The sequence below is a fragment of the Pelophylax lessonae genome, assembly GCF_965119305.1.
Source record: "Pelophylax lessonae genome assembly, chromosome: 5".
Classification (NCBI taxonomy): domain Eukaryota; kingdom Metazoa; phylum Chordata; class Amphibia; order Anura; family Ranidae; genus Pelophylax; species Pelophylax lessonae.
In genome coordinates, this window is record NC_138772.1 from 546,550,193 (window position 1) to 546,694,371 (window position 144,179).

Here is a 144,179-nt window from a genome sequence, read left to right on the forward strand (position 1 = left end):
TGTTCAAACTTTTGACTTCTTTCTTTAATAACTACATAACACAGTACTTGTACTTTTACTTTCAGTACTTGAGTAGCAATTTTTTTTTCAAAACTACTGTAAGAATATTTAATAATAATATCTTGCGCTCGTACTTCATTATGTCAGAATATTTATACTGCCCTGAATATAGCAGTGTCCATTATGGTTAATAAGCAAAGATCTATAAGAAAGGAGAATCTTCACCTATTGCCACAAATCAATATGTCGTGAATTATTTTTAATTGATTAATTTCTTTTTAAAAGCATATACCAATCTTAGTGAATACAGTCTACAGTATGGAATATATATAAAATATTTATTCTCAAGACATGTAAACACAATATATGATCAAACAGGAAGTGACACAAAGAAACAACTCTTCATAAAATACTAACTTCAAACAATCAATGCAATGTGATGTTTAGCTCAATAATGAAAGTGAAACTGAAACAAAGTGAAAGTAAAACGAAAGTAAGATTACCATTTCTCCAGTTATAACATGAACCATAGTTATGTGTTCTATATAACAGACCACAATTGTCTGCGAATCACACGGCCGAAAGTCATTCCACTGCAGATGGAGTGAGAATAAGCCATGCAAAACAGAAGACTTAAAATTGCAAATAATGCACTAAATCTGATATTAATAAAAATGTATAAAAACAAAAATCAGCTTTTTAGAGAAAAATCTACTATGGTTCATACGGCTGGGATTGTAATCTCATTACCCTTAAATATGCAATATAAAACATATAAGGAAGGAATAAACAATATTGAATAAACTCAAATAATACAGCAAGGCATATTTACCACACTTAAGATGGCCGCTAGCTTCAAATGGTCGTTACCAGAGTCCTAAGATGGATGCCTTTCTTAAGATGGTGGCTTCCCTTCAAGTTTCAGATGAATGATGGACCAAGATGGAGTATGTCTGGATGAGTCTATAGATGGACGTAGTAGCGTGTGTGATGTAAGTGTAAGGTGTGTTGTCAGTAGTGTAATGTAATGTAATGTGATGTCTCTCATATCTGGGGTGTTCTTTTATATGGTAAGAACAAAGGGCCATTAAAATTACCATAAGTTAAACCCAGAGGGATGAAACATTATTCCCATTGGTTGGGATATTCTATACCTAAACTGGTGAGATCATAGACACACCTCTTTTGATAATTCAGTGTTCGTATAATAAAATCAAAGGATGATTTCTCTATATTTAAGATTAATCATATAACACCACATAAAACTTTGTCCATACTCCCAGTACATACATAAATGTCCATCTGTATCTCCATCATTCACCTTGCAATTATTGGATCTGGTAAACAATTTCAATAATAATTATTTTTAATACAATATAATATTTCTATATGGGAATATCTCAACTATCCCAAAACTGCATTTGGTATTTCGTCTACAGAGGGCAGTATAGTACCGTTTATTAAATTCAGTGTATTTAGACTAATTATAAGATATTCTTATCTGAAGATCTTTGACCTCTGGCTATCGAAAATCCATTACTTATTTGACCATGCCATGGGCTGTCAGACATCTCGTCTAGGATTGGTATTTATGATACCTTTGAACACTTAAACACAAACTTCTCTGAAATGAGGTAATTAGTGATGAGATACATATGTTCCTACACTTAAAAATAATGTATTCTAAGTAAGATTACTACTGCAAGAATATAAACCCAAAAGGTAATATAATGTTCCTAAATATATATGTATATGCCTTACATAATATAATGACATAATTATGGCTAATATCTTCACACACATAATGATGTACCTTTAAAAACTTATATATTAAATGCACCTATTGTTCATCTTTAGAATACAGACAATTAAGGAGATATCACCCCCTTAACATAGCGTCAGCTTGACTGAGTCTTATCTAAAAGAACGTCAGTTTTCCACTTATTTATGCCCAAAGAAAACAGAGACGTCTGCTGAAATTATAAGACCCTATTCTAAGTTTGTAAGAGACATTTTGTTTAACAAGTACATATATGAACTTTCTTTCACCTTCAAAACAAAATGGAAGCCATGCTGTACTGTTCAGCATCATAAGATATGAATATACATGGCTTTTAAAATCATTTTTTTTTTACCTATTATTTTAATCATCCCCCAATAATCCCGACACTACTGGTATTTTTACTTTCAGTACTTGAGTAGCAACATTTTAAAAAAAAATTACTTGCAATACTTAAGTACAAAAAATGTTGAATACTTTATTACTTCTACTCAAGTCACTTTTTAAACGAGCACTTCCACTTCTACTCAAGTCACTTTTTGATCGAGCACTTTTACTTTTACTCAAGTATGGGTTTCGAGTACTTTATACAACTCTGCTGGCTACAGCTCCTATCCTGAGGTGGGGTCTGCTCCTAGGCTAGCAATGTGATTCGGCATGACTGGGGGAGGGGGTGTGCCCAGCCTTGGAAGTGGTGGGACCCTGCCCACCTTCTCTGATGCATACAGATTGGTGCAGCATGGAGGGCAATTGTGTGATTTTTCATGAAGGATGTTTTATGTATTTATGGATAGTTATTGATATTTCAGTGCTATTTATTATATTTACATGTTGTAATAAGTTGTAATGGAAACTATTTCCACTATCATTTGTCAGTGTAACGCGTTTCGAGTTCACTCATATGTTTGAATCTGGTGTGTGGGTATAGTGAGTGCTGCTGCCAGTACTTTGAATGACCTTTTATTAACCTCTTGCCGCCCCCACGCAATAACCGGACGACGGCCACAGCGCGCGCCTAGATTGCCGGGAGGGCGTCCATGTACGTCCTCCTGTGCATTTGATGCCTACATGCCCCCAGCGGGGCGTGGGCGGCACGCTCTGTAATCAGCGAGACCATGAGACTCGGGTGATCACAGATTGGAGTAAGGGGCCGATCTCCGCCCCTTGCAACGTGATCAACTATCAGCCATTGACAAGCTGATCACATGACAATCTGATCCTGCTGATAGTGTGAGGAGAAAAAAAAGCTGATTAAAAAGGACATCGGTCCCGCACACTCCACACCCACTGCTGCTAAGCAGTGTCCACCTACCGGTACCCACCAGTGCCATCTATCAATGCCCACCAGTGCCACCTATCAGTGCCTATCAGTGCTGCCAATCAGTGCCCATCAGTGCCTCATCATTAGTGCCACCTATCAGTGCTGCCTATCCGTGTCACCCACCAGGGCCCATCAGTGCCACCTATCAGTGCCGCCTATCAGTGCAGCCTCATCAGTGCACACCAGCGCTGCCTCATCAGTGCCACCTATCAGTTCCATCAATGCCGCCTTATCAATGCAGACTATCAGTGCCCATCAGTGCCACCTTTCAGTCCTATCAGTGCCCATCAGTGCAGCCTCATCAGCGCACATCAATGAAGGCGAAAAATTACCTGTTTGCAAAACTTTATAACAAACTATGAAAAATGTTCAGTCTTTTTTTGTTTGTTCAGCAAAAAAAAAAAAACCCCAGTAGTGATTAAATACCACCAAAAGAAAGCTCTATTTGTGTGAAAAAAAAAAATGATAAAAATGTAATTTGGATACAGTGTAGCATGACCACGCAATTGTTATTCAAATCTGTGACAGAGCTGAAAGCTGAAAATTGGCCTGGGCAGGAAGGGGGTGAAAGTGCCCGGTAAGAAAGTGGTGAATCGGTACACAGTTGTGGATGTTAGTACAAATTTTTGTTGATGTCGGTACACAGTTGTTGATGTCGGTACACAGTTTTCGATTATTGGACCCTTTAGTACAAGGAATATATATATATTGTTTGTTATGCCGTTAATGATAACTGTCACAGTTGCTTGTGCTCTCAGCTGAACTGGTGACTGGTGACATAACCGATCTCAGGTGCAGCACCAACGCAGATCAAACGGAGGCCAAGATGGCGGCTTCCTTGGCTGGGAGGGATAGGAGGGTTTAGTTCCCGCTTACAAGGTAAAAGATAAAATGCAATGCTGTCAGTAAGCAGGAAATGTCCCCTCTAATAGCAGAGCTACATGAGGCAGCCGACTTACCACAGATCCCTCCACTTACCTGTACACACACCTCTCACCTGCTCTCCTCACTGATGCTCTGGGAAGCTGTCCTGATATCTCCTATAGCGCCTGGTAAGCAGGCAACACAGCTCCTCCTCCTTAGCAACCCCTCCACTGCACATGCTCAGTGCTCACTGGAGGATTTCTTTTTTAAAGCTTTATTTAGGCATTTCACAAACAAGCAATAACACACTGACTGCAAAGAGTCTCCAGTATATCCGATTTTATATCCTATACTTATTGTAAAAGACAAATACAGGAAGTAAAATGGAGTTGTAGTTCCCCCTTTTAGTTCCAGCCTGTTTTACCCACTTCTGGACCGGGCCGATTTCTGACACTTGTTGTTTACAAGTTAAAATCAGTATGTTTTGCTAGAAAATAACTTAGAACTAGGGTTGAGCGAACACGGACTGTATTATTCGTGTTCGTACCGAATAATTGGATTTTTGTTACCCGAACACGGACCCGAAAACTTTACTGTATATTCGGGTAAAAATCCGTGTTCGGTCATTTTATTTCCGGGTTTTGTATGCATTGGAGCGCTTTTCATGGCGGGCTTTCAACAGCCAATCAACAAGCGTTTAACTGGTGTGCCTTAAGCCATCCCAGCCATGATTACAAATGTATTAGTAGCTGTGATTGGCCATCTGAAGCATGTGACCAAGTCTTTATAAGTTTGAGACGGAGCGCCGCTGCGTCATTCTGCTGTGTTAGTTCAGGGACAGAGCACACATCATACTAGGGATGATCGAATGGTTCGGGTCCACCATCGGTTCAGCCCGAACATTGGGTTTTCGAGGTTCGGCTGAATTTAGAACTTTTTGCCCAAAAAGTTCGGAATTCGGCAACCAGAACCGCCCAAAATGCAATGCTTCAGGAAATGGGCTTTAAAAGCCCGTGATTGGACCAGAACCATTAGCAAAAGCCAATTGAGGGGGCAGGGGAATGCTAGGAATGTGATTGGAGTGACTAGGGGGTCCCTAGACCAATCATTAGTGAATACGCCCCCCAGTATATAAGATCGCCCCCGCCATATTCCTAGCACTGTTATACTGGACATGGAAGAGAGTGGAAGCAGCTCTGTTCATTTTACTTGAAAAGTGTCATTTAGCTATTTATTAGTGTCAGGAAAGGGATATCTAGTGTAGTTAGAGTGCTCCTTTACACTTTAGTTAGCTTCAAAAATTTAGTTTCTGTAGGGAAAGTGTTAAGTGTCAGGGGACCGTAGTGTAGTGTAGGGTTAACTGGCAGTGACTGCTATGGCAGGGTGACAAAACCCTTCCATAGCAGGGTGACCGCTATAGAGAAATGATCATTTCTCTGAATAGCTTCGGGACAGGCATATGGCTTCTCACCAGCCAAGCATTTTTTATGCTGCAGGGGCTGCCACTGCCAGTGCTTTTTTGAGGACATTTTTGATGTCAGACATGACATCTGAACATGTGTATAGGGGCTATATATACACATATATGTCTGTATATATACCCCTAGACATATATAGGTGTGATAGTAGCTGAAATAAATGCTTGCGCTAATGAAATCATTTACAGTAATATATTTCTGCTACTATCACACCTATATATGTCTAGGGGTATATATTCAGACATATATGTCTATATATACCCCCTATACACATGTTCAGATGTTTTGCCTGCCTCAAAAGAACCCCAAAAAAATGCCAAAAAAACGCTAGCGTCAAAAAAAAAAAATGCCCAGGTGTGTTTTTGCTGGCATTTTTTGGGGGGTTTTGGAGACAGGCAAAACATCTGAACTTGTGCACAGTACCACTATACACAAGTTCAGATGTTTTTCCTGACTGCAAAGATCCCAAAAAAATGCCTTCTATTAAACCGGCAAGGTGTTACAGGAGCGGAGCCAACCCCGTGTCAGAAATAATATAATATAATTCTAATACAAACAATCTTTTTTTTTCTGGTTCTGGACATGCTACAGAGCTGAAACTTCACATGTACACTTTTTAGACCCCCCAGATCTGAAATCCAAAGTAAAAATCAAAAAATCTCTTTTTTTTTTTAAATTTTTTCAATAATTGGCTTTTTATCAAAAATGACAATTTTTAAGAACTTTTTTTGTGTGATTAATAGTTAATGGGGCATGACCCAGAACCCTAGGCACTTTTTAGGGGCATTTATTGGGTTTTGGGGCTTCAAAATGGTGTTTTTTGATTACCGAAGTTCGGGTCCCATTGATTTCAATGGGGTTCTGAAATCCGGGCCGAACTTTCGGGAAGTTCGGATGTTCTGGTCGAACCGAACTTTTCAAAAGTTCGATCATCCTTACATCATACGCGCTGGCTGCTGATTAGGGACAGACAGGCAAAACTCATTTGTGTCCGCATAGAATTGAGGGACAGGTCGGAGTGTGTTAGGCAGGGCGAGTTGTAGGGCATTTTAGGGAGAGGCTGCTGATTTTTAGGGTCAGTTTTCTACAATCGATTTTGCAGTGACCGATCTTATCAATCCTTTTAGGGAGAGGCTGCTGATTTTTAGGGTCAGACAGTGTGTTCTACAATCGATATTGCTGTGTGGGGTGGGGTTTGCGGTGACCAATCTTATCAATCCTTTTAGGGAGAGGCTGCTGATTTTTAGGGTCAGACAGTGTGTTCTACAATCGATATTTCTGTGTGGGGGGGGTTTGCAGTGACCGATCTTATCAATCCTTTTAGGGAGAGGCTGGAAATAGGCAGGTGTCAGTGGTCCACATCGATTTTGCTGTGTGTGGGGTGCAGTGAACACAATCTTTTTTGCCCACTGAGGAGGAGGGAGAAAAGTCTTTTTCTATCAGTCACTGTGTGCAGCGTTTTTCCTTCAGCTGTGCTGTGCTGACTCTGATCATACACTGCTGTGTTCAGTGTTCACATGTGCTATTATTGAGTGGTTTCAAAAATCATACACTTTTTTCTATTCCACTATTCAATATACAGCCTTGGGTTAAAAAAATTAAATTGTGGCCTGCAGCAGAGCTGAATGATATAAGACACTGCTGTTCACATGTGCTATTGATAAATCACACCAATTTTATATCATATTTTCTATTCCGCTATTCAATAAAAACCCTTGGGTATAAACAATTAAATTGCGGGATAGTCTGTGTTGGTACGTGTGAGATAAACCTTTCCAATTTTTGGGGTTCATCTCATACTTCTGAAGATTTGAGGGTGCTGCCTGTTCCGTACTCCTCCTACTCCTCATCCTGCCTTTTAGGGGTACAAAAAATAGTAATTGGGGCCTAGTCTGGTTGTGTACGTGTGAGATACATACACTTTTTTTGATCATATTTTCTATTCTACTATTCAATAAAAACCTTTGGGTATAAACAATTAAATTGCGGGATAGTCTGTGTTGGTACGTGTGAGAAACACCTTTCCAATTTTTGGGGTTCATTTCATACTTCTGAAGATTTGAGTGTGCTGCCTGTTCCAAACTCCTCCTATAACTCATCCTGCCTTTTAGGGGTACAAAAAATAGTAATTGGGGCCTAGTGTGGTTGTGTACGTGTGAGATACATACACTTTTTTTTATCATATTTTCTATTCCGCTATTCAATAAAAACCTTTGGGTATAAACAATTAAATTGCGGGATAGTCTGTGTTGGTACATGTGAGATACACCTTTCCAATTTTTGGGGTTCATCTCATACTTCTGAAGATTTGAGGGTGCTGCCTGTTCCATACTCCTCCTACTCCTCATCCTGCCTTTGGGGGTACAAAAAATAGTAATTGGGGCCTAGTGTGGTTGTGTACGTGTGAGATATATACACTTTTTTTGATCATATTTTCTATTCCGCTATTCAATAAAAACCTTTGGGTATAAACAAATAAATTGCGGGATAGTCTGTGTTGGTACGTGTGAGATACACCTTTCCAATTTTTGGGGTTCATTTCATACTTCTGAAGATTTGAGTGTGCTGCCTGTTCCAAACTCCTCCTACTCCTCATCCTGCCTTTTAGGGGTACAAAAAATAGTAATTGGGGCCTAGTCTGGTTGTGTACGTGTGAGATACATACACTTTTTTTGATCATATTTTCTATTCTACTATTCAATAAAAACCTTTGGGTATAAACAATTAAATTGCGGGATAGTCTGTGTTGGTACGTGTGAGAAACACCTTTCCAATTTTTGGGGTTCATTTCATACTTCTGAAGATTTGAGTGTGCTGCCTGTTCCAAACTCCTCCTACTCCTCATCCTGCCTTTGGGGGTACAAAAAATAGTAATTGGGGCCTAGTGTGGTTGTGTACGTGTGAGATACATACACTTCTTTTGATCATATTTTCTATTCCGCTATTCAATAAAAACCTTTGGGTATAAACAATTAAATTGCGGGATAGTCTGTGTTGGTACGTGTGAGATACACCTTTCCAATTTTTGGGGTTCATCTCATACTTCTGAAGATTTGAGGGTGCTGCCTGTTCCATACTCCTCCTACTCCTCATCCTGCCTTTGGGGGTACAAAAAATAGTAATTGGGGCCTAGTGTGGTTGTGTACGTGTGAGATATATACACTTTTTTTGATCATATTTTCTATTCCGCTATTCAATAAAAACCTTTGGGTATAAACAAATAAATTGCGGGATAGTCTGTGTTGGTACGTGTGAGATACACCTTTCCAATTTTTGGGGTTCATCTCATACTTCTGAAGATTTGAGGGAGCTGCCTGTTCCGTACTCCTCCTACTCCTCATCCTGCCTTTGGGGGTACAAAAAATAGTAATTGGGGCCTAGTGTGGTTGTGTACGTGTGAGATACATACACTTTTTTTGATAATATTTTCTATTCCGCTATTCAATAAAAACCTTTGGGTATAAACAATTAAATTGCGGGATAGTCTGTGTTGGTACGTGTGAGATACACCTTTCCAATTTTTGGGGTTCATCTCATACTTCTGAAGATTTGAGGGTGCTGCCTGTTCCGTACTCCTCCTACTCCTCATCCTGCCTTTAGGGGTACAGAAAATAGTAATTGGGGCCTAGTGTGGTTGTGTACGTGTGAGATACATACACTTTTTTTGATCATATTTTCTATTCCGCTATTCAATAAAAACCTCTGGGTATAAACAATTAAATTGCGGGATAGTCTGTGTTGGTACGTGTGAGATACACCTTTCCAATTTTTGGGGTTCATCTCATACTTCTGAAGATTTGAGGGTGCTGCCTGTTCCAAACTCCTCCTACTCCTCATCCTGCCTTTGGGGGTACAAAAAATAGTAATTGGGGCCTAGTCTGGTTGTGTACGTGTGAGATACATACACTTTTTTTGATAATATTTTCTATTCCGCTATTCAATAAAAACCTTTGGGTATAAACAATTAAATTGTGGGATAGTCTGTGTTGGTACGTGTGAGATACACCTTTCCAATTTTTGGGGTTCATCTCATACTTCTGAAGATTTGAGGGTGCTGCCTGTTCCGTACTCCTCCTACTCCTCATCCTGCCTTTGGGGGTACAAAAAATAGTAATTGGGGACTAGTCTGGCTCTGTACGTGTGAGATACATACACTTTTTTTGATAATATTTTCCATTCCGCTATTTAATCTACACCTTTGGGTAAAAACAATTAAATTGCGGGATAGTCTGTGTCGGTACGTGTGAGATACATACACCTTTTGACATCATATTTTCTATTCCGCTATTTAATCAAAACCTTTGGGTATAAACAATTAAATTGCGGGATAGTCTGTGTCGGTACGTGTGAGATACACCTTTCCAATTTTTGGGGCGCATCTCATACTGCCGAGGATTTGAGGGTGCTTCAGTCTGCCTCCTGCCTGTTCCGAATTCCTCCTACTCCTCATCCTGCCTTTAGGGTACAAAAAATTGTAATCGGGGCCTAGATTGTGTTTGTACGTGTGAGATACACCGTTTTGTAAAATTTGTCCTATTCCGCTATTCAATATACACCCTGTTTGAGTGTAAAAAATTAAATTGCTGGATAGTCTGTATCGGTATATGTGAGATACACCTTTTTAAATTTGTTTGGCGCATCTCCTTCTACCGCCGAGGATTGCAGGGCGCTTCAGTTTGCCTCCTGTTCCCAACTCCTCCTACTCCTCTTCCTCATCCTGCTTTTAGGGTACAAAAAATTGTAATCGGGGCCTAGTTTGTGTTTGTACGTGTGAGATACACCATTTTGTAAAATTTGTCCTATTCCGCTATTCAATATACACCCTGTTTGAGTGTAAAAAATTAAATTGCTGGATAGTCTGTATCGGTACATGTGAGATACACCTTTTTAAATTTGTTTGGCGCATCTCCTTCTACCGCCGAGGATTGCAGGGCGCTTCAGTTTGCCTCCTGTTCCCAACTCCTCCTACTCCTCTTCCTCATCCTGCCTTTAGGGTACAAAAAATTGTAATCGGGGCCTAGTTTGTGTTTGTACGTGTGAGATACACCGTTTTGTAAAATTTGTCCTATTCCGCTATTCAATATACACCCTGTTTGAGTGTAAAAAATTAAATTGCGGGATAGTCTGTATCGGAACATGTGAGATACACCTTTTTAAATTTGTTTGGCGCATCTCCTTCTACCGCCGAGGATTGCAGGGCACTTCAGTTTGCCTCCTGTTCCCAACTCCTCCTACTCCTCTTCCTCATCCTGCCTTTAGGGTACAAAAAATTGTAATCGGGGCCTAGTCTGTGTTTGTACCTGTGAGATACACCGTATTATAACATTTTTCCTATTCCGCTATTCAATATACACCCTTTTGGAGTGTAAGAAAATTAAATTACGGCATAGTCTGTATCGGTACGTGTGAGATACACCTTTTAAATTTGTTTGGCGCATCTCCTTCCACCGCCAAGAATTGCAGGGCGCTTCAGTTTGCCTCCTGTTCCCAACTCCTCCTACTCCTCTTCCTCATCCTCACTTTAGGGTACAAAAAATTTTATTTGGGGCCTAGTCTGTGTTTGTACGTGTGAGATACACCGTTTTTTTCCTATTCCGCTATTCAATACACACCCTTTTGGGGTAAAAAACATTAAATTGCGGCATATTTTGCATATTTGACTGTCAGATACACCCGTGCGATACTGTTGTTGTTTTGTTCCGCTATTCAATAAACACCTTTTTAGGGCAAGATCATAAATTACAGAAATATGAGGAGACCGTCAAATAGGGGCCGTGGCCTGGGTCGTGGTGCTGCTGGTAGAGCTCCTGTTGCAAGGAGAAGACGTGGTCGATCTGTGCCAGCTACACGCACAAGTGAAACACCTTCCTCAAGTGTGAGTAGGCGACAGAACCTGCAGCAGTATTTGGTAGGGCATAATGCGCCTCTAGACGTGATGAGGCCTGAAGAAGTACAGGCGATAGTAGATTGGGTTGCTGACAGTGCCTCCAGTTCCTTCACATTGTCTCCCACCCAGTCTACTGCAGAAAGGTCAGAGTTGGCACCTGCAGCCAATGTCCAACCGTCTTTCACCTCACCCCCTTGGAAATCAGGCAAGCAGTCTGAGCCCCAAGCCATACAGCAGTCTCTTCTTCTTTTTGATGACTCTGTCAGCAGGGTTTCCCAGGGCCATCCACCTAGCCCTGCCCCAGAAGTGGAAGAGATTGAGTGCAGCGTTGCCCAACCACTTATTTCTCAAGATGAGTACATGCAAGTACCATCGCAGCACGTCCCCGATGATGACGAAACACAGGTGCCAACTGCTGCGGCGTTCAGAATTGTGGAGACCGACAAGGAGGGCAGGGGTGAAGACTGGGTGGAAGATGATGTGGAGGACGATGAGGTCCTCGACCCCACATGGAATGAAGGTCATGCAGGTGACCTGAGTAGTTTGGAGGAAGAGGCGGTGGTCGCACAGAGCAACCAGCACAGCAGAAGAGGGAGCAGGGTGCAGAAGCGGAGCGGCCGTGCCCTAGACACTACGCCTGCTACTGCCCAATGCAGCAAGGGAACGAGCGCACCAAAGCCAGCTCAAAGGAGTTCTCTAGCGTGGAAGTTCTTTAGAAAATGTGCTGATGACAGGACACGAGTGGTTTGCACCCTGTGCAATCAGAGCCTGAAGCGAGGCATAAACCTTCTCAACCTGAGCACAACCTGCATGATCAGGCATCTAAGTGCAAAGCACGAGCTGCAGTGGTGTAGACACCTTCAAAACCAAGAAACGTCTCTGGCTCATCCTGCTTCCTCTTCTGCTGCAGTCTCGGCCGCTCCAGCCACATCTGTAGTGATACCGGCACCTGCCACCCCGCAAACAGACGATCTGTCAGCAACACCACCACCTGGGTCACCAACCATCTCCACAATGTCCCGTGGAAGCGTTCAGCTTTCCATCTCCCAAACACTTGAGAGGAAGAGGAAGTACCCCCCTACCCAACCGCGATCCCTGGCCCTGAATGCCAGCATTTCAAAATTCTTGGCCTTTGAAATGCTGTCATTCCGTCTGGTGGAGACGCACAGTTTTAAAAACCTTATGTCGGTGGCTGTCCCACAGTACGTCGTGCCCAGCCGCCACTACTTTTCCAGGCAAGCCATCCCTTCCCTGCACAACCAAGTGGGGGAAAAATCAGGTGTGCACTGCGCAACGCCATCTGTGCCAAGGTCCACCTAACTACCGATACGTGGACCAGTAAGCACGGTCAGGGGTGTTATATCTCCCTAACGGCACACTGGGTAAATGCAGTGGCGGATGGGCCTGAGGCGGATAGCAATTTGGCGCATGTCCTTCCACCACCGAGGATTGCAGGGCGCTTCAGTTTGCCTCCTGTTCCTAACTCCTCCTACTCCGCTTCCTCATCCTCTACCGCCTCCTCATCCGGACAGCGTAAAACACCTTCACCACCAACTTCAGCACGGCCAGGGCTAAACGACAGCAGGCAGTTTTAAAACTTGCCTGTTTGGGGGAAAAACCACACACCGCGCAGGAGTTGTGGAGGAGCATGGAACAGCAGACAAATGAGTGGTTGCTGCCAGCGAGCCTCAAGCCCGGCCTGGTGGTGTGCGATAGCGGGCAAAATCTCATAGCAGCTCTGGGCCTAGCCGGTTTGACGCACATCCCTTGCCTGGCCCATGTGCTGAATTTGGTGGTGCAGAGGTTCCTTAAAAACTACCCCGATATGTCAGAGCTGCTGCAGAAAGTGCGGGCCGTCTGTGCGCACTTTCGGCGTTCTCACCCTGCTTCTGCTCGCCTTTCAGCGCTGCAGCGTAACTTCGGCCTTCCCGCTCACCGCCTCATATGTGACGTGCCCACAAGGTGGAACTCCACCTTGCACATGCTGGAAAGATTGTGCGAGCAGCAGCAGGCCATAGTGGACTTTCAGCTGCAGCACGCACGCGTGAGTCGCTCTGCGGAACAGCACCACTTCACCACCAATAACTGGGCCTCCATGCGAGACCTGTGTGCCTTGTTGCGCTGTTTTGAGTACTCCACCAACATGGCCAGTGGCGATGACGCCGTTCTCAGCTTAACTATCCCACTTCTATGCCTCCTTGAAAAAACAATTCGGGCGATGATGGAAGAGGATGTGGCACAGGATGAGGAGGAGGAGGAGGATGAAGAGGTAACATTTCCAAGGCTTTCAGGGCAGTCATTCACAAGGGGCTCCAAGGGTGGGTTCCTGCACACACAAACGCCAGGGACACAATTGTCCAGCAGGGGCACAGTTCTGGAGGATGAGGAGGATGAGGAGGAGGAGCTGGAGGAGGAGATGGAACCATGTTCACAGCAGGGTGGCACCCAGGCCAGCTCATGGCCATCACTGGTGCGTGGCTGGGGGGATACAGAGGACACAGACGACACACCTCCCACAGAGGACAGCCTTTCGTTGCCTCTGGGCAGCCTGGCACACATGAGCGATTACATGCTGCAGTGTCTCCACAACAACCGCCGAGTTGCCCACATTCTAACTTGTGCTGATTACTGGGTGGCCACGCTGCTGGATCCCCGGTACAAGGACAACGTACCGTCCTTAATTCACTCACTGGAGCGCGATCGCAAGATGCGCGAGTACAAGCGCACGCTGGTAGACGCGATGCTGCTGGCATTCCCACCTGATAGCAGGGCCACAGTGGAAGCACAAGGCAGAGGAGGAGGAGGAGGAAGAGGTCGCCAACGCAACCAGGGCACCGCCAGCACCTCAGAAGGCAGGGTTAGCATGGCCGAAATGTGGAAAAGCTTTGTCAGCACGCCACAACAAACAGCAGCACCAGCAGCTCATATGGAACGTCTTAGCAGGAGGCAGCATTTCACCAACATGGTGGAGCAGTATGTGTGCACACACCTAGACGTACTGAATGACGGGACTGCCCCCTTCAACTTCTGGGTCTCCAAAATGGGCACATGGCCTGAGCTTGCCCTTTACGCCTTGGAGGTGCTGGCGTGCCCTGCAGCCAGTGTATTATCTGAACGGGTATTTAGCACGGCTGGGGGCGTTATCACAGACAAGCGCAGCCGCCTGTCCAGAGACAATGTGGACAAGCTCACGTTCATTAAAATGAACCAGGCATGGATCCCACGGGACTTTTCCGTACCTTGTGCAGAATAGCGATGGATACCGACCTTACCCAGCCATTGTTCTATTTTTGCTCTTTCTCACTCTTTTGGGGTGTACCCTCATTTAAAATTTCTGAAAAGAAGCAGTGTTGGCTACCTCGTCCTCCTCAGGGCCAGATTAACGTAGGGGCTATTGGAGCTGCAGCTCCAGGCCCCTACCTTTATATAGGCCCCGGGTTGGCCATATTCACTGTTACCGCTCTTCTGTCACTTGTAAACACAGAAGTCTGGCTTCTATGCTCGCTTCCCCAGGCAGCTCCCTCAGAACCTCCCCACACAGCACGAAGGCCGGACAAGGAGGGACAGTTGCCGATGCATGGATGTGTTTATGGGCTTCAGAGACAGCATCCCATGTTGAATTAGGCATGCATGGCTGCACCCTTCCTCCTCTGGATGCATGCCAAGGCACAGCCCTTAAGGCCCTTCAAAATCCTCAGCACCAAGCCCATGATGCTCTTAATCCGGCCCTGGTCCTCCTCCACCGCCGCTTCCACCTACATCACTTCTGTCTAGTACCACTATGCCCCCCCCCCCCCCTGTCTGCTGGTCGGATTACAAGGTCTTTGTTTTGACACAAAGAATCAAGACCATTAGTTAGGTTCCGACTCAGCCTGTTTTTGCGGACCTGGACTTCATTCAAGTCCCTGACTACCACATCCCTGAACACCTTTAGGGACGGTGCCAGAGCTCCAGGGGGGTTAAATAGAGAAGCGTTAAATAAGTTGGAATGTTGGAATTGAGTAGAAAGGGTCCAGTTATCACTAATCAGATTTCCTAGCATATACTTTTGAATATTGATCTTTCTCACAAACTTATGGATGTCCATATAAGTCTGAAATTTGTTTAGGGGTCTAGGGGGTGCAAACTTAAGACCCTTATCCAGAATGCTAAGTTCTAAATCAGAAAGGGTCTTACGGCTCAGATTGAAGATGCCGGCACCACCTAGGTTCTTTTCTTTCCCCTTAGGTTGTAACCGCCTCCCTCCTCTTGTTCCTCTTGGTTTTCTAATGGTCTTTTGAGGCCTTGTTTGGCCACCTGAAACCCCAACCCCAACCTGGGTAACTCTGTTGAGCTGGTTCTCCTTGAGGGGGCTGCTCCAGTGGTGTTGTAGCACTATTCTCAATCGAGTTTTGGATTGTTGTAGATCTAGAGCCCTGCACGGGTTCTGAGTGTCTCTCATTGGGATGCTGATTATCCCTTAGTGGATGAAATTGGTTGCGGACGGGCACATTAAATCGATAGTCTGAGTCTACCTCATCCCTGTTCCTGAAGGGAGCTTGGTAATCATGAGATTCAGATTCTTCAGGCCTGTAATTAGGTCTAGGTCTCCATTGTTGGAATTGGCCATTGCCCTGTCCATAATGGTGATTATAACCTCCCCTATTTACAGGAGCATTATCAGGGTAATAAGGGCGAAAGGGGGAGTCACCCTCCCTATAATGTGGTGACCAATTACGGTTTGGTTGGTTATATTGTCCCTGTTTATTGCCACGGGAATTCCCCCTACCACGTCCCCTCCCCCGAATTCTAAATGGGGATTTATGGGATTGGTATTGATCCCTATGGGGCTGGCCAGGTTGAGGTGGATTCTCATAAGGAATGGGCAAGTTGTTAGTAGGAACTCTAGTTCTAACAACATTTTGACTAGGTATCACTATAGTTCCTTCAGTATTGGCGACAGATACCAATTTCTTTTGCCATTCAAGGACTGCACTAGTCTGGTAATCGACCAGATCTCTGTTATATTTTTTTCTTTTTTTGAGTTTCTGGTCTCTCTCCTCTTTCTCAAGGACCTTAAGGAGGCTGCCTAAACAGGCAGTGTACTCATCACTGTCCTTGAGCGGGACCAGTTTTTCTTTAACAATTTTAATTTCACTGTCTAATCTGGCAAGTTTAGCTGTCTTTCGCTTGGTCAAGAATCTAAGTAGATCCAGACCAGCTTCATTGAAGTACTTGTACCATTGTTCTAATTCCTCTTCCCCATTCTGGGGGCTAACTTCCCAGCGTAGACTGCGGGGTACCATGGAGTTCTTAATGTAAACCTCTAAAAAAGCCAGGTCTCATTGGGTATGAACCTCGGAGACCATCAAATTTTTTAGTTTAACAAAAAGACCATTAAGGTCATTATCCTTATCAGAGAAGGCCTCAAAGACCCCGTCCGTATTGACAATCCTTGAAGCCCTATATTCAAATATATCCATTGAGGCTTGTAAGCAGCAGTTAGCGTTCCATATAAATATAAAAATAATAACTGCGCTAAGCCTAAGTAAAAAGCTGCAGCTGTAGTGGGAGTCACTAAAAATCAGAAATATATAAAAAGAGCTGCGCTAACTGATATAGCTTGATAAGAAGTCAAGTAAGTGTAAGGCCGTAAACCAGTGTTAGCTCGTTCAATATATAACAATCATTTAAAAATTCATCGGACAATAATGAGCCAGATATAAATCATGTAAATCAAACATGTAAGTCCATTAAACAAAAGAATCCCAACAAAGCATGGATGGGCAAGCAGAGAGTGTCCGGTGTAGAAAAGGAATCCTTCACCACATCTATGTGTCTAAAGCAAAGGGCTCACACCAGGCTTACCAGAGCTCAATTAAATGTAGGCATATCACTGTAATATATCCACTCGAGAGACTGGCACCTCTTCTCAGCTGATCCCATGTAATCTCCTTAGCGCAGCAGGAAAGAGCACTCTGCACCAATACCGCTGGAGATCATGTGCAAACACACCATACAGATCCTACCGACCTCTCACCGATCCACGGACCAAATGTAAAGGAGTGGGGAGCAACAATGGTGTAGTATATATGGATATGTATGGATAGTTTATTCATAAGAAGGGTAAAAACACTTACATTCAAGTAGATTCAAAAGCGCTTATCTAACGATGTTGTGTACCGCTTTCGTCACAATTGACGTCTTCCTGGGGGTGCGGGCGGCGCGCTGGCGCACCACTTAAATACCAGACAGATCAACAAAACGGCCGCCTCTTCCGGTGTCACCCGAAGCGAGTGCCGCCATCTTAACTGAAGGAGATTGCCAGACTCTATCTGAGCCAACACGGCAAAGTCCAGCGAGTTGTAATTTTAAACTTTAGCCATCGGATCCCAGGACAGGAGCCACCGGAAAAGGCCGATACCGTTCTGAATAAAGGACCCAAATCAATTAGGCTATGGATAACTATAAAGCATACACAAAGCAGCTGTTAAATAAACTGGCTATGATGCTGTAATATATATACCAGCAAGCTAAGTGTTGCTGGTATATATTAAAGTGTTATCTGAGTATACTTTTACATGTTTATTTGTGTCATGCAACAATATTGCCTCGTTTGCTGAGTGAAGTCTGGTACACACAGCGCCAAACTCACTGGCCAATTTTTTGAACTGGTGTGATACACCAATGCCCCCCCAATACCACATATTGAAGTGGGGTGTTATTTAACAGTATAATTTTCTAAGAGTGTATTTTAGTCCTGCAAAAATTTGGCCTCTTGCTGTGTAAACAGTGCTACACACAGTGACAACAGTTACTGGCCAATTATTTGTAGAACTGGTGTGATAAACCTGTGGCCCCCAATACCACATATTGAAGTGGGGTGTTATCTGAGTATACTTTTATATGTTTATTTGTGTCATGCAACAATATTGCCTCATTTGCTGAGTGAAGTCTGGAACACACAGCGCCAAACTCACTGGCCAATTTTTGGAACTGGTGTGATACACCAATGCCCCCCCAATACCACATATTGAAGTGGGGTGTTATCTGAGTAATCTTTTTCAAGTGTATTTGTGTCATGCAACAATATTGCCTCGTTTGCTGTGTGAAGTCTGGTACACACAGCGCCAAACTCACTGGCCAATTTTGGGAACTGGTGTGATACACCAATGCCCCCCCCCAAAACCACATATTGAAGTGGGGTGTTATCTGAGTAAACTTTTTCAAGTGTATTTGTGTCATGCAACAATATTGCCTCGTTTTAGTGAAGTCTGGTACTCACAGCGCCAAACTCACTGGCCAATTTTTGGAACTGGTGTGATACACCAATGCCCCCCCAATACCACATATTGAAGTGGGTGTTATTTAACAGTATAATTTTCTAAGAGTGTATTTTAGTCCTGCAAAAATTTGGCCTCTTGCTGTGTAAACAGTGCTACACACAGTGACAACAGTTACTGGCCAATTATTTGTAGAACTGGTGTGATAAACCTGTGCCCCCCCCCCCCCCCCCCAATACCACAGATTGAATTGAGGTGTTATTTAACAGTATACTTTTCTAAGATTGTATTTTAGTCCTGCAAAAATGTGGCCTCTTTTGCTGTGTTAACTGTGCTACACACAGTGACAAAAGTTACTGGCCAATTATTTGTAGAACTAGCGGACTGACGCACCGGCAGATAGGGAGGAGAGGCAGGCAGAACTTGCATTGCACAAGAGTTACAAAGCAGACTGCAAATGTATCAGGAGCGAGCCATCAACCATGTACAGTCACATCTGGTGCTCCCAGGACGCCGGGACATGGCTCCGCAGTGTGGGCTTTTTTTAAGTCGCGGTAAGCCCAACACTCACCTAGGGACAACCGCTTTAAGAAGGCACCTGAAATCCCATCACCGAGCCCAGTGGGAGCAACACAGTCAGAACCCACAAAGCCACACTCCATGCTCTCACCATCCAGCCTCTTCTCCTCCTCCTGTCTCCTCACAGTTGTCCAACACTCCACCTTCCATGATGCAGTCGTCACGTTGTTCTGGAAAAAGGCAGGCTTCTGTGGCTCAAATGTTGGAGCGTAAAAAAGATGTCCGACAGGTGTCTGACTACATCGGGTTAACGGCCGATGTGGATGCTCTGAGGAGTGATGAACCCCTGGACTACTGGGTGGGCAGGCTTGATCTCTGGCCAGAGCTTGCACAATTTGCAATGGAACTGTTGGCTTGCCCCCCGTCCAGTGTCCTGTCCAAAAGGACATTCAGCACAGCAGGGGGATCGTGACCAATAAGCGCACTCGCCTAGCTCATGACAGTGTAGACCACCTCACATTTATAAAAATAAATGAGGCATGGATCTCTGAGGAATTCAACACATGTGACCACGAGTAGACCATGTTTCATTGAAATTCCTCATCACAGGCCACAAATATCTGCCAGACCGCCATCCACCCACAACAATTCCTGGTCCTTGTCTTCGCTAAATACAGCGGCATAAAAGGCATTTCATGTCCATTGAATGGCTATTTTTTGCAGCCTATAAAGGCCGACACTTACTTCTGTATACTGTGAATGCCTACTGTACCTCTAGCCATAAAAAACTAAATTCTTTGCTGTCAGTTCAGCCCATGTGAGCTCATTTTTGCCGCCTATACAGGCCGCCACTTACTTCTGTATACTGTGTGAATTCCTACTGTACCTCTAGCCATCATATACTATGTTCTTTGCTGTCAGTTCAACCCATGTGAGCTAATTTTTGCAGCCTATAAAGGCCGACACTTACTGTTCTGTGTACTGTGAATGCCTACTGTACCTCTAGCCATTAAATACTACGTTCTTTGCTGTCAGTTCAACCCATGTGAGCTCATTTTTGCCGCCTATACAGGCCGCCACTTACTTCTGTATACTGTGAACGCCTACTGTACCTCTAGCCATCAAATACACTATGTTCTTTGCTGTCAGTTCAACCCATGTGAGCTAATTTTTGGAACCTATACAGGCCGCCACTTACTCCTGTATACTGTGAATGCCTACTGTACCTCTAGCCATCAAAACCTAAGTTCTTTGCTGTCAGTTCAACCCATGTGAGCTCATTTTTGCAGCCTATACAGGCCGACACTTACTGTTCTGTATACTGTGAATGCCTACTGTACCTCAAGCCATCAAATACACTACGTTCTTTGCTGTAAGTTCAAACCATGTGAGCTAATTTTTGGAGCCTATACAGGCCGACACTTACTTATGTATCCTGTGAATGCCTACTGTACCTCTAGCAATCAAAAACAAAGTTCTTTGCTGTCAGTTCAACCCATGTGAGCTAATTTTTGCAGCCTATACAGGCCGACACTTCTGTATACTGTGAATGCCTACTGTACCTCTAGCCATCATAAAGTACGTTCTTTGCTGTCAGTTCAACCCATGTGAGCTAATTTTTGCCGCCTATACAGGCCGCCACTTACTTCTGTATACTGTGAACGCCTACTGTACCTCTAGCCATCAAAACCTAAGTTCTTTGCGGTCTGTTCAACCCATGTGAGCTAATTTTTGCTGCCTATACAGGCTGCCACTTACTTCTGTATACCGTGAACGCCTACTGTACCTCTAGCCATCAAATACACTACGGTCTTTGCTGTCATTTAAACCCATGTGGGCTAATTTTTGGGGCCTATACAGGCCTACACTTACTTCTGTATACTGTGTGAATGCCTAATGTACCTTCAGCCACAGAATACTACGTACTTAGCTGTCAGGTAAACCCATGTGGGCTAATTTTTGGAGCCTATACAGGCCGACACTTACTTATGTATCCTGTGAATGCCTACTGTACCTCTAGCCATCAAAAACAAAGTTTTTTGCTGTCAGTTAAATCCATGTGGGCTAATGTTTGGGGCGTTTTATGGCCGACACTTACTTCTGTATCATGTGAATGCCTAATGTACCTTCAGCCACAGAATACTACGTTCTTAGCTGTCAGGTAAATGCATGTGGGCTAATTTTTGGGGCCTGGAATGGCCGACACTTACTTCTTTATCCTGTGAATGCCAAATTTTTCAGACTGGAAATGAAAAACAATGGGTCTGTAAAGGTTCCGCCAAATTGTGGAATGGATGCCGACCCATTTTACAGATGTGTGAATGGACCCTATATGTATTAGACAATGTATTTACCGGCTGCTGTCAGTTCTAGCTGATTTATGAAAAAAAAATATATATTTTTTGCTGTAAAAAAATTAAAATAAAAAATTTAGGGCAACTTTTTCAATTGCAATACTTCTGTTATGACATTGTCCATGTGCTGGGACAATTTGTGCACAGCTAGTACGTCTTTTGTGGCTGCAAATATGACCTAAAGGTTTTTAAAGTTCGCCTCCCATTAAAGTCAATGGGGCCAGCCGCGAACTCGCGACTTTTGAGAAAATTTGCTTTCTACAAAGTATATTATACTGTGGATTACCCCCTCCCCACAGCAATACCAAAAAAATTGCAGCCCTTTAAATGACTTTTGTGGACATTAACAAAGCGATTTGTGTGACTGCTGCCGATCTCTAACTGCCCCTAAAGCACAGACTGGATACCTGTCCCTAACCTGAAAAGAGACTGGACCTATACCAAAAATTGCAGCCCTAAAAAGGACTTTTGTGGACATTAACAAAGCGATTTGTGTGACTGCTGCCGATCTCTAACTGCCCCTAAAGCACCGACTGGATACCTGCCCCTAACCTGAAAAGATACTAGTAGACCTATACCGAAATACCAGCCCTGAAAAGGACTTTTGTGGATCTTAACAGAGCTATTTGTGTCTGGCAATCTCTCCCTGATTCATACAGCAGACCTCTCCATACGCTGGCAAAAAGCAGAATGTGAAATGGCCAACAGCTGAGGTCTATTTATAGGGTAGGGGGCATGTCCATGTGCTGAAATGTTTTAATTGGCTGTCCCGTTCTACCTGACGGCTGTGTCATGGGTCAAAGTTCTCTCCAATGTAAACTAATATGGCCGTCGCGAACAACGCTATGTGTTTGCAAATTTGGCGGGTAGCGAACAAGCAAAATTTGCTGCGAACCGACCGCCAGGCGAACTGCAAGGCCATCTCTACCTGGGGTCGTCTAACCCGGGAACTGAGGGAGCAAAGCCAGGCGCACATACGGTTGGAAAGACGGAATATGGGATGCGTGTCAATATACCAAAAGGGATCACAATGGCCTCAGCTAACCATCCAATAATGTGTCTAAAGATAATTGGATATAAATGACTATAATGTAATAGCTGAGTATTGTATTCTGACAACGGCACTATGCAGATATGGGAGCGATTTTGCACTCTCTAGTTTTAGTAAATAAACCCCAGAGTATCAAACATCACATCACAGCAATCTCTTCTGATATTTTTTATTGGTGAATTTATACAGATATATGGATCATCACCAAGATTTACTGACATATTCTTTATATGATATGGGATGTATAATACACTATAAAGAGAAGAAATACACTGTCTGGCCAAAAAAAAAAAAGTCACCACCAAAAAAAAAAAAACAGTCACACATGTTGGACCACCTTTAGCTTTGATTACGGCATGCATTCGCTGTGGCATGGTTTTGATAAGCTTCTGCAATGTCACAAGATTTATTTCCCTCCAGTGTTGCATTCATTTTTCACCAACATTGTGTATTGATGATGGGAGAGTCTGAGCACTGCGCAAATCCTTCTCCACCAGCACATCCCAAAGATTCTCAATGGAGGTAAGTTCTGGACTCTGTGGTGGCCAATCCATGTGTGAAAATTATGTCTCATGCTCCCTGAACCTCTTCCACAATTTGAGCCCGATGAATCCTGGCATTGTCATCTTGGAATATGCCCATGCCATCAGGGAAGAAAAAATCCATTAATGGAATAACCTGGTCATTCAGTATATTCAGGGAGTCAGCTGACCTCATTCTTTGGGCGCATGCAGTAATCCAATAGGAGAGTTAAGGCATGCCTAGATTAGTTAGTTACTTAGTGAATTCCAGGTGGCAACTTTTTTTTTTGGCCAGGCAGTGTATAAAAGATTGACATAAAAGATGTATAAAATGAAAATCTATCAGATAATAAGCCATCATCCTGGCTCCTGTGTGGTGTAATTTATTCTATTTGTTATATAAGTGAGTGGCGTCTATTCTTCTCTGTTATCAGATACTTTAGGACAGACGTATATTACATTGTCATCACCTGAGCTGCTGAAAGTCATCACAGCGTGGGATCCCAATATCACTGAGCAGGACCGGATACATCAGAGGTTCTATAACTTGTTCTACAAATACCCCGAGAGGAGGCTTCTCACTAACCAGGGAAACTAAGACCAATGGTTTAAATCTGATCCAAAAATGGGTAAAGAAAACTCTATTAGGAATATATGAAACATTTTAATAGATGAGAAATGTGTATTAAGCCTGAAACATGTGCAAGAACACCTATGCAACCACAAAAACTAATGTCCAAAAAATGGCCAAAGACGCTCAACTCAGATATGAATGGGACCTTACTGAGGATTCTGGATGTGAGAGAGTCCTCCTTTATACCATCACACATTATCATTCCCCCGGGTGGACGTCATATGATGTCAGGGACTTGTACTAGGGATTATATCTGGATGATGGGTACAGCTACAGGCATCATCCAGATATCTTTTTTTTCAGCAGGGGATTCCCTGCAATGTAAAAGCCATCATAGCGCCTGTTTAGCTGCTTGATTGCTTTTACAGGTGGCAGGAGGAGACATCCGCCCTCTGGTGCTTCTCTGGTCTCATCTGTGCAATTGGGGACCCCGAGAAAGAATCTGCCGGCGGCTGTGTTTTACCATAGAGCTGACCGGGGACCAGATTGTCCCCAGGCATCTCTATGACCTTCAGAGGCCGGGAACGATGTCATGATGTCACTTCCGGAGTCAGCAGATGTAAACATTGCCGTTTTTTGGGGGTTTTTTTTTGCTGTAAAGCCTAAGATAAAAAAAAAAAATCTCAGGCATTCCAGCTAAAATAAATGTCAATGTTTACATCTGCCGGGGCCAGTAGTGGCATCATGACATCGCTCCCGGCCTCTGAAGGTCATAGAGATGGCTGGGGACAATTTGGTCCTCGGTCAGCTCTATGATAAACGGCCAATTCTTTCTCCGGCTCACCAATCACACGGGTGGGTCAGTAGAAGCACCAGAGAGCTCAACAGCCGCTATGATTGTTTTTATATGAGAGGGAATGGCCAGCAGTAAAAAACAATATCTAAATGATGCCTGCAGGTCACCAGAACTAGTGTCTCCATTGGAAGATTTCCCCTCTATTAGTCTGTCCTATATGTCTTCCCAATGATCAGTGGGTGCGGGTGGTCATCCATTGGCCGGTACCCACTGATCAGCATCTGCTGTGTATTAACACAGCAGACCTAGGTAGCCAGTGGCGTGCGTGTGCCCCCTACCTAGCATTGCTGGATTACATACCTAGTGCGTGATCCAGTGCAGCAGAGCCGTCGTACTATTGCCGCCATAATAATGACCACCAGCATCAGTCCCAGTTTCTGCAATTATATCCCCCAGCATCGGTGCCAGTTTAGAAAATAACAACTCTCAGTATAAATGGTATAATAATAACCACCAACATTAGTGAAAATTTACGAAATAACAATCCAAAGCATTGGTGTCAGCAGCAGCAATAATAACCCCCAGCATCAGTGCCAGTTTCTACTATTCAATCCCCAGCATTGGTGCCAGTTTAAGAAACAGCAGCCAATTTACGCAATAATAACCCACAGCATTCATGTCAGTTTCTGCAACAATAATCCCCAGCAATAGTGCTATCTTATGAAATAACCCCCAGCAATAGTGCTATCTTATGTAATAAGCCCCAGCAATAGTGCTATTTTATGTAATAACCCCCAGCTTTGATGGCAGAGTTTGGTAACTCTTTGGGGGGTTGATTACCTACTTGAGCTCTGGAAGATTTTATCCACTTCATGACCAGTCCATTTTAGAACTGCTCCCCTTTGACTGATAATTGGGCAGTCATGCAACGCTGTACACAAACAAAATATATAATAATTTTTTTCACACAATTTTTTTTTTGTGGTATTTGCTCTCCACTGCGTATTTGTTATTTTTTTTATATATAAATGAAAAAAGACTATAAATTTTGAAAAAAATATTTTTTTTTCTTTCTGCCATAACATATCCAATTAAAAAAATGAAAAAAAAAATATTTCTTCATAAATTTAGGCCAAAATATATTCTGCTACATATCTTTGAAAAAAAAAAATAGGCGTATATTAAGTGGTTTGTGTGAAAGCTATAGTGTCTACTAAATGATGGTATATATACTGGAATTTTTTTTTTATATATACCAGCAATGGGGGCGATCAGCGGCTTATAGTGGGATTGTGATAGTGGCACTAACTGACACTTTGTGGAAACTGACTAACTGCCACTAACCTCACCAGTGACACTAATACAGTGATGAGTGATAATGCTGTACACTGTCTTTGTACTAATGACACTGGCTGGGAAGGGGTTAACATCTAGGGGCAATCAAGGGGTTAATTGTGTGCCTAACAATGTGCAATGTATGTATTGTGTGCTGATTTTTAACGCAGATTGATTTGTTTATTTTCCCTGCTTAGAAGGAAGAAGAAACAAAGCAACCATTCCCTTTTATGTGTAAAACAATAAATTAATACCCGCGCTGTGATAAATGAATAGTGAATAATAAGAAATAATATATATATATATGTCCTGAAGCTGCTGCTCACCCAGTAAAAAACAAGGAAAAACTAGAAAACATATATAGGCAGCGCTAACAGGTAGATCTACAAATAGGTGCTAAAAGATCAAAAAATAGTAAAATTAAGTGCATATAATTCAGTAAATATCTAAATTCATAAATACATAAAATGCAACAGTGAATGTGATTAATAATATACCCAAATCAAAGAATTCATAAGGTGCAACAATAAATATGATCCAATGTCCAAAAATGCAAAGGAATAAAGTGCAAAATATATATAAGGTGCAATCCAAACTTATATTTCTTCCAAAGAAGTTTAAGGTGCCAAAAGGTGCTCAAAATCCGAATAAAGTGCTCAAGTGCTCTTCAAAGAAAATCCCCCTATGGGGATGCACTCACCAGACTTGAGATGTAAAAGAGCCTTGAATATATATAATATTCCGTTTAGGAAGTATGGGCAGCCACACGGAGACTTAGGATTTCCCTTGCCCGGATGGATATATGGATGACTGCAATCCTATACTTTGGGCTCCTTACTAGCTCCTCTCCACTCTCTCCCCAATGGTATAATTAGAAGGAAGGAAAGAAGCCAGACATCGTGAAGCCCGTAATGTGTTTATTTAAAAGTATTAGAAAATATTGGTACTCACAAAGGTAGAATGCAATAAGGCATTAAACAGCATATACAGCGAGATCTTTCTCTTCCGTGTCCGTTGCCGGCGTGCGGTTCACGGTGGTTTGCAGGAAATGACGCTGTAGCGTGCCGCTGCCCGGAAGTGCGTCGACGCGTTTCACCCGCCTTGTGGGCGTTATCAAAGACATGTGATCTTTGTCTTTGATGACATGCGTCTTTGATAACGCCCACAAGACGGGCGAAACGCGTCGATGCACTTCCGGGCAGCGGCACACTACAGCATAATTTCCTGCAAACCACCGTGAACCGCACGACGGCAGCGGACACGGAAGAGAAAGATCTCGCTGTATATGCTGTTTAATGCCTTATCGCATTCTACCTTTGTGAGTACCAATATTTTCTAATACTTTTAAATAAACACATTACGGGCTTCACGATGTCTGGCTTCTTTCCTTCCTTCTAATTATACCATTGGGGAGAGAGTGGAGAGGAGCTAGTAAGGAGCCCAAAGTATAGGATTGCAGTCATCCATCTATCCATCCGGGCAAGGGAAATCCTAAGTCTCCGTGTGGCTGCCCATACTTCCTAAACGGAATATTATATATATTCAAGGCTCTTTTACATCTCAAGTCTGGTGAGTGCATCCCCATAGGGGGATTTTCTTTGAAGAGCACTTGAGCACTTTATTCAGATTCTGAGCACCTTTTGGCACCTTAAACTTCTTTGGAAGAAATATAAGTTTGGATTGCACCTTATATACATTTTGCACTTTATTCCTTTGCATTTTTGGACATTGGATCATATTTATTGTTGCACCTTATGAATTCTTTGATTTGGGTATATTATTAATCACATTCACTGTTGCATTTTATGTATTTATGAATTTAGATATTTACTGAATTATATGCACTTAATTTTACTATTTTTTGATCTTTTAGCACTTATTTGTAGATCTACCTGTTAGCGCTGCCTATATATGTTTTCTAACCATTCCCTTTGTACAGAGCCCTCACAGGGGAGTTGACGGGTGAGGGCATGCACATGAAACAGGCAGCGATGTATGGGTACGCTGCAGTGCCTGTAGTTACAGCCCTGTTGCATTATATATACTGCGGCAGGAGGGCAAGTGGTTAATTACCAATGGTATTTGTAATATGCAGCATGAAGGGGGTTAATGTATTGCCACTGATCACTAATGCATTAGTGAACAGTGTCGGAAAATTAACCCCTTTGTGCTGCATTAGTGGCATTAGTGGCAGTGTTCATTAACCCCTACATGCTGCAGCATAAAGGTGGCAATACATTAACCCCCTTTATGCTGCATATTACCATTGGTAATTAAATAATCTCTGCCCCCTCACCACCACCACCCAGAGAAAAACAATTTAACTGTAGATGCAAATCTGCTTACTTTTTGGATGCACTGGCTGGCTGGCTGATTCCTTCCCGGCGGCTCTCTATGGTCCTCTCCAATCCCACCTCCCAGCCGGCCTCTCAGTGACGTCACGCCTTGCCGGGACTCATAAGCGCCTGTCAGGCAGAAATTACCCTGCGGCTCCGCCTGACCAGGAAGTGAAGGCCAGGTCCTAGGCTTGTGCCGAGTGCAGGAGCACACTCGGCACATCCTTACAGCTCTGCAGTGTTGTAGCGCGACCAGCGGTAGTCACTTGTTGCCCAGAAAATAATTAGCACACTGTCAGCACTTTACGTGCATTGCGCCCCCCCCTCCTACAATTAATTGTTCTGCCCAGGGCATACATCCCTTCCACCCATCCCTTGTACTGGCCCTGTGTATAGTGTATGGTCAGCCAAATGCTAAATAAACCCCCCAAAGATCCCCCCTTGTCTTATTGGGTGTGAAAGTGATGGAGAACACTCTCCTGTGCTGAGATCTACCAGATCCACCGATTGAAGAAATATGTTATCTGTACAAACTGTGTCATCCTATGAACCAGATTCACATTTCTCACCAGATTTCACCAGATTTAGCTCAGATTTCCTGTAATATGATCATTTTACATGTCTCCTGACCCCCCAGATAGCTTTATGTGACCTTTTCCTACACATAACCCAGCATGGAGGGGCTCAGTGAAGGTGGTGGTGAAGGTGTGGAGGTGTCTGATCGGGTCACACAGATCATAAAAGGACAGCTGTCCGGCCTCATAATCCACATAGATCCTGACTCTGTTACTGGAGAGATTGGGAGATATGCTTATCGGTTTACTGTCATGTATTGGATAAAACCGACCGATATATCTCCACAAACCCCAGGACTTGTTATTATCTCCAATAAATGACTGCCTTCCTCCTCTCCTCCCCATACTGGAATAACACATCCCGACTCTGTAATGTTCTGACTCACTGACATCAACTTCCCAGTAATGTTGCCCCGAGGAAAATCTCTGACTGCTTAATACCTGGGCACAGTACTGAAATCTTTCTGGTGTTTCTGGACGATTCTGCTCTATATCTGACCAGGATGCAGTTTTCATGTCATCTGATATCTGTAGATTATTATGAGCTGTGTTCACATCCAGTAACATGTCTGAAGCTTCCTTTATATAGAAAAATACAGTTCCCCCTTTTATCATATCAGATAACCCTGTGTGTAATGTGTGTGAGATTCCAACCATATCCAGATCCCCTCCATCATGGAGGAGTCTATCATGTCTCTCTCTCTCCTCATGGTCTCCCTCCTCAGTATCACACAAGTCCCCTGTGTCTGATTCCTGTAGGACAGTCAGTGGGTCAGTCATGTTACACAGCTCCTCAATGTCCCCCATCTTCCTGGACAGATCGTCCTTCTTTATCTCCAGCTGATGGATTAGATCAGACAATGAGATCCGCTCTTCCTGGCTGGAGATGTTCCTCAGGACTCTCTTCTCCAGGTCTTCCAGTTGTCTCCTGAGCTCTATGAACAGGGCAGTGACTCTCTCTGTTAGACCGGCTGATTTTTCTTGTACTTTTCTTTTGCGATCCTGCAGACTCTGGACTCTTTTCTCCGTCTCCTCTCTCTCTGTCATCAGTTTCTGCAGAACATTTCTCAGTTTCTGTTTCTTCTTCTCAGAGGCCTCATCCAGAGTCTCCACCTTGTGTCTCTGATGTTCTCCATCCAGCCTGCAGGACACACAGATACAGGCAGAGTCCTCAGTGCAGTAATATTCAAAAAGTTTCCTATGGATGGAGCATTTTCTGTTCTCCATGGGAGTGGTGGGATCAGTTAGGACATGTTCTGGTGACTTACTGTGGACTTTCAGGTGATTATCACACAGAGAAGCTTCACACATTAGACAGGATTTAACAGCAGGTACAGGATAGTGAATACAGTAAGTACAGAAGACTCCAGTCGTCTTCTGATCTGGATGAGTAGATCGGAAAGTCTCCACTATGTTACGCAGTGTTATGTTTCTCTGCAGTGCAGGACGACTCATAGACCTTTTTCTGCACTGAGGACATGAATAACCTCCAGACTCCTCCTGTGAATCCAGCACACGATCAATACAGACCCGGCAGAAGTTGTGTCCACATCTCAGCATTACAGGATCTTTATAGATTTCCAGACAGATGGAACAGTTCAGCTCCTGTCTCAGATCAGCAGACGCCATCGCTGACAGCAGAAGAGAGAAATGAAAGTGAAAGTCTCCGACACCAGAGGACACGTCTCACACTTTCCTGCACTGGGTGGGGCTGAACTGATTGTGCAAATTTTATCTGCAGGAAGTATGTGAACAAAGTATATGCAGAGGCGGATCCAGGGGGGAGGGCAACGGGCAATTGCTCCCCCTAAAAACAAAAAAAATAGTACAGATTCCGAGGCCGAGCACTCCCCAGAAAATCAGAGCTTCGGTCAGGACAACTCACAGCCATTACACATAGACACTTGACGCTCCGCCTCCTGTACCTCCCCCAGCAGTTTTCCAGCCTATCTCCTGCAGGTTGCTGCTTGAGTGGGCAGGATGGGGATGTGCCTGACCCCCGAGATCGTGCCCGCCTGGAAGAGGGAAGTGTGAGCAGCTGGGCAGAGGGAGCCGAGTGAATCTTCCTGGAGGTAAACTCAGCTAGCAGTACATGGTGGATTAGTTTGCAAGCACCTCTATGCTAAGTATGCTGAGTTACTGCAGCTTAGCATAGAGGTGCTGTTAGCTGACAAATGGAAATGCATGTCCTTTTCATTTAGCACAGTGAGAAATTGGGCTCAATAAAGCATCCTGACTGCCCCTGGTGTGTGCTCTCCTGACCCCCCATGGTATGCCCTCCTGACACCCCGTGGTATGCCATCCCACCCCCCCCCAGTGTGTGCCCTCCTGACCCCCCATAGTATGCCCTCCTGACACCTCATGGTATGCCCTCCCAACCCCCCCCCCCCCCCAGTGTGTGCCCTCCTGGCTCCTCCAGTATGTGCCCTCCTAACAACTGATGTGTGCCCTCCTGACACCCAGTGTGTGGCCTCCTGACTCTCCCCTGATGTGTGCCCTCCCTACCCTCCCCCACAGTGTGTGTCCTCCTGACCCCCCCAGTGTATGCCCTCCCAATAGGGGGTGTATACCGGCGCAAGAGGAAGTTGGAGGGACACCATAAATTTCCAACAGGTTACAATATTGTGGGAATAAATAGTGATAGCGTGATATAAAAGTCCAGCTGAGTCCATAGACAACCAAAAGTCTTTTATAAACACTTGAAGGCTGCTCTGTCCAAGTAAGAAGGGAACCTTGCAGCAGACTGAAAGAGAAGACAGGCGCCACTCTAAGTGTAATAGGACTTCAAGTTTAATAGGAACACAGCACACTATATACTCACAAAACAATGAATATGACCAGCAGTATATGATAGCCTTGGGGTAGATCCGAAAAATCAGTAGTCCGGGTGCCTGTATAGATAGGATCCGACCGATCCACCGTGTGGTCCTCTCAAGCCGATGGAGGAGCGGCTTTCTCCGAACCCTGGGGACACTGCGGGCGATGTCGGGGCTCTTGCGGCGTGCTTCCGGATAGCGGCGTGGGGCGTGAAGACGTAATAGGTGACGCATTGTCGGAACATGCGCTCCTTCCTCAGGCCTCTCTGCCCCCCTGATGTGTGCCCTTCCAACCCCCTGGTGTGTGCCGTTCCAACCCCCCCCCAGTGTGTGCCCTTCCAACCCCCCCAATGTGTGCCCCCCTGACTCTGTACATTGCCCTCCTGACCTCCCGGTGTGTGCCCTCCTGACCTTTCCGGTGTGTGCCCTCCTGACCTTCCGGTGTGTACCCTCCTGACCTCCCCGGTGTGTGCCCTCCTGACCTCCCCGGTGTGTGCCCTCCTGACCCCCGGTGTGTGCCCTCCTGATCCCCGGTGTGTGCCCTCCTGATCCCCCCAGTGTGTGCCCTCCTGATCCCCCCGGTGTGTGCCCTCCTAACCCCCCCAGTGTGTGCCCTCCTGACCCCCTCTGTGTGTGCCCTCCTGACCTCCCCGGTGTGTGCCCTCCTGGCCCCCTCCTTGTGTGCCCTCCCAGCCCCCTGATGTGTGCCCTCCTGACCCTCCCCTGGTGTGAGGCTTTACTGATCCCTGTTCACTGTCCTATCCTCTGTCCTTTCAACTTCTGTCCTCTGCCCTGCTGATCCCCTGTTCTTTGCCCTATTCTCTGTACACCGCCCTACAGCCTACTGACCACTCTACCCTGCCTTACAATAAACTGACCCCTATACACTGCTCTACATGCTACTGACCTCTGTACACTGCCCTACATCCTACTGACCTCTCTACACCACTCTAAAAACTACTGACCCCTATACCCTGCCCTACATGCTACTGACCTCTGTACACTGCCCTACATTCTACTGACCTCTCTATACCGCCCAATAAACTACTGACCACTGTACACTACCCTACATACTACTGACCTCTGTACACTGCCCTACATACTACTGACCTCTGTACACTGCCCTACATACTACTGACATTTGTACGCTGCCCTGCATCCTTCTGACCTCTGTACGCTGCCCTACATCCTACTGACCTCTGTACGCTGCCCTTCATCCTACTGACCTCTGTACGCTGCGCTACATCCTACTGACCTCTGTACGCTGCCCTACATCCTACTGACCTCTGCACACTGCCCTATATCCTACTGACCTCTGTACGCTGCCTTACATACTACTGACCTCTATACGCTGCCCTACATCCTACTGACCTCTGTACATTGTACTCTGTATGATACGTTAATTTCAGTTCTGTAGCAACACTTTATTTTCTGGCAGTGCCTCTCCCGAGACTAGACTCTGGATCCGCCCCTGCGTAAAATGTCTATAAGATGAAGTGACATTTACATACACGGGAATGTTCTGCTCGCATGCTGTAGTGACTGCATTTTTTGAAATAAGAATTTCAGACAAAACCAATGCTGAGCTAGTAATGCAGTGCCATTAGAAGTATACACCAATCAGCCATAACATTATGACTACAGACAGGTAAAGGGAATATCTCGTTATAATGGCATCTGAAAATTGCAGGGCTCTTTTAGGCAGCAAGTGCACCTGTTGTCCATGAAGTTTATGTGGTGAAAGCAGAAAAAAGAATGGGCATCGCAGTTTGTTGTTTATGGGGTTGTGAAGCCCAAGGTGACCCGTGTCCTCAGCCAAAAGCTTCTACAATGGTCACATGAACATCAGAACTGAACTACAGCGCAATGGAAGAAGGTGGCCTGGTCTGATGAATCACATTTTCTTTTACATGTAGATGCAGTGGCGGCCGGCCGATAGGGGGCGCAGGGGCGCCGCCCCCCCCCCCCCCCCCCAAAAAAAAGGAGAAAGAAAAAGATTTAAAAAAAATGTGTCTATTTTTCGCCCACTAGGGGTGCCGGACTTAGTGCTGGGTATGGGGGGGGTGGGGTTTTTGACACCACCCTCGGCTGGCAGAGGTGCCGATTGGCGCACTTCTGTGGGTCATCGGGGCACAGAACAATGCGCCCCGACACTCTCCACTTTTCCGATGTCCGGGCTGTGATTGGTCCAGGCTCCAGCCTGGACCAATCACACAGGAGGACATCCCGGGTGAGGTCACGTGACGCGTGGGGGCGGTGCATGATCACCTTCCCGCCCGCACCTCCGGTCAGAGCAGAGAGGAGAGCCACGCGATCGGATCGGAAGGAGAGTTCGTCACGTCAGCTGCTGGAGGAGATCGGGCAAAGCAGGAGGGATGCTGAGGGCGGCATGAGACAAGTAAGTGAGACCTCAGGAGATCACAGCACAGAGGGGTCATGGGGCAATAGTGAGGAATTCCCAGAGGGGTGACACATCCCTTTAAGTGACTGCTGCTGGGGACCCCCAATGACTGCCTGCAGTATGAAGACATGAGACATGATGACCCCACACTGAGACAACGAGGACCTACAGCTGGCCACAAAGGAACAATCCAGCGCAGACTTGGGCTGCTGACTGCATGGTGCTGCTGGCTGGGTGGTAGGTTGCACCAGGGCAGTGCCAGGCTCCCCTCTGGATTATTATTAGACATCTGGGAAGCAGAGCTTGCACTCAGGTAAGGTGGATGAGCTGCCAGTGCAGGGATCTGTCACACAGCTGCTGCGGAGCTCAGTGTTGGTTTTTTCTATCGTGGTGCTGCAGAGGGACAGGGCTGAACACTTGTGCTGGGGATTTATGTTCTCTGTAATTATTGATACATAGCACAAGTAGGCTGGTGTGCTGTCACCTTGGTGGGGGGAATTAAACTTCACTCTGCAGGATGGTGGCAGCAGTGTGCATAGGGCATGGCAGAGGCTTCTCTTCCAGGGACTTGCCCTGGTTTGGTAAATGTACCCCTGGAGATGGCTCAGTTTTATGAGGCTATAGAGTGAGAGTAAGTTCTTCTGCATGCTGGTAGAAGTTATTGTAATTATCATCTTTCAATAGCTTTTTTAATAAATTATTTGCATGAAAATATTAAGTGTTTTTGAAAAAAAAAAAAAAAAAAGAAAATATTGCATGATCTGAAGTAAAATCTACAGGTCTGTGGTCCTATAATGCAGAACTAAAGGTCTGTGGTCCTGTGATGGGTTACTATGGGTCTGTTCTCCTGTTATATGGAGCTATGTGTATTTGATCCTCTTGTTGTAAGGAATCATGGATCTTCAGTCCTGTGATGGGGAACTATGGATCTGTGATGGCAAACTATAGGTCTGTGGTCCTGTTGTACGTAGGGAACTATGGGTCTTTGGTCCTGTGATGGGAAACTATGGGTCTGTGGTCCTTTTTTAGGGAACTATGGATCTTTGGTCCTGTGATAGGGAACTATGTCTCTGTGTTCTTTTTCTGGGGATCTATGGATCTTTCATCCTGTGATGGAGAACTGTGGGTTTGTTGTCCTATTGTGGGAAACTACGGGTCTGTGGTTTTATTCTGAGGAACTATGGATCTTTGGTCCTGTGATGAACTGTGGGTCTGTGGTCCTATTGTGCGGAACTATGGGTCTGTGGTCTTATTGTGGGGAAACTATTGGTCTGTGGTCTTATTGTGGAGAACTATGGGTCTATGTTCCTGTGATGGGGAACTATGGGTCTGTGGTCCTGTTGTAGGGAACTGGGGGCCACCTCCTGTACCATGACCTGTGACTTGCCTGTACCATGCCCTTACCATGACCTGTGCCATGCCTATACCATCTCCTGTACTATAACCTGTGCCATGCCTGTACTATCACCTGTGCCATGCCTATACCATCTCCTGTACCATGACCTGTGACATGACTGTACCATGACCTGTGCCATGCCTGTACCATCACCTGTGCCATGACCTGTGCCATGCCTATACCATCTCCTGTACCATGACCTGTGACATGCCTGTACCATCACCTGTGCCATGCCTGTACCATGACCTGTGCCATGCCCTTACCATGACCTGTGCCATGCCTATACGATCTCCTGTACCATGACCTGTGACATGCCTGTACCATGACCTGTGCCATGCCTATACCATCTACTGTACCATGACCTGTGACATGCCTGTACCATGACCTGTGAGATGCCCTTACCATGACCTGTGACATGCCTGTACCATGACCTGTGACATGGGAACTTGGGAACCATCTTATACCAGGCTGCTGTGTGCCATTTACTATTAATAAATATATAGTGTCAGCCAGGCCAGCAGCCTGCTTAGCAGTGTACACAATATAAGAGCAGGCCAGGCCAATTACATTGTACACAGGTAAAGTGTTATGCTAAGGGGATTTGTGCTAGGGGGTCTGTACTGTGGGATTAGTGCTAGGGGGCCTGTACTGTGGGATTAGTGCTAGGGGGCCTGTACTGTGGCGTTTGTGCTAGGGGGTCTGTACTGTGGGATTAGTGCTAGGGGGTCTGTACTGTGGGATTAGTGCTAGGGGGCCTGTACTGTGGGGTTTGTGCTAGGGGGTCTGTACTGTGGGGTTTGTGCTAGGGCGCCTGTACTGTGGGATTAGTGCTAGGTGGTCTGTACTGTGGGATTAGTGCTAGGGGGTCTGTACTGTGGGATTAGTGCTAGGAAGTCTGTACTGTGGGGTTTGTGCTAGGGGGTCTGTACTGTGGGATTAGTGCTAGGGGGTCTGTACTGTGGGATTAGTGCTAGGAAGTCTGTACTGTGGGGTTTGTGCTAGGGGGTCTGTACTGTGGGATTAGTGCTAGGGGGTCTGTACTGTGTGGTTTGTGCTAGGGGGCCTGTACTGTGGGGTTTGTGCTAGGGGGCCTGTACTGTGCTGTTTGTGCTAGGGGGCCTGTACTGTGGGATTAGTGCTAGGGGGTCTGTACTGTGGGGTTTGTGGTATGGGGCCTGTACTGTGGGGTTTGTGGTAGGGGGCCTGTACTGTGGGGTTTGTGGTAGGGGGCCTGTACTGTGGAGTTTGTGCTAGGGGGCCTGTACTGTGGGGTTTGTGCTAGGCGGTTTATGCTTGAGGGGTTTGTGTGGGGTTTGTGCTGGGGGGGGTCTGTACTGTGGGGTTTGTGCCACTCTGTCAGTGTATCCCATAATAGGGTGTCTCTCACAGTATATGCCATAATAGGGCCCCTGCTCCCTATTATGGGATATACTAGTACTGATGGACCCCTTAATATGTGATATATTTGGAGAATTTGTTCACGCAAGCAAAATACAGGGGACAAAATGGGTAAAGTCTATAAGGGGTGGGGCTTCTGAGAAATGGGAGGGGTCAACATGGAAAGGCGGGGTCTTGCGCCCCACCATCTTAAAACTTCACCAGCCGCCACTGTGTAGGTGGCTGGGTGCGTCACCTACCTGGGGAAGAGATGGCACCAGGATGCGGTATAAGAAGGCAAGTGGGCAGAGGCAGTATGATGCTTTGGGCAATATTCTGCTGGAAAACCTTGGGTCCTGCCAGTGATGTTAATGTTACTTTGGTGTCCATGCCTCAATAGGTCAGGGCTGTTTTACGCAAGAGGGGGCCATACTCAATATTAGGTGGGTGGCCATAATGTTATGGCTGATCAGTGTACATGCTAATGTGTTTTAGTTGTTCTGTGGAAAATAGATGTAGCACCCTCCTAGCTGGTGCTAGCAGGTGAAATGTAGTCGCTCTATCTGCTTATCAGGGGAGCCTGATCAGTAGATTCCTGCTGGATGTGCTCGGTGTGCGATTCATGTGGGCTGAGGGAGTGTCCCAACTGTATCCAATGAGGAGGCTCATTTGGACAGTGGAGGAAACATGGCCAATGATGCACAGGCTTTTGTACTGTCTTAGTGGGTTTGCACAGAGAGGGTTGCATCCTGATATAGGATATAAAAGCCAGGAGCACATGTGGCAGGGTGTCTTTGGGTGGGAAGCCAGGTCCCAGGAGGAGGGTGACTCCTGTTTGCTGTGGATAGTGGTCACAGGCAGTTGGCCTAGTGGACCAGGAAGTGTGGCTGAACCCAGAGGTCCAGTGGAAGCTGACTGTGGAGGTGAAGGCAGAGCAACTCTGAAAAAAACAGTGTCCATGAGTAGTGTTGAGCGAACACGGACTGTATTATTCGTACCGGATAATTGGATTTTTGTTACCCGGACACGGACCCGAAAACTTTACTGTATATTCGGGTTTAAAATCTGTGTTCGGTAATTTTATTTCCTGTTTTGTATGTAATGGCGGGCTTTTAATGGCGCAGTTTCAACAGCCAATCAACAAGCGTTTAACTGGTGTGCCATAGAAGCCATCACAGCCATGCCTACTAATGGCATGGCTGTGAAAGCCATCACAGCCATGCCTACTAATGGCATGGCTGTGATTGGCCAGCTGAAGCATGTGACCCAGGTCGTTATAAGCTAGAGACAGAGCGCGGTGTGCGTCACTCTGTTCTAGTGTAGGGATAGAGCACACATAACGGTGCTGGCTGCTGCTGATTAGGGACAGAAACCGGAAAAAAAAAACATTGTGGCTGAAAAGAATGTAGGGACAGGTCAGAGTGTAGGCAGGGAAAGATAGAAAAGCATTTTAGGGACAGGCTGGAGAGAGTAGGCAGGGAGAGATTAGGAGACACAGGACAGAACAATCGTCCATTAGCGATCTACATCGATTTTGCTGTGTGGGGGGTGGTGCAGTGAACGATCTTTTTGCCCTCACTTGAGCCCACTGAGGAGGAGGAGGAGGAGGGAGAAAAAAAAATATTTTTATCAGTCTGTTGTGTGCAGCGTTCAGCTATATTTTACTACACAGTGCTGTTCTAATCTGCTATATAAAAATTACAAATTTAAAGGGGAATTTTTTTTTTTCCTTCATAGCCTGCTGCTGACCGTGACATAAAACATAAGTCACTGTTGTGTTCACATCTGCTATTGAAAAATAACCAATTAAAGTGAAAAATAATTATTCATTTTTTCATTCATACGTTACTGTGACATACAGCCTTTACACACAGTGCTGTTCTAATCTGCTATTTAAAAATGACAAATTTAAAGGGGAGTCTGTGTTTGTACGTGTGAGATACACCGTTTTATATACTTTTTTCTATTCCGCTATTCAATATACACCCTTTTGGGGTGAAAAAATTAAATTGCGGCATAGTCTGTATCGGTACGGGTGAGATAAACCTTTTAAATTTGTTTGGCGCATCTCCTTCCACCGCCGAACATTGCAGGGCGCTTCAGTTTGCCTCCTGTTCTGGACTCCTCCTACTCCTCTTCCTCATCCTCATCCTCCCTTTAGGGTACAAAAAATTGTAATCGGGGCCTAGTCTGTGTTTGTACGTGTGAGATACACCGTTTTATATACTTTTTCTATTCCGCTATTCAATATACACCCTTTTGGGGGTAAAAAAAATTAAATTACGGCACAGTCTGTATCGGTACGTGTGAGATACACCTTTTAAATTTGTTTGGCGCATCTCCTTCCACCGCCGAGGATTGCAGGGCGCTTCAGTTTGCCTCCTGTTCCGAACTCGTTCTACTTTTACTCCTCTTCCTCATCCTCCCTTTAGGGTACAAAAAATTGTAATCGGGGTCTAGTCTGTGTTTGTACGTGTGAGATACACCATTTTATATACTTTTTTCTATTACGCTATTCAATATACACCATTTTGGGGTGAAAAAAATTAAATTGCGGCATAGTCTGTATCGGTACGTGTGAGATACACCTTTTAAATTTGTTTGGCGCATCTCCTTTCACCGCCGAGGATTGCAGGGTGCTTCAGTTTGCCTCCTGTTCCAAACTCCTCCTACTTTTACTCCTCTTCCTCATCCTCATCCTCCCTTTAGGGTACAAAAAATTGTAATCGGGGCCTAGTCTGTGTTTGTACGTGTGAGATACACCGTTTTATATACTTTTTTCTATTCCGCTATTCAATATACACCCTTTTGGGGTGAAAAAAATGAAATTACGGCATAGTCTGTATCGGTACGTGTGAGATACACCTTTTAAATTTGTTTGGCGTATCTCCTTCCACTGCCGAGGATTGCAGGGCGCTTCAGTTTGCCTCCTGTTCTGAACTCGTTCTACTTTTACTCCTCTTCCTCATCCTCATCCTCCCTTTAGGGTACAAAAAATTGTAATCGGGGCCTAGTCTGTGTTTGTACGTGTGAGATACACTGTTTTATATACTTTTTTCTATTCCGCTATTCAATATACACCCTTTTGGGGTGAAAAAAATTAAATTGCGGCATAGTCTGTATCGGTACGTGTGAGATACACCTTTTAAATTTGTTTGGCGCATCTCCTTTCACCGCCGAGGATTGCAGGGTGCTTCAGTTTGCCTCCTGTTCCAAACTCCTCCTACTTTTACTCCTCTTCCTCATCCTCATCCTCCCTTTAGGGTACAAAAAATTGTAATCGGGGCCTAGTCTGTGTTTGTACGTGTGAGATACACCGTTTTATATACTTTTTTCTATTCCGCTATTCAATATACACCCTTTTGGGGTGAAAAAAATGAAATTACGGCATAGTCTGTATCGGTACGTGTGAGATACACCTTTTAAATTTGTTTGGCGCATCTCCTTTCACCGCCGAGGATTGCAGGGTGCTTCAGTTTGCCTCCTGTTCCAAACTCCTCCTACTTTTACTCCTCTTCCTCATCCTCACTTTAGGGTACAAAAAATTGTAATCGGGGCCTAGTCTGTGTTTGTACGTGTGAGATACACCGTTTTATATTCTTTTTTCTATTCCGCTATTCAATATACACCCTTTTGGGGGTAAAAAAAACTAAATTGCGGTATAGTCTGTATCGGTACGTGTGAGATACACCTTTTAAATTTGTTTGGCGCATCTCCTTCCACCGCCGAGGATTGCAGGGCGCTTCAGTTTGCCTCCTGTTCCGAACTCCTCCTACTCCTCTTCCTCATCCTCATCCTCTCTTTAGGGTACAAAAAATTGTAATCGGGGCCTAGTCTGTGTTTGTACGTGTGAGATACACCGTTTTATATACTTTTTCTATTCCGCTATTCAATATACACCCTTTTGGGGTAAAAAAAATTAAATTGCAGCATAGTCTGTATCGGTACGTGTGAGATGCACCTTTTAAATTTGTTTGGCGCATCTCCTTCCACCGTCGAGGATTGCAGGGTGCTTCAGTTTGCCTCCTGTTCCGAACTCCTCCTACTTTTACTCCTCTTCCTCATCCTCATCCTCCCTTTAGGGTACAAACCGTCGAGGATTGCAGGGTGCTTCAGTTTGCCTCCTGTTCCGAACTCCTCCTACTTTTACTCCTCTTCCTCATCCTCATCCTCCCTTTAGGGTACAAAAAATTTTAATCGGGGCCTAGTCTGTATTTGTACGTGTGAGATACACCATTTTATATACTTTTTTCTATTTCGCTATTCAATATACACCCTTTTGGGGTGAAAAAAATTAAATTGCGGCATAGTCTGTATCGGTACGTGTGAGATACACCTTTTAAATTTGTTTGGCGCATCTCCTTCCACCGCCGAGGATTACAAGGCGCTTCAGTTTGCCTCCTGTTCCGAACTCCTCCTACTCCTCTTCCTCATCCTCATCCTCCCTTTAGGGTACAAAAAATTGTAATCGGGGCCTAGTCTGTGTTTGTACGTGTGAGATACACCGTTTTATATACTTTTTTCTATTCCGCTATTCAATATACACCCTTTTGGGGTGAAAAAAAATTAAATTGCGTTACAAAAAACTGTAATCGGGGCCTAGTCTGTGTTTGTACGTGTGAGATACACCGTTTTATATACTTTTTTCTATTCCGCAATTAAATTTGTTTGGCGCATCTTCTTCCACCGCCGAGGATTGCAGGGCGCTTTCGTTTGCCTCCTGGTCCCAACTCCTCCTACTCCTCTTCCTCATCCTCATCCTCCCTTTAGGGTACAAAAATTTTAATCGGGGCCTAGTCTGTGTTTGTACATGTATAGTGATGTCGCGAACCTAAAATTCGCCGTTCGCGAACGGCGAACGCGAACATCGGCAAATGTTCGCGAACCGGGCGAACCGCCATAGACTTCAATAGGCAGGCGAATTTTAAAACACACAGGGACTCTTTCTGGCCACAATAGTGATGGAAAAGTTGTTTCAAGGGGACTAACACCTGGACTGTGGCATGCCGGAGAGGGATCACGCAAAAAAAAGTTCTTAAAAATTATAATTTTTTGATAGAGAGTAGGGTTGAGCGGACACCTAGATGTCCGTGTTCGACGGGTTCGGCCGAACTTTAAAAAAAAGTCCGGGTCCGTGTCCCGGACTTTTACCGAACTTTTCCCGGACACCGAACCCCATTGAAGTCAATGGGGACCCGAACTTTAAGGCACTAAAATGGCTCTAAAACACCAAAGGAAAGGGCTAGAGTGCTGCAAATGGCAGCAAAACGTAATTAAGAGCATGGCAAGTGCTCTGCAAACAAATGTGGATAGGGAAATAACTTAAAACAACAAAAAAAAACAGAAAAATAAAACAATGTTCTTCTTCATCTCTGAAGGACGAGGCCCATATGGAGTAGGAGGGAGGTTGAGGTGGTGGTGGATGTGGCGGTGACATAGGCGTGCGCACAGGGTGTGCTGGGTGTGCCTGGGCACACCCTAATCACCTAGGGCACATAGCATTGCCAGTGAGGAGATGGGAAAGATCTCCCTGGGACCTGCTCTGCTCTATTTCTCCTTGCCTACAGGTACATGGCCCCGATACATTACTCTCCCTGCTGGCAAACACATGCATGTGTATTTCAACTTTGGGGTGCACACCTTAATGCAATAGGCTGCGCACACCTATGGGCGGTGTAGGTGGAAGCGGCGGTGGAGGAGGACCAGGGCCGGATTAACAGCATCATGGGCTTGGTGCTGAGGATTTTGAAGGGCCTTAAGGGCCGTGCCTTGCCATGCACCCAGAGGAGGAAGGGTGCAGCCATGCATGCCTAATTCAACATGGGATGCTGTCTCTGAAGCCCATAAACACATCCATGCATCGCCAACTGTCCCTCCTTGTCCGGCCTTCACGCTGTGTGGGGAGGTTCTGAGGGTGCTGCCTGGGGAAGCGAGCATAGAAGCCAGACTTCTGTGTTTACAAGTGACAGAAGAGCGGTAACAGTGAATATGGCCAACCCGGGGCCTATATAAAAGGTAGGGGCCTGGAGCTGCAGCTCCAATAGCCCCTACATTAATCTGGCCCTGAGGAGGAGGACGAGGTAGCCAACACTGCTTCTTTTCAAAAATTTTAAATGAGGGTACACCCCAAAAGAGTGAGAAAGAGCAAAAATGGAACAATGGGTGGGTAAGGTCGGTATCCATTGCTATTCTGCATAAGGTACGGAAAAGTCCCGTGGGATCCATGCCTGGTTCATTTTAATGAACGTGAGCTTGTCCACATTGTCTCTGGACAGGCGGCTGCGCTTGTCTGTTATAACGCCCCCAGCCGTGCTAAATACCCGTTCAGATAATACACTGGCTGCAGGGCACGCCAGCACCTCCAAGGCGTAAAGGGCAAGCTCAGGCCATGTGCCCAATTTGGAGACCCAGAAGTTGAAGGGGGCAGACCCGTCATTCACTACATGTAGGCGTGTGCACACATACTGCTCCACCATGTTGGTAAAATGCTGCCTCCTGCTAAGACGTTCCATCTGAGCTGCTGGTGCTGCTGTTTGTTGTGGCGTGCTGACAAAGCTTTTCCACATTTCGGCCATGCTAACCCTGCCTTCTGAGGTGCTGGCGGTGCCCTGGTTGCGTTGGCGACCTCCTCCTCCTCCTCCTCTGCCTTGTGCTTCCACTGTGGCCCCGCTGTCAGATGGGAATGCCAGCAGCATGGCGTCTACCAGCGTGCGCTTGTACTCGCGCATCTTGCGATCGCGCTCCAGTGAGTGAATTAAGGACGGTACGTTGTCCTTGTAACGGGGATCCAGCAGCGTGGCCACCCAGTAATCAGCACAAGTTAGAATGTGGGCAACTCGGCGGTCGTTGTGGAGACACTGCAGCATGTAATCGCTCATGTGTGCCAGGCTGCCCAGAGGCGACGAAAGGCTGTCCTCTGTGGGAGGTGTATCGTCCGTGTCCTCTGTATCCCCCCAGCCACGCACCAGTGATGGCCATGAGCTGGCCTGGGTGCCACCCTGCTGTGAACATGGTTCCATCTCCTCCTCCAGCTCCTCCTCCTCCTCATCCTCCTCATCCTCCAGAACTGTGCCCCTGCTGGACAATTGTGTCCCTGGCGTTTGTGTGTGCAGGAACCCACCCTCGGAGCCCCTTGCGAATGACTGCCCTGAAAGCCTTTGAAATGTTACCTCTTCATCCTCCTCCTCCTCCTCCTCATCCTGTGCCACATCCTCTTCCATCATCGCCCAAATTGTTTTTTCAAGGAGGCATAGAAGTGGGATAGTTAAGCTGAGAATGGCGTCATTGCCACTGGCCATGTTGGTGGAGTACCCAAAACAGCGCAACAAGGCACAATATATGCAAATGTCAAATATGCAAACTATGCCGCAATTTAATGTTTTTTACACCAAAAGGGTGTGTATTGAATAGCGGAATAGGATAAAAAACTGTGTATCTCACACGTACAAACACAGACTAGGCCCGATTAAATTTTTTCCTACCCTAAAGGGAGGATGAGGAAGAGGAGTATGGAACATGCAGCACCCTCAAATCTTCAGAAGTATGAGATGAACCCCAAAAACTTGGAAAGGTGGATCTCTCTCACACGTACCAACACAGACTATCCCCCAATTTAACTGATCCCCAAAGGTTTTTGATTAAATAGCGGAATAGAAAATATGATCCAAAAAAAGTGTATGTATATCACACGTACACAACCACACTAGGCCCCAATTACTATTGTTTGTACCCCTAAAAGGCTAGATGAGGAGTAGGGGGGGTATGGAACAGGCAGCACCCTCAAACCTTCAGAAGTATGAGATGAACCGCAACAACTTGGAAAGGTGGATCTCTCTCACACGTACCAACACAGACTATCCCCCAATTTAACTGATCCCCAAAGGTTTTTGATTAAATAGCGGAATAGAAAATATGATCCAAAAAAAGTGTATGTATATCACACGTACACAACCACACTAGGCCCCAATTACTATTGTTTGTACCCCTAAAAGGCTAGGAGTAGGGGGAGTATGGAACAGGCAGCACCCTCAAACCTTCAGAAGTATGAGATGAACCCCAACAACTTGGAAAGGTGGATCTCTCTCACACGTACCAACACAGACTATCCCCCAATTTAACTGATCCCCAAAGGTTTTTGATTAAATAGCGGAATAGAAAATATGATCCAAAAAAAGTGTATGTATATCACACGTACACAACCACACTAGGCCCCAATTACTATTGTTTGTACCCCTAAAAGGCTAGGAGTAGGGGGAGTATGGAACAGGCAGCACCCTCAAACCTTCAGAAGTATGAGATGAACCCCAACAACTTGGAAAGGTGGATCTCTCTCACACGTACCAACACAGACTATCCCCCAATTTAACTGATCCCCAAAGGTTTTTGATTAAATAGCGGAATAGAAAATATGATCCAAAAAAAGTGTATGTATATCACACGTACACAACCACACTAGGCCCCAATTACTATTGTTTGTACCCCTAAAAGGCTAGATGAGGAGTAGGGGGAGTATGGAACAGGCAGCACCCTCAAACCTTCAGAAGTATGAGATGAACCCCAACAACTTGGAAAGGTGGATCTCTCTCACACGTACCAACACAGACTATCCCCCAATTTAACTGATCCCCAAAGGTTTTTGATTAAATAGCGGAATAGAAAATATGATCCAAAAAAAGTGTATGTATATCACACGTACACAACCACACTGGGCCCCAATTACTATTGTTTGTACCCCTAAAAGGCTAGATGAGGAGTAGGGGGAGTATGGAACAGGCAGCACCCTCAAACCTTCAGAAGTATGAGATGAACCCCAACAACTTGGAAAGGTGGATCTCTCTCACACGTACCAACACAGACTATCCCCCAATTTAACTGATCCCCAAAGGTTTTTGATTAAATAGCGGAATAGAAAATATGATCCAAAAAAAGTGTATGTATATCACACGTACACAACCACACTAGGCCCCAATTACTATTGTTTGTACCCCTAAAAGGCTAGGAGTAGGGGGAGTATGTAACAGGCAGCACCCTCAAACCTTCAGAAGTATGAGATGAACCCCAACAACTTGGAAAGGTGGATCTCTCTCACACGTACCAACACAGACTATCCCCCAATTTAACTGATCCCCAAAGGTTTTTGATTAAATAGCGGAATAGAAAATATGATCCAAAAAAAGTGTATGTATATCACACGTACACAACCACACTAGGCCCCAATTACTATTGTTTGTACCCCTAAAAGGCTAGATGAGGAGTAGGGGGAGTATGGAACAGGCAGCACCCTCAAACCTTCAGAAGTATGAGATGAACCCCAACAACTTGGAAAGGTGGATCTCTCTCACACGTACCAACACAGACTATCCCCCAATTTAACTGATCCCCAAAGGTTTTTGATTAAATAGCGGAATAGAAAATATGATCCAAAAAAAGTGTATGTATATCACACGTACACAACCACACTAGGCCCCAATTACTATTGTTTGTACCCCTAAAAGGCTAGATGAGGAGTAGGGGGGGTATGGAACAGGCAGCACCCTCAAACCTTCAGAAGTATGAGATGAACCCCAACAACTTGGAAAGGTGGATCTCTCTCACACGTACCAACACAGACTATCCCCCAATTTAACTGATCCCCAAAGGTTTTTGATTAAATAGCGGAATAGAAAATATGATCCAAAAAAAGTGTATGTATATCACACGTACACAACCACACTAGGCCCCAATTACTATTGTTTGTACCCCTAAAAGGCTAGATGAGGAGTAGGGGGGGTATGGAACAGGCAGCACCCTCAAATCTTCAGAAGTATGAGATGAACCCCAAAAACTTGGAAAGGTGGATCTCTCTCACACGTACCAACACAGACTATCCCCCAATTTAACTGATCCCCAAAGGTTTTTGATTAAATAGCGGAATAGAAAATATGATCCAAAAAAAGTGTATGTATATCACACGTACACAACCACACTAGGCCCCAATTACTATTGTTTGTACCCCTAAAAGGCTAGATGAGGAGTAGGGGGGGTATGGAACAGGCAGCACCCTCAAACCTTCAGAAGTATGAGATGAACCCCAACAACTTGGAAAGGTGGATCTCTCTCACACGTACCAACACAGACTATCCCCCAATTTAACTGATCCCCAAAGGTTTTTGATTAAATAGCGGAATAGAAAATATGATCCAAAAAAAGTGTATGTATATCACACGTACACAACCACACTGGGCCCCAATTACTATTGTTTGTACCCCTAAAAGGCTAGATGAGGAGTAGGGGGAGTATGGAACAGGCAGCACCCTCAAACCTTCAGAAGTATGAGATGAACCCCAACAACTTGGAAAGGTGGATCTCTCTCACACGTACCAACACAGACTATCCCCCAATTTAACTGATCCCCAAAGGTTTTTGATTAAATAGCGGAATAGAAAATATGATCCAAAAAAAGTGTATGTATATCACACGTACACAACCACACTAGGCCCCAATTACTATTGTTTGTACCCCTAAAAGGCTAGATGAGGAGTAGGGGGGGTATGGAACAGGCAGCACCCTCAAACCTTCAGAAGTATGAGATGAACCCCAACAACTTGGAAAGGTGGATCTCTCTCACACGTACCAACACAGACTATCCCCCAATTTAACTGATCCCCAAAGGTTTTTGATTAAATAGCGGAATAGAAAATATGATCCAAAAAAAGTGTATGTATATCACACGTACACAACCACACTAGGCCCCAATTACTATTGTTTGTACCCCTAAAAGGCTTGATGAGGAGTAGGGGGAGTATGGAACAGGCAGCACCCTCAAATCTTCAGAAGTATGAGATTGTGTTCACTGTACCCCACAAAGATTGAGTTCACTGCACCCCACAATGATTGTGTTCACTGCACCCCACAAAGATTGTGTTCACTGCACCTCACAAAGATTGTGTTCACTGTACCCCCCAAAGATTGTGTTCACTGCACCCCACAAAGATTCTGTTCACTGTACCCCACAAAGATTGTGTTCACTGCACCCTAAAAGGATGTTGTTCACTGCACCCCACAAAGATTGTGTTCACTGCACCCTAAAAGGATGTTGTTCACTGCACCCCAAAAAGATTGTGTTCACTGTACCCCCCCAAAGATTGTGTTCACTGCACCCCACAAAGATTGTGTTCACTGCACCCCGAAAAGATTGTGTTCACTGTACCCCCCAAAGATTGTGTTCACTGCACCCCAAAAAGATTGTGTTCACTGTACCCCCCAAAGATTGTGTTCACTGCACCCCACAAAGATTCTGTTCACTGTACCCCACAAAGATTGTGTTCACTGCACCCCAAAAAGATTGTGTTCACTGTACCCCCCCAAAGATTGTGTTCACTGCACCCCACAAAGATTCTGTTCACTGCACCCCACAAAGGATTTTGTTCACTGCACCCCAAAAAGATTGTGTTCACTGCACCCCAAAAAGGATTTTGATCACTGCACCCCAAAAAGGATGTTGTTCACTGCACCCCAAAAATGATTTTGTTCACTCCACCCCAAAAAGATTGTGTTCACTGCACCCCACAAAGATTGTGTTCACTGCACCCCAAAAAGATTGTGTTCACTGTACCCCCCAAAGATTGTGTTCACTGCACCCCACAAAGATTCTGTTCACTGTACCCCACAAAGATTGTGTTCACTGCACCCCAAAAAGATTGTGTTCACTGCACCCCAAAAAGGATGTTGTTCACTGCACCCCAAAAAGGATGTTGTTCACTCCACCCCAAAAAGATTGTGTTCACTGCACCCCACAAAGATTGTGTTCACTGCACCCCAAAAAGATTGTGTTCACTGCACCCCAAAAATGATTTTGTTCACTGCACCCCAAAAAGGATGTTGTTCACTCCACCCCAAAAAGATTGTGTTCACTGCACCCCAAAAAGATTGTGTTCACTGCACCCCACAAAGGATTTTGTTCACTGCACCCCAAAAAGATTGTGTTCACTGCACCCCAAAAAGGATGTTGTTCACTGCACCCCAAAAAGGATTTTGTTCACTGCACCCCAAAAAGATTGTGTTCACTGCACCCCACAAAGGATTTTGTTCACTGCACCCCACAAAGATTGTGTTCACTGCACACCAAAAAGGATTGTGTTCACTGCACCCCAAAAAGATTTTGTTCACTGCACACCAAAAAGGATTGTGTTCACTGCACCCCAAAAAGATTGTGTTCACTGCAGCCCAAAAAGATTGTGTTCACTGCAGCCCAAAAAGATTGTGTTCACTGCAGCCCAAAAAGATTGTGTTCACTGCAGCTCACACACAGAAAAATGGATGTGGATCACTGACACCTGCCTATCTCCAATCCCACACCACACAGCAATATCGATTGTAGTTTGTAGAACACAGTTTCCCTAAAATTCAGCAGACTCTGTCCCTAACAGGATTGAGAAGAGATCGTAGATCAGGATTGAGTGCAGATTCACCCCACCCCCCACACAGCAATATCGATTGTAGTTTGTAGAAGACACTGACCCTATAATTCAGCAGACTCTATCCCTAAAATGCCTACAACTCGCCCTGCCTAAACACTCCGACCTGTCCCTCAATTCTATCCGGACACAAATGGTTTTTTCCTGCCTATCTTTCCCTAATCAGCAGCCAGCACATTGATGTGTGCTCTGTCCCTTAGCTAAGCAGCAGAATGACGCTGCTGCGGCGGCTGCCTCGAACTTATAAAGACTTGGTCACATGCTTCAGACGGCCAATCACAGCTACTAAGACATTTGCAGGCATGGCTGGGATGGCTTAAGGCACACCAGTTAAACGATTGTTGATTGGCTGTTGAAAGCCCGCCATGAAAAGAGCGCCAAAGCATGCAAAACCCGGAAATAAAACGACCGAACACGGATTTTTACCCGAACATACAGTAAAGTGTCCGTGTCCGTGTTCGGGTAAAAAAAATCCAATTATTCGGTACGAACACGAATAATACAGTCCGTGTTCGCTCAACACTAATAGAGAGCCAATTATTGGAAAAATTAAAAAAAAAATAAAAATAAAAAATGTCTTTGGATTTAGCATCTGGGGGGTCTAAAAAGTGTACCTGTGAAGTTTCAGCTCTGTAGCATGTCCAGAACCCCTAAAAAAACAGCATTTTTCTTATATTTTCAGGAATATGGCTTCTCTGCGGCTGGCTTTTTCTCTTGCAGGCATTTAGCTGGCATTTTTTTAGGCAGGCATGTCATTTTTTGTATTTAGCGTCTGGGGGGTCTAAAAAGTGTACCTGTCAAGTTTCAGCTCTGTAGCATGTCCAGAACCCCTAAAAAACAGCATTTTTCTTAAATTTTCAGGAATATGGCTTCTCTGCGGCTGGCTTTTTCTCTTGCAGGCATTTAGCGGGCATTTTTTTAGGCAGGCATGTCATTTTTTGTATTTAGCGTCTGGGGGGTCTAAAAAGTGTACCTGTCAATTTTCAGCTCTGTAGCATGTCCAGAACCCCTAAAAAACAGCATTTTTCTTATATTTTCAGGAATATGGCTTCTCTGCGGCTGGCTTTTCCTCTTGCAGGCATTTAGCGGGCATTTTTTTAGGCAGGCATGTCATTTTTTGTATTTAGTGTCTGGGGGGTCTAAAAAGTGTACCTGTCAAGTTTCAGCTCTGTAGCATGTCCAGAACCCCTAAAAAACAGCATTTTTCTTAAATTTTCAGGAATATGGCTTCTCTGCGGCTGGCTTTTTTTCTTGCAGGCATTTAGCAGGCATTTTTTTAGGCAGGCATGTCATTTTTTGTATTCAGTGTCTGGGGGGTCTAAAAAGTGTACCTGTCAAGTTTCAGCTCTGTAGCAAGTCCAGAACCCCTAAAAAACAGCATTTTTCTTATATTTTCAGGAATATGGCTTCTCTGCGGCTGGCTTTTTCTCTTGCAGGCATTTAGCGGGCATTTTTTTAGGCAGGCATGTCATTTTTTGTATTTAGTGTCTGGGGGGTCTAAAAAGTGTACCTGTCAAGTTTCAGCTCTGTAGCATGTCCAGAACCCCTAAAAAACAGCATTTTTCTTATATTTTCAGGAATATGGCTTCTCTGCGGCTGGCTTTTTTTCTTGCAGGCATTTAGCGGGCATTTTTTTAGGCAGGCATGTCATTTTTTGTATTTAGCGTCTGGGGGGTCTAAATAGTGTACCTGTCAAGTTTCAGCTCTGTAGCATGTCCAGAACCCCTAAAAAACAGCATTTTTCTTATATTTTCAGGAATACGGCTTCTCTGCGGCTGGCTTTTTCTCTTGCAGGCATTTAGCAGGCATTTTTTTAGGCAGGCATGTCATTTTTTGTATTTAGCGTCTGGGGGGTCTAAAAAGTGTACCTGTCAAGTTTCAGCTCTGTAGTATGTCCAGAACCCCTAAAAAACAGCATTTTTCTTATATTTTCAGGAATATGGCTTCTCTGCGGCTGGCTTTTTTTCTTGCAGGCATTTATCGGGCATTTTTTTAGGCAGGCATGTCATTTTTTGTATTTAGTGTCTGGGGGGTCTAAAAAGTGTACCTGTCAAGTTTCAGCTCTGTAGTATGTCCAGAACCCCAAAAAAAACAGCATTTTTCTTATGATTTTTAGTAGAAAACTAATGCAGTGTCTTTCCAACTGTCTTTTTTTCTTTCTGGCAAGCTGAAATATGATATGCCAAGGCAAACATGCCTATCAGTTGAGCTATGACACAGACAACACTGCACACATGGGGAAATATGTAAAACAAAAAACAGGAAAAGGAAATTAGGTGACGGTCACAAAACATGTTATTGTGATTGGCCAAATAAAAAGTCGCCTCGCGATGAGGTCGCGCCAAAGTCGCGCTAAGTCGCGCCAAAGTCGCACTGGAAGCGACGCTACTTTAGTGGTAGCGGCAGTGTAAACCAGCACTAAAACATCCAGTGTGTGAATACGATCAGGTATGATGTTTTATCGGTCAAGTAGTGTAAGGGTTACGCCCGTCGCCCGCTTCACAGTGACAGACCAAACTCTGACAGACCAAACTCCCCGTTTAACAGTCAGTCAGTCCATTTGCACAACCGCAAACTCCCCATTTGCACAAGGTTGGATACCAAGCTAGCCATGTCCCGTTCCTTGTCCTCACTGACATCATTGAAGGTCTCTTCCTCCACCCAGCCACATGCAACACCAAGGGTCCCCGAAAGGTGAGAACAAGCCCCCTGGGACGCCTGCTGTGGCTGGTATTCCACCTCCTCAAAGCCACCTTCCTCCTCTGACTTCTCTTCTTCAGACTCCTCTCTCTGCGTTGCCACAGGTCCAGCAATTGACAACGACAAGGCTGCTTCTGGTGGTGATGGGGACCACAACTCTTCCTCTTCATGCTCATCTACAGCCTGATCCAGTACTCTTCGCAGGGCACGCTCCAGAAAAAACGCATATGGGATGAGGTCGATGATGTTGCCTTGGGTTCGACTGACCACCAGGGTTGTCATCTCCGCAAAAGGACGCATGAGCCTACAGCCATTGTTCATGAGCATTCAGTAACGCGGCCAAAAAATACCCAGCTCCGCAGAAAGAATGAAAGAAAATGAATGTTTTTTCTATGAAAAATTATCCTGCGGATCGCTTTTGGTCTGTACACAATGAAGCAACAACCTTATCATCTGGGGTGTGCCAACACAATCCTAGAGGTGATCGCTTCATTGTGATACGCAAGCCCCTTCACCACGACAAGGTAACGATCACGAAGGGGAATTGACACATGTATGTGCCTTTTTTTTGTTTTTTGCAGCCACAGTGTAGCACCAGAGGCCAGAAAAATTAGGCATGTACACATGCATGAAAAAGCAGGTATTGTTGCAGCCGCTGCTGTAGCAGCGGCCTGAAAAATTGAGGTTTTAAGACAGAAAGTGCACTAAAACATTGCGGCTTGAACCGTAGTTGGTGGCGGAGACGTCACGTAAGTCATCCGGCATGCAGAGAATGATTATATACAGCAGCGTGTGGACCATTTTTAGGCCAAGGCATCTCAGTCATCACCAGGCCTTTTTTAGTCAAATGCATCCCCCACTGTCAGTCCCTTTCGGGATCCATGCCTCATTCATCTTAATAAACGTGAGGTAATCAAGACTTTTTTGACCTAGGCGACTTCTCTTCTCAGTGACAATACCTCCTGCTGCCCTGAAGGTCCTTTCTGACAGCACACTTGAAGCGGGGCAGGCCAGAAGTTCAATGGCAAATTGGGATAGCTCAGGCCACAGGTCAAGCCTGCACACCCAGTAGTCAAGGGGTTCATCGCTCCTCAGAGTGTCGATATCTGCAGTTAAGGCAAGGTAGTCTGCTACCTGTCGGTCGAGTCGTTCTCTGAGGGTGGACCCCGAAGGGCTGTGGCGATGCATAGGACTAAAAAAGCTCCGCATGTCCTCCATCAACAAGACGTCTGTAAAGCGTCCTGTCCTTGCCGGCGTGGTTGTGGTGGTAGGAGGAGGATTACTTTCACCTCTTCCCCTGTTGGATTCCCGTTGTGCTGTGACATCACCCTTATATGCTGTGTAAAGCATAGTTTTTAACTTATTTTGTAGCTGCTGCATCCTTTGCGACTGCCGGTAATTGGGTAACATATCACAGACTTTCTGCTTATACCGGGGGTCTAGTAGCGTGGCCACCCAGTACAGGTCGTTCTCCTTCAGCCTTTTTATACGAGGGTCTCTCGACAGGCATGACAGCATGAAAGACCCCATTTGCACAAGGTTGGATGCCGAGCTACTCATGTCCAATTCCTCGTCCTCACTGATGTCTTGGAAGGTGTGTTCTTCCCCCCAGCCACGTACAACACCACGGGTACCAGATAGGTGACAACGAGCACCCTGGGATGCCTGCTGTGGTTGGTGTTCCTCCTCCTCAAAGCCACATTCCTCCTCTGACTCCTCTTCCTCACACTCCTCTTCCAGTGTTGCCACAGGTCCAGCAAGCAATGGTACGGCTGTTTCTGGTGGTGGTGATGGTGACCACAACTCTTCCTCTTCCTCTTCACGCTCATCTACGGCCTGATCCAGCACTCTTCGCAGGGCACGCTCCAGGAAAAAAACATATGGGATGATGTCGCTGATGGTGCCTTTGGTGCGACTCACTAGGTTTGTCACCTCCTCAAAAGGACGCATGAGCCTACAGGCATTGCGCATGAGCGTCCAGTAACGTGGCAAAAAAATACCCAGCTCTGCAGAGGCTGTCCTAGCACCCCGGTCATACAAATACTCGTTGACCGCTTTTTCTTGTTGGAGCAGGCGGTCGAACATTAGCAGTGTTGAATTCCAACGTGTCGGGCTGTCGCAAATCAAGCGCCTCACTGGCATGTTGTTTCGCCGCTGAATATCTGCAAAGTGCGCCATGGCCGTGTAGGAACGCCTGAAATGGCCACACACCTTCCTGGCCTGCTTGAGGACGTCCTGTAAGCCTGGGTACTTCTGCACAAAACGTTGCACAATCAGATTCAACACATGTGCCATGCACGGCACATGTGTCAACTTGCCCAAATTCAATGCCGCCAACAAATTGCTCCCGTTGTCACACACCACTTTGCCGATCTCCAGTTGGTGCGGGGTCAGCCACTGATCCACCTGTGCGTTCAGGGCGGACAGTAGTGCTGGTCCGGTGTGACTCTCTGCTTTCAGGCAAGTCAACCCCAAGACAGCGTGACACTGTCGTATCCGGCATGTGGAATAGCCCCTGGGGAGCTGGGGGGGGGTGCAGTTGGTGTGGAGCAAGACGCAACAGCAGAAGAGGACTCAGCCGAGGAGGTTAGCAAAGAGGATGGAGTAGGAGGAGTAGAGGAGGTGGCAGCAGGCCTGCCTGCAAGTCGTGGCGGTGTCACCAACTCCTCTGCAGCAGAGCCACTCATTCCATGCTTGGCAGCCGCCAGCAGGTTTACCCAATGCGCAGTGTATGTTATATACCTGCCCTGACCGTGCTTTGCAGACCAGCTATCAGTGGTCAGATGGACCCTTGCCCCAACACTGTGTGCCAGACGTGACATGATTTCCTTTTCCACAATAGAGTACAGGTTGGGGATTGCCTTTTGTGAAAAATAATTTCGGCCGGGTACCTTCCACTGCGGTGTCCCAATAGCAACAAATTTTTTGAAGGCCTCAGACTCCACCAGCTTGTATGGTAAAAGCTGGCGGGCTAAGAGTTCCGACAAGCCAGCTGTCAGACGCCGGGCAAGGGGGTGACTCTGCGAGATTGGCTTCTTACGCTCAAACATTTCCTTGACAGACACCTGACTGTGGGCAGGTGACAAGCAGGAACTGCTGAAGGTGAGAGGCGGAGGGGCGGGTTGTTGATAGGGGGCATGGAGGACAGCAGTGGTTGACGTGGCTGAAGATGCTGGACCAGGAGGAGGATGGTGGCTTTCAGTTTGTGTGCTGCTTTTACTCATGTGTTGATCCCATAGGCGTTTGTGATGTGAGATCATGTGCCTTCGCAAAGCAGTTGTACCTAGGTGGGTGTTGGACTTCCCACGACTCAGTTTCTTTTGGCACAGGTTACAAATGGCATCGCTGATATCAGAGGCAGACACACAAAAAAAATGTCACACTGCTGAGCTTTGCAAGGATGGCATTCTGGTGGTGGCAACAGCTTGCGTTGATTGGCGTGCTGTCTGGCTGACCCCGGGTGCCGAATCTACATGCTGTCTGACTGCGCCACTAGCTCCTTGCGATGACCTCCTCCCCCTGCTTCCAACTCGTCTCCTCCTCCTCTCTGTCTCCCCATCTGAACTTTCCCCCTCTTCTTCTGCTCTTCGAGCAGGCACCCAGGTGACATCCACAGACACATCGTCATCATCAGCCGCTTCACTTGACAACTCAGCAAAGACAGCAGGAGCAGGTACAACATCATCATCATCACAATGTACGTCCATGTGTATAATGCTGCCTGACTGAGACATATCCCCGTTATCTACATCCTCTGGCACTAATAGTTGCGCATCACTTATTTCTTCCAACTGATGTGAAAATAACTCCTCTGACGGATCAAGTGAAGCGGCTGTGGTGGTAGTGTTGGTGGTGGTGCCGGCGGGCTGGCGAGTGGTAAATTGAGAGGTGCCCGAAGCTGAGCTGGAGGAGGATGGTGCATTAGGGTTCCGAGCGGAAGCTGTAGACAATTGGGTGTCTTGTGTAAGCCAGTCAACTATGGCCTCAGAATTTTTTGAGTTCAGGGTCTGTGGTGGCCTCTGAACACTGGGCATTATTCTAGGGCCTAAGGAAATCACAGCACCACGACCACGACGGCCCTTGCGGGGTGGCCTGCCTCTGCCTGTCATTTTCTTTTTTAATGTGTTGTGTACTATGAGTGCAAGGTGCTGTGCCACCCTATAGGAGTGTTGGGCAGTGGGTACAGTACACTCTGTGGACCTGACAGTCACTGGCACTCAGGCAACTGCAATTAAAAAATATATATTTTCTTTTTACTTGGCAAGCTGCTGTGCCACCTTATATATCAGTGGTGGGTGGGCAGTGGCACAGTACACTCTCTGTGGACCTGACAGCAGTCACTGGCACCCAGGCAACTGCAATTTTAAAAAATATATATTTTATTTTACTTTGCAAGCTGCTGTGCCACCTTATATATCAGTGGTGGGTGGGCAGTGGCACAGTACACTCTCTGTGGACCTGACAGCAGTCACTGGCACCCAGGCAACTTCAATTTTAAAAAATATATATTTTATTTTACTTTGCAAGCTGCTGTGCCACCTTATATATCAGTGGTGGGTGGGCAGTGGCACAGTACACTCTCTGTGGACCTGACAGCAGTCACTGGCACCCAGGCAACTGCAATTTTAAAAAATATATATTTTATTTTACTTTGCAAGCTGCTGTGCCACCTTATATATCAGTGGTGGGTGGGCAGTGGCACAGTACACTCTCTGTGGACCTGACAGCAGTCACTGGCACCCAGGCAACTGAAATTTTAAAAAATATATATTTTATTTTACTTTGCAAGCTGCTGTGCCACCTTATATATCAGTGGTGGGTGGGCAGTGGCACAGTACACTCTCTGTGGACCTGACAGCAGTCACTGGCACCCAGGCAACTGCAATTAAAAAATATATATTTTTTTTTTTACTTTGCAAGCTGCTGTGCCACCTTATATATCAGTGGTGGGTGGGCACACAGTGGCACTGCAGTGGGCACAGTACACTCTGTGGACCTGACAGTAACTGGCAGCCCAGGCAACTGCAATAATAAAAAATATTTTTTTTTTTTCAATTTGCAACAAGATGCTGTGCCACCGTATATATATATCAGTGGTGGGCAGTGCACTGCAGTGGGTACAGTGCACTCTGTGGACCTGACACAGCACTCACTGCAATTATGACAGAGGAAAAAAAAAATATTTTTTAAAATGCAAGGTACTGTGCCTGTGCCACCCGAAATGAGTGTGGTGTGCACACAGTACAGTCTGTGGTAGGTCTGTGGCCTCTCACACACAGCGGGCAGGCAACTGCAGTGTACAATAGATATATATGTATATATATATATATAAAGAAAAAACTCTATTACCTTACCAGCCCTTAAAAGGGCTTTTGGGGACACTAGATATATATATATGTATATATATATAAATAAAAAAAAATCCTCAATTACCAGCCCTTAAAAGGGCTTTTGGGGACACTAGATAGATATAGATATATATATATAAGAAGAAACAACTCAATTACCAGCCCTTAAAAGGGCTTTTGGGGACGCTAGGTGTATATATATATATATATTGTAACAGGAAGTCAGCTAAATCTGGGAATGTAGTCACAGGAAGGAGATACATTTCCACCTGACTTAGAAAGTCCATTAATTAATTTAGGGTGTTGGCTACAGAGCTAGCCAGCAGGAAGTTGAAAGGCCTTCACCTGTTCAGAATGAGGGAGTTAAGGCTCTATAATTTGTTCAGAGAAATTCCTATTGTTTGCTGCCTCCAGAAGCTGCATCCTGAAGCCATGTGGGCTGGGAGCAGGAGGACAGTCAGCGTGTGCCTCCCGACAGGATGTGTGGGCCTGGGAGAAGACCCCCCGGAGTGATGTGTGCCCGGGACGGTAACCAAGGGTGAATACGTCTCAAAGGTGAGAAGACGAACTGTTGATGTGAAAGAAACAAAGGACTGTGTTGCCCTGTGAAGCTATTATAAAAGGACTATTGAGTGTCCGCTGTAGGACAAGGAAGTCTGACCAACAGTAGGTTGGAGACAGACACTTAGGCAGGTTCCAGTTGTGAGAAGGTAGCCGCCCACAGAGGCAAGGATTTATTTTCTGTTTTATTTTATTTTGGATGTTTTGCTGCATACAGCCTGGTGAAGAAAACACCATTTAATAAACCACACTGTTTGTTTGCAAGCACTTGTCGGCTACCTCTCTCTGGAAAACGCACCCCCCAAGGGGTCATCCACACCCGCCACCGAGCTAATCCCTTACATATGGTGGAGGTATGCAGTGGGCATAAGCAGAGATCCCTGCAAGGAAGTGCAAATGTTTGATGAACTTTATCTGGTGCATGAGATTGCACAATCTATGTGTGCAGGAGAGAAGATCCTGACAGAAAATAAATCCTTGCCTCTGTGGGCGGCTACCTTCTCACAACTGGAACCTGCCTAAGTGTCTGTCTCCAACCTACTGTTGGTCAGACTTCCTTGTCCTACAGCGGACACTCAATAGTCCTTTTATAATAGCTTCACAGGGCAACACAGTCCTTTGTTTCTTTCACATCAACAGTTCGTCTTCTCACCTTTGAGACGTATTCACCCTTGGTTACCGTCCCGGGCACACATCACTCCGGGGGGTCTTCTCCCAGGCCCACACATCCTGTCGGGAGGCACACGCTGACTGTCCTCCTGCTCCCAGCCCACATGGCTTCAGGATGCAGCTTCTGGAGGCAGCAAACAATAGGAATTTCTCTGAACAAATTATAGAGCCTTAACTCCCTCATTCTGAACAGGTGAAGGCCTTTCAACTTCCTGCTGGCTAGCTCTGTAGCCAACACCCTAAATTAATTAATGGACTTTCTAAGTCAGGTGGAAATGTATCTCCTTCCTGTGACTACATTCCCAGATTTAGCTGACTTCCTGTTACAATATATATATATAATAAAAAAAATTACACAAATACCAGCCCTTAGAAGGGCTTTTTGGGGTGCTGATATTACAGCAGTAGTGGACAAAGAACACTGCAAAACCAGGAACACTGACTAACTGTCCCTAGCTTAACACAGCAGCAGCAGCAGCAGCTCTCTCCCTACTCTCACTACACACACTGCTTCAGAATGATCTAAGATGGATGCTGCCCTTGCTTATTTATAGGAGGTGGGAGGGTGTGGGAGGGAGGTATGCTGATTGGCTGGAAATGTGCCTGCTGACTGTAAAGTTCAGGGTCAAAGTTTGCCTCAATGATGTCTTATTGGGGGCGGACCGAACATCGCATATGTTCGCCGGCAGCGGCGAACGCAAACATGCTAAGTTCGCCGGGAACTGTTCGCCGGCGAACAGTTCTATACATCTCTAGTGAGATACACCGTTTTATATACTTTTTTCTATTCCACTATTCAATATACACCCTTTTGGGGGTAAAAAAAATTAAATTGCGGCATAGTCTGTATCGGTACGTGTGAGATACACCTTTTAAATTTGTTTGGCGCATCTCCTTCCACCACCGAGGATTGCAGGGCGCTTCAGTTTGCCTCCTGTTCCGAACTCCTCCTACTCCTCTTCCTCATCCTCCCTTTAGGGTACAAAAAATTGTAATCGGGGCCTAGTCTGTGTTTGTACGTGTGAGATACACCGTTTTATATACTTTTTTCTATTCCGCTATTCAATATACACCCTTTTGGGGGTAAAAAAAATTAAATTGCGGCATAGTCTGTATCGGTACGTGTGAGATACACCTTTTAAATTTGTTTGGCGCATCTCCTTTCACCGCCGAGGATTGCAGGGTGCTTCAGTTTGCCTCCTGTTCCAAACTCCTCCTACTTTTACTCCTCTTCCTCATCCTCATCCTCCCTTTAGGGTACAAAAAATTGTAATCGGGGCCTAGTCTGTGTTTGTACGTGTGAGATACACCGTTTTATATACTTTTTCTATTCCGCTATTCAATATACACCCTTTTGGGGGTGAAAAAAAATTAAATTGCGTTACAAAAAACTGTAATCGGGGCCTAGTCTGTGTTTGTACGTGTGAGATACACCGTTTTATATACTTTTTTCTATTCCGCAATTAAATTTGTTTGGCGCATCTCCTTCCACCGCCGAGGATTACAAGGTGCTTCAGTTTGCCTCCTGTTCCGAACTCCTCCTACTCCTCTTCCTCATCCTCATCCTCCCTTTAGGGTACAAAAAATTGTAATCGGGGCCTAGTCTGTGTTTGTACGTGTGAGATACACCGTTTTATATACTTTTTTATATTCCGCTATTCAATATACACCCTTTTGGGGTGAAAAAAAATTAAATTGCGTTACAAAAAACTGTAATCGGGGCCTAGTCTGTGTTTGTACATGTGAGATACACCGTTTTATATACTTTTTTCTATTCCGCAATTAAATTTGTTTGGCGCATCTCCTTCCACCGCCGAGGATTGCAGGGCGCTTTCATTTGCCTCCTGTTCCCAACTCCTCCTACTCCTCTTCCTCATCCTCATCCTCCTTTTAGGGTACAAAAAATTGTAATCGGGGCCTAGTCTGTGTTTGTACGTGTGAGATACACCGTTTTATATACTTTTTTCTATTCCGCTATTCAATATACACCCTTTTGGGGGTAAAAAAAATTAAATTGCGGCATAGTCTGTATCGGTACGTGTGAGATACACCTTTTAAATTTGTTTGGCGCATCTCCTTCCACCGCCGAGGATTGCAGGGCGCTTCAGTTTGCCTCCTGTTCCGAACTCCTCCTACTTCTCTTCCTCATCCTCCCTTTAGGGTACAAAAAATTGTAATCGGGGCCTAGTCTGTGTTTGTACATGTGAGATACACCGTTTTATATACTTTTTCTATTCCGCTATTCAATATACACCCTTTTGGGGTGAAAAAAAATTAAATTGCGGCATAGTCTGTATCGGTACGTGTGAGATACACCTTTTAAATTTGTTTGGCGCATCTCCTTCCACCACCGAGGATTGCAGGGCGCTTCAGTTTGCCTCCTGTTCCGAACTCCTCCTACTCCTCTTCCTCATCCTCATCCTCCCTTTAGGGTACAAAAAATTGTAATCGGGGCCTAGTCTGTGTTTGTACGTGTGAGATACACCGTTTTATATACTTTTTTCTATTCCGCTATTCAATATACACCCTTTTGGGGGTAAAAAAAATTAAATTGCAGCATAGTCTGTATCGGTACGTGTGAGATACACCTTTTAAATTTGTTTGGCGCATCTCCTTCCACCACCGAGGATTGCAGGGTGCTTCAGTTTGCCTCCTGTTCCGAACTCCTCCTACTCCTCTTCCTCATCCTCATCCTCGCTTTAGGGTACAAAAAATTGTAATCGGGGCCTAGTCTGTGTTTGTACGTGTGAGATACACCGTTTTATATACTTTTTTCTATTCCGCTATTCAATATACACCCTTTTGTGGTGAAAAAAATTAAAGTGCTGCATAGTCTGTATCGGTACGTGTGAAATACACCTTTTAAAATATGTTTGGCGCATCTCCTTCCACCGCCAAGGATTGCAGGGCGCTTCAGTTTGCCTCCTGTTCCGAACTCCTCCTACTCCTCTTCCTCATCTTCCCTTTAGGGTACAAAAAATTGTAATTGGGGCCTAGTCTGTGTTTTTTTCGTATGAGATACACCGTTTTATATACTTTTTTCTATTCCGCTATTCAATATACACCCTTTTGGGGTAAAAAAAATGTAATTGCTGCATAGTCTGTATCGGTACGTGTGAGATACACCTTTTAAATTTGTTTGGCGCATCTCCTTCCACCGCCGAGGATTGCAGGGCGCTTCAGTTTGCCTCCTGTTCCGAACTCCTCCTACTTTTACTCCTCTTCCTCATCTTCATCCTCCCTTTAGGGTACAAAAAATTGTAATCGGGGTCTAGTCTGTGTTTGTACGTGTGAGATACACCGTTTTATATACTTTTTTCTATTCCGCTATTCAATATACACCCTTTTGGGGTGAAAAAAATTAAATTGCGGCATAGTCTGTATCGGTACGTGTGAGATACACCTTTTAAATTTGTTTGGCGCATCTCCTTCCACCGCCGAGGATTGCAGGGCGCTTTAGTTTGCCTCCTGTTCCGAAGTCCTCCTACTCCTCTTCCTCATCCTCATCCTCCCTTTAGGGTACAAAAAATTGTAATCGGGGCCTAGTCTGTGTTTGTACGTGTGAGATACACCGTTTTATATACTTTTTTCTATTCCGCTATTCCAGTGTTTCTCAACTCCAGTCCTCAGGGCACACTAACAGGCCAGATTTTAAGTATTACCTTGGGGAGATGCAGACTAGAATACTGCCATCACTGAGCAGCAAATTATATCACCTGTGATATATTTCAGTTTTCTTGCAAACCTGGCCTGTTAGTGTGCCCTGAGGACCGGAGTTGAGAAACCCTGCGCTATTCAATATACACCCTTTTGGGGTGAAAAAAATTAAATTGCGACATACTTTGCATAACTGACTGTGAGATACACCCGTTGTATTTCTATACTGTTTTTCTATTCCGCTATTTAATAAACACCCTTTTGGGATAAAAAAAATTAAATTGCGGCATAGTTCGCATATTTGACTGTGAGATACACCCATGGGATACTGTTGTTGTTTTGTTCCGCTATTCAATAAACACCTTTCTAGGGCAAGATCATAAATTACAGAAATATGAGGAGAATGTCAAATAGGGGCCGTGGCCTGGGTCGTGGTGCTGCTGGTAGAGCTCCTGTTGCAAGGAGAGGACGTGGTTGATCTGTGCCAGCTACATGCACAAGTGAAACTCCTTCCCCAAGTGTGAGTAGGCAACAGAACCTGCAGCAGTATTTGGTAGGGCATCATGCGCCTCTACAAGTGTTGAGGCAAGAACAAGTACAGGCGATAGTAGATTGGGTTGCTGACAGTGCCTCCAGTTCCTTCACATTGTCTCCCACCCAGTCTACTGCAGAAAGGTCAGAGTTGGCACCTGCAGCCGATGTCCTACCGTCTTTCACCTCACCCCCTTGCAAATCAGGCAAGCAGTCTGAGCCCCAAGTCATGCAGCAGTCTCTTCTTCTTTTTGATGACTCTGTCAGCAGGTGGAAGAGATTGAGTGCAGCGATGCCCAACCACTTATTTCTCAAGATGAGTACATGGAAGGACCATCGCAGCACGTCTCCGATGATGACAAAACGCAGGTGCCAACTGCTGCGGCACTCAGAATTGTGGAGACCGACAAGGAGGGCAGGGTTGAAGACTGGGTGGAGGATGATGTGGAGGACGATGAGGTCCTCGACCCCACATGGAATGAAGGTCATGCAGGTGACCTGAGTAGTTTGGAGGAAGAGGCGGTGGTCGCACAGAGCCACCAGAACAGCAGAAGAGGGTGCAGAAGTGGAGCAGCTGTGCCCTAGACACTACACCTGCTACTGCCCAACGCAGCAAGGGACCGAGCGCACCAAAGCCAGATCAAAGGAGTTCTCTAGCGTGGAAGTTCTTCAGACAATGTGCTGATGACAGGACACGAGTGGTTTGCACGCTGTGCAATCAGAGCCTGAAGCGAGGCATAAACCTTCTCAACCTGAGCACAACCTGCATGATCAGGCATCTAAGTGCAAAGCACGAGCTGCAGTGGAGTAGACACCTTCAAAACCAAGAAAGGTCTCTGGCTCTGGTCCTCCTGCTTCCTCTTCTGCTGCAGTTTCGGCCTCTTCATACACCTCTGTAGTGATACCGGCACCTGCCACCCCGCAAACAGAGGATCTGTCAGCAACACCACCACCTGGGTCACCAACCATCTCCACAATGTCCCGTGGAAGCGTTCAGCTTTCCATCTCCCAAACACTTCAGAGGAAGAGGAAGTACCCCCCTACCCACCCACGATCCCTGGCCCTGAATGCCAGCATTTCAAAATTCTTGGCCTTTGAAATGCTGTCATTCCGTCTGGTGGAGACGCACAGTTTTAAAAGCCTTATGTCGGTGGCTGTCCCACAGTACGTCGTGCCCAGCCGCCACTACTTTTCCAGGCAAGCCATCCCTTCCCTGCACAACCAAGTGGGGTAAAAAATCAGGTGTGCACAGCGCAACGCCATCTGTGGCAAGGTCCACCTAACTACCGATATGTGGACCAGTTAGCATGGTCAGGGGCGTTATATCTCCCTAACGGCACACTGGGTAAATTCAGTGGCGGCTGGGCCTGAGGCGGATAGCAATTTGGCGCATGTTCTTCCCCCACCGAGGATTGCAGGGCGCTTCAGTTTGCCTCCTGTTCCTAACTCCTCCTACTCCGCTTCCTCATCCTCTACCGCCTCCTCATCCTGTCAGCGTAACACCTTCACCACCAACTTCAGCACAGCCAGAGGTAAACGACAGCAGGCAGTTTTAAAACTTGCCTGTTTGGGGTCAAAACCACACACCGCGCAGGATTTGTGGAGGAGCATGAAACAGCAGACCGATGAGTGGTTGCTGCCAGCGAGCCTCAAGCCCGGCCTGGTGGTGTGCGATAACGGGCAAAATCTCATAGCAGCTCTGGGCCTAGCCGGTTTGACGCACATCCCTTCCCTGGCGCATGTGCTGAATTTGGTGGTGCAGAGGTTCCTTAAAAATTACCCCGATATGTCAGAGCTGCTGCAGAAAGTGCGGGCTGTCTGTGCGCACTTTCGGCATTCTCACCCTGCTGCTGCTCGCCTGTCAGCGCTGCAGCGTAACTTCGGCCTTCCCGCTCACCGCCTCATATGTGACGTGCCCACAAGGTGGAACTCCACCTTGCACATTCTGGAAAGACTGTGCGAGCAGCAGCAGGCCATAGTGGAGTTTCAGCTGCAGCACGCACGAGTGAGTCGCTCTGCGGAACAGCACCACTTCACCACCAATAACTGGGCCTCCATGCGAGACCTGTGTGCCTTGTTGCGCTGTTTTGAGTACTCCACCAACATGGCCAGTGCCGATGACGCCGTTGTCAGCTTAATTATCCCACTTCTATGCCTCCTTGAAAAAACGATTCAGGCGATGATGGAAGAGGATGTGGCACAGGAGGAGGAGGAGGAGGAGGAGGAGGAAGAGGGATCATTTCCAAGGCTTTCACAAGTGGCTCCGAGGGTGGGTTCCTGCACCCACAAACGCCGGGTACACAATTGTCCAGCAGGGGCACAGTTCTAGAGGATGAGGAGGAGGAGATGGAGAAGGAAATGGAACCATGTTCACAGCAGGGTGGCACCCAGGCCAGCTCATGGCCATCACTGGTGCGTGGCTGGGGGGATACAGAGGACACAGACGATACACCTCTCACAGAGGACAGCCTTTCGTTGCCTCTGGGCAGCCTGGCACACATGAGCGATTACATGCTGCAGTGTCTCCACAACGACCGCCGAGTTGCCCACATTCTAACTTGTGCTGATTACTGGGTGGCCACACTGCTAGATCCCCGTTACAAGGACAACGTACCATCCTTAATTCACTCACTGGAGCGTGATCGCAAGATGCGCGACTACAAGCGCACGCTGGTAGACGCTATGCTGCTGGCATTCCCACCTGACAACGGGGCCACAGTGGAAGCACAAGGCCAAGGCAGAGGAGGAGGAGGAAGAGGTCGCCAACGCAACCAGGGCACTGCCAGCACCTCAGAAGGCAGGGTTAGCATGGCTGAAATGTGGAAAAGCTTTGTCAGCACGCCACAACAAACAGCAGTACCAGCAGCTCATATGGAACGTCTTAGCAGGAAGCAGCATTTCACCAACATGGTGGAGCAGTATGTGTGCACACGCCTACATGTAATGAATGACAGGTCTGCCCCCTTCAACGTCTGGGTCTCCAAATTGGGCACATGGCCTGAGCTTGCCCTTTATGCCTTGGAGGTGCTGGCGTGCCCTGCAGCCAGTGTATTATCTGAATGTGTATTTAGCACGGCTGGGGGCGTTATCACAGACAAGCGCAGCCGCCTGTCCAGAGACAATATGGACAAGCTCACATTCATTAAAATGAACCAGGCAGAATAGAGATGGATACCGGCTTTACCCAGCCATTGTTTTATTTTTGATCTTTCTCAATCTTTTGGGGTGTACCCTAATTTAAAATGACTAAAAAAAAGCAGTGTTGGCTACCTCGTCCCCCTCCACCGCCGCTTCCACCTACACCACCACATCCACCGCCACCTCAACCTCCCTCCTACTCCATATGGGCCTCGTCCTTTACAGATGAAGAAATTTTTTTTATTTTTCTGTTTTTTTTGTTGTTTTAAGTAATTTCCCTATCCACATTTGTTTGCAGAGCACTTGCCATGCTCTTAACTACATTTTGCTGCCATTTGCAGCACTCTAGCCCTTTCCATTGTTTTTTTAGAGCCATTTTAGTGCCTGAAAGTTCGGGTCCCCATTGACTTCAATGGGGTTCGGTGTCCGGGTCAAGTTCAGAAAAAGTCCGGGTAACGGACCCGGACTTTTTTTTCAAGTTCGGCCAGACCCACCGAACACGGACATCCAGGTGTCCGCTCAACTCTATCCATGAGTACAGGGGAGCTTGCCAAAGGGTCTGCCCAGGAAGGGGACCACTAAAGTGGCTAGAGTCAGCGGACAGGTGTCAGCACACAGTCAGTGAGAGTAAAGGGGGTGCCAAGTTATTGACCCCGAAGAGAGTATTCAAGCAGGAACAGTAATCTTATTTTCACTTCAGTGGCAAGGTGAAGCAGCGGCCTTGCCGCATCCTACAGTCGGTTTTCCTCAGAATTGTGCATAGTTACTAGTGTGAGTATCCCACTCATCCCTTCTCCTATCCCAGTTCTAAATAAAATCACAAAAACAACATCCCCTGGACTGATTATTGACTGTGCCAAGAACTTTTAATGTCGTTTTATCTACTGTCAGTTGCTAATGGTAACCCAGGGGACCCAAGAATTGTAATTCTCAGCAGCTCTCTAGGGGGCAGTGCTACATAAATATTTTCAGAGTCCACTGACAACTTCGCTTGTAGGCCCTGTTCCCATCTTGGTGTGGCAGAAATGCGCAAAATACATGCTAAAACATGCAACATGCTTGCAGTGCCATTATTTCTTAATCGCATCAAAATGGGTAGCAGTCACGCATTTGCCGCTGACAAAACACATGAAAAACCTGCAAAGATGTGCCTTGCAAAAGGCGCTTGACTCGCCGCCAAAATTTGGCACATGATCTTCTTTTTTTGGAGGGTGGCTCATTCAAATGAATTGTGCCGCTTCAAAAAAGCGCAAAAAAACACACAAAAAAAGTGAGGCCTTAGGAAGTTGTCCTTTAAAGCCCAAATTCAGGCTGCTTTTCATTTTCATTGATTTTTTTTTGAATTTTGAACAAGAGAAAGTAATACAATGCATTTTGTACAGAAAACATAAGCTTCCATAGTTCTATGACAGTTAAACGTGGTAAAAAACAAGTAGGATATCCCTCCTTCATTCACACATAGATGCCACATTTGCCAATTGTATAACTGAATGTGTCCAGATACCAGATGCGCCCGGCGATCCTTCTATCACCTGTCACCAAGGTGTTCTGGAAAGGCACGGACCCCATCCCCCCTCCCGAACTTAGAAAACTAAACATGGTCCAAAAGGAGGAAAGGGGACGCCGCAATGAAATTTTCGAAGGCGTATGGCATCCCCTCCAACCACAACATTATCTAGAACAATGAGGAGAAAAGAAGGAAAAAGAAAGAAACAGTGGGGAAAAAGAAAAGTACAAGAAAGTGATAGTGGAAGGAAAAGGAAGTATCCCAGGAGAAGATGACTGCACTCTATAAGACTCTGTTATTGGAACTATCTCAAGTTACAATGGGTCGGACAGGTATTTGATCCAGGGTTCCTATGTTTTGTCAAACTGGGCTCTTTTGTCCAGGAGGGTTGCTGAGAGGCGCTCATTGATCATGATCCATGTTAATTTATGTGTAGCGCACCCCCTAACCTCCTAGGGCCTGATTGTGACCCTCAGAGGCAGAGAGAGCCTACATACCTCCTTTGGGGGTGGATTGTTAGGCATGGTGGGTAATGAACAAGTAAAGAAATGATGGGCGCCAGTCAGTTTTATGCTTGAAAAACAGAAGAACTATATTTCTTCTCAACAGGACAAAAATAAGATAAGGGAAAGAGGGGTAGGGCACAGGACACCCTTAGAAAACAATTTAGAAGGCAGACTCCGTGTTCACAAATGACAGCAATCAGACAGCGGTACAGGAAACAGACCTTGAGGTTCAGGCTGGCTTGGGAGGAAACTCATCTCCCCTGAGTACATTCGCTTTTAGTGGTCTGCACTGGCTGGACAGCTGTCTTCTTCATTAAACAGGCAGGTACTCACAAAGGTTGCTGGATCTTTGTGGATGCCCAGTTCCATGCAAAACACTGACTCTCCTCCGCAGAGTCTCAGACATGTGGCTAGGCCCCAGGCTTCAGGCCTACCCAGCAGCAGCATAGAGGCACACACCCACCCCAGAGGGGTCTGGGTGGCAAGAGAGCGAGCATTCCCCCTAGTTAAATAGCCTCTCCAAGCATGCACCAGTTGCAATGTAATTTGCTAAGATAGACATAAATATTCATAGCCTGTTTAACTGTATTTCTCACTCTAATGTCAGAGGCAACAGTGCCACCAACTGATAGAAGGGAGAACTACAGCCAAACCCAGATTAAGAGGAAGTCCAATATACCACAGTGCTATAAATCAGCCAAACTAGTTACTGACTAGCAAACTAAATTTTACCAGCGACCCTGCTTATGACAAGGGTGACCCTGCTTATGACAAGGGTGCTACATATGTTTTACCAGATCAAACGGAATGGTTGGTGATCTCCATGATCTGGCAATTGCCAGTCTGGCCGCTGTGAAAACAAAAGCTCGGTTTGGCATTCCCACAGTGGAGTGTCCAAGTAGGGCTTGCTCTGGAGAATTAGATAAGTTGACTTGCGTAAGTGAATAGATAAAGTTGTAAACCCGAATCCAAAAACGTTTCACCATTGGGCATGACCACCATGTGTGCAGTACTGTACCCTGCATGCCACATCCCTGGAAACACATAGAAAAGGCCCCCTCGACATATGCAGCAATTCTCACTGGGACCATATACCATCTCATTAAAACTTTATAATTGGCCTCTATCAATGCCGTATTTATGTATGATCGAGATGCACGTTGAGCCGTCTAAAACCAATCATTAATTTCATATGTTATAATCATGTCCTGTTCCCATTTTTGCATATAGAATAATTTTGTTGAGTTGGAGCTCAGGATACTATACATTTTGAAATATGGCCTGTGTGCTTATCATATGACCCACACAAATACTCCGTTGAGGTAGAGAGATCAGAAACAGTTTGCAGGGATTTCAAAAAGTGCTCAGAGTTAGAAAAGCAGTATTTTTGTCTCTCAAAGCAGTTCTAGCCAGGATCCCCCTATTATCACAACAATCAGCAATACGAATTAAACCTTTATTAGTCCACCAAGTAAAGTTGTGGGGGTTGAGAACCGGGGTAAAGTCCGGATTACCAGTTATAGGAGCTAAGGGGGTATGGGGGGACTTGAATACGTGAGATTTAATCAATCTATCCCATAAACTCAGGGAGAAAGAGATAGTAGGACATAGCATAGGTGGCCTATCTTTCGGTTTCAACCACATCATTTTTCTAATGGGATTTGAGGGATGTTGTGCCGACTGGTGAGAAGAATGAAAATGAATCAATTGGAACAATTGTGCTGCATAAAAATATTTAACCAGATCCGGATCTCCCAGACCCCTCTCAATTTGGGTGCAAATAATGTGCTCCTGTTCACCCGAGGTCTCTTTTTTTCCCCCACACAAAGCGCAGGATTTTAGTTTGGGATTCACATAGTTCAGACAGCCTAATGGAGATAGGAAGGGTCCTGAATAGATATAGCAATATTGGCAACAGATTCATCTTGAACGTATACTGCCAAACCATGAAGGGCTTTTTTTCCCATCTCTGTATATCAAGTAACAGTCTCCTATACAGAGGGGGATAATTAGCCTGATATAAGGTATCAACCATAAGGGTCAAATAGATGCCCAAATAAGGAAGGGCTTTTCCCTGCCATTTGAATAGGAAAGAATTCTGTATTTGAGTTAAAGTGGTTATGTCTAGGTTCAGGTTCATTGCCTCCGATTTAGAGTGGTTAATGGAAAGGCCCGAAATGAGAGAGAAACGTTTCAGTAGTTGGTAAAGACTCGGGAGAGATGTAATCGGTGAGGAAAGAAGTAAGAGAATAGCGTCCGCGAACATAGCGCATTTATGTTCCCTATCTCTACAGTGTATACCTTTAATGTCCGGTTGGTATCTAAGCTTAATGGCAAGGGATTCAGGAGCTAAAATAAAAAGTATGAGGGAAAGGGGGCAACCCTGCCGAGTGCCTCTCTGTATTTCTACTTGTGTGGATTTATGTCCCTTAACCACTTTAAGACCAGAAGGATTTGCCCCCTTCCTGACTAGGCCCTATTTTGCGATTTGGCACTGCGTTACTTTAACGGACAATTGCGCGGTCATGCGACGCTGTACCCAAACAAAATTTATTTCCTTTTTTTCCCACAAATAGAGCCTTCTTTTGGCGGTATTTGATCACCTGTGCTATTTTTTGCGCTTTAAACAAAAAAAGAGCAACAGTTTTGGAAAAAAACAATATTTTTCATATTCTGCTATATGACATTCCCAAAAAAAAAAAAATTAGAAAAATCAAAATTGAACATTTTAGACCAATTTGTTTTCTGCTACATATTTTTGGTAAAATATTTTTTTTTCTAGTAATGGTGGCGATCTGCGTTTTTTTTTTTTGCAGGACTGCCACATTGCGGTGGACAGATCGGACACTTAACTGACATTTTTGGGGGGACCAGTGACATTACTACAGTAATCAGTGCTAAAAATATTCACTTTTACTGTAATAATGACATTGGCAGGGGTTAACCCTGTGGGTGATCAAGGGGTTAAATGTGAGCCTAGGGGAGTGATTCTAACTGTGGGGGGGCATGGCTTCTGAAATGACCATAGAGACCTGTGATTCTATATAGCAGGATCACATGGTCTCTACGATCATCCCAGGGATTAGAACGGGCGGCTATGTTTACAACAGCCGACCGTCCTTCTCTCTAAGCAGGGAATGATCGCGGGTGTCAGGCGGCAATCGGAGCCACCTGACACAGGCATCGGCTTCCCCGCTGAAGAGCGGGGGTGGGAGCGCGCCACCGGCGGTGCGTGCTCACCCCCTAGACTCCTGAGAGAGAGCGCCGTACATGTACAGCGATTTGCCTGGGTGCGCCTGCCTACCGCAGTACATCTGCGGCGGGCGTAAAGTGGTTAATCATTACTTTTGCTGTGGGAGCCGTATATAGGGAGTCCAAGGCAGTCAGAAAGTTTGGGCCAAACCTGTACCTTTTCAGGACATCAAACAGATAGTCCCATGAAAGGGAGTGGAAGGCCTTGCATAGGTCAAGTGACAATAACATTCCCCTCCTAGGGCCCCCACTGTCCCAGTTAGAATGGATTGCCGATATTAAATCTATCAGGCGGCGCGTTTGATCAGGAGCCTGTCTCGTTGGCATTAATCCCATCTGGTCAGGATGAATATACTGTGGCTAACATCATGATCTGGCAGACTGTACTCGCCTGCTACCAAGAATCGTCCCTGTGGCCGACCCTCCAGCTTACATGAGGAAACCTCTGGATCCAGTAAGAGCAGCACTCTGGGATATGAAGAAAGAGTAGAAAAGGGAAAGAAAGATAGTACCTAGAAAGAGAGAGAGAACCATTAGTATACAACATGTAAACAAAATTAATTTCTATAATCCAAAATAGGTCAATGTCCTATGGAAAATTAACATTCCCATCACAGTTTGTGGGGTTGTCTCCCTTGGAATCAGGAAAACAAGCTCACCTAAATGTGGCATGCGACTACACCCCAGCATCCCCAGCACAGTATTGCACTGATAAGAACAGTGGGCATCCATTGTAGCAAGGGCTGGCATGTCCCATCACCCCCCCATCCCCAAGGGGCAGGAGGTGGGCGACAGAACACACGCCCCCCACAGGGTCAGTCACAAGAAGACATTTCTTTGAGCCATTATTTCCTGTAAGGAAAGTGATTAGAAAGTATAAGCGATAACAACAATGACAACATTAGGTGAGGGGGAATACATCCCCAACTGTCTTCCAGGAAAACCACAGACCACCTTCAGGCCTGGTCAGTGTCCAAAGAAACAAATTCTTGGGAAGAGAAAAAACAGATATAGTATGCTTGAGGCAAAATCATCCATACTGTGACTTGGCAGCTGATGACCGTTTGGTAGATGCCCGGGTCTGTTGAGACCAAATGGGGGAGATCAGCCTATCCCGATGTTTTGGGGAAGAAGAAGGAGGTGGCGAGGTATCTCTGGAGATCAGTCCCAAAGCTAGTGGAATTTCCTCACCTTCATGGAAGTTGCAAAAGGAATGAGATTTGCCTTTGTAGGTGAAGGACAAATGGAAAGTGAAGGAGCAACGACATTTAATTTGGCGTTCGGTCAGACGCAGCAGGAGGGGCTTTAAAGAGCACCTTTTCTGGATTGTCAGTTGAGAAATGTCCACGAAAATTTGGATTTTATGGTCCAGTAGAGTGAGATCCTCTCAATTTCTGGCCTTATACATTATTTTCTCCTTTATCCTGTAGAAATGTGGCTTAACTATCACATCACGTGGCAAGCCATCTTGTCTCAGGGCCGTGAGGGCTCTATGAACCCTATCTATCTCCAAGTGATGAAAGGAGATATCAGGAATCAAATCTTGCATCAAAATATGTACTGAGTCCTCCAGGTTACATAGTTACATAGTTAGTGAGGCTGAAAAAAGACATCAGTCCATCCAGTTCAACCTATAATGTGTGTGTGTTTGGTGTTAACCGTACATTGTATACCCCTGTATGTTGTGGTCTTTAAGGTGACCATCTAATAATTTTTTGAAACTATCAATGCTCCCCGCTGATACCACTGCTTGTGGAAGAGAGTTCCACATCCCCACCGCTCTGACAGTAAAGAACCCCCCTACGTATATTTAAGGTTAAAGTCCATGTGTCTTATTGTATTCCCTTTCTCTGAAAAGTTTGTTCCTTATGCTAAGGTCACCAGTACAGTATTTGTACACTGATATCATATCCCCTCTCAAGCGTCCCTTCTCCAGAGAGAATAAATTCAATGCTTGCAGTCTTTCCTCATAGCTGAGATCCTCCATTCCCCTAATTATTTTTGTTGCCCTTCTCTGGACTCTCTCCAGTACCAGCACATCCTTTCTGAGGACCAGTGCCCAGAACTGGACGGCATACTCCAGGTGTGGCCAGACCAGAGTCAGCCAGTATTCTATTGGCTTTGCTTGCAGCGGCTTGCCATTGCATGCCATTGCCAAGCCTGTTGTCCACTAGGACCCCCAGGTCCTTTTCCATCTTAGATTCACCCAGAGGTTCCCCCCTAGTGAGTAGCTTGTGTTTGTGTCTCTGACGCCCAAGTGCATTACTTTACATTTTTCAACATTAAACCTCATCTGCCATGTAGTACTCCATGGTCCATACCTACGTACCTTAGTTTGTACAGTAAGCGTTTGTGGGAAACTGCGTCAAATGCCTTTGCAAAGTCCAGATACACCACATCCACAGGCCTTCCTTCATCTAGATGGCAACTTACTTCATCATAGAAGGTTAATAGATTCGTCTGGCAAGAACGATTCTTCATGAATCCATGCTGATTACTACTGATAATAACGTTTTAATTACTAAAGTCTTGGATATAGTCCCTTAACATCCCCTCCAAAATCTTAAATCTTGCAGACTACTGATTTTAGGCTGACAGGTCTATAGTTACCCGGGATATATCTCAGCCCTTTTTTTTAATATTGGTACCACGTTGGCTTTTTTCCAATCAGCTGGCACCATTCCCGTCTGTAGACTATCCATAAAGATCAACAATAAAGGTCTGGCTACCACCTGGCTGAGTTCTTTAAGAACCCTCGGGTGCAAGCCATCCGGTCCTGGTGATTTATTTATGTTAAGTTTCTCTAGTTTAGTTCTAAGTCTACCTTCTGTTAACCATCGGGGTACTTCTTGAGGTGTATTATTTAATTTAGCATTGCAAGCTGGGTTAGTGTAGCCCCCCAATTCTTTTGTGAAGACTGAGAAGAAATTATTTAGCACTTTCACCTTCTCTCTGTCCTCTGTGGCCAGATTCCCTTCATCGTCTTTTATGGGGGCTAATGTGTTTGGGTCTTGCTTTCTTACTATTTATATACTTAAAAATGTCTTGGTTTTTTTTTTTTTACTCTCTTCCGCTATATGTCTCTAGTGTTCTATTTTAGCGGCCTTGATTCCGCCTTACATTTCTTATTGCACTCTCTGTACTGTTGGAATGCTGCCAATGACCCCTCAGCCTTGTATTTTTTTAAATGCCTTTTCTTTGGTATTAAAATGCCTTTTTATGTTGGAGTTTAGCCACCCAGGGTTTATTTTTGCTCTTTTAAATGTATTCCCCTTTGGAATGCACTGGCCAATCCCTTTGTTTAGTATGTTTAGTATGTTCTATGTTCTTGAAGCACTCCCATTTTTCCTCCGTGTTCTTTGTTCCCAGGGTTCTATCCTGTTTGATATTTTCTAGCAAAGAGCGCAGTTTTGGAAAGTTGGCTCTTTTGAAATTCAGTGTCCTTATATTACCCTTGTGTTTCCTATTACTATGATTTTTACTGAAACTATGGTTACTGTTTCCCAAGTTGCCCCGTATTTCTATATCAGGTCTGTATTGTTGGTAATCAGTAGGTCTAGTACAGCATTGTTTCTTGTCGGTGCGTTCACCATCTGACCCATGAAATTATCCTGCAAAACATTTAGGAACTGCCGAGCCTTAGATGAATGCGCGGTTCCTTCTGCTCAGTCTATATCAGGATAATTAAAGTCCCCCATTATAATTACATTTCCCATCCTTGCTTCCAATCCAATCTGAGATGAGGGTTTTGTGCACATCGCTGGATCAAGATGGGGCTCAAGTACGTTTTAGCGGGGGGGGGGCTGGGGGGCGCTGCTGCACTCAAAAGGTCCTTTACCTTCATATACAGAATATAGAAAATAAAAATCCTTCAGCCTTTACAACCACTTTAAGCCGACAATTTCACTGGCTATGAAGGTTCCCCAAAAACGTTAGTTGACCAATCAGGGCAAAGTTCAATTTCTACTATACTGTTCTGTATAATATGAAGCTGTATTCTGGTGGACCCAATTGTTTTTTAGTAGGACGGATTGGTTCATTTCAGTGAATTTGGTTTGACATTGCCAATTTCTTGTTTACAAAACGTTTGTAGGCAATGGCCTTTTTGGTTTACCCTAGACATGTAGAGAACGAAAAAATGCGTTTTGTTTCATTTCCATTTGGTATTTACATTTCACAAAAAAATGCCCAAAAAAACGCCTGCGCCAAAAAAAAAAAAACGCCCAGGTGTGTTATTGCAGGCATTTTTTTTGGTGTGTTTGGAGGCAGGCAAAACATCTGAACTTCTGTATAGGGATATATATATATATATACACACACATGTATGTATATATACACCTACACATATATAGGTGTGAAAATAGCAGAACACTATGCTTGCGTTAATGAAATAATTAACAGGCATATGGCTCCGCTCCTATCACACCATCATATATGTGTATGTGTATATATACATGTGTGTGTATATATACCCCTATACAGAAGTTCAGATGTTTTGCCTGCCTCCAAAGACCCCAAAAAAATGCCCAAAAAAAAAAACGCCCGCAATAACACACCTGGGCATTTTTTCTTGGCGCAGGCGTTTTTTTGGGGCATTTTTTTGGGGTCTTTGGAGGCAGGCAAAACATCTGAACTTCTGTATAGGGGTATATATACACACACACACTTATATGTATATATACATATACACATATATAGGTGTGATAGAAGCGGAGCCATATGCCTGTTAATTATTTCATTAGCACAAGCATAGTGTTCTGCTATTTTCACACCTATATATGTGTAGGTGTATATATACATACATGTGTGTGTATATATACCCCTACACAGAAGTTCAGATGTCATGCCTGACTCCAAACATGTCCTCAAAAAAGCCCTATAAACGCCTGCAGCAAAAAGCAGGCTGACCGGCGAGAAGCCATATCCTTGTTCTATAAGTCACCTAAGAGAAACAATCTTTTCTCTATAGCAGTCACCCTGAAATGGAAGGGTTTGGTCACCCTGCCATAGCAGTCAGAGTCAGTTCACCCTACACTACACTACGGTCACCCTGGCACTTAACACTTTCCCTACAGAAACTAGATTTTTGAAGCTAACTAAATTGGAAAATAGCACCCTAACTACACTAGATATCTCTTTCCTCACACTAATAATTGCTAAATGACACTTTTGAAGCAGAACTAACAGAACTGCTTCCACTCTCTTCCACGTCCCTGTATTAAAATGGTAGTGATTTGGCCGGGCTATCTTATATACTGGGGGGTGTATTCACTAATGATTGGCCTCTGGACCCCCTAGTCACTCCAATCACATTCCTAGCATTCTCCTGCCCCCTCAATTGGCTTTTACTAATGGTTCTGGTCCAATCATGGGCTTTTAAAGCCCATTTCCTGTCCCATTGCATTTTGGTCGGTTCTGGTTGCTGAATTTCGAACACCCAATGTTCGGGTCGAACCGATGGTCGACCCGAACCGTTCGATCATCCCTACTCCTGACCTGTACAGCCATCAATTGTCACAGAGTATCAAACATCACATCACAGCAATCTCTTCTGATATTTTTATTGGTGAATTTATACAGATATATGGATCATCACCGAGATTTACTGACATATTCTTTATATGATATGGGATGTATAATACACTATAAAGAGAAGAAATATAAAAGATGTATAAAATGAAAATCTATCAGATAATGAGCCATCATCCTGGCTCCTGTTAGGTGTAATTTATTCTATTTGTTATATAAGTGAGTGGCGTCTATTCTTCTCTGTTATCAGATACTTTAGGACAGACGTATGTTACATTGTCATCACCTGAGCTGCTGAATGTCACACACGACCCATCACAGCGTGGGATCCCAATATCACTGAGCAGGACCGGATACATCAGAGGTTCTATAACTTGTCCTACAAATACCCCAAGTGGAGGCTTCTCACTAACCAGGGAAACTAAGAGCAATGGTTTAAATCTGATCCAAAAATGGGTAAAGAAAACTCTATTAGGAATATATGAAACATTTTAATAGATGAGAAATGTGTATTAAGCCTGAAACATGTGCAAGAACACCTATGCAACCACAAAAACTAATGTCCAAAAAATGGCCAAAGACGCTCAACTTAGATATGAATGAATGGGACCTTACTGAGGATTCTGGATGTGAAAGAGTCCTCCTTTATACCGTCACACATTATCATTCCCCCCGGGTGGACGTCATATGATGTCGGGGACTTGTAGTGGAGATATCTGGATGATGGGTGCAGCTACAGGAATCATCCAGGTATCTTTTTTTTTCAGCAGGGTATTCCCTGCAATGTAAAAGCCATCATAGCGCCTGTTTAGCTGCTTGATTGCTTTTACAGGTGGCAGGAGGGGACATTCCCCCCTCCCGCCGCCCTCCGATGCTTCTCCGGTCTCACCTGTGAAATTGGGGAGCCGGAGAATGAATCTGCCGGCAGCAGTGGTTTACCATAGAGCTGGATAGGGACCAGATGGTCCTCTGCAAACTCTATGACCCTTGGAGGCCAGAAGCGACGTCATGACGTCACTCCAACGCCGATAGATGTAAACACTGCCAGTTTTTTTCTTGCTGGAAAGCCTGAGATCGACTTTTTTTTCTCAGGCTTTCTAGCATAGAGGAGAGACGTGGGGACTTACAGACTATCAGATCTCTCTGTAAAGAGGACCTGTCATGCCCTATTCCTATTACAAGGTTACAAGGAATGTTTACAAGGGCAGCACTCTCAGCCAATCAGGGCTCTATTTCCTTAAACAGAGCTGTCAGACACCAGCATGTACATGCTGACAGGAGAAGGCAGAGTAATGACTTTATCAGTGTCAGCTGTATCTCCTTCATTGTCCAATCACAGGGTGGAGGTGGGGGAGTGATCACAAACTGGCTAAACTCAGTTCAAAATCCTATTCTAATCTTCAGATTTATATTTAGCTGTTGGCCTGGAGTTCTGCTTTGACAAACAGAAAATCTAAAGCACACAGTAAAGTATATAATCCACTATTTCACCTTCATATATATTCACTTCTAATAAATGACTAAATCATTTCCATTACAAAAATTGCCTAATTTATCAAATTAACAATAATAAATGATTATATGATACAGAAACAATCTGAAAATTAAAGTGAACCATTGGCAGTCAAGTATGAATTCATTCTTCATAAGCAGCAAATAGGCTTTAAAACAATCCCCCACTGACCTCTGTAGCTGCAAACACTGGGGAAGGATTTGTTCATAAAGTTCCCAGCAGAAGCATTGAAATCCTACTCGAAATCAGTTAATTTAATCTTACCTGCTCCCACTCCCAGCAGTGTGGTAACAACCTCTCATTCTTTTAATCTACAATGTAAACACAGATCAGGTGTACATGGAGAGGGGAGAGCAGAGTGCTGAGACTTGACCTAAACAATGTCACTTCTTTCATTGTGATCTTTAAGGATGAATTGTTCCACCGAGCCTGCAGCTCCAGAGATCAGTGAGGTTTTGTTTTATTGCCTATTTCCTGCTTGTTAGTAATATATAAATATATGACTGTCCATAGCCTGACCACAAATTAACGTTAAAGCAGAACTATAGGTAAAACTTTTCTTTTCATTTGGCATCTGTATCCTATTGGGGAGATTTCCCTTCACCTTCTCTCCCATAGCCAAACAGGAAGTGAGAAGAAATCCTTCCAAAGAGAGGAAATCCTGGGGTGTCAGCAGAACTAGTGTCCCCATTGGAAGATTTCCCCTCTATTCCTGTTCTGGTGACAACCCAGAATTTGTGATTTTTTGTCACTCTTGTTGATATCAATTCATTCATTTGGGTAACGCAGGGGGGAGTTAGGTGATAACCCATAATATTTTTTTTTTTGCCCTCTGTGTCCAATTGCAGAGATTTTCCTTCACTTCCTGTCCCATAGCCAAACAGGAAGTGAGAGGCAATCCCTGTAAATTGACCACTTACAGCCCAAGCCAATTCTGGCAGTCCTCTCCTACATGTAAAAATCATCATTTTTTTGCTAGAAAATTACTCAGAACCCCCAAACATTATATATATTTTGTTAGCAGAGACCCTAGGGAATAAAATGGTGGTCATTACAATTTTTTATGTCACACGGTATTTGCGCACCAATTTTTCAAACACAATTTTTTTAGAAAAAAAAAAACACTTTCATGAATTAAAAAAATAAAACACGAAAGTTAGCCTCTTTTTTTTTTATAATGTGAAAGATGATGTTACACGGAATAAATAGATACCTAACATGTCAGGCTAAAAAATTGCAAACATTCTTGGAATGGCGCCAAACTTCAGTACTTAATATTCTTCATAGGCGACGCTTTAGAAATGTTTACAGGTCACCGGTTTAGGAGGTCTTGCATGAGAATTATTTCTCTCGCTCTAACGTTCGCAGCGATACCTCACATGTGTGGTTTGAACGCTGTTTACAAATACGTATGCTTTCGCTTCTGTGTGCAAGCGTGCCGGGACGGGGCATTTTCATTTAAAACATTTTTTTTTTTCATCTTTTTATTTTTATACTTCGCATTTACATTTTTTTTAAATCACGTTTATTCCTATTACAAGGAGAGTAAACATCCCTTGTAATAGGATTAGGGGTCGACAGGTCCTCTTTATGGAGAGATCTGGGGTCTATAAGTCCCCACATCTCTCCTCTAGGTTGGGAAGCCTGAAATAAAAAAAGAAAAACGATCTCAGGCTTTTTACCTAAAAAAAAAAGTCAATGTTTACATCTGCCGGCACTGGAAGTGATGTCATGACGTCGCTCCCGGCCTCTGAAGGTCATAGAGATGGCTGGGGACTATCTGGTCCTCGGTCAGCACTGTGGTAAGTGACCAATTCTTTCTCCGGCTCACCAATCACACGGGTGTGCCAGTAGAAGCACCGGAGAGCTCAGCAGCCGCTATGATTGTTTTTATATGAGAGGGAATGGCCAGCAGTAAAAAACGATATCTGAATGATGCCTGCAGGTCACCAGAACTAGTTGGGATTTTCTTTTACTTTCACTTTCAATGATAATGGTAAATAGGAGAAATAGAGAGGATGAATCTTCCTAACGGGGGCACAGACAGCAATAAAAACTGACAGGGGGTCTAATCCCTCTCCACTCTATCCAAAACTAAAAAATGTTTTACCTTTAGTTGTACTTTAAGTGTCTCCCCACATGTCTCTGATTTCTAATCCTAAATGTATCTAAAATCAAAACTGTGTATAGTATTGGATAGAGGGGTGAAGCGTTAGAACCCCTGTCTGGTTTTTATTGCTGTCTGCTTCCCTCCTGTAGAGATTCTCCCTCTTTATGTCTCCTGGTGACCCCTGACACTGACAAATAAAGTGCTGGAAATCAAATATTTCCTGACTTGGAACAGGAGATGAGGGGGAATCTTCCAATGAGGACATGTGTTCCGGTGACACCGATCTAAGAGGGTAAGTCCTCCGACCTTGGAGAGATTTCCTCTCACTTCTTGTGTCTCTGGGAACAGGAACAGGAAGTGAAAAGCAATCTCCCCAAAGGGGACACAGACAGTAAAAAAAAACTGACCAGGGTTCTAACCCTTCCCTACTCTATCAATCCAAAAATAAAGAATGGTTTTATATATATTTGAAACAAAGCCAGAAAATGAACACTTCAAAATACTAAACCTAACACCAAACACATCCTTATACCTTAACATAGAACAAAAGGCTCAACTTTTTTTTTTCTTTTTGGATAGAGTGAGAGATAGAGATAAAGTGAGAGTAACCCCTGTCAGTTTTTTGTTGGGGAGATTTCCCTTCACTTCCTGTCCCATAGCCAAACAGGAAGTGAGAAGAAATCCTTCCAAAGTGAGGAAATCCTGGGATGTCACCAGAACTAGTGTCCCCATTGGAAGATTTCCCCTCTATTCCTGCTCTGGTGACAACCCAGAATTTGTGATTTTTGGTGATATCATTAAACAGGAGGAATAGAGAGGGTGAGTCTCCCTAATGGGGGCACAGACAGCAATAAAGACTGACAGGGGCTCGAATCCCTCCACACTCATTCCAAAATTAACAAAAACAAGTTTTTCCTTTAGGTATTTATTTAAACATTTCAAAATAATCTTTAATACCTTTAAATGTAACTTTAATATAATGCCTAAAGCTGGCCATACACTTTACAATCTGATTGTACAATCTGTTTTGGATTTACCATTACCTATGCAGTGTCAGTTCTTGCCTGGATACAATATGAATGGATAATGTATGTGTGTCCTTTTTTGTGTTGGCTTTTTGGTAAATCTAAGGCTGACCATACACTATACAACCAAATCTCCTTTAGCTTTACCAAAACTATGTCACATGAAGATAAACGTAAACAGTGCTTTGAATTAGTTAAAATCAGACAGGGCCGTATACTACATAGATGATGGTAGATCTAAAGGAGATTGTACAATCACGTGTACCAATACAACCAGCTGTCATGGTACACGTGGGTACCAATGACATAGGCAGAGGAAGACGGAGAGTCCTAAACGATTTCAGGGACTTAGGTGCTAAGTTGAGGACTAGGACCTCCAAGGTAGTATTTTCCGAAATACTACCTGTACCTCGAGCCACACCAGAGAGGCAGCGGGAGATTAGGGAAGTTAACGAGTGGCTGAGGAGCTGGTGTAGTAAGGAGGGTTTCGGGTTCCTGGAGAACTGGGCCGACTTCTCAGTCGGTCACCGGCTCTTTGGTAGGGACGGATTGCATCTAAATGGGGTGGGTGCAGCCGTACTGGGTGAGAGGATGGCCAAAAAGTTAGAGGGGCTTTTAAACTAGGGAATGGGGGGGAGGGTACAGATGTAGAATTAGCCAGTGGAAAGCAAGTTTCAGAGGGCAGAAATGGGGGCATTAGCGGTAGGGTGTTCGGAGCTCCTAAACCCAGGGTGGGTACAGGGAAAAATCAAGAGAGCAGCCTAAAAACATCAAATGAGGATAAATATAACCGATCAAAATTAAGAGGTTTGTATACCAATGCCAGAAGCCTGGCCAACAAGATGGGAGAGCTGGAGCTGCTGATGTTTGAGGAAGACTTAGATTTTGTGGGGATAACTGAGACTTGGTTTGACAGCTCTCATGACTGGATGGCGACCATTCAGGGGTATTCCCTTTATCGCAGAGATAGAGAAGGTAAAAAAGGGGGAGGGGTATGTCTGTATATTAAGAACAGTATACAGGTAAATATGAGGGATGATATTAATAATGGAGCTAAGGACGAGGCAGAATCCCTATGGGTAGAGCTTCAAAGAGAAGGCACGGTGGGGAAGGTAATATTGGGCGTATGCTATAGGCCCCCCAACCAGAGGGAGGAGGGTGAGGCGGACCTCATGTTACAGATAGGATTGGCAGCAAGGATGGGAAATGTCATTATAATGGGGGACTTTAATTATCCAGATATAGACTGGGCAGAAGGAACCGCGCACTCAGCCAAGGCTCGGCAGTTCCTAAATGTTTTGCAGGACAATTTCATGGGTCAGATGGTGAATGCACCGACAAGAAACAATGCGGTACTTGACCTACTGATTACTAACAATACAGACCTGCTCACGGATATAGAAATACGGGAAAACTTAGGGAACAGTGACCATAGGTCAATTGGTTTCAGTATTAATTACAGTAATAGGAAACACAAGGGTAATATAAGGACACTGAACTTCAAAAGAGCCAATTTCCCAAAGCTGCGCTCGCTGCTAGAAAATATCAAATGGGATAGAACCCTGGGAACAAAGAACACGGAGGAAAAATGGGAGTGCTTCAAGAGCATACTTAACAAGGGGGTGGGCCAGTGCATTCCACATGGAAATAAATTTAAAAGAGCAAAATTAAACCCTGGGTGGCTAAACTCCAACATAAAAATGTATATTAGAGCTAAAGAAAAGGCCTTCAAAAAATACAAGACTGAGGGGTCATTGGCAGCATTCAGGCATTATAAAGAGTGTAATAAGAAATGTAAAGACAAAATCAGGGCGGCTAAAATAGAACACGAGAAACATATAGCGGAGGAGAGTAAAAAGAACCCCAAGAAGTTCTTTAAGTATATAAACAGTAAGAAAGCGAGGCCAGAACACATTGGCCCCATAAAAGATGACAAAGGAAATATGGCCACTGAGGACAGAGAAAAGGCGGAAGTGTTAAATAATTTCTTTTCTTCAGTCTTCACAAAAGAATCGGGGGGCTACACGAACCCAGCTTGTAAGGCCGAATTAAATAATACACCTCAGGAAGTGCCGCCATGGCTAACAGAGGATAGACTTAGAGCTAAACTAGAGAAACTTAACACAAATAAATCCCCGGGACCGGATGGCTTGCACCCGTGGGTTCTTAATGAGCTCAGCCAGGTGATTGCCAGACCGTTATTCTTGATCTTTAAGGATAGTTTACAGACGGGTATGGTGCCAGCTGATTGGAAAAAAGCCAATGTGGTACCAATATTTAAAAAGGGGCCGAGATATATCCCGGGTAACTACAGGCCGGTCAGCCTAACATCAGTAGTCTGCAAGATTTTGGAGGGGATGTTAAGGGACCACATACAAGACTTTAGTAATGAAAACGGTATTATAAGTAGTAATCAGCATGGATTCATGAAAAATCGTTCGTGCCAAACCAATCTATTAACCTTCTACGATGAAGTAAGCTGCCACCTAGATAAAGGTAAGCCTGTGGATGTGGTGTATCTGGACTTTGCAAAGGCCTTTGACACCGTTCCCCACAAACGCTTACTGTACAAACTAAGGAATGTAAGTATGGACAATAAGGTGAGTACCTGGATAGAGAACTGGCTCCAGGGGAGAGTACAGGGGTGGTGATTAATGGGAGTACTCGGATTGGGCGGGTGTGGAAAGTGGGGTCCCCCAGGGTTCTGTCCTGGGACCAATCCTGTTTAATTTATTCATAAATGATCTAGAGGAGGGGATATCTAGTACAATCTCAGTATTTGCGGATGATACTAAATTAGGCATGCCAATATCTTCTATGCAGGATGTGGAAACCTTGCAAGCGGACCTGAACAAAATAACGGGGTGGGCAACTACATGGCAGATGAGATTTAATGTTGAAAAATGTAAAGTAATGCACTTGGGGGCCAGAAACCAGAAAGCAAGCTACTCACTAGGGGGGGAACCTCTGGGTGAGTCTAGGATGGAAAAGGACCTGGGGGTACTGGTAGACAACAGGCTTGGCAGTGGCATGCAATGCCAAGCCGCCGCAAGCAAAGCCAACAGAATACTGGGTTGTATAAAAAAGGGGATTCACTCCAGAAATAAAGAGATTATTCTTCCGCTCTACAAGACTCTGGTCCGGCCACATCTGGAGTATTCTGTCCAGTTCTGGGCACCGGTCCTCAGAAAGGATGTGCTGGAACTGGAGAAAGTCCAGAGAAGGGCAACAAAAATAATTAGGGGAATGGAGGACATCAGCTATGAGGAAAGACTACAAGCACTGAACCTATTCTCTCTGGAGAAGAGACGATTGAGGGGGGATATGATATCAATGTACAAATACTGTACTGGCGACCCGAGCATAAGGAACAAACTATTCAGAGAAAGGAGATACAATAAGACACGTGGCCACTCACTAAAACTTGAGGAAAGGCAGTTTAACCTTAAAGTGCGTAGGGGTTCTTCACTGTAAGAGCGGTAAAGATGTGGAATTCTCTTCCACAAGCAGTCGTATCAGCAGGGAGCATTGATAGTTTCAAAAAACTATTAGATGGACACCTTAAAGACCACAACATACAGGGGTATACAATGTACGGTTAACAGCAAACACACACATACATCATAGGTTGAACTGGATGGACTGATGTCTTTTTTCAACCTCACTAACTATGTAACTATGTAACTATGTAATCAGATTGTAAAGTGTATGGTCAGTCTTATGCTAAATAAACCCCCCAAAGATCCCCCCTTGTCTTATTGGGTGTGGAAGTGATGGAGGACACTCTCCTGTGCTGAGATCTACCAGATCCACCGATTGAAGAAATATGTTATCTGTACAAACTGTGTCATCCTATGAACCAGATTCACATTTCTCACCAGATTTCACCGGATTCAGCTCAGATTTCCTGTAATATGATCATTTTACATGTCTCCTGACCCCCCAGATAGCTTTATGTGACCTTTCCATACCCATAACACAGCATGGAGGGGCTCAGTGAAGGTGGTGGTGAAGGTGTGGAGGTGTCTGATCGGGTCACACAGATCATAAAAGGACAGCTGCCCGGCCTCATAATCCACATAGATCCTGACTCTGTTACTGGAGAGATTGGGAGATATGCCGATCAGTTTATTGTCATGTATTAGAGAACACTCACCTCTATACCTCCACAAACCCCAGGACTTGTTATTATTTCCAATCCCTGACTGCCCTCTCCTCTCTATACTGGGATAACACATCCCGACTCTGAAATCTTCTGACTCACTGACATCCCCTTCCCAGTAATGTCGCCCCGAGGAAAATCTCTGACTGCTTAATACCTGGGCACAGTACTGAAATCTCTCCGGTGTTTCTGGACGAGTCGGCCATATATATGACCTGGATGCAGTTTTCATGTCATCTGATATCTGTAGATCATTATTAGCTGTGTTCACATCCAGTAATATATCTGAAGCTTCCTGTATATTGAGGAATACATTTCCCACTTTTATCATATCAGATAATCCTGTGTGTAATGTGTGTGAGATTCCAGCCACATCCAGATCCCCTCCATCATGGAGGAGTCTATCATGTCTCTCTCTGTCCTCATTATCTCCCTCCTCAGTATCACACAAGTCCCCTGTGTCTGATTCCTGTAGGACAGTCAGTGGGTCAGTCATGTTACACAGCTCCTCAATGTCCCCCATCTTCCTGGACAGATCCTCCTTCTTTATCTCCAGCTGATGGATCAGATCAGACAATGAGATCCGCTCTTCCTGGCTGGAGATGTTCCTCAGGACTCTCTTCTCCAGGTCTTCCAGCTGTCTCCTGAGCTCTATGAACAGGGCAGTGACTTTCTCTGTTAGACCGGCTGATTTTTCTTGTACTTTTCTCCTGCGATCCTGCAGACTCTGGACTCTTTTCTCTGTCTCCTCTCTCTCTGTCATCAGTTTCTGCAGAACATTTCTCAGTTCCTGTTTCTTCTTCTCAGAGGCCTCATCCAGAGTCTCCACCTTGTGTCCCTGATGTTCTCCATCCAGCCTGCAGGACACACAGATACAGGCAGAGTCCTCAGTGCAGTAATATTTGAGAAGTTCTCTATGGATGGAGCATTTTCTGTTCTCCATGGAAGTGGTGGGATCAGTTAGGACATGTTCTGGTGATTTGCTGTGGACTTTCAGGTGATTATCACATAGAGAAGCTTCACACATCAAACATGATTTAACAGCAGGTACAGGAGAGTGAATACAGTAAGTACAGAAGATTTCAGTCTTCTTTTGATCTGGCTGAGTAGACCGGAAAGTCTCCACTATGTTATGCAGTGTTATTTTCCTCTGCAGTACAGGCCGATCCTGGAACTTTTCTCTGCACTCAGGACAGGAATAACGTCCAGATCTCTCTTGTTCATCCAGCACACGATCAATACAGACCCGGCAGAAGTTGTGTCCACAGCTCAGCATTACAGGATCTTTATAGATTTCCAGACAGATAGAACAGTCCAGCTCTTGTCTCAGATCAGCAGACGCCATCGCTGACAGCAGAAGAGAGAAATGAAAGTCTCAGAAACCAGAGGACACGTCTCACATATTTCTGCACAGGGTGGGGCTGATCTGATCTTCCAACCTATATCTGCAGGAAATATGTGAACAAAGTGAATGTCTATATGATAAAGTGATAATTCCATACACGGGAGTGTTCTGGTCACATGCTGTAGTGACTGTTAGACTTGTTGGCATTTTTTTAAAAATAAGAACTTCAGATCAAACCCAACACTGAGCTAGTAATGCAATGCCAATAGCTGGTTACATGTTAACCACTTGCTGACCCCCCGCCGCATATATACTGTGGCAGGCTGGCTCGGCTGCGCAAAACGTCATACCTGTACTGCGATCTGCAGGAGCGCTCCTGAGGGCGAGCGTGCAGTAGTGCGCTCCTGCCCCCACTAGGCAGCGGGGATGCCAATGTCCGGGACCGACAGCACCGATTGCTGCCAGGCACCAGCGATCGCTCCCCGCTGAAAGAGAAGGATGGTCAGCTGTTGTAAACACAGCTGACCATTCTTCTCTCTGAAATGATCACAGAGCGCATGTGATCCTTCTATATAGGGACACAGGTCTCTATGATCATTTCACAAGTCCCTACCCTCACAGTTAGAAAACACCCCCTAGGCTCACAATTAACCCTTTGATCACCCCTAGGTTATCCCCTTCCCTGCCAGTGTCATTATTACAGGAATAGTGAATATTTTTAGCACTGATTACTGTAGTAATGTCACTGGTCCCCCCAAAAGTGTCAAAAATCTCAGTTAGGGATACAATCTGTCCGCAACAATGTCGCAGTCGCGCTAAAAATCACAGATTGCTGCCATTACTAGTAAAAAAAAAAAAATTGACATCTTTCCCGTAGTTTGTAGATACGATAACTTTTGTGCAAACCAATCAAAATACGCTTATTGGGATTTTTTAACAAAAATATGTAGCAGAATACAAATTGGCCTGAAAGGATAAAAATAGATTTTTACATTTTTTTGGGGGATAATGTTATACAGCACACATTTTTTTCAGAATCGTCACTCTTTTTTTGGTTTATAAAAAGTAAAAATTGCACAGGTGATGAAATACCACCAAAAAAAATCTCTATATGTGGGATAAAAAGAACATCAATTTTATTCAGGTACAGCATCGCAGGACCGCGCAATTGTCCATTAAATAATGCAGTGCCAAATCGCAAACAATGGCCTGGTCTGGTCATTAAGGAAGCAAATCCTTCCCGTCCAGAACTGGTTAATGTATTTGAAAAATATTTAGTTTTGCACAGAACATCTAAGAGTTGAAGAACGAATTCACTTTTAGGCTAGGTTCACATATTTGCACAGGGGCGTAACTACAGGGGTTGCAATTGCAACAGGGCCCCATGCTCCAGGGGGCCTTTGCAGCTCCCCTGTACACCTGGATAGAAGGGGCGGCGGGGGCAGCATGTAGAGAAATTACTGTCCTCCTTTTTCCTCCTGTAGCTGCAGGAGGAAAATAAAGGAGATTGGTTCCTCTGTATGCTGCCCCCGCCACTCCTCCTATCCAGTTCATTTGTGTTCTGCTCTCTCTGGGCCCCTAAGTGCTCCCCTGCCCCCTCCCCCACTGTGAATTCTTCCCTCTCCCCTCGGCTGCTGCAGGGGATGTGTCACAATAGAGAACCAGGAAGGGGGTCAGTAAATATGTAATTCACCAGCTCCTTCCTTTTCTGAATGGACAGAGTCATAGTCATTGACCTTGTAAAAAGATAAAAATTAAATGATAAAAAAAAATACAAATAAAATACCAAAAAATAAAAACTACTGACAACAGTGGGTAAACTTCGAGGATCGGAAAGGTCACACTTGCAACCGGGCCCTGGCATTCCACCACCGTGGGGAGGCCCCAAGGTGGCAGGAAGGGGGTCCACTGCAGAACTCGTGAAAGGGTCTTTCTGCGGGAGCATAATAAAGGGCCCCACAACGAGAGTAAATGGCCCCAGGATCAGTGGGAAGATCCCCGGGCTTGAAGGGAAGGTTCCCGGCCAGGGGTCCGGGGGGGCCTTCATGGTTTCTTGCACCAGGGCCCTGAAGGTTCTAGTTACACCTCTGCCTATGCAGTTTGCCCAGTTTCCATATGCGTTTTGCAGCGCGTGTTGCGTTTTTGTACCTGCGTTTTGAATGAATTTTTCCATGCGTTTTGTGTTGGCCAATAGAAAAAGGCACGGGTTTGATGTCACAGGATGTCAGATATTAATATTATTATTCAGGATTTATTTTTAGCGCCAGCAGTTTACGCAGTGCTTTACAATATAAAAGGGAGACAATACAGTTACAATACAATAAAATATAAAAGGATTAAGAGGGCCCTGCTCAGAAGAGCTTACAATCTAATGGGGTGGGGCAGGTGTTACAAGAGGTTGTAACACTAGGGAATGAGCTGATGGAAGATTAGTTGGCGGTGTGATGAAGAGATGAGTTTTCAGAGATCGCCTGAAAGCAGCTAGAGTAGGAGATAGCCGTACAGGTTGAGGTAGAGCATTCCAGAGGATTGGAGAGCCCCTTGAGAAATCCTGTAGACAAGCATGGGAGGAGGAGACAAGGGAGCTTGAGAGTAGGAGGTCTTGAGAAGAGCGGAGGGGACGGTTTGGGTGATATTTGGAGACAAGATTGGCAATGTAGCTTGGGGCAGAGTTGTGAATGGCTTTGTATGTTGTTGTTAGTATTTTGAATTTAATTCGCTGGGCAATCGGGAGCCATTGTAGGGATTGGCAGAGAGGGGAGGCAGACACTGAGCGGTTGGTAAGGTGGACAAGTCTGGCAGCAGCATTCATGATAGACTGAAGAGGGGATAGCCTATGGAGTGGTAGGCCTATGAGAAGGGAGTTGCAATAGTCGAGGCGAGAAATAACAAGGGAGTGAATGAGTAGCTTGGTGGTTTCAGTTGTTAAAAAGGGGCAAATTTTAGAGATGTTGCGGAGGTGAAGTCTACAAGCTTTTGACAAGGACAAGGAGCTTTTTACAGGGCCTCACTGGCCCTGTGAGAGGCTTCTCATTGGCCAGTGAAGGAAACCCAATCAGAGATACATTCAGGCTTGTAACTACCCCAGAAGGCAGATTCTGCCACAGAGGATTCTGGGAGTGAGTATAAGTCTGAGGGGAGTGCATGACTTAGGGTCTTTGGCGGGAGCAGAGTCCCAGGAAGGAGAGGACGGCTGTCTCGCCTCTTGTCTGAGGAAGCGGATATCTCGGGGTGTCGCCTGAGTATCCAGAGAGTGCCAAGTTGAGCTGAGGGGATCCGGTGTGCCGAGAGCCTGCGGAAAGCGAGAGGGGTCCAGTCCCAGGAAAGCCTACACAGGTCATGAGTACTGAGGATTGCCCCTGGGGGTCTGCCTGAAGTTAGCGGGGACCACTCCGGAAGAGGTTTAGGGATCCAGTGCAGCAGTGCCAGTAATTCTACAGTTCACAGTCCTGGATCTTCTAGACTACAAGTTGAGAAATCAGCACTTCTATTGTGTTAGAGTGTTCTCAAAGTTAGTGAAGCGCCAATGGGCATTTTTCAGGAACAAAGTCCCAAGTGTATATAGTTAAAGCCTAAAGGAGTATCCCACTCATTCCCTTCTCCCATCCCCTTAAAAACAATAAAAACCACAAAGATACCGGAGTTGTCAATGCTTCAGTTCTCACACCCAGCTCAAATGGACTGGAGAGGTTACCAGTACTGATGGCAGACCCACATCAGGCACAATGCCTGGAAAACCTGCTACATTAGCAATGCGAGAGGAGACTGAAGGAATGAGGTGAGGAATAGACAGCTAGATTTGAGTGTCATCGGCGTATAGATGGTATTGGAAGCCGTGGGCGGTTATCAATTGACCAAGGGAGGAGGTGTAGATAGAGAAGAGGAGGGGTCCAAGAACAGAGCCTTGGGAAACCCCCACAGAAAGGGGCAATGGGGAGGAGGAGGTAGAGTTGTAGGTAACACTGATGGAGCTCTGTGATAGGTAGGAGGAGAACCAAGATAGAGTAGAATCTTGGAGGCCAAGGGAACGGAGTTTATTAAGATGGAGCAAGTAATAGGAGTATGGAGTAGTGGCCATTGGTTTTAGCAGTTAGTAAATCGTTGGTGAGTTTTAGTAAGGCAGTTTCTGTGGAGTGCTGCGAGCGAAAGCCAGACTGTAAGGGATCAAGAAGGTTATTTTCACTGAGATTGGAGCTGAGACAGTTGTAGCCTAAGCGTTCTAGAAGTTTAGAAGTGAATGGGAGCAGTGAAATGGGTCTTAGGTAGGGTTGAGCGAACACGGACTGTATTATTCGTGTTCGTACCGAATAATTGGATTTTTGTTACCCGAACACGGACCCGAAAACTTTACTGTATATTCGGGTAAAAATCCGTGTTCGGTCGTTTTATTTCCGGGTTTTGCATGCTTTGGCGCGCTTTTCATGGCGGGCTTTCAACAGCCAATCAACAAGCGTTTAACTGGTGTGCCTAAGCCATTCCAGCCATGCCTACAAATGTATCAGTAGCTGTGATTGGCCGTCTGAAGCATGTGACCAAGTCTTTATAAGTTCGAGGCAGCGCCGCTGTGGCGTCATTCTGCTGTTTAGTTCAGGGAGAGAGCACACATCAACGTGCTGGCTGCTGATTAGAGACAGACAGGAAAAAAAAAACATTTGTGTCCGGATAGAATTGAGGGACAGGTCGGAGTGTGTTAGGCAGGGCGAGTTGTAGGCATTTTAGGGAGAGAGTCTGCTGATTTTTTAGGGTCAGTGTGTTCAACAAACTACAATCGACATTGCTGTGTGGGGTGGGGTTTGCAGTCCCGATCTACGATCTTATCAATCCTTTTAGGGACAGAGTCTGCTGATTTTTAGGGACAGTGCGTTCTACAAACTACAATCGACATTGCTGTGTGGGGTGGGGTTTGCAGTCCCGATCTACGATCTTATCAATCCTTTTAGGGACAGAGTCTGCTGATTTTTAGGGTCAGACAGTGCGTTCTACAAACTACAATCGATATTGCTGTGTGGGGGGGGGGTTTGCAGTCCCGATCTAGGATCTTATCAATCCTTTTAGGGACAGAGTCTGCTGATTTTTTACGGTCAGTGTGTTCTACAAACTACAATCGACATTGCTGTGTGGGGTGGGGTTTGCAGTCCCGATCTACGATCTTATCAATCCTGTTAGGGACAGAGTCTGCTGATTTTTAGGGACAGTGCGTTCTACAAACTACAATCGACATTGCTGTGTGGGGTGGGGTTTGCAGTCCCGATCTACGATCTTATCAATCCTTTTAGGGACAGAGTCTGCTGATTTTTAGGGTCAGACAGTGTGTTCTACAAACTACAATCGATATTGCTGTGTGGTGTGGGATAGGAGATAGGCAGGTGTCAGTGGTCCACATCCATTTTGCTGTGTGTGGGCTGCAGTGAACACAATCTTTTTGGGGTGCAGTGAACACAATCTTTTTTGCCCACTGAGGAGGAGGGAGAAAAGTATTTTTCTATCAGGCACTGTGTGCAGCATTTTTCCTTCAGCTGTGCTGTGCTGAGTGACTGATCATACACTGCTGTGTTCAGTTCACATGTGCTAATATTGAGTGGTTTCAAAAATCATACACTTTTTTTCTATTCCACTATTCAATATACAGCCTTGGGTTAAAAAAAAAATAAATTGTGGCCTGCAGCAGAGCTGAATGATATTTGGGGTTTTTGGGGTTCATCTCATACTTCTGAAGATTTGAGGGTGCTGCCTGTTCCAAACTCCTCCTACTCCTCATCCAGCCTTTTAGGGGTACAAACAATAGTAATTGGGGCCTAGTGTGGTTTTGTACTTGTGAGATACATACACTTTTTTTGATCATATTTTCTATTCCGCTACTCAATAAAAACCTTTGGGGATCAGTTAAATTGCGGGATAGTCTGTGTTGGTACGTGTGAGATCCACCTTTCCAAGTTTTTGGGGTTCATCTCATACTTCTGAAGATTTGAGGGTGCTGCCTGTTCCATACTCCTCCTACTCCTCATCCAGCCTTTTAGGGGTACAAACAATAGTAATTGGGGCCTAATGTGCTTCTGTACGTGTGAGATACATACACTTTTTTTGATCATATTTCCTATTCCGCTATTCAATAAAAACCTTCGGGGATCAATTAAATTGCGGGATAGTCTGTGTTGGTACGTGTGAGATCCACCTTTCCAAGTTTTTGGGGTTCATCTCATACTTCTGAAGATTTGAGGGTGCTGCCTGTTCCATACTCCTCCTACTCCTCATCCAGCCTTTTAGGGGTACAAACAATAGTAATTGGGGCCTAGTGTGCTTCTGTACGTGTGAGATACATACACTTTTTTTGATCATATTTTCTTTTCCGCTATTCAATAAAAACCTTTGGGGATCAGTTAAATTGCGGGATAGTCTGTGTTGGTACGTGTGAGATCCACCTTTCCAAGTTTTTGGGGTTCATCTCATACTTCTGAAGATTTGAGGGTGCTGCCTGTTCCATACTCCTCCTACTCCTTATCCAGCCTTTTAGGGGTACAAACAATAGTAATTAGGGCCTGGTGTGGTTCTGTACGTGTGAGATACATACACTTTTTTTGATCATATTTTCTATTCCGCTATTCAATAAAAACCTTTGGGGATCAGTTAAATTGCGGGATAGTCTGTGTTGGTACGTGTGAGATCCACCTTTCCAAGTTTTTGGGGTTCATCTCATACTTCTGAAGATTTGAGGGTGCTGCCTGTTCCATACTCCTCCTACTCATCCAGCCTTTTAGGGGTACAAACAATAGTAATTGGGGCCTAGTGTGCTTCTGTACGTGTGAGATACATACGCTTTTTTTGATCATATTTCCTATTCCGCTATTCAATAAAAACCTTTGGGGATCAATTAAATTGCGGGATAGTCTGTGTTGGTACGTGTGAGATCCACCTTTCCAAGTTTTTGGGGTTCATCTCATACTTCTGAAGATTTGAGGGTGCTGACTGTTCCAAACTCCTCCTACTCCTCATCCTGCCTTTAGGGGTACAAACAATAGTAATTGGGGCCTAGTGTGCTTCTGTACGTGTGAGATGCATACACTTTTTTTGATCATATTTCCTATTCCGCTATTCAATAAAAACCTTTGGGGATCAATTAAATTGCGGGATAGTCTGTGTTGGTACGTGTGAGATCCACCTTTCCAAGTTTTTGGGGTTCATCTCATACTTCTGAAGATTTGAGGGTGCTGCCTGTTGCATACTCCTCCTACTCATCCAGCCTTTTAGGGGTACAAACAATAGTAATTGGGGCCTAGTGTGCTTCTGTATGTGTGAGATACATACGCTTTTTTTGATCATATTTCCTATTCCGCTATTCAATAAAAACCTTTGGGGATCAATTAAATTGCGGGATAGTCTGTGTTGGTACGTGTGAGATCCACCTTTCCAAGTTTTTGGGGTTCATCTCATACTTCTGAAGATTTGAGGGTGCTGCCTGTTCCAAACTCCTCCTACTCCTCATCCTGCATTTAGGGGTACAAACAATAGTAATTGGGGCCTAGTGTGCTTCTGTACGTGTGAGATACATACACTTTTTTTGATCATATTTTCTATTCCGCTATTCAATAAAAACCTTTGGGGATCAGTTAAATTGCGGGATAGTCTGTGTTGGTACGTGTGAGATCCACCTTTCCAAGTTTTTGGGGTTCATCTCATACTTCTGAAGATTTGAGGGTGCTGCCTGTTCCATACCTTTCCTACTCATCCAGCCTTTTAGCGGTACAAACAATAGTAATTGGGGCCTAGTGTGCTTCTGTACGTGTGAGATACATACGCTTTTTTTGATCATATTTCCTATTCCGCTATTCAATAAAAACCTTTGGGGATCAATTAAATTGCGGGATAGTCTGTGTTGGTACGTGTGAGATCCACCTTTCCAAGTTTTTGGGGTTCATCTCATACTTCTGAAGATTTGAGGGTGCTGCCTGTTTCAAACTCCTCCTACTCCTCATCCTGCCTTTTAGGGGTACAAACAATAGTAATTGGGGCCTAGTGTGGTTTTGTACGTGTAAGATACATACACTTTTTTTGATCATATTTTCTATTCCGCTATTCAATAAAAACCTTTGGGGATCAGTTAAATTGCGGGATAGTCTGTGTTGGTACGTGTGAGATCCACCTTTCCAAGTTTTTGGGGTTCATCTCATACTTCTGAAGATTTGAGGGTGCTGCCTGTTCCAAACTCCTCCTACTCCTCATCCTGCCTTTAGGGGTACAAACAATAGTAATTGGGGCCTAGTGTGCTTCTGTACGCGTGAGATACATACACTTTTTTTGATCATATTTCCTATTCCGCTATTCAATAAAAACCTTTGGGTATCAATTAAATTGCGGGACAGTCTGTGTTGGTACGTGTGAGATCCACCTTTCCAAGTTTTTGGGGTTCATCTCATACTTCTGAAGATTTGAGGGTGCTGCCTGTTCCAAACTCCTCCTACTCCTCATCCTGCCTTTAGGGGTACAAACAATAGTAATTGGGGCCTAGTGTGGTTGTGTACGTGTGATATACATACACGTTTTTTGATCATATTTTCTATTCCGCTATTTAATCAAAACCTTTGGGTATAAACAATTAAATTGCGTGATAGTCTGTGTCAGTACGTGCGAGATACACCTTTCCAATTTTTTGGGCGCATCTCATACTGCCGAGGATTTGAGGGTGCTTCAGTCTGCCTCCTGCCTGTTCCGAACTCCTCCTACTCCTCATCCTGCCTTTAGGGTAGAAAAAATTGTAATCGGGGCCTAGTTTGTGTTTGTACGTGTGAGATACACCGTTTTGTAAAATTTGTCCTATTCCGCTATTCAATATACACCCTCTTTGAGTGTAAAAAATTAAATTGCGGGATAGTCTGTATTGGTACATGTGAGATACACCTTTTTAAATTTGTTTGGCGCATCTACTTCTACCGCCGAGGATTGCAGGGCGCCTCAGTTTGTCTCCTGTTCCCAACTCCTCCTACTCCTCTTCCTCATCCTGCCTTTAGGGTACAAAAAATTGTAATCGGGGCCTAGTCTGTGTTTGTACGTGTGCGATACACCGTATTATAAAATTTTTCCTATTCCGCTATTCAATATACACCCTTTTGGAGTGTAAAAAATTAAATTAGGGCATAGTCTGTATCGGTACATGTGAGATACACCTTTTAAATTGGTTTGGCGCATCTCCTTCCCCCGCCAAGGATTGCAGGGCGCTTCAGTTTGCCTCCTGTTCCCAACTCCTCCTACTCCTCTTCCTCATCCTGCCTTTAGGGTACAAAAAATTGTAATCGGGGCCTAGTCTGTGTTTGTACGTGTGAGATACACCGTATTATAAAATTTTTCCTATTCCGCTATTCAATATACACCATTTTGGAGTGTAAAAAATTAAATTACGGCATAGTCTGTATTGGTACGTGTGAGATACACCTTTTAAATTAGTTTGGCGCATCTCCTTTTCCCGCCAAGGATTGCAGGGCGCTTCAGTTTGCCTCCTGTTCCCAACTCCTCCTACTCCTCTTCCTCATCCTCCCTTTAGGGTACAAAAAAATTTAATCGGGCCTAGTCTATGTTTGTACGTGTGAGATACACCGTTTTTTATCCTATTCTGCTATTCAATATACACCCTTTTGGGGTAAAAAACATTAAATTGCGGCATAGTTTGCATATTTGACTGTGAGATACACCCGTGCGATACTGTTGTTGTTTTATTCCGCTATTCAATAAACACCTTTCTAGGGCATGATCTTAAATTACAGAAATATGAGGAGACCGTCAAATAGGGGCCGTGGCCTGGGTCGTGGTGCTGCTGGTAGAGCTCCTGTTGCAAGGAGAGGACGTGGTCGATCTGTGCCAGCTACACGCACAAGTGAAACACCTTCCTCAAGTGTGAGTAGGCGACAGAATCTGCATCAGTATTTGGTAGGGCATCATACGCCTCTAGAAGTGATGAGGCCAGAACAAGTAGAGGCGATAGTAGATTGGTTTGCTGCTGACAGTGCCTCCAGTTCCTTCACATTGTCTCCCACCCAGTCTACTGCAGAAAGGTCAGAGTTGGCACCTGCAGCCGATGTCCAACCGTCTTTCACCTCACCCCCTTGCAAATCAGGCAAGCAGTCTGAGCCCCAAGCCATACAGCAGTCTCTTTTTGATGACTCTGTCAGCAGGGTTTCCCAGCGCCATCCACCTAGCCCTGCCCCAGAAGTGGAAGAGATGCCCAACCACTTATTTCTCAAGATGAGTACATGCAAGGACCATCGCAGCACGTCTCCGATGATGACGAAACGCAGGTGCCAACTGCTGCGGCGTTCAGAATTGTGGAGACCGACAAGGAGGGCAGGGGTGAAGACTGGGTGGAAGATGATGTGGAGGACGATGAGGTCCTCGACCCCACATGGAATGAACGTCATGCAGGTGACCTGAGTAGTTTGGAGGAAGAGACGGTGGTCGAACAGAGCCACCAGCACAGCAGAAGAGTGAGCAGGGTGTTGAGCGGCCGTGCCCTAGACACTACGCCTGCTACTGCCCAACGCAGCAAGGGAACGAGCGCACCAAAGTCAGCTCAAAGGAGTTCTCTAGCGTGGAAGTTCTTTAGAAAATGTGCTGATGACAGGACACGAGTGGTTTGCACCCTGTGCAATCAGAGCCTGAAGCGAGGCATAAACCTTCTCAACCTGAGCACAACCTGCATGATCAGGCATCTAAGTGCAAAGCACGAGCTGCAGTGGAGTACACACCTTCAAAACCAAGAAACGTCTCTGGCTCATCCTGCTTCCTCTTCTGCTGCAGTCTCGGCCGCTCCAGCCACATCTGTAGTGATACCGGCACCTGCCACCCCGCAAACAGAGGATCTGTCAGCAACACCACCACCTGGGTCACCAACCATCTCCACAATGTCCGGTGAAAGCGTTCAGCTTTCCATCTCCCAAACAATTGAGAGGAAGTACCCCCCTACCCACCCGCGATCCCTGGCCCTGAATGCCAGCATTTCAAAATTCTTGGCCTTTGAAATGCTGTCATTCCGTCTGGTGGAGACGCACAGTTTTAAAAGCCTTATGTCGGTGGCTGTCCCACAGTACGTCGTGCCCAGCCGCCACTATTTTCCAGGCAAGCCATCCCTTCCCTGCACAACCAAGTGAGGGAAAAAATCAGGTGTGCACTGCGCAACGCCATCTGTGCCAAGGTCCACCTAACTACCAATACGTGGACCAGTAAGCACGGTCAGGGGCGTTATATCTCCCTAATGGCACACTGGGTAAATGCAGTGGCGGATGGGCCTGAGGCGGATAGCAATTTGGCGCATGTCCTTCCACCACCGAGGATTACAGGGCGCTTCAGTTTGCCTCCTGTTCCTAACTCCTCCTACTCCGCTTCCTCATCCTCTACCGCCTCCTCATCCGGACAGCGTAACACCTTCACCACCAACTTCAGCACGGCCAGGGGTAAACGACAGCAGGCAGTTTTACAACTTGCCTGTTTGGGGGACAAAACAGGAGTTGTGGAGGAGCATGGAACAGCAGACAAATGAGTGGTTGCTGCCAGCGAGCCTCAAGCCCGGCCTGGTGGTGTGCGATAACGGGCGAAATCTCATAGCAGCTCTGGGCCTAGCCGGTTTGACGCACATCCCTTGCCTGGCGCATGTGCTGAATTTGGTGGTGCAGAGGTTCCTTAAAAACTACCCCGATATGTCAGAGCTGCTGCAGAAAGTGCGGGCCGTCTGTGCGCACTTTCGGCATTCTCACCCTGCTGCTGCTCGCCTGTCAGCGCTGCAGCGTAACTTCGGCCTTCCCTCTCACCACCTCATATGTGAACTCCACCTTGCACATGCTGCAAAGACTGTGCGAGCAGCAGCAGGCCATAGTGGAGTTTCAGCTGCAGCACGCACGCGTGAGTCGCTCTGCGGAACAGCACCACTTCACCACCAATAACTGGGCCTCCATGCGAGACCGGTGTGCCTTGTTGCGCTGTTTTGAGTACTCCACCAACATGGCCAGTGCCGATGACGCCGTTCTCAGCTTAACTATCCCACTTCTATGCCTCCTTGAAAAAAAAATTCGGGCGATGATGGAAGAGGATGTGGCACAGGATGAGGAGGAGGAGGAGGATGAAGAGGTAACATTTCCAAGGCTTTCAGGGCAGTCATTCGCAAGGGGCTCCGAGGGTGGGTTCCTGTACACACAAACGCCAGGGACTTAATTGTCCAGCAGGGGCACAGTTCTGGAGGATGAGGAGGAGGAGGAGCTGGAGGAGGAGATGGAACCATGTTCACAGCAGGGTGGCACCCAGGCCAGCTCATGGCCATCACTGGTGCGTGGCTGGGGGGATACAGAGGACACGGATGATACACCTCCCACAGAGGACAGCCTTTCGTTGCCTCTGGGCAGCCTGGCACACATGAGCGATTACATGCTGCAGTGTCTCCACAACGACCGCTGAGTTGCTCACATTCTAACTTGTGCTGATTACTGGGTGGCCACGCTGCTGGATCCCCGTTACAAGGACAACGTACCGTCCTTAATTCACTCACTGGAGCGCGATCGCAAGATGCGCGAGTACAAGCGCACGCTGGTAGACGCGATGCTGCTGGCATTCCCACCTGACAGCGGGGCCACAGTGGAAGCACAAGGCAGAGGAGGAGGAGGAGGAGGAGAAGGTCGCCAACGCAACCAGGGCACCGCCAGCACCTCAGAAGGCAGGGTTAGCATGGCTGAAATGTGGAAAAGCTTTGTCAGCACGCCACAACGAACAGCAGCACCAGCAGCTCATATGGAACGCCTTAGCAGGAGGCAGCATTTTACCAACATGGTGGAGCAGTATGTGTGCACACGCCTACATGTAGTGAATGACGGGTCTGCCCCCTTCAACTTCTGGGTCTCCAAATTGGGCACATGGCCTGAGCTTGCCCTTTACGCCTTGGAGGTGCTGGCGTGCCCTGCAGCCAGTGTATTATCTGAACGGGTATTTAGCACGGCTGGGGGCGTTATAACAGACAAGCGCAGCCGCCTGTCCAGAGACAATGTGGACAAGCTCACGTTCATTAAAATGAACCAGGCATGGATCCCATGGGACTTTTCCATACCTTGTGCAGAATAGCGATGGATACCAACCTTACCCACCTTATTAAAAAAGAATAGCGCGCAAATGCAAAATAAATTTAGTTTAGTCCCACCATATGGCCATATCGTGCTCAAGCCCACTACTGCGTCAAAGTACCCCATTATCAGTGGGTCCTACACTATCCATGAAAAAGAGATGAATCCAGCCTTTCTAACCCTTGGAGATAATACTCCTTGCTGGGAAAGATGTGCAAATGCACTACAGGGGACTCCTGTAGTGCAGGACTCCCTGTGGGCTTGAGCACGATATGGCCATATGGTGGGACCAAACCCCCATTTTTATTTATGGACTCTCTTCAGATTTGGTAGTAATTTCTTTTGCATTTGCGCGCTATTCTTTTTTAATATACAGACCTTACCCACCCATTGTTCCATTTTTGCTCTTTCTGACTCTTTTGGGGTGTACCCTCATTTAAAATTTGTGAAAAGAAGCAGTGTTGGCTACCTCGTCCTCCTCAGGGTCAGATTAACGTAGGGGCTATTGGAGCTGCAGCTCCAGGCCCCTACCTTTTTATATAGGCCCCGGGTTGGCCATATTCACTGTTACCGCTCTTCTGTCACTTGTAAACACAGAAGTCTGGCTTCTATGCTCGCTTCCCCAGGCAGCTCCCTCAGAACCTCCCCACACAGCACGAAGGCCGGACAAGGAGGGACAGTTGCCGATACATGGATGTGTTTATGGGCTTCAGAGACAGCATCCCATGTTGAATTAGGCATGCATGGCTGCACCCTTCCTCCTCTGGGTGCATGCCAAGGCACGGCCCTTAAGGCCCTTCAAAATCCTCAGCACCAAGCCCATGACGCTCTTAATCCGGCCCTGGTCCTCCTCCACCGCCGCTTCCACCTACACCGCCCATAGGTGTGCGCAGCCTATTGCATTAGGGTGTGCACCCCAAAGTTTAAATACACATGCATGTGTTTGCCTACATGTACATGGCCCTGATACATTACTCTCCCTGCTGGCAAAGTGAAATAGAGCAGAGCAGGTCTGAGGGAGATCTTTCCCATCTCCTCACTGGCAAACAGAGCGATAATGCTAATGTGCCCTAGGTGATTAGGGTGTGCCCAGGTACACCCGGCACACCCTGTGCGCACGCCTATGACACCGCCACATCCACCACCACCTCAACCTCCCTCCTACTCCATATGGGCCTCGTCCTTCAGAGATGAAGAACATTGTTTTATTTTTCTGTTTTTTTTTGTTGCTTTAAGTTATTTCCCTATCCACATTTGTTTGCAGAGCACTTGCTATGCTCTTAAATACGTTTTGCTGCCATTTGCAGCACTCTAGCCCTTTCCTTTGGTGTTTTAGAACCATTTTAGTGCCTGAAAGTTCGGGTCCCCATTGACTTCAATGGGGTTTGGTGTCCGGGAAAAGTTCGGCAAAAGTCCGGGACACGGACCCGGACTTTTTTTTAAAGTTCGGCCGAACCCGCCAAACACGGACATCCAGGTGTCCGCTCAACTCTAGTCTTAGGTTGTTCAGGTTGGTGGGGTCCAGTGAGGGCTTTTAAGTATGGGAGTGATCTTCGCATGTTTTAGAGGGGAGGGTGCCAGTAGAGAGGGAGAGAGTGAAGATGTGAGTATTGGAGCATAGGATAGAATAAGAGGGTGTCCGTAGTAGTTGAGGGAACAGAATCCAGGGAACAGGTGGTTAGGCGGGCATCTGAGAATTTTTTTTTAACTTCTTCAGTAGTAGCCAGTTCAAAGGAGGAGAGTGTTGACTTTGCTGTTAGACAAGGTATGTTGAGTGGGGAAGATGTGCGCACAGTGGAGGTGTCCTTACGTATTGCATCAACCTTGTCTTTGAAGTAATTGGCAATCTCTTGGGCAGTGAGTGAGTTAGTGAGTAGAGGGGGTGGGAGACGAAGCAGAGAGTTAAAAGTTGAGAAGAGCCGGCGGGGACTGGATAACAGGGTAGTAATAAGAGAGACAAAGTAGACTTGTTTGGCAGCATGGAGGCATGAATTGTATGTTTTGAGAGCAGATTTATATAGGGTGAAGTCCTGCAGGCATTTGGTTTTACACCACCATCGTTCCAGAGCACGGGAAAGGACAGGGGAGAGATTATGTCATGTAGGTGGTCAGTAGCAGAATAGAGGAGAGAAGGGTTAAAGTAACAAAGGTTCCTACAAGTAATTGTTTGCTGCTTGGAGGGATGGGTGATTTGAGGCAAGGATACAGTGAAACTGATGAGATTGTGATCAGAGAGAGGAAAGGGGGTGTTGGTGAGGTTGCCGGCAGAGCAGAGATGGGAGAATATAAGGTTGAGGGTATAACCATTGGAGTGAGTGGAAGTGTGTGTCAATTGGGTTAGGTCAAAAGAGGAGGTTAAGTTGAGGAGTTGAGTTGTAGCTGGGCTGTTGACATTGACATGGATCTTGAAGTCACCAAGAATGATAGTGGGTATTTCAGAGGAGAGAAAGTAGGGTAGCCAGGCAGCAAAGTCATCGAAAAAGTGTGATGCTGGTCCAGGAGGCTGATAAATTTCTGCAATCCTTAGAGAAATGGGAGAACACAGATGAACACAGTGCATCTCGAAAGAAGAGAGTAACAGAGAGGGAGGGTTTGGAAGGACTTTGTAGGTGCTTTGTAGGAATAAAAGGAATCCAACTCCACCTCCATTGGGTCTGGGGGAGTGAGTCCAGGGGAGCACACCATAGGAGAGGGCAGCAGGAGAAGCAAAGTCAAAATTTTGAAGCAAGGTTTCAGTTATGTAGCATAGATAGCATTTTTACTTCCTGTTGCCTGTCTGTAGTTCATGCATGCTGCAAAGCTCACCACCATGGCCGCTATCTCCCTGTTTCCGGCAATTGCCACTGTGACTGCCACAGTAATGCAGGAGGAGGAGGAAGATAAATAGGCAAATAGGCAGCAGAGGCCAATTTTGGATCATCTATAATGATCTCTGTGGCCATGAGGAGAAATTCTTCAGCTATACCCGGATGTCCACAAAAATGTGATCAGAAGTCTGAAACCTGTACTGTAGTTATATATGTTTGTTGTAACCTCCCCCTTCCACTCTTCCTCATTTTTTTTTATATGGTCTTGAATCACAAACCCCCCTTTTTTTTTAAGTTTTGTTGAATTGCTGGATCTCATGAGCAGCAAGCTGGAGCGCCAAAGCGCATTCTTCCGGGAATCTATACCACCTGGTAAACGTGTATGTAATGATCACATTGCGGTATATACACCGCTCAAACCAATGAAAGGAACACTCTGAAAACACATCACATACAGTGAATATAAAAAGTCTACACACCCCTGGTAAAATGTCAGGTTTCTGTGATGTAACAAAATGAGACAAAGATAAATCACTTCAGAGCTTCTTCCACCTTTAACCTCTTGACGACCGCCGCAAGTAAATTTACTGCGGCGGTCAGCCCCGGCCAGGCAGAGTGACGTTAATTAACGTCACTAGCCTGAGCCGCTCTGGTGCGCGCGCGCGCGCTCCCGAGGTCCCGCCGATGACTCGATTGGGGTCAGAACCGATCAGTCATCAGGTCCAGGCCAATCATTTTTGGTCTGGACCTGTTGATCGGTCCTGCCCAATCAGATCACCCTCTAAGCCTGTGAAATGTAAACACAGGCTTAGAGGAGATGTGCCCTCCCCTCCCAACGGTCTTTTTGGATCCAGCGTGAGAGGAGAGCACAACTAATTGTAAGTACTGCACAAAGCACATACATACACACTTAGATAGGCACATTTCACCCCCGATCGCCCCCCCCCGATTAACCCCTACAGTCCCTGACACAACACACACTGTATACAGCATATAGCATTTACCTATATACCTGTATGCGTGTGATTTGTGGTCAGGTGTAGCGCTTGCGACCCCCCCTTTTCCACACAAATTACCCCCCACCCCCCCCCCAATAAAGATTTAACCCACTGATCCCCCCTGCCCCCCCTGATCACCGCCGTTAACCCCTACACCCTCTGTCACATCAGCAGTAATACAAACGCAATATACTGTGTTTTTGTATTTTTGTATTAGTGTCATTGTGATCAGAATTAGCGCAGGCGACTAAGTTTCTGTCCCAAGAAGGTTTAGGGTCCCCGCCACCCGCCCAATAAAGATTTAACCCCCTGACCCCCCCTGATCACCCCTACACCCCCTGCCATAACACACACCGTATACAGTATATAGCATTTTGCTATATACCCGTATAAGTGTGATTTGTGGTCAGGTGTAGCGCTTGCGACCCCCCCCCTTTTCCACTTAAATTACCCGCCACCCCCCCCAAATAAAGATTTAAACCCCTGATCCCCCCTGATCCCCCCCTGATCACCGCTAGTTAACCCCTACACCCTCTGTCACATCAGCACTAATACAAACGTAATATACAGTGTTTTTGTATTTTTGTATTAGTGTCATTGTGATCAGAATTAGCGCAGGCGACTAAGTTTCTGTCCCAAGGAGGTTTAGGGTCCCCCCCACCCGCCCAATAAAGATTTAACCCCTGATCCCCCCCTGATCACCCCTACACCCCCTGCCACAACACACTGTATACAGTATATAGCATTTTCTATATACCCGTATAAGTGTGACTTGTGACCAGGTTTAGCGCTTGCCACCGTTCCTTTTATCCTTAGGATACCCGCCAGCCCCTTCCAATAAAGATTTAACCCCCTGATCCCCCCCTGATCACATCCAGTTAACCCCTACACCCTCTGTCACATTAGCACTAATACACACATAATATACTGTTTTTACTGTATTTTGTATTAGTGTGATTGTGACTTGAGGTTGCGCTAGCGAGTTAGTTTCTTTCCCAAAGGAGGTTTAGGGTCCCCGCCACCCCCCCCAGATCCCCGGAGCATAGTTAGAAGTAACCCCTTGATTACCACACACGCACGCACGCACATACACTTCCATTTCTAGTATAGTGTTTGAACAGATCAATATCTGATCTGATCAGAACTATACTAGCGCCCCCATAGTTTAGGGTTCCCAAAACGCAGTGTTTGCACGGTCAGCACTGATTCCTGCCAGCACCTGCGTTTAACCCTTTCACCCAGGTAAGTGTAGTAATCAATAGATTACTGTCACTTACAAAAAAACACAAGACACAAAACCGCTGTGTTAGCAGAGTCAGGCCTGATCCCTGCTAGCATTAGCAGTTTTTTTGGTAGCGCTTGAAATAGCCTTCGACAACCAGGTGCTTTTATTACCTGTGAGTCGCATCACTGTACGGGTAAATTTAGTTACCAAAATGTCTAAACGTTTGTACAGTGATGAAGAGGCTCTCAGTTATATGCTGACCGAGTCATCTGATGGCGATGGGGAAGCTACAATGACCGAATTAGTGTCAGTATATGAACCTGATGACAGCAGCGGCTCCCTGACAGACAGCTCTGACGACAGATGGGTCCCTGTTAGACCCAGGCGTACCCGACCCCATTCTGGAGTTGTTGAGATGCAGGAATCACAGGGTGCTCGTATGGAGCAGAGTGTGGGTACTAGTGCCGCTCATCCTTCTGGCGACCTGGCAAGCGCCAGCGGCCTAGTACACCCTGGACCTAGTACAACCAGCACTGCAGTAACACCTGGTGACGTGGAGAGTCCCCTAAGTGCAGTTGAAGCTGGTGCGGTGGCTAGCACGAGTAGTGGCCCGCAGCCACCGCGTATTCGAAGACAGGCCCGTAGAGCCCATAGTGCCCTCCCTGATGCGCTGGCATATCCCAATTGGCAACCCACTGATTCTACAGCGCCAGTACTTCCCCTATTCACCGCCCAACCTGGAATCCACGTGGAGACAGCTGGTTTTACGCCCCTGAACTTTTTTGAGCTGTTCTTCACGGAAGATCTTTACAGATCTATTGTGGATCAATCAAATTTATATGCTCAACAATTTATCGCCGCCAACCCAAATTCGCACCTTGCCAGACCATTCGGCTGGAATCCTATAACGGTTTCCGAATTTAAGATCTTTCTGGGCCTTTCCCTCCACATGGGCATAACTAAACAGAGTGAATTGCGGCTATATTGGTCCACTAGCCCAGCTCACCATATGCGCATGTACTCTGCCTCCATGTCCAGGGGGAGATACGAGCAAATTCTGCGATTTATGGCAAATTCTGCGATTTATGCATTTCAGCGACAATGAACTCTGTCGTCCTCGGGGAGACCCTGAATACGATCGGCTCCACAAAATTCGGCCCCTCATAGACCACTTCAATCAGCGGTTTGCAGCCTTGTTTACCCCCGAACAAGTTGTCTGCGTTGACGAGTCCCTGATTAAATTTACTGGCCGCCTTGCTATGAAACTAGAAAAAGAAATTCCCCTGTTGGTGGGACTTTTTAGGCACTCACGTGTACACAAAAATTGTAAAAATATTATAATTTTATTAAAGAAAATTATTACAAAATATAAAAGGCAAGTAGGATAGAATACATCACATATGCAATAAAGAATGACCACACCAGTTCAGGGTGAAGACTCAAATCCCGACTAGTTTCGGAGTTTACAACAGATACTCCTTCTTCAGGGGGAGAGAAGAGACCCTGTGTGGTGGTCTGTAGAAAATTAATCAAAAATCCATCAGTTAACAAACAGCGTGTCACAATCATTTTTACATCATATCAATCTGAACAACAGATTCACAAAGACAAAACGACGTTGTAACTTACATTCTATGCAGTGATGAGAAGCATTATATACTTGCGCACATCGTGTTAAAATCAAGTGGTCTGCATGCTCAGCTGAGTACAAACATTGGCTGTATCGAAGATATAAATAGAGTGGCGATGCCTCTCAGTTACAAAATGTATCAGAGAGGGATTATTATGGTATGTAGTGGATGGCCCCCGGAGAGCACCAGATAAAGACAACTGGATCCCAAATGTGGCTGATCAGCTGGAGGGGAGAGACATGAAAATATCAGATGGGAGCCTTTAATTGGAGGTAAGTTAAAGATGGCTCTATTAGGAGAGAGGAGAAGGCAAATAAAGGGGTTAATTGCCAATGTTATATTGTGCAATAGTGTATTGAGCTCAGGTTCAGTTTTGTTTTGTAACAAGGGACAAGAAAAAGCCCTTTATTTTAGAGCATTGGTGGTAAAAACCCCCAATGCTTTAAATTCAGTGTTCTATTTCTCCTATTCATAATAGTAGCCATTGAGGAAGAGATAAACTCTAAAGGATATACAATAAGTGAAATGGAAAAAAGGAATATGGAGTTACCTGATTCAGATGGCAATTGGCTTAGATACTGCAAAGCAGTCCTCAATGTTCTCAGCGAGCGAGCAATGTAGCTCACCGCTAAGAGTCCGAGGGTTTAAATAGATAGATTAATTAATATTGCAGCTGTGGTCACTTATTTGATTATGCTCCGGTTTCAGCTGGCCTTGCTATGAAACAGTACCTCCCCAGCAAGCGTGCCAAGTACGGGGTCAAGCTGTACAAGCTCTGTGACAGGGCCACAGGCTATACAGTTAGTTTCCGGGTCTATGAGGGAAAAGATAGCTGTGTGGAGCCCCCCAACTGCCCAGACTACATAGGGAGCAGCGGTAAGATTGTTTGGGACTTGGTGTCACCCTTATCCGTAAAGGGGTACCATTTGTACGTGGACAACTTTTATACAAGCGTGCCACTATTTAGTCACCTGCTCGAATTACAAATTGGCGCATGTGGCACCGTGCGACGTAATCGCCGGGGCTTCCCCCAACGGCTTGTAAATTCCCGTCTTAGTCGGGGGCGAGAGCCTGCTTGAAAACGGACAAATTGCTTGCGGTGAAGTGGAAGGATACACGGGATGTTTATGTTCTGTCCTCCCTTCACGCAGACACGACAGTCCAAATCCCTACGGCAACTGGCGTTGTGGAGAAACCCCTCTGTGTCCACGTTAACATGGGAGGGGTGGACCTTAACGACCAGCTTTTGGCGCCGTATTTAGTTGCCCGTAAAGCCAGACGCTGGTACAAAAAAGTGTCTGTTTACCTATACCAATTGGCTATGCTGAACGCCTTTGTCCTATACAGGGCGTCAGGACGAACTGGATCCTTCCGGGAATTCCAGGAAGCGGTCATCCTTGCCTACCTGTACCCAGGAGGCATGCCTGCCCAACTTCCCCTTCCAGATGCAGTGAGCCGGCTGCATGAGAGGCATTTTCCTTATGCCATCCCGCGTACCCCTACCCAAAGATACCCCCAAAAAAGAGGTCGCAAGAGGCGCACGCAAGCGGTGGTCTAGTGTCATATGTAAACCGCAATTACAGCATGCATGTGAGGTATCGCCGCGATCGCCAGATCGAGTGCAGTAATTCTTGCAGTAGACCTCCTCTGTAAGTCTAAAGTGGTAACCTGTAGAGACTTTTAAAGGTTTTTAAAAATGTACGTATGTTTTTGCCGCTGCGCAGGCATGCGCAATTTTTAAAGCATGTCATGTTAGGTGTCTATGAACTCGGCATAAGATCATCTTTTAAATTTTAGCAAAAAAATTGGAATTATATAGTGTATTTGTGCAATAAATTAAAAAAAAATGTATTTTTTTTCACAAAAATTGCGTTTGGAAAATCTGTGCGCAAATACCGTGTGACAAAAAAATTTGCAACATCCACCATTTTATTCTATAGGGCCTCTGCTTTAAAAAAATATATAATGTTTGGGGGTTCAAAGTAATTTTCTAGTAAAAAAAAAATATTTTTTCATGTAAACAAAAAGGCACAGAAAAGGCTTGGTTTTCAAGTGGTTAGAAGAGTGGGTGATGTGTGGCTAAGATTGAGCATAAAATGTCGGGACAGTTCAAACACCCCCCAAATGACCCCTTTTTGAAAAGTAGACACCCAAAGCTTTTTTCTGAGAGGCATGGTGAGTCCATGGAGTATTTTATATTTTGCCACAAGTTTCGGGAAAATTATATTTTTTTTTTTTTTTTGTTGTTTTTTTACAGAAAGTTGTCACTAAATGATAAATTGTTCATGCATGCCATGGGAATATGTGAAATGACACCCCAAAATACATTCTTTTGCTTCTCCTGAGTACAGGGATACCACATGTGTGAGACTTTTTGGGAGCCTAGCTGTGTACGCGACCCCGACAACCAGTCCACATCTTCAGGTTTTCTAATGGCGTAAATTGCTGATTTTACCCCTGACTACCTGTCACAGTTTCAGAGGCCCTGAAAATTCAAGATAGCACAAAACCCCCCCAAATGACCCCATTTTCAAAGTAGACACTCCAAGCTACTGGCTGAGAAGCATGGTGAGTCCATGGAATAGTTTATATTTTGCCACAAGTTTCGGGAAAAAAAATTTTTTATTTATTTTTTTCATTTTTTTTACACAAAGTTGTCAGTAAATGATATATTGCTCACACATGCCATGGCTATATGTGAAATGGCACCCCAAAATACATTCTGCTGCTTCTCCTGAGTACAATGATACCCCATGTGTGAGACTTTTTGCCAGTCTAGCCGCGTACAGGACCCGGAAAACCAATGCGCACCTTTTGGCTTTCCAAGGGCGTAAATTGTTGATCTCACTCCTTACTACCTATCACACTTTTGAAGTCCATAAAAAGCCAAGATGGCACAAAACCCCCCCAAATTACCCCATTTTGCAAAGTAGACACTCCAATCTATTTGCTGAGAGGCATGGTGAGTATTTTGCAGCTCTCATTTTTTTTGGAAAATGAAGAAAAAACAGGAAAATGCATTTTTTTTCCTCTTTTTTCAATTTCCAAAGCTTTGTGACAAAAAGTGAGATCTGCAAAATACTCAACATGCCTCTCTGCAAATAGCTCAGGGTGTCTACTTTCCGAAAAGGGGTCATTTGGGGGGGGGGGGGGGGGGTTGTGCTGTCTTGGCATTTCATGGCCTCCAAAACTGTGATAGGTAGTCAGGAGTGAAATCAACAATTTACGCCCTTGGAAAGCCTGAAAGTGGGGACTGGTTTTCAGGGTCCTGTACTCGGCTAGACTGCAAAAAAGTCTCACACATGGGGTATCCCTGTACTCAGGAGAAGCAGCAGAATGTATTTTGGGGTGTCAGTTCACATATACCCATGGCATGTGTGAGCAATATATCATTTACTGACAACTTTGTGTAAAAAAAAAAAAAATATATATATATATATATATTTCCCGGAACTTGTGGCAAAATATAAAATATTCCATGGACTCACCATGCCTCTCAGCAAATAGCTTGGGGTGTCTACTTTCCAAAATGGGGTCATTTGGGGGGGTTTTGTGCTATCTTGGAATTTTAGGGCCTCCGAAACTGTGATAGGTAGTCAGGAGTGAAATCAACAATTTACGCCCTTGGAAAGCCTGAAAGCGGGGACTGGTTTTCGGGGACCTGTACTCGGCTAGACTGCAAAAAAGTCTCACACATGGGGTATCCCTGTACTCAGGAGAAGCAGCAGAATGTATTTTGGGGTGTCAGTTCACATATACCCATGGCATGTGTGAGCAATATATCATTTACTGACAACTTTGTGTAAAAAAAAATATATATATATATATATATATATATATATATATATATATATATATATATATATATATTTCCCGGAACTTGTGGCAAAATATAAAATATTCCATGGACTCACCATGCCTCTCAGCAAATAGCTTGGTGTGTCTACTTTCCAAAATGGGGTCATTTGGGGGGGTTTTGTGCTATCTTGGAATTTTAGGGCCTCCGAAACTGTGACAGGTAGTGCAGAGATGACATGAACAATTTACGCCATTAGAAAACCTGAGAGTGTTGATTGGCTTTTGCGGTCCTGTACACAGCTAGGCTCCCAAAAAGTCTCACACATGGGGTATCCCCATACTCAGGAGAAGCAGCAGAATGTATTTTGGGGTGTCATTCCACATATACCCATGTCATGTGTGAGAAATTTATCTTTTAGTGACAACATTGTGTAAAAAAAATAAATAAAAAAAAAAATTGTAATTTTCCCAAAACTTGTGGCAAAAACGGAAAATTGTTATCAAATACTTACCGTAATTTTCCTTTCCTGATGGACTCCATGGCAGCTTACGTGTGGGTTAGTCCCGCCTCCTCCTACCTCATAGGACCCTACTCCCATAAATTTTTACTCCGTGCCAGAGGCCGTGTTCCATAAATAGCCTACTCCAGCAGATGGGAGGGGACTCCAGCTGCCATGGAGTCCATCAGGAAAGGAAAATTACGGTAAGTATTTGATAACAATTTTCCGTTTTCCTGACAGACTCCATGGCAGCTTACGTGTGGGAAATAACTCGCCAAACACACAAGGGTGGGAAACTGCTGGCCAAAAGAAATTTAATTTGCACCATCAACAGACAGTACTTGCAAACCAAAGTTAACAGAAGACAATGAAGCTGGCTCAATACAATAATGAGTCATGAAAGTGTTAATGGAAGACCATGATGCCGCCTTGCATATTACTTCAGGGGCCACATGACAAGAAGCCGCCCAGGACGTGGACACCCCTCTTGTCGAATGCGCGGTCACCGCTTCTGGAGGAGCCAAGCCCTTAGCCTTATATGCCCATTGGATGGTCTGAACAATCCATGCCGCTATGGATCTTGAAGAGGCCCGCAAGCCCTTGTTCTTTCCGTGAAGGAGAACAAATAGATAATCTGAACGCCTGAAGGAAGCTGTTGCATCCAGGTACAGTCTCAGAATTGCACCCACATCTAATGGATGTGTATCCGGATCATCTGACGATTTGAATGTTGGAAGGACAATCTCCTGGTTCTCGTGGAAAACAGAGACCACCTTGGGGTGTGATCCCAACATGGGGATAAGAACCACACGATCTGGGAAGAAGGTCAGGAATGGTTCTTTGCAACCCAGAGAACTAATCTCGGAGACTCTTTTAGCCGAGGTGAAGGCAACCAAGAAGGCCGATATCAGAGACAGATCTTTAATGGAGAGTTGCTCCGTGTGACTTCTTCTGACGTCAGAAAGGAAGTTCAAGACGAGTGGAAGATCCCATTTAGGGAACCTTGGCTTCCTCTGTGGCCTGAGTCTGGAAGCTCCCCGAAAGAATTGACGAACAAGGGGATGAGACGCCCAAGAAGTTCCTGTAAAGGCTGAAATAGCAGAAACTTGCACACGTAGTGAGCTAACGGATAATGGTAGGTCCAGTCCCGACTGCAGGAAACCAAGAATATGCTGGATATTCAGGTCATTGCATGACCCCTCTTTCTTGGTAACAAAATCCATGAACTTGGACCAGATCCTTCCGTAGACCTTGTTAGTGCCCGCTCTTCTGGCACTTAAGAGAGTAGAAATTGCCCCACTCGGGCAACCTAACGCCTCCAGCCTTTCCCTCTCAAAAACCATGCCTTCAGGTGCAGATGAGCCGGGCATGGGTGTAGAGTTGCTCCCTGGGACAGAAGGTCCGGCCTGATGGGTAGAGGAACTGGATCCCGAAAACTGAGGAGCATCAGCAGTGGAAACCATGGCCTGTTCGGCCAGTATGGGGCTATTGTTAGCACTTCCACATCTTCCATCCTGAGCCTCGCCAGGAACCGGAGAATGACAGGAACTGGGGGAAAGGCATATGCCCTGTGGAATCTCCAATGGTCTGTCAGAGCATCCGTCCCAAAGGCTTGGGGACAACGGAACCTCACATAATACTTCGGAAGCTTGTGATTGCATGGAGATGCAAATAGATCCACTTCCGGGTGAAATTCCAGAGAAGTGAGCCACTGGAAGACATCGTTGTGAAGGCTCCATTCGTTGTTGTCCAAGCGGACTCTTGAGAGGAAGTCCGCTTGAACATTCTGTACCCCTGGAAGAAACACTGCAGTGAGGTTGACCAGGTGTTTCTGGGCCCAATATAAGATTGGATCTACCTCCTTCAACAGGGAGCGACTGCGAGTGCCTCCTTGTCGCTTCACATAGGAGACCGCGGTCGTATTGTCCATCCTCAGGATCACAGAAGTCCCTTCTATTAGGTGACGGAATGCTTTCAGAGCGCAGAACGCGGCTCGCAATTCTAGAGTATTTGACACTACCCTGTGAGCTTGGAAATCCCAGCTGCCCTGGGCTATCTCTGTCTGACAGAGGGCACCCCATCCGGTGTTGCTGGCATCCGTGGTAACTGTGATCCAAGAGATGGGCATGATGGAATGGCAATTGAGGAGATTTTTGCTCTGCAGCCACAATGGAAGGCTCTCCCGCATTGATGATGTTATGCGAATTAGGTGATTTTGATCTCCTGGACGCCACTGATGGAGAAACCCCACTTGGAAAGGCCGCATTTTCCACTGTGCCCACTTCACCATTGGAGTCGTGGCTACCATGGTCCCAACCACTCTTAGACACTGAGATGCTCGAAGGTGAGTGGCCGTCATAGCTAGGCGTACCCTGTCCCTGACTACCGGGATCTTCTCGAGGGGCAAAGAAATTGTGCCTCGACTTGTGTCGAACTGAGCTCCCAGAAATATTAACGACTGGGTAGGCTCCAGGTGGCTCTTCTCCATGTTCAGTAACCAGCCAAACTCGCGAAGAGTGGCTATTACCTGAGACCTGTGTACCAGAAGTTGTTCTCGGTCTTGTGACAGCAGGAGCAGGTCGTCCAGATAATGGTGTAGACGGACGCCTTTGGTCCTGATCAAAGCCACCACTGCTAGTAAGACCTTTGAGAATACCCGCGGCGATGTAGTAAGCCCAAACGGGAGACAGACAAATTGTAGATGATTCTGATCTACTGCGAATCGTAGGAACTTCTGGTAATCTGCTGCCACTGGCACATGGAAATAGGCGTCCTTGAGGTCGATTGACGCAAGCCAGTCTGCCGGTTGTATTGCTTGACGGATGGTGAATAGCGTCTCCATCTTGAATTTCTCCTTCTTGATAAAAGAGTTCAGGTGCGTGAGGTCTATGACCGGTCTCCAAGCACCGCTCTTTTTCTGAACCAAGAAGAGAGGGGAGTATAGACCCTGGAACTTCTCGTTGGTTGGAACTGGAACCACTGCGCCTTGAGCCACCAACAGATCTACGTAAGACAGAAGGCCTTGTCTTTTCTCTTCTGACTGTGGCAATGAGGTTGGAATGAACCTCAGTCTGGGCGGACTGCAGAATTTCCAGGAATGGCCTGTTGATACTGTCTTGACGACCCAGAAGTCGTTTATCGAGGCTGCCCAGACGTGTTGGAAGCGTAGTAGCCGAGCCCCGACTTGCTCCGCCTGGGCAGGCACAACGTCAAAAAGACTTCGTGGCATCCCGACCACCAGAAGACCCTCCTCTGGGTGCTTTCTGTCCTGAAGGCTGCGGTCTTCTCCAGTTCTTTCGGAATTGACGGCCAGGCTTATATAGGCGGGCATCCCTTGATCGATCAGCCCCTTGCCTGGGCTGAGACCTCTTCTGGTCCAGCAAGCGCCTATCCTGGGGAAGGAACCCCGACTTACCACCTGTGGCTCGGGAAATGGCGCTTTCTAACTTGTTGCCGAATAGGGAGGACCCCTCAAATGGAATTCGGCACCAGGCCTGTTTTGACGCAGGATCGGCCAACCAAGGACGTAACCAAAGAGCCCGTTTTGCAGTAACCGATGAAAGCATTACCCGTGCCGCAAGGCGGACCATGTCTAGGGAGGCCTCCCCCAAAAAAGCTGCCGCCAGCCTAAGCTCATGTATTGGCGAATTTCTTGCGACTTCTTCCGACACGCGTCTGAGTGTTGTGTCCACACTGTCTGTCCACACCTCCATTGCTTTAGACAGGGCTGCGAGAGCCAATGCTGGCTTGCATGCCATTCCTGCTGACACATAGATGCGCTTGAGGTCTGAATCAATGCGTCTCTCAAGGCCATCCTTAAAGGTGACTGTGTCTTCAAGCGGAAGTGTGACATGACGCACCAGACGCATCAGTGCTGCATCCACCAGAGGTGCAGATTCCAGGTGTTTAACCTCTTCCGTTTTAAATGGGTACATTTTATTCATTTTGGAGAGTAGAGAGTTTTTTCTCTCTGTGCAGCCCCATTCGTCTGTAATGATTTTGCCTACCTCCCCTAACAGGGGAAAGAAAGGGAGTTCCTTTTTGAGGTGCTTAAAATACCTCTTCTGTTTAGAGGGTGACTCTACCGGCTCATCCCACTTCAGGGCTTCCTTCACAGCTTTAACCAAGGAGGGAACCATGGCAAAGTCAAAACCCGCACCAGGGTCGTCTGCTTCAAGCTCACCCTCAGAGTAGTCAGATGAGGAGTGACTGTGCTGGGAAGGCCCAGGGATATGAATATTTTCACCAGCCGGAGTACTCGCCATCCTGGGGGAGGAAGTTCCAGCACGAGCAGGATCCAAGGTTTTTAAGGACTCCTTAACTACTCGCCTGACCAGCGACTCCATCTGCTGGTTGCTGTCTTCCCTTTCGTTTGCAGCATGTGCAAAACAGGGCTCACAGAGCGACTTTCCATCAGGCACCTGTGCCCCACATCCCCAGCAGGATCTTTTGTCAGAGTGGCGGTGTCCTGAAGTAGCTCCAGACTCTTCACCATGTCGCCTAGAGGACGATCGATGGCGCCTGGAACTTGATGATGAATGCCGCGATTGCGACCTGGGAGGATCTTTATCTTCACGGGCTGAGTGACGTCTTTCAGACCTAGAAGGGCTTTAGGAAAGAAAATAAAGACTCAACAGAACAGCAGAAAAAAACCCCTAAACATTACAGGTAGAGAAATAAAACCAATCTTACCTGTAATGTAAGGGCTGGCCACCAGGGGGCGGTGAGACATCCATATAACTTTAGGAAACTGCAAGAGATCATGAATGAGTGACATGCAGAAAGCAGGCAGGAAGCCTATTCAGCATAATCACAGCCATCTCTCACCTTTAAAAGATTCCTGCAGAGCACGGGGAAGCCGCTGGAAACACTGCTGAACAAACCCACATATAGCTGAAACTGACAGCTATTTGAATTTGCTCCTGGAATGTTGTCACCACCCCCCTCCCCCCACCTGTGCAAACCAAGCCTCGATTCAGATCGAGCCTGGAAGGCACCGCCCCCCCCACCTGTGTGAACCAAGCCTCGATTCAGATCGAGCCTGGAAGACACCAGGAAGCAGTGGAGCGGAGGGGAAGGACGTGGAATGGAACACCATGCATCCCACAGCCAAACTAGACTCCAGGGAGAGATAAGTAACAAACAACAGGAGAATATACACAAACAAACTGCTGCCATAGAATGTAAAGCAGGGATACATCACCACTTCCACGACCAGACCTTGGACCATACGGACACCGCGGCTGCACACATGATGGGGCGTATTAATGGGCCTCCCACTAATAGCTGGGACGATTGGCCAAATGTTGCTTTGCCTGCCATTGGCCAGGTTTGTAAGCTCTTCTGACAACTGACTCCACGCCCGTGTCCTACCCCCCTAATAGCTAGGGCGTGCTGGACATGAAGGGGACACCACTCGATCCGACGTGCAGACCGCCAGGCCTGAATCGGGAATCTTCATGAGGTAAGATTTGACCATAATCCTTTCAGGAGGAGGACAAAAAAGGAACACGGCCTCTGGCACGGAGTAAAAATTTATGGGAGTAGGGTCCTATGAGGTAGGAGGAGGCGGGACTAACCCACACGTAAGCTGCCATGGAGTCTGTCAGGAAATATAAAATATTCCATGGACTCACCATGCCTCTCAGCAAACAGCTTGGGGTGTCTACTTTCCAAAATGGGGTCATTTGGGGGGGTTTTGTGGTATCTTGACATTTCAGGGCCTCCTAAACCGTTAGAGGTAGTGAGAAAATGCAATGAAAAATGTACGCCCTTTGAAATTCTGATGGTGGTGATTTGTTTTTGGGGACCCCTACACAGCTAGGCTCCCAAAAAGTCCCACATATGTGGTATCCCTGTACTCAGGAGAAGCAGCAGAATATATTTTGGGGTGTAATTACACATATACCCATGGCATGTGTGAGCAATATATCATTTTATTGACAACTTTGTGTAAAAAAAAAAAAAATTGTCATTTTTCAAACACCTGTGACAAAAAAATGAAATATTCAATGAGCTCAACATGCCTGTCAGGACATTCCTTAGGATGTCTACTTTCCAAAAAGTGGTAGTTTGGGGGGGTTTTGTACTGCCCCGCCATTATAGCACTTCATGAAATGAGATAGGCAGTCAGAAATTAAAGCTGCGTAAATTTCACTATTTACACCATAGTTTGTAGACGCTATAACTTTTGCGCAAACCAATAAAAATACGCTCATTGATTTTTTTTTTTGTCAAAGACATGTAGCTTAATATATTTTGGCAAAAAAAAAAATGACATAAATTGAATATATTGGATATTTTTTAAAAGACAAAGTTGAAAATGTCATTTTTTTGTAAAATTTTCGCTCTTTTTTTATTAATATCGCAAAAAATAAAAAGCGCAGAGGTGATCAAATACCACCAAAAGAAAGCTCTGTTTGTGGGGAAAAAAAAGGACGTAAATTTCATTTAGGTATAGCATTGCATGACCGAGCAATTATCAGTTAAAGTCACGAAGTGCCAAGTTGAAAAAAGGGGTCTGGTCTTTAAGCTGCAAAATCCTCCGGTAGGAAAGTGGTTAATGTGACCTAACAAACTGAAATCCTTTAGATGGAGAGAAGTAAAAATAAAAAATAAAAAAATATGGTTGCATAAGTGTGCACACCCTTAAATTAATACTTTGTTGAAACACCTTTTGATTTTTTTTACAGCACTCAGTCTATTTGGGGATGAGTCTATCAGCATAGCACATCCTGACTTGGCAATATTTGCCCACTCTTCTTTGCAAAAACACTCCAAATCTGTCAGATTGTGAGGGCTTCTCCTGTGCACAGCCCTCTTCACATCACCACACAGATTTTCAATGGGATTCAGGTCTGGGCTCTGGCTGGGCCATTCCAAAAGTTTAATCTTCTTCTGGCTCGGCCATTCCTTTGTTGATTTGGATGTATGCTTTGGGTCGTTTTCACGCTGAAAGATGAAGTTCCTCTTCATGTTCAGCTTTCTGAAGGTTTTGTGCCAATACTGACTGGTATTTGGAACTGTTCATAATTCCCTCTACCTTGACTAAGGCCCCTGTTCTAGCTGAAGAAAAACAGCCCCAAAGCATGATGCTGCCACCACCATGCTTCACGGTAGGTATGGTGTCCTTTTGGTGATGTTCAGTGCTGTTTATGCGCCAAACCTATGTTTTGGAATTATGGCCAAAAAGTTCAACCTTGGTTTCATCAGTCCATAACACATTTTCCCACATGCTTTTGGGAGACTTCAGATGTGTTTTTGCAAAATGTAGCTGGGCTTGGATATTTTTCTTGGTAAGAAAAGGTTTCCGTCTTCCCCTCTACCCCATAGCCCAGACATATGAAGAATACGGGAGATTGTTGTCACATGGACCACACAGCCAGTACTTCCCACATATTCCTGCAGCTCCTTTAACCAGTTGCCAACTGTCCCCCACGCAAATTTACTGCAGCAGGGCGGCTCGGCTGCGCATTATCACGTAGATCTACGTGATTATGTGCACACGGTCTCAGTGGTGTGCTTGTGCCACCAAGACTGCGCTTCCGCTGTGATTAGACACAGCGGGAGTCAGGCAGCGGAAGGAGCGGTGGCCTCACGCAATCGTCAGATGTAAACAAAGCAGGCGAGTCTTCTGTCACACAGGCAGAGAGAGATCAGGAGTTTCAGCTAAGCTATAACACTAATCTCTCTGTGCCTGTCACAGAGCCCTTCCCCCACACAGTCAGTAAGCATTTTTAGGCATACATTAACCCCTTTGATCACCCCCACTATTAACCCGTTCCCTGCCAGTGTCATCTTTACAGTAACAGTGCATAATTTTTAGCACTGATTACTGTAGTAATGTCACTGGTCCCCAGAAAGTGTAAAAAATGTCAGTTAGGGGTCCGATTTGTACGCCGCAATGTTGCAGTCCTACTAAAAATCGCAGATCGCCGCCATTACTAATAAAAACGAAAAAAAAAAAAAAGTCCAAACATCTATCACGTTGTTTGTAAACACTATAAGTTTTGAGCAAACCAATTAAAATACGCTTTTTGGGATTTTTTTTACCAAAAATATGTAGCAGAATACAAATTGGCCTAAACTGATTAAAAAAATTAGATTTTTTAAAATTTTTGTATTGGAAATGTTTTATAGCAAAATGTAAAAAATATTGTGTTTTTTTTTTTTTTTTTTCAAAATTGTTGCTCTTTTTTGTTTATATCGCAAAATCCAAAAACCATAGAGGTGATCAAATACCACCAAAAGAAAGCTCTATTTGTGGGGCAAAAAAGGACATCAATTTTATTGTCGCAGGAATGTGCAATTTTACGTTAAAATAACGCAGTGCCGAATTGCAAAAAATGATGCAGTGGGTCCTGGGTTCCTCCTGGTGCATGACAATGCCCGGCCTCATGTGGTGAGAGTATGCAGCCAGTTGATGGAGGATGAAGGAATTGATACCATTGAATGGCTCCCACGCTTGCCTGACTTAAATCCAATACAACACCTCTGGGACATTATGTTTTGGTTCATATGCCAGGTTGCATCTCAGCCTGTTTAGGAGCTCAGTGATGCCCTGGTCCAGATCTGGGAGGAAATACCCCCGGACACCATCCACCGTCTCAAATGGAGCATGCCCTGATGTTTTCAGGCATATATACAAGCATGTGGGGGCCATACAAACTACTGAGGACCATTCTGAGTTGCTGCAATGACATTTCAGCAAAATGGACGAGCCTGCTGCATCATTTTTTCACTTTGATTTTCGGGTGAATTCAGCCCTCTGTAGGGTGATCATTTTCATTTCCATCTAACGATGTGGCATCCTTTCCTCCCTAACACATTACCCAGTCCACCCAGTCCATACCAGTATAGATTTTAACACATTACCCAGTCCATACCAGTATAGATCCTAACACATTACCCAGTCCTTACCAGTATAGATACTAACACATTACCCAGTCCATACCAGTATAGATCCTAACACATTACCCAGTCCATACCAGTATATATCCTAACACATTACCCAGTCCATACCAGTATAGATTTTAACACATTACCCAGTCCATACCAGTATGGATCCTAACACATTACCCAGTCCTTACCAGTATAGAGCCTAACACATTACCCAGTCCATACCAGTATAGAGCCTAACACATTACCCAGTCCATATCAGTATAGATCCTAACACATTACCCAGTCCATACCAGTATAGATCCTAACGCATTACCCAGTCCATACCAGTATAGATCCTAACACATTACCCAGTCCATACCAGTATAGATCCTAACACATTACCCAGTACATACCAGTGTGGATCCTAACACATTACCCAGTCCATACCAGTATAGATCCTAACACATTACCCAGTCCATACCAGTGTGGATCCTAACACATTACCCAGTCCATACTAGTATAGATCCTAACACATTACCCAGTCCATACAAGTATAGATCCTAACACATTACCCAGTCCAAACCAGTATAGATCCTAACACATTACCAAGTCCATACCAGTATAGATCCTAACCCATTACCCAATACATACCAGTATAGATCCTAACACATTACCCAGTCCATACCAGTATAGATCCCAACACATTACCCAGTCCATAACAGTATAGATATCCAGCATGATATTTTTCTCCATTGAGATCTGATGTGTTTTTAAAGTGTTCCTTTAATTTTTTTGAGCATTGTATATTCTGCCACATATTTATGGTAAAAAAAATCCCAATAAGGGATCCCAAATAATATGTTGTTTTGTTTGTGCAATCACATCTACATACTAGGATTACTAGATTTATGTAATTTTTATGCATATATATATTTTTTTACTAGTAATGGTGGCGATCAGCTATTTCTAGCGGGACTGCGACATTGCAGGGGACAGATCGGACCCCTAACTGACACTTTTGAGGGGACCAATGACATTACTACAGTAATCAGTGCTAACAATATGTACTAATGACACTAGCAGGGAAGGGGTTAACACCAGGGGTGAACAAAGGGTTAAGTGTGCTCCAAGGGGGTGCTTCCTAACTGTGTGGGGGATTGACTCACTAGATGAACACAGAGATCTGTGTTCCTAAATAGCAGGAACACAAGATCCCGATGTTCATCTCTGACAGAATGGTGGTCTGCCTTGTGTACATAGGCAGACCGCTGTTCTATGTCTCTGGGGAGCGATCACGGGTGGCCAGCGGACATCGCGTCCGCCGGACCCACTTATTGGAACTCTGGCAGATCGGTGTGTGCACCTCCCCACTGGCTATTACATGAAACAACGTACAGGTACATCGCTTTGCGTTATAGACCCGACCTGCCGCAGGAAAAGTGTGGCGGCTGGTCGGCAAGTGGTTAAACAGTAACAAACATTTTAATTGTGTTTAACCACTTGCCGACTGCCCGCCGCAGTTTTACTGCAGCAGGCTCGTTCGGCTGCGCGAAACTACGTAGGGGTACTGCAGTCGTGGGAGTGGTGCTGGGGGGCGAGCTCGTGCCACTGGCGGCGCGCTCCCATCCCCACTAGGTAGCAGGGATGCCGCTCCATGGGCATGGCGGCCACAATTACCGGAATGAATAAATAAAAATGACATAAATCTTTCCCCTAGTTTGTAGACGCAATAACTTTTGCACAAACCAATCAAAATGCAGTTATTGTGGGTTTTTTTAACCAAAAATATGTAGCAGAATACAAATTGACCTAAAAGGAAGAAAATTTGTTGATTTTTACGTTTTGTTTTGGGAATGTTATATAGCAGAATGTGAAAAATATTGTTTTTTTTTTTTTTCTTATAATTATCGCTGTTTTTTTGTTTTATAGCGCAAAAAATAAAAATCACAGAGGTGATCAAATACCACCAAAAGAAAGCTCTATTTGTGGGAAAAAAAAGAACGTAAATTTTATTGGGGTAAAGCGTCGCACGGCCTTACAATTGTCTGTTAACATAACGTAGTGCCGAATCGCAAAAAAATGGCCGGTCATTAACCACTTTAAGACTGGGCCTATTTTTGACACGGGGTGTTTACAAGCTAAAATCAGTTTTTTGATGCTAGAAAATTACTTAGAACCCCCAAACATTATATATGTGTTTTTTAGCAGAGACCCTAGAGAATAAAATGGAGATCAATGCAATATTTTTTTATCACACCGTATTTGTGCAGCGGTCTTCCAAACGCAATTTTTTTGGAAAAAATTAACTTTTTTAAAATAAAAAATAAGAGAACAGTAAAGTTAGCCCAATTCTTTCTATAATGTGAAAGATAATGTTACGCCGAGTAAATAGATACCCAACATGTCATGCTTAAAAATTGCGCACGCTCTCGGAATGGCGACAAAATTTGGTACTAAAATCCCCATAGGCAACATTTTAAAAATTTCTACAGGTTACCAGCTTAGAGTTACAGAGGAGGTCTAGGGCTCAAATTATTGCTCTCACTCTAACGATCGTGGCGATACCTCACATGTGTGGTTTGAACACCGTTTACATATGTGGGCGGGACTTCCGTGTGCGTTTGCTTCTGCGCGCGAGCTAACGGGGACAGGGCGCTTTAATTTTATTTATTTATTTTATTTATTATTTTTTATTTTTACAGTTTTTAAAAAAATAAAAATTGATAATTTTTATTCCTATTACAAGGAATGTAAACATCTCTTGTAATAGAAATAGACATGACAGATCCTCTTTATTGTGAGATCTGGGGTCAAAAAGACCTCACACCTCACAACTACACTAAAAATGAAAAAAAAATGTTGAAAAAAAATCCGCCCTTTAAACCGGTTGCCAGGCAACAACGTTTGGCATCGTTCCGGTCCTCCAAGACCATAGAGTGCCCTCACTCGACTTCCTGTCTCTGAGGATCCGGGACCGGTGTAACGTTAGAAAACCATACCTCGTTAGAATTCCATACCCTCGTCACTTCCTGTCAGAAACATCTGAGCAGCGTAGCAGTGCGCATGCTCAGAGCCGCGGATACATCATTGAACAGCAGAGAAGTTGACAAGTGCGCATGCTTGGAGGGTATGAAATTATTACGGTAGTGTGTGTAATGTTATACTTGCTGCGGTTACATTAAAACAGTTCGGCTGCAACATGGGTCATCTCCGCTCCTATCCCTGTCACTTCCCAGATGTTGGCTACTAAATATAAAAGCGGCGGCGGGTGTATGAAATCTAAATGACGGAGATGTCGGCTCCGTGATCCGCTTTTATATTTATTAGCCGAGATCAGGGAAGTGACAGGGGTAGGAGCGGAGATGACTCATGTTGCAGAGGAGCTGTTTTAATGTAACGGCAGCAAGTGTAACATTACATACACTACTGTGATAAATTCATACCCTCCGTAGGTGCACCGGAAGTGGCGAGGGTATGGTTTTCTCACGGGTATGTTTTTTTTTACGGAACACCGGATCATTTTCCCCGCTGCCGGCGGGTCTGGTAAGCGGGGAAAACGTCCGGGATGCGGCGGGAGGGGGGCACCTTTTACGCTGTACCGTAAGGGTGATCCCGCAGCGAATCCGCCACTGGGACCACCCTTATCTGAAAGCCAATTGCCCACCGTTGAAAAAAATACCGGGGTTAGGGCAGCTATCTGCTGCCATAACCCCGGTATTTAGCGTCAAAGGACCAACGTAAATCGACAGCGGTCGGTTGGTCAGTCGGTAAGTGGTTAAGGGGGTAAATCCTTTTGATCCAGAACTGGTTAATAAGTACAAAAAAAATTAATTTCTGCCAATAGACTTAACAGATGCCTAATCTCTTTTTTCCTTCCGTCACTTCCGTTTGAACCTGTGAACCGCATTTCCGGCGTTTGGAGCGCATCGCGTTCCGGAAGCACCCGGGAACGGTACTGCTATCACCTGTATCTGAACTGCTTGCATTTCACCGCTATATTGTGAGTACCTTTTTGACTTCTAATAAACAAGATTCAATATACAGTACTTCACTATTGTGAGCCTTCTTCCTCCCCCATTCATGATCCGGACCTCCCAATGTATATATGACTGCCATATGCCATGAGGATCAATGGGATTCTGGAGACGGCACATATTTCCTACTGAGGCCACTGTGAACCTCTACCCTTGATACTCAACGCGTGTCACCCCTGTAGGGGTACCTTTTATCTGGTGAGTGCGTAATTCATTGGGGGAACATAAGGATTCACCTGAACGCGTCACTGTATACAGAAATCCCACTATAGATCATCACGGCCTGCTACTGGATGATTGTTATTTTCTTCTGATTATGAACTTTTGATTCCACATGGACTCACTTATTTAGTCACTTTTTTCCTATACAGGACACCCATTAATTTAAAAGTGTCACTGGTTCTTACTTGTATACCATATTGGTAATTTTGTTTATTTCACGTCACTATTCAATATATTTATTTCATCTTACTGCATTTTTCTATGCACATATGCAGTTGTGCATTTTTTTTTCACTAATCACCTTATGTGATTTCTTTCTCAGCACTGGCACCTTTCCTTTTTTCTTAATTTGTCAGCTGTGGGGACACTCCTAAACCCCTTCTCCTTTCCATACAAAGGAGCACTATTAATTTATTTTAGTGCACTTAGTCACCTTCATTTGCCATTTGCACCTTTCACTGCTGCACTTTATTATTAATCACGAGACATCTGTCGTATTTTATGTAATTTTAAAATATTTTTGTATAAGGTTTTATCATGCACTGATTGTATGTTTTTGCATTTACTGCTATTTCATTTACATATTTTTGAGTATTGCCATTAGCACTTTATTACCTCTATTCACCACCCCTATTGAGGGTTTTCACACATCCAAGCATTCAAATTTAGTTTGTGGCAGCGCCAAGTACCTTCCCCCTTTTTTTCTTTTTCTTTTTTTCTTTATACAAACATTTGTATGGTTCCATCTACAGGGATTCAAAGGTCCTCCTTTCCTCCTGAGGGGCATCATGATGGTCCATTGTAATGTGGTTGTGGCACAGGAAAGTGAGAAGTGGGTTCTGGGCAGGGCTGGCCTTAGGTGTTCAGGCGCCCTGTGCGAGCTAATCTTGTGCCCCCCCCCCATCCTCACCCCTCGCCCCCGGTCACCTAAACATACACAAAGAGGAAAAAAATATTTGTAACAAATAAGAGAGAGATGCAGGGGCTGCGGAAATGGAAAAGGAGATGCAGAGTTTGCGGGCATGATGCAGGGGCTGTGGGCATGGTGCAGGAGATGCAGGGGCTGAGGGCATGGTGCAGTAGATGCAGGGGCAGCGGGCATGGTGCAGAAGATGCAGGGGCTTCGGGCATGGTACAGGAGATGCAGGGTCCACGGGCATGATGCAGGAGATGCAGGGGCTGTGGACATGGTACAGGAGATGCAGGGCTGCGGGCATGATGCAGGGCTGTGGGCATGGTACATGAAGAGCTGTGGGCGTGGTACAGGAGAGGCAGTGCTGCGGGCAAAGTGCAGCAGATGCAGTGCTGCGGGCATGGTACAGTCCTGTACCATGCCAGCAGCACTGCATCTCCTGAGAAGATGCAGGGGCTGCGGAGGGGTCTCACTTACCGTTTGGTGAGGCGCCTTGGCATTTATATTCAAAAATGGCACCTCCCTGCGCCAACACATCACCGTGCATGCACCGTCTGCCCGAAAATAGCCGATCGTGTACAGGCTTTTCCGAGTGGTGGCGGCGCATGCGCAGTGTACCTGTCGGGCCGGCCGCGGCCATTTTTTTCAGGTTCCGGTGCCGCGATGGTGCGTTGATCTTCAGCCAGCCCCAGGGCAGGGGGACTTGCCCTGGCAGCGCCTGCTGTGACTCGTCAGACGAGTCTTGTGTTGGAGATACAACAGCTTTCAGCTTAGCAGATTAACTGCAGTTCACAAATAGGACACTAGGTGTCGCTAATGCTCAGTGATATGCTATGCATTTCTATGATGTGTTGTAATATCCTGTACACTGTACTGAACTTGTTGGTTATCTCTTCCTGTTCTGTTGTTCTTATTACAATGAGGTGACATCTTTGATTTCTGTGTTATGTTCCAATAAAGAAGCCAGTTCCTGTTTACTCCACAATGTCTGATCTGAATGGACTCTGCTGCACCCAGTGATCACACTCTGCAACATCTTGTCCTGTGAGTAACTGACTGCGAGCTGTGATGGCCACACGGTGCCTCTGTTGCCCATGGCGCCCTGTGCGGCTGCACAGCTCGCACACCCCAAAGGCCAGCCTTGGTTCTGGGTAGCGTGGAGGAGCAGTGGCAGGTGCATACAATGTTGGTGGAGCAGGCCCGGACTGGGACAAATAATAGGCCCAGGCATTTTGTACTGAGCAGCCCGGGAGGGGTGGCGGGGGCGTGACAGGGGCGTGACGGGGCGTGGCGTTCGTCGGGATGGTCGATGACAGGCTTTAATGTTCCAGGATGTGTGGATTCGATTACGGTACCTTTTTTAGTTTAATCTGACAGACTGGGTCCAATTTAGATCAGAGCTGCCATATGATGCTGTTTTTTTTGTCTTACTTTAAATCCTGTTTTGATGGTTGAGTCCTAAAAATATTATGAAGCAGCACAAGATGAGGGTTACTCTGATCAAGGGGTAGACAACCTTTTTGGTTCACAGTGTGCCGAAAAATGTTTTCAAAGAAATTGGGAGTGCCAGATACATAAAAAACAACTGTCAACTTCATATAAAGTAACTGCTGTAAACCGCTTGAATAATGGTAGGAAATCAAGTTAGCTTTGCACCTTCACAAATCAGATCACCCCAATTCCTGCACCTTCACACATCAGATCACCCCAATTCCTGCACTATCACACCTCAGATCACCCCAATTCCTGCACCTTCACACATCAGATCACCCCAATTCCTGCACCTTCACACATCAGATCACCCCAATTCCTGCACTATCACACCTCAGATCAGCCCAATTCCTGCACCTTCACACATCAGATCACCCCAATTCCTGCACTATCACACCTCAGATCAGCCCCAATTCCTGCACCTTCACACATCAGATCAGCCCAATTCCTGCACCTTCACACCTCAGATCACCCCAATTCCTGCACCTTCACACATCAGATCACCCCAATTCCTGCACCTTCACACATCAGATCACCCCAATTCCTGCACCTTCACACATCAGATCACCCCAATTCCTGCACCTTCACACATCAGATTACCCCAATTCCTGCACTATCACACCTCAGATCACCCCAATTCCTGCACCTTCACACCTCAGATCAGCCTAATTCCTGCACCTTCACACATCAGATCACCCCAATTCCTGCACCTTCACACATCAGATCACCCCAATTCCTGCACCTTCACACATCAGATCACCCCAATTCCTGCACTATCACACCTCAGATCACCACAATTCCTGCACCTTCACACATCAGATCACCCCAATTCCTGCACCTTCACACATCAGATCAGCCCCAATTCCTCCACCTTCACACCTCAGTTCAGCCCCAATTCCTGCACTATCACACCTCAGACCACCCCAATTCCTGCACCTTCACACCTCAGATCAGCCCCAATTCCTGCACCTTCACACCTCAGATCACCCCAATTCCTGCACTATCACACCTCAGATCACCCCAATTCCTGCACCTTCACACCTCAGATCACCCCAATTCCTGCACTATCACACCTCAGATCACCCCAATTCCTGCACCTTCACACCTCAGATCACCCCAATTGCTGCACTATTACACCTTAGATCACCCCAATTCCTGCACCTTTGCACCTCAGATCAGCCCCAATTCCTGCACTATCACACCTCAGATCAGCCCCTGGTAGGCTGGCACTGGCAGCAACAATTTTATTCAAATCAGGATTTCTTCTGCAAATAGCCTGGCCTGGCAGGCTGGCACTGGCGGCAAATATTTTATTCAAATCAGGATTTCTTCTGCAAATAGGCTGGCATCAGAGTCAGACAATTACCAAAACCAATCTCATCAGACACATGATCAAAAAATTAGGAAAAATAAGGTTTTCTTCTGCAAATAGGCCTGGCAGTGGCATCAGATCAGACAATTAACAAAAACCAATCTCATCAGACACATGACATGACCAATTCAAATCAGGATTTCTTCTGCAAACAAGCTGGCACTGGCAGCAACAATTTTATTCAAATCAGGATTTCTTCTGCAACTAGACTAGTACTATGCCTGCCACCAGTGCCAGGCCAGCCTATTTGCAAAATAAATCCTGATTTCTTTGAACAAAATTGTTACTGCCAGTGCCAGCCTATTTGCAGAAGAAATCCTGATGGCTTTGAATAAAATTGTTGCTGCCAGTGCCAGCCCAGCCTATCTGCAAAAGAAATCCCTAAGTAAAAGTCACTCCTCTCTCCAGTCCTCCACTTACCTTGGGTGTGCTGTGTGGTGTGGCTGCAGAGTGTTCCCGCTGCACTCTTATAAAACCACAAGGCGGGCCCCTCTTCAGAGTCACCTGACCCCTTTTTCCACCTCCCTGAGCTACACACATTACTTGGATTGGCCAGTTTGAATAGAAACACTGGGAAGGGGGTGGAGCGAGCGAGCTAGAGAGGACCCACTTCTGCTTGATATTGACGTGAAAGAAGCAGGAACATTTGACTGTTGACTTGTCCGGCTCTGCGGGCCAATCAGCCTTCTGCTCAGGGGGGTGTGACTCACACCCCCCCTGAGCAGAAGGCTGATTGGCCGTGGAGCCGGCAGCAGTGAGGGAAGTCAAGTCCACAGTCAAGTAAGTGTTCCCCGCTTCTTCACGTCATGTCACGATATCAGGCAGAAGGGGGTCCCTCTGCTCTGCTCCACCCTCTTCGTTACCAGTACCACCCCCTGAGGCCTGGCTGTGCAGCATTGATTGGCTGCGCTGCGGAGCTTGGCTCAGCATCAGCCCGCTGCCCGGCTGACAGTGCCGTGTCTCAGTGACAGTCCAATGCTGGGACATGGTCATCCAGCGCCCAGGGCAAAAATGGTAAACTGCACCCCCCCCCCTCCCCCCTGGGATCGGACTAATAGTGGTGTAAGGTCTGTAATGTTTGCGACATGCACTGAAATAGTACTTAGTGTTACACTGCAGTGACCCGAAGAGTTTAAAATTGGTGCACAGATATAGGGTAGTGATCACCAGAAGGAAAAAATGTCCCTGTGGTGACGGTATGACTGGGAGCAAATGATACTGCTACAGTATGTTGTTTGTGTCAATCTGAGGAGAACTGATTGGCCTCTAGGTCAGTGGGATGAGGGAGGGTAGGTGGACTCTGAAGGGTGCATAGACCTGCCACTGATCTCACTCACCTTCACCCCCACTGCTGCCACTCATCCAACCCCCTTCACCATCACCACCACTGCTACTCACCCGATCCCACCACAGTGATCCACTGATGGGACCACTTTTATGTTAAAGCGGACTGCCTGCCGTGTAAGAAAATACCGGGTCATCTGCTGCCATAACTACGGTATTGAGGACATGGCCTGGTGGAAGCCCAGGCTGAGGTTGTCTCTCTCATACCACCATAGGACTCAATGGATGTGCAGCACCAGGGATCTTTCCTCTCTTCCAGTGACCACAGGAGCTGGGATGAGCTCCATCCCTTTCTAGCACTCTGGCAGTGATTACAACATCACCCACACTACTCCCCATAGTGATCGAGCCTGAGCAGCACACTAAACAAGTCCAGCCAGTATAGAGAGGGACCCAGAAGGTTGGGGAGATCTGCAGAAGACCAGAGACTGTGTGCTTTGAGTAGAACTTACAGGTATCCTGTGCTCCCTCCACCCTTCTTCCTATTCCTCCATGCACATGTGCAATACAATCTTTAACAATCCAAAGCAAAGTGATTGGTGTCCATCATTCTACCCATTCCTGGATAAGAACTGTACCCTGAGAGGAATGTGCCTGCCACACATACTGCCAGTAAGTGGGTCTGGGACATCCATACTGTAGCTATGGGATAGTTGAAGAGTAATATCCCCTCTAATGTCTGCCTGGTTATCAATAGTGCTACATGTGTAAAATAAATATTTTCAAAGTCAAAGAAGAACTTCACTTTCAGTGAACCAGAAGACGTGTCTCACATTTTTCTGCACAGGGTGGGGCTGAACTGGTCTTGCAACTTATATTTGCAGGAAGAATGTGAATAAAGTGAATGTCTATAAATTGAAGTGGTGATTAAACGAGTGTTCTGGTCACATGATGTAGTGACTGTTGGACTTGTTTGTATCCTTTGAAAACAGAATTTCAGACAAAACCCAACACTGAGCAAATAAATGCAGTGCCAATAGCTGTCTACATGTTACCACTTACCTACCGGGCACTTTCACCCCCTTCCTGCCCAGACCCATTTTCAGATTTCAGCACTGTGACTCTTTAAATGACAATTACGCAGTCATGCAACGCTGTACCCAAACAAAATGTTTATATTTTTTTTAAACAGATAGAGCTTTATTTTGGTGGTATTTGATCACCACTGGGTTTTTCTTTGTAGTTTTAGTTATAAAACTTTCTAAAGAAGTAATTTTTCTCCTTCACTGATGTGTGCTGATGAGGTTGCGCTAATAGGCTGCACTGATGGGCACTGATAGGCTGCACTAATGGGCACTGATAGGCTGCATTAATGGGCACTGATATGCCTAACTGATGAGGTGGCACTGATGGGCACTGATGAGGAAGCTCTGATATGTGGCACCAATGGGCACTGATAGGCAGCACTGATGGGCATTAATAGGTGGCACTGATGGGCACTGATAGGCGGCACTGATGGGCATTAATAGGTGGCACTGATGGGCACTAATAGGCAGCACTGATTGGCACTGACTGGCAGCACTGATGGACACTGTTGGTGCTGCACTGATAATCAGGACACAGATGTCCCCTTTTTGGATTTGCTGGTTATCGGCTGTGCTCTTCCCACACGTTGCCAGCTCGAGGAGAGGACTGCCAATAACTGGCAAATACTATTTACACTGTGATCAGTTGTGATTGGATGCAGCTGGTCACATGGTAAAGATCAACTGTGAATGGCTTTTTACCCCAATCTATAATTAGCTGTTTCCCAAGGACACAGCGATTTTAGATCAGCGTCCATGCGCACCACAAGGGGCAATGTGAGGCTGCCCTGTAGCCATCTTTCAGCTATAGCGTGGGTGGGAAGTGGTTAAAGTAGAACTATAGGCACATTTTTATCTTGTTTTGGATAGAGTAAGGGAGGGTTATACCCCTTGTCAGACTTTTTTTTTTACCATCTGTTTCCCATTGCACAGATTTCCCTTAACCACTTACCGACCGCCCACCATCAATTTACGTCAGTATTTTGACAGATGGCTTCCATAACCCCGGTATTTTTCAAAATGGTGGGCGGTCCTCTTTCAGATAAGGGTGGTCCCAGGTGTGGATTTGCCGCAGGATCACCCTTACGGTGCGGTGGATGAGGTCCTCCCACTCCCGCCACATCCTGGTTGTTTGCTGGCAGCGGGGAAATCAATCCAGTCCCCGCACCTCACAGACAGGAAGTCGAGTGAGGGCAAGATGGCCCCCACTCGACTCTATGGTCTTGGAGGACCGGAGCGACGTCAAATGTCGTTGCGCAGCAACCGGTTTAAAGAGCCAAGTTTTTTTTAGCATTTTCTTTTTTAGTATAGTTGTGAGATCTGAGGTCTTTTTGACCCCAAGAGGACCTGTCCTGCTTATTTCTATTGTTTGGATGTTTACATTCCTTGTAATAGGAATAAAAATGATCAAAAACTTGTTTTGTTTTTTTTTTCAAAAACTGTGTAAAACTAAAAAATAATAAATAAAATAAATGGAAAAAAAAATTAAAGCGCCCTGTCCCCATTAGCTCGTGAGCAGAAGCGAACGCATATGCAAGTCCCGCCCACATATGTAAACGGTGTTCAAACCACACATGTGAGGTATCTCTGTGATCGTTAGAGCGAGAGAAATAATTTAAGATCTAGATCTAGAAGCTGGTAACCTGTAGACATTTTTAAAGTGTCGTCTATGAGTATTTTTAAGTACCAATGTCGCCATTCCAGGAGGGTGCGCAATTTGAAAGCATGACATGTTGGGTATCTATTTACTCAGCGTAACATTATCTTTCACATTATAGAAAAAAATTGGGCTAACTTTACTGTTTTTTTTATTTTTTTTATTTAAAAAAGTGAATTTTTTCCGAAAAAATTGCGTTTGGAAGACCGCTGCGCAAATACGGTGTGATAAAAAATATTGCAACGATCTCCATTTTATTCTCTAGGGTCTCTGCTAAAAAAAAAATTATATATTTATAATGTTTAGGGGTTCTAAGTAGTTTTCTAGCAAAAGAAACTGATTATAGCTTGTAAACAACAAGTGTCAGAAATAGGCCCGGTCCTTAATTTCTGCCGATCCGCGCTATAGCCGAAGTACGGCTACAGCGTGGACTCAAATTTCCGGGAGGCTGTCTTTAAACGGCCTCCCAGAGACAGGCTCCCCGCGCGCTCCGGCGAGCGCGCATCCGGGGAAATCTGTGTCAGCCAATCACAGATCGTGGTAAATGGCCAATCACAGCGGCCATTTACCACGTGATCGCCCATGCAATGAGAGATGATCTCATATGTAAACATATGAGATCATCTCTCATCGCCAGCTCTCCTTCCTCACACAGAGACTGCAGTGTGAGGAAGGAGCAGAGCCGATCAGCCGTTCGGGGACACAGAGGAATGTAATCAGGGCACTGATCACCAGTGCCCTGATTACACAAGGTAAATAAAATACACTAAGTGCCCACCATCAGTGCCCGCCATCAGTGCCCACAATCAGTGCCCATAGTGCTGCCAGTCAGTGCCCATCAGTGCCTGCTCATCAGTGCCGCCCATCAGTGCCACCTGTCAGTGTCCATCAGTGCCACCCATCAGTGTCCAGCAGTGCTGCCTCTCAGTGCCCATCAGTGCCGCCTCTCAGTGCCCAGCAGTGCCACTTATCAGTGCTCATCAGTACCGCCAATCAGTGCTCATCAGTGCCGCCTATCAGTGCTCATCAGTGCGGCATATTAGTACCTCCTCATCAGTGCCACCTCATCAGTGCCCATAAGTGCCACCTCATCAGTGCAGCCTATCAGTGCCGCCTCATCAGCGCACATCAGTGAAGGAGAAAAATGTATTTATTTTCAAAATTTACTCTCAGAAAATAAGAAAAACATTTTTTTTTTCCAAAATTTTCTGTCTTTTTTCTTTTTTTTTTGTAAGAAATAAAAAACCCAGAGATGATTAAATACCACCAAAGGAAAGCTCTATTTTTGTGAAAAAAATGATAAAAATTTCATATGGGTACAGTGTAGCATGACCGCGCAAATTGTCATTCAAAGCGTAAGAGCGCTGAAAGCTGAAAATTGGCCTGGATAGGAAGGGGGTGAAAGTGCCCAGTAGGCAAGTGGTTAAGTGGTAAATGTTCTGTCCTATATCCAAACAGGAAGTGAGAGGAAATCCCTGTAAATTAATTCCTTAGGGACACCCCAGGTCACCAGAACTAGTGTCCCCCTTGGAAGAGTTCCCTCAAATTATTTTCTGGGGACAACCTAAATTTGGGGCTTAGGCATTAAGATTTGTTTTACCCTTAGGTGGGAAGGGGTTAACCTATATGCAGGAGGGGAACTAAACCATGGAGCACCTAATGTGATTGTTCTTTTCTCTCTCTCTCTCTCTCTATATATATATATATATATATATATATATATATATATATATATATTATCAACTCAATTATAACCAGACAAAAATGCAATTCATCCCTCCCCACAGTACAAATCCCCCCCCCCCCCCCCCAAAAACACACACTAAACCCCCCTTCTGAGCACAAATCCTTCACCTACAAATTCTTCCTACCAGCATTAATATTTTTCCCCTAAAATCCCCCTCCCAGCTCAGATCCTCTACCCCCAAGTCCTGACAAAGCATATGCACTTGTATGCAAAACACGTTGACATAGGCAGCAAAGCTGGGCCTTGCGCCTCACGATGCGTTCCATCTACTTCATGGCGGAGGTTCCAGTGTGAAGCCTGTGGACAGAAATTTGGGTATGGCACGCTCTATTTGTGATGTGCAATTAATACCTTAGATGACAACATATTAAAAAAAGCAGAATAATACATGGAATGGGAAATAATGTGCAAAATATGCAAACAAAATTATTTTGTTCAACATATAGTAAAATTAATTTGCAAACAATTAAAGTGCAAATGCTCAAAAAGTGTAAACAAATTCCACCAATCAATTCATTCATAAAGCATATACTATTCAAATTAATCCGTAATAAAGGTGAACAATCGATCATTCACAATCCACAGCTCCCCTTTTAACACATGCAGATAGTGGTACATGCGTTAAGCAAAGAGTAAAGTGCAACATATACCAAAAGTTATGTGCTAATAATTAGCATAAAAGTGCATGTGCTCAAATTTCCATGAACCATAATTAGTCCACAAATGAATCCGTGCTGAGAATAAACAGTCCAGAGATATAATATGCAGTCTCCCACTCTTCTGGTTGGTATTTTTGATGATATCAACCTGTATCTGTGATATGCAATCTGGGTCCAAGGCTGGGTATGTCTGATTACTGTCAGCATGCTCCTATTTTTGGAGCTTTTTTTATTGTTAAGAGGCTGCAATCGGTGCTGGTGTGGAATTCACAAGGCTGCTTCTTGTCCGTGTCCGTGGAACACATATAGCAATGTGCAATGGTGGTGGAACCCTCCTATAAGCAAAATTTTAATTTCATGCAGCATTTACCTATAGGCATATAGGCAGTGCTGTATTTTGGCCTAGGCCAACAAGGCCCAGGCCTAGGGCGGCACTTTGCAGGGGGTCAGCAAAAAATCCACCCCCCCCTCCCCCTGAGACTCTTTTGGCCACTGGTTGCTAGAGCCGCCTCTCCCACCTCTCTCTCACCCCCCTCCTCTCTCTCTCACTCATCCTATCTCTCTCACCCCCTCTCTCTTTCTCTCACCCCCCTCCTCTCTCATCCCCCTCTCTCTCTCACCCCTCTCTTTCTCTCTCTCACCCCTTCTTTCTCTCTCTCATCCCCCCTCTCTCTCCCTTTCATCCCCCCTCTCTCTCTCTCATCCCCCCTCTCTCTCTCTCTCTCTCTCTCATCCCCCCTCTCTCTCTCTCTCTCTCTCATCCCCCCTCTCTCTCTCTCTCTCTCATCCCTCCTCTCTCTCTCATCTCCCTCTCTCTCACTCCCCTCTTTCTTACCCCCCTCTCTCCCTCCCCCCTCTCTCATCCCCCTCTCTCTCTCCCTCCCCCACCCCCTCTCTCTCTCTCTCATCCCCCCTCTCTCTCCCTCTCTCTCTCTCTCTCCCTCCCCCACCCCCTCTCTCTCTCACCCCCCCTCTCTCTCTCCCTCCCTCACCCACCCCCCCTCTCTCTCACCCACCCCCTCTCACCCCCATCTCGTGAGATCTCAGGGGTTCATGCTGGGAATTGGAGTCCTTTAATTTTAGAGGGAGTCACATCCATTAAAAAGGAAGGAGTGGGGCAAATTTACATAGGAGGGGGAAGGGGGGCGCCCAATTTTAGTCTTGCCTAGAGCAGCACAAAACCAAAATACACCACTGCCTATAGGTGGTGTAATTCCATCAGTCAGGAGTTCTGTTTCTTGATTGACTCTGTGATGTTTTTTGAATTTTGGTGTGTGAGCGTAGAATAGCGATGTTACCCTCTGAATGTTGGAAACAACATTTTGAATTGTATGAATTATGTTGGTACACATATTGCATTTTTGTGTTGAAAAGGCTTATCATTTGTAAATACTAAACAATAGGGATGATCGAACGGTTCGGGTCGACCATCGGTTCGACCCGAACATTGGCTGTTCGAGGTTCGGCCGAATTCCGAACTTTTTGCCCAAAAAGTTCGGAATTCGGCAACCAGAACCGCCCAAAATGCAATGCTTCAGGAAATGGGCTTTAAAAGCCCGTGATTGGACCAGAACCATTAGCAAAAGCCAATTGAGGGGCAGGAGAATGCTAGGAATGTGATTGGAGTGACTAGGGGGTCCCTAGACCAATCATTAGTGAATACGCCCCCCAGTATATAAGATCGCCCCGCCAAATTCCTAGCATTCTTGTACGGGACATGAAAGAGAGTGGAATGCTGTTCTGTTCTAATCTGCTACAAAGTGTCATTTAGCTATTTTTAGTGTGAGGAAAGGGATATCTAGTGTAGTTAGAGTGCTCCTTTACACTTAAGTTAGCTTCAAAAATTTAGTTTCTGTAGGGAAAGTATAAAGTGTCAGGGGACTGTAGTGTAGTGTAGGGTTAACTGACAGTGACTGCTATGGCAGGGTGACAAAACCCCTCCATAGCAGGGTGACCGCTATAGAGAAATGATCATTTCTCTGAACTTCAGTTCAGGAATATGGCTTCTCACCAGCAAGCATTTTTTATGCTGCAGGGGCTGCCACTGTCAGTGCTTTTTTGAGGACATGTTTGATGTCAGACATGACATCTGAACATGTGTATAGGGGGTATATATATATACATATATGTCTGTATATACACCCCTAGACATATATAGGTGTGATAATAGCAGAAATAAATGCTTGCGCTAATTAAATCATTTACACAGATATATTTCTGCTACTATCACACCTATATATGTCTAGGTGTGTATATAAATATATGTATGTGTGTATATATCCCACTATACACAAGTTCAGATGTTTTGCCTGCCTCAAAAGAACCCCAAAAAATGCCAAAAAAAACGCTAGCGTCAAAAAAAAATGCCCAGGTGTGTTTTTGCTGGCATTTTTTGGGAGTTTTTGGAGGCAGGCAAAACATCAGAACTTGTGCACAGTACCACTATACACAAGTTCAGATGTTTTTCCTGACTGCAAAGAACCCCAAAAAATGCCAAAAAAATGCTAGCGTCAAAAAAAAAAAATGCCCAGGTGTGTTTTTGCTGGCATTTTTTGGGAGTTTTTGGAGGCAGGCAAAACATCAGAACTTGTGCACAGTACCACTATACACAAGTTCAGATGTTTTTCCTGACTGCAAAGAACCCCAAAAAATGCCTGCTATTAAACTGGGAGAGAAGCCAACTACCTGTGTTTAAAGTGTTCTAATACAAACAATCCTTTTTTTTTTATGGTTCTGGACATGCTACAGAGCTGAAACTTCACAGGTACACCTTTTAGACCCCCCAGACACAAAATCACACAAAAAAAGTTTTGAAAAATTGTCAAAAAAGCCAATTATTGAAAAAAAAAAAAGAGACCCCCAGATACTAAATCCAAAGTCAAAATCAAAAAATCTCTCTTTTTTTTTTCAATAATTGGCTTTTTTATCAAAAATGTCAATTTTTAAGAACTTTTTTTTGTGTGATTAATAGTTAATGGGGCATGACCCAGAACCCTGGGCACTTTTTAGGGGCATTTATTGGGTTTTAGGGCTTAAAAATTGTGTTTTTTGATTACCGAAGTTCGGGTCCCATTTCAATGGGGTTCTAAAATCCGGGCCGAACTTTCGGGAAGTTCGGATGTTCTGGCCGAACCGAACTTTTCAAAAGTTCGATCATCCTTACAACAACACACCAAATTGTTATTGATTTAAAATTTGTATGAGCAATGGTATTGTGTGTGGTTTGTGAAGACAGCTGTGGGAGTTTGGGTTAGGATGTATGTGAGATGGAGAGCGAAGAGTGCATTATCTGCCATTTAATTTCAGATGTCAAACAGCAAAGTGTCTGAGCATGCTCAGTGTATCCAAAGATATGGCTAAACATCAAAGTGTTAGAGCATGCTCAGTGTAACAAGAGATGACCAAAGTCCCTGGGCATACAAATGGCAGTACCTCTCTCTCTTTCTCCCTTGATATATATATATATATATATATATATATATATATATATTTAGAGAGAGAGAATATCTGTTGCTCAAACACATGAAAACATTGCAGCTTACTAACATTGTTGAACATAAAAAGTAAAAAGAAACAAAATAAAAAAGCCAGCAAACACAATTCACTTTAATAATTAAACAATTCATACAACAATTAAAATGTATACTTTTGTGTCAATAACAGAGTTGTAGAATTTGAATGAATGGATGACACTTGCTCTTCTTCTACACTTACGCCTATTTTTGTGGCCGCGCACTCGTAATTGCATAGGCGAATGTCCTAATTCACTATAATGCAGCCTACGATTTCCCAGGCGTAGGTTGAGAACTAGTTTTTAGGTCTGAGCATGCACACATGTGCTGCTCCACAGTCGTAGGCTGGGGGAGATTTTTTTACTTTTCACACTTTTCTAGATATTTATTTTTCCACATCATTTTTTGAAAAAGTTTCAAAGCACAACATGTCCAAACATTATTCCCCATCTTCCAGAACAATTTCAGCCATGCTATCATGCTCCAAACATTATTTCCGGGAAAATAGTGGTACTTTTTTCATGACTACTTTTTTACTCCCTCGCTGCCGCAGATTCCCTTTAGTGAATTTGCATTCGCGTTTACGATTTATCGAACGTTATAGTGAATTCAGTTATTATTATACAGGATTTATATAGCGCCAACAGTTTGCACAGCGCTTTACAATGTGGGGGAAGACAATACAGTTACAGTACAATTCAATACAGGAGGAATCAGAGGGCCCTGCTCGTTAGAGCTTACAATCTAGAAATGCAGTCTATTTGCGGATAGTTTGCCGATACGCCGGCGTAGCGTTATAGTGAATTAGGCCCAAAGCTTTGAGTAGAACTTACAGGTATCCTGTGCTCCCTCCACCTTCTTCCTATTCCTCCATGCACATGTGCAATACAATCTTTAACAATCCAAAGCAAAGTTATTGGTGTCCATCATTCTACTCTACCCATTCCTGGATAAGAACTGTACCCTGAGAGGAATGTGCCTGCCACACATACTGCCAGTAAGTGGGTCTGGGACATCCATACTGTAGCTATGGGATAGTTGAAGAGTAATATCCCCTCTAATGTCTGCCTGGTTATCAATAGTGCTACATGTGTAAAAGAAATATTTTCAAAGTCAAAGAAGAACTTCACTTTCAGTGAACCAGAAGACGTGTCTCACATTTTTCTGCACAGGGTGGGGCTGAACTGGTCTTGCAACTTATATTTGCAGGAAGAATGTGAATAAAGTGATTGTCTATAAATTGAAGTGGTGATTAAATGAGTGTTCTGGTCACATGATGTAGTGACTGTTAGACTTGTTTGTATCTTTTGAAAACATAATTTCAGACAAAACCCAACACTGAGCAAATAAATGCAGTGCCAATAGCTGTCTACATGTTACCACTTACCTACCGGGCACTTTCACCCCCTTCCTGCCCAGACCAATTTTCAGATTTCAGCACTGTGACTCTTTGAATGACAATTACGCAGTCATGCAACGCTGTACCCAAACAAAATGGTTATATTTTTTTTTTAGACAGATAGAGCTTTCTTTTGGTGGTATTTGATCACCACTGGGTTTTTTTTTTTTGCTAAACAAATGAAAAAGACCGACATTTTTGAAAAAAAAAAAAAAATTGTAGTTTTAGTTATCCAATTTTCTAAAGAAGTACTTTTTATCCTTCACTGATGTGTGCTGATGAGGTTTCAGTAATAGGCTGCACTGATGGGCACTGATAGGCTGCACTGATAGGACGGCACTGATAGGCTGCATCAATGGGTACTGATAGGCTTTACTGATGAGGCAGCATTGATGGGCACTGATGAGGAAACTCTGATATGTGGCACCGATGGGCACTAATAGGCGACACTGATGGCCACTGACAAGCAGCACCGATGGGCACCATTGGTGCTGCACTGATAATCAGGACACAGATGTTCTCTTTTTGGATTTGCCAGTTATTGGCTGTGCTCTTCTCACACGCTGCCAGCTTGAGGAGAGGACTGCCAATAACAGGCAAATACTATTTACACTCTGATCAGTTGTGATTGGATGCAGCTGGTCACATGGTGAAGAGCCACTGTGATTGAATTTTTACCCCAATCTATAATTAGCTGTTTCCCAAGGACACAGCAATTTTATATCAGTGCCGATGCGCACCACAGGGGGCAATGTGAGGCCGCCCTGTAGCCATCTTTCAGCTATAGCGTGGGTGGGAAGTGGTTAAAGTAGAACTATAGGCAAATTTTTATTTCATTTTGGATAGAGTAAGGGAGGGTTATACCCCTTGTCAGATTTTTTTTTTTACCATCTGTGTCTCATTGCGGAGATCTCCCTTAAAGCGGAGTTCCACCCTCAGAATAATTTTTTAAACAAAAATAGCCTATTAATATTAATACATCTCGCTTGAAAAAACCGCTATTTGCATATTTATGAGTTGAACAGGGTATTTGTTTAGTGAAAATCTTACTTTTAAAATTGCTGCCTGTGCGTTGTCATCTTTAGTAAGGGCATCTGAAGCCGCAATGTAAGACTTAGTGACCTTCTTCCTGATTGCTGTTCATTTTGGCTACCCAGAATGCAGCAGGCAATCCCGCACATGGGCAGTACTATGCTTTAGGCATAGTACAGGTTGCTATAGAGACGTCGGCTGAGGAGGAAGTTGCCGCCATCTATATCCCTTCCCCGCCTCCCGGAAGACACAAGTGCAGGAGAGAGAGAGAGAAAGAGTCAGACACAGAGACACAATGCAAATTATTTTTTTTTTGTAAGGAAATACTGTTTTTCTTCTTTATTCATCCGCACTTCCGGGTTTGGCCGCCTATAGGCGCTTACATCACTCGGCGATTCGCAAGCGCTCCTGGGATAGCGGCGTCGTGTATCCCAGCAGCCCTCTGAGAACTCTCATGGGGACACGGATGTAATATATGAATATTAAAGGGGAACTCTGACTGGAACATTAAATGGGAACTCTGACCGGAATAAAAAAAGGGAGCTCTGACCGGAATAATAAAGGGGGGCTCTGACTGGAATATTAAAGGGGAACTCTAGCCGGAAAAAATAAAGGGGAACTCTAACCAGAATAATAAATTGGAACTCTGACTGGAATAATAAAGGGGAACTCTGACCGGGACACATAAAGGGGTACTCTGGCGGGGACACTGGATGTAAAGGGGGACTCTGAGGGGACACACTGGATGTAAAGGAGGACTCTGATAGGGACACACTAGATGTAAAGGGCCACGCACTCTGATGGGGACATGGATGTAAAGGAGGACTCCTTTACATCAGTGTCCCTGTCAGAGTGCCCCTTTACATCAGTGTCCTGCTCAGAGTTACCCTTTATTATTCCAGTCAGAATTCCCCTTTATTTTTTCTGGCCAGAGTCCCCCTTTAATATTCCAGTCAGAGTCCCCCTTTAATATGCCAGTCAGAGTCCCCCTTTAATGTTCCAGTCAGCGTTCCCCTTTAATGTTCCAGTCAGCGTTCCCCTTTAATGTTCCAGTCAGCGTTCCCCTTTAATATTCCAGTCAGAGTTCCCCTTTAATATTCATATATTACATCCGTGTCCCCAGGAGTTCTCTTTTACATCCGTGTCCCCATGCGGTGAGAGTGCCCCTTTAATGTGCCCCGAGCTGTGTGACTGTTCTGTAATCAGATAATATTCCGCCATTTGTCAGTATAAATCTCACATAAGAAGAATCCGTACAGCAATAGTGCAGAGAGCGAGGCAGAATCTGACATTAGATTCTGTCCCCTCTGCTCTCTTTCTATTGGATAATGCATCCGACAAACTGCCCCCGCCCCACCTCTGCCCCGCCTCCTCTCAGTGAGCTCTAGGGATGTAATGCTTCCAGTCACTGAGAGGAGGCGGGGCGGAGGCGGGGCGGAGGCGGGGCAGAGCATGGACTGAATGAAATACATCCCTGTGAACTAGAAATCACACGAGATTTCGTCACTAGGCGAATTGCAAGGGCTGCTGGGATACATGTCCCAGGAGCCCTTGCGAATCGCCGAGTGACATAATCGCCGAACTCAGCAGGACCCGGAAGTGCAGTTAAATAAAGAAGATTAAAGGTATTTCCTTAAAAAAAGTTTACATTGCCAAAAGCATAGTTGAAGGGGATTACATACAGCTCACCTTGTAAAAAATGGGTGGAACTCCACCTTAATGTTCGTCCTATATCCAAACAGGAAGTGAGAGGAAATCGCTGTAAATTAAGGGAATTCCTTAGGAACCCCCCAGGTCACCAGAACTAGTGTCCCCATTGGAAGAGTTCCCCTCAAATTATTTTCTGGGGACAACCGAAAATTTGGGGCTTAGGCATTAAGATTTGTTTTATCCTTAGGTGGGAAGGGGTTAAGCTATATGCAGGAGGGGAACTAAACCATGGAGCATCTAATGTGATTGTTCTTTTATCTCTATGTATATTTACTATCACAAAATCTCTCTACAACTTAATTATCCCCAGACAAAAATGCAATTCATGCCTCCCCACAGTAACCCCCCCCCCCCCCCCAAAACACACACTAAAACCCCCTTCTGAGCTCAAATCCCTCACCTACAAATTCTTCCTACCAGCATAAATATTTTTCCCCTAAAATCCCCCTCCCAGCTCAGATCCTCTACCCTCAATGTCCTGACGATGCATGCGCACCCGTATGCAAAATGCGTTGACGTAGGCAGCACAGCTAGGCCTTGCGTCTCACGATGCGTTCCATCTAGTCCGTGGCGGAGGTTCCAGGGTGAAGCCTGTGGACAGAAATTTGGTATGGTGCGCTCTATTTGTGATGTACAATTAATACCTTATATGACAACATAATAAAAGTGCAGATTAATACATGAGATGGGAAATAATGTGCAAAATATGCAAAAAACTTTTTTTGTGCAACATATAGTAAAATTTATTTGCAAACAATTAAAGTGCAAATGCTCAAAAAGTGTAAACAAATTCTACCAACCAATTCATTCATAAAGCATATACTATTCAAATGAATCTGTAATAAAGGTGAACAATCGATCATTCACAACCCACAGCTCCCCTTTTAACACATGCAGATAGAGGTACATGCGTTAAGCAAAGAGTAGAGTGTAACATACACCAAAAGTTATGTGCAAATAATTAGCATAAAAGTGCATGTGCTCAAATGACCACAAACTATAATTAGTCCACAAATGAATCCGTACTGAGAATAAAATGTCCAGAGATATAATATTGCAGTCTCTCACTCTCCTGGTTGGTATTTTTGATGATATCAAATAGGAATCCGTATCACATCCAGAGGGCAGTGCAACCGCATGCAGTGTGCCTGGTGTCTCCACTCGTGCTCCCCCCTCTGCTATTACACTCACCAGATATCTCTCCCCTTTCAACAGGGGTATCCAGCCTTTACAGCCACATCCGACTGTGTGCCTCTGACAACTTCCCTTTCACCCTTCAGCGGTATCAGCAGAACATGGAAGTACGGGTAAACTCCATAGCGTGAATCCGTATTAAAAACGTTTTTATTTAAGAGATACAAAGTACTTACATCAAGGTAAAAGACAGTCTGCTCTTGTTTCAAAACAGGAAGTCTGGGACTTGGAAAGATCGGTTTGTAATTGGATAGAAAATTGGCTATAAGATAAAATTCAGAGAGTAGTGGTTAATGATTCTTACTCTGACTGGTCTAAGGTTATCAGTGGTGTACCCCAAGGTTCAGTGTTGGGACCCTTACTTTTTAATATCTTTATAAATGATATCAGATCTGGGATTAAAAGTACCATTTCAGTCTTTGCAGATGACACCAAGTTTTGCAGTGGAATAACTTCCTTACAGGATGTCTCCAACTTACAAGCTGACCTCAATGCACTTTTCATTGGGCAACTATGTGGCAAATGAGGTTTAATGTTAATAAATGTAAAGTTATGCACTTTGTGGGGTTAAGAATATGCATGCATCATACATACAAGGGGGAGTAGAACTGGGGGAATCCATAGTAGAGAAGGATCTGGGTGTTCTAGTAGATCCTAAGTATGGCAGGCGCAGCACTACAAACTGAATTATGCGCTGTGGCATTAGAAGAATTGGATCTCTCTGACTTCAGTCTAACCAGACTGTCTGTTACTCTATAAATTCCTCTAATACTGTTCTATGGAAAGCAGTAGGTTTAAAGAGCACACCAAACGCTTAAGATATCTTCTTTATTAACTTCAACTTTTCTTCATAGATAACAGTGACACTTTTGCAGCAGACAGTCCATGTACAAACATGTGCTGAATACAGTATAACAAATGGTGGATATACAGTGGGTACGGAAAGTATTCAGACCCCCTTAAATTTTTCACTCTTTGTTATATTGCAGCCATTTGCTAAAATCATTTAAGTTCATTCTTCTTCCTCATGAATGTACACATAGCACCCCATACTGACAGAAAAACACAGAATTGTTGACATTGTTGCAGATTTATTAAAAAAGAAAAACTGAAATATCACATGGTCCTAAGTATTCAGACCCTTTGCTGTGACACTCATATATTTAAAATGCTTTCCATTTCTTCTGATCATCCTTGAGATGGTTCTACACCTTCATTTGATGTTTGATTATACTGATTGGACTTGATTAGGAAAGCCACACACCTGTCTATATAAGACCTTCCAGATCACAA

The 144,179-nt window shown here is 45.2% G+C and overlaps 1 protein-coding gene across 1 annotated transcript; it reads right to left on the bottom strand.

Moving 5' to 3' along the window:
• Positions 1 to 28,481: 28,481 nt before the first annotated feature.
• LOC309555656 (uncharacterized protein) lies at positions 28,482 to 86,651 on the bottom strand (the record flags this gene model as incomplete). Its single annotated transcript, XM_082257689.1, is given in 4 exon segments — positions 28,482 to 30,312; positions 30,315 to 30,460; positions 71,323 to 71,435; positions 85,072 to 86,651. Coding segments are annotated over 4 exon segments (3,459 nt in total). The 3' UTR covers positions 28,482 to 28,692.
• Positions 86,652 to 144,179: the final 57,528 nt, after the last annotated feature.